Below are 142495 nucleotides of genomic sequence, written 5' to 3' on the forward strand. Positions count from 1 at the left end.
TGAAATCATGTAATTAAAAAAATGCAACAAAAGTCATAGTATAGTATGTGATAAGAAATGTAATAAAAAAGTTATTGTATAATATTTCGTAAAAAAAAAAGTCATAGTACAGTATACCATTAAAATGGGATAAAAACAAAAGTCATACTATAGCACGCTTTAAAAATGTAATTTAAAAAAGTAATAGTAAAGTATGTCATAAAAATGTGGTGGAAAAAAGTCAGTGTTTAATATGTTATTAAAATGTATCAAAAAAACTCATAGTATAGTATGACATAAAAATGTGATTATAATTCATATTATAATAAAAACTGTGATAAAAGGTTATGCTTAGTGCATAACAAAAATGTAATCAAATGTCATAGTATAGTATGTTATAAAACAGTTTTTTTTAAAACTTTATAGTACACAGTCGTTAAAGAAAAAGGTCAGTATAGTATGTCATTAAAAAATAATTTAAAAAAATCTGTCATAGTAGTCTATCATAAAAAAGTCATAGTATGGTATGCTAAAAAGTCATACAAGTCATTAACATGTCAAAAAAGTCATGTAGTCTGTCATAAAAAAATGTACCAAAAAAAGTCATAGTATAGTTTGCCAAGAGTCACCAAAAGGCCTACTTTAATATGCCTAAAATCCATCAAAAAAAACATTATAAAAGTCATAGTTAAGTTTCTCTGTCTGACGGGTTAGTGATAACAACTTGTATTGAACTACTGGGAGCATGGCAGCTAGTGGCACCTCATGAGTGTCATGGTAAAAATATTCTGTCATCAGTGATATTGCTATTAGCTTAAGTTAGCGATTTCTGTGGACAGCTCAGCAGGTTAATAAGATGGAAAACATTTTATTTATGTGTTCTTTTCTCGTGTGGCCCTTTATCATGTGCTGGCTCCCTAAACTGACACTCCTCTTATTATTGAAGTCGTTGTTCTCTAGTGTTTTGATATGATTAATGGCAGTCTGAGATAAACAGACTGTTGATACTGCAGTTATCAAACCTTGACAAGCCCAGCTTCAGGGGCTCCAACTCTTAGCCTGGGAACCACTGTGAAGTCTTTAATTTCCTTCCAAATACACTTTCTTTGATCATGAATGTCGACAATACCAAACAAAGACGCAAGTGCTGATAGTGTACATTTTTATTTCAGGAAGTGAAAAAAGGGGGGTAAATGCATTGCAGAAACAGAGCACAGTGTCCAGCATACAGTGTACAAGATGGTTACAAGCATGCCAGGCAGTTCCACACTTGTATCTCGAAGTATCTACAGACCCTTCATAAGGTAGTCATGGCATAGAGCCGACTGGAGCACTGACTACAGGTTTAAACGCCGCCATTTCCAATTCATCCTCCCATTTGTTGCTAGGAAGCCAGAGGACATTTTCCGACAAGATATAAAAGTGTACAGCAGTGCAAACTAACAGAGAGAGATCCCCAAACAGTAAACATAGAAGGGTGGTCGGAGCCAATATGTGAGTATCTACATGGCGAGAGCAGAGTTTTAGCTCTGGCCTCACACAGGAAACTGGTGATTCGGAGTTGCGTGATCTGAATTTTGACGGGCCTAAGCTGACAAAACTTTCTCTCTATCACCATCGCTGCTAAAATTAGAACTGAACCAACACCTGAAGCGAGCTTGCTGCATGCATCAGTTTCCACGTAGACATAGAAAAGCACACATGCATCCACAACTGTTGACGAACATCCATCAGATCATGTGCTTCAACCTCTCCTGCGTAAAACGCCACCTGACGACCACGGCCTAATCGGTATGTGCTGCAACGGGCTACTTTGAGAACAGAAGCTACAGTAGTAGTTGGACCACAGTCATAGAAAATAACAGCGTGATGTAAAGAAAGAGCAAGTTAAAGCATACATTCAAACAACCACCGGCCTTAGTGCTGCAAGTGACGTACAGTACACACTCAAGAAAAATACACAAATAAATAGTTTGATTTTTTTTTATATATTTTAGTTGCAGCTCTTCAGATTGTGTTGCGGCTGCAGGTGTCATGACTACGTTATATGATGACAGAATTTTGAAGTAAAAAGTGACATCTGTTGCGTTGCTAGCTTGATGCGTTTGAGAGCCTTCGAAAACCGATACAAGGTAGGAAGATGCCTCACTCGCTGCTTGAGAGAAAGTTTAAAAGGACCAGACTTCATCTTACAACACCATAACACATACACTTCAGTATGCCGGGACAAAGAGTTTTTTTATACAGACAACTATTAAACAGTTTTAAGTAAAAATGTTTAAAATACAGTTTTAATACTGACTTAAGGAAAATGCTGCTGTATCCAGTTTTATTTAGCTTACCTCTGTCTTCACTATTTGAGAAGTGAAAGAAATAAGCCAAAAAAGGGAACACGTTTGTATTTTCCTTTAAGTTGCGACTAGGATTTCCTCTTTTAAAAGAGAAGCAGATGGCTGTATTGGGTGGGAGAGAAAAAAAAATAAGATAGAAAGCGACGACCACTTAGTGGCAGCTTTTCCCACCAGAAGATACGACAGACGACAGGCCGCAGGATCTGCAACCAGACAAAAGGCTTCCTCCTCTGTCCTCGCAAAGCTTTCCCGCAACTCAGAGATGTGGAGCAAAAAGCTAGTCTTGTTGTAGAGGACGAGGAGGGCTGAGAGAAGGCCGACGTGAGTCCTCCGCTACGAGGAAACAGTCACCGGATTGAGAGAACCGTTCCGGCTGTAGAACTTTGAAAAGGCCTCTTCAAGAACGGATGCCAGTCGCGGCTGGTCGCCCTGAAATGGAGAGACAGCGAGGTTAAAAATATCCCCAGGGCTTGTTGTGGTTATGCTACTAATAGCATGTGTGTTCAGGTCAGCAGGGTCATAATGACGATGATGATGATGATGATGATGAACTCCACTAACCTCACTGATGAATCCCAGCTGGACAAGCTCCACAGCCAGCTCCTGCACGTTCTCATCTGAACAGACATACAAGCAGTCAGAACACAAACATGACGGCAGGGTGATGAGATGTTTAGATAGCAAGTATCTCTCCTTTTTTTTTTGGTAACAACTGCGTCACAGAGCAGAAAAATAACTTTATTTCAGCCTGAATTCTTTCTGAATCTCTGTTAGTCTGGGTGTTTAACCCTTTAAAGTATTTAAACCTTTGAATGCTGAGCAGCAAATTGCTGCGATTTCTTTCAAAAACATGGTGAAAAGGCAGTGAGAAACTTGGTAAGTTGGTAAAAATATATATATATTTGATAATATATATTTTGATATATATTTTTACTTGGTAAAAATAATAGATTTTGATTTTTTTCCCCTGGAAAATATGGACATAGCTTGGGGAAAATTATATTTATAATGACATATTTTAAATTATGGTACATAATTATTATAATTTTTTAGCACTTCTTCCAATTCTTTTCCTTCTTTGTGTGTTTTTAACGTTCTTTTCTTTTTTTAAAAACTAATTTTCTTGTTTTCTTTTTTTATCAGTTTCTTGCAAATTTTTAATATATATTTTTACTTAGTAAAAATAATAAAATAAAAATTAAAAAAGAAAAAACAGGAAAAACGAAAACAGCTAGGGAAAAATTACATTATTATAACATTATACAGTACATAATTATTATAATTTTTGAAAACTTTTTCCAGGTCATTTCTTCATTTGTTTGTTTTTAACATTCTTTTCTCCCTCTCTCTCTTTTTTAACTAATTTCCTTGTTTTTAATTTTCTCTTTTTTTAAATTCCTTGCAAATTGTTTATATATATTTTAACTTGCTAAAGAACTAATAGATTTAGAAAATTATTTTTTTAAAAAGATGGGGAAAAAGAAAACAGCTTGGGAAAAATTACTTTTACTATTACATATTTAAAATCATGGTACATAATTATTATCATTTTTAAGCACTTTTTACAGGTCATTTCCTCATTTGTTTTTAACTTACTTTTTTTTTTTACTTTACTTATTTCCTTGATTTTAATTTTCTCTTTTTACTAATTTCTTGCATTTTTTGGGGGGTCATTTCTTCTTTCATTGCTCATTGCCTTCTTCCCATGTTTTTGAAAGAAATCAAGCCAATGTGCTCAGGTTCCAAAGGATTAAACTTATGTCCTCTCACAGAGTCTGTGATTAAAACTGGACTTTCAGCTCTGTCAGAGAACACTGTACTGAGTTCAGACTGTTAACTTACAGCTCTCAAAATAACCGAGCCTCCTACCTGCCTGTCAAATAGCAAAAAAAAAAACCATAAACCTTCTCTACACAAGCCAGATCTGAGTGAAGTCCTGTGAGGATCAACAGATAAGAAGTCCAGTGGCTGCTTACTCTGCTGTAGTTCAGTGGCTAACAAGCGAAAGCTAGCTGCTAACAGCCACCACTGCGACCAACAATCTCCAAATCCACTCCACCATCCAGAGTCAGACACACACGGCTGCTTATTTGCTGCCGAATTACAGCTCTTAACTCAAGCTGACACTGCTCTAGTGTGAGCGTTTTGCTACCAAATCTATTTACTGGCGTGTAAGATGTAACATGAGAAAATAACTGCTAGCATGTGTTTCTGGGTTCCTAGTTTAAAACATTTCTCCAATACGTTTCATAAAATAATTAATTAATATGTTTTCCCCTCAGTTTTATTCAGTTACTTTTTTCAAGAAGTTAATTTTTTTTTTTTTTTTACATTTTAACGTATTGTAGTGCTTAAATTTCCTAGTGCCAAACTGAAGTATGCCGAGCACCTTGTGCGAACCCTGGCATGTACACAAATGCAATCCACGAGCAAAATGGTGATGTGATAGAAAATGAAACTTCCAAAAGGGCAAACAATAAAGTGCCCGTGATACTAAAACTGATGGAGACACGGTGCTGTGGTGGTCTACAGGTTTAAGGTGCCAACTATTAACCAAACGTCCCCATTCTGCATGTGGTTTGACATCTTTGTTGCACGTTATTCCTTATCTCTCACATGTCGAATTACATCTATTAAATAAAGGCAAAAAATGATGATAAAAACTGAGGGAGAGAGTATTTGGTGTGTTGGAATGTGTCCACGTGGCAAGAAATAAATGTACTAACTTGGTAACAAATCACAGCTTAAGTGCCTGTTGAGTTTATCCTCCAGTTTCAACAGCAGGGTCAGCTGAAAGGAGAACAAAACACTCAGACACACAATAAAGCACTTTCACGTACAACATACAAAACTAAGGAGCAGAAACGTGACTTCATCACTCAGAGTTCAAACTTACATGGTGCTTGGTGCCCTCGTCAACAGGCTCAATATTGCACTGCATCTGGAGGACCTATGAAGGGAAACAGTTTAAGATATGAAGCATCAGCGTGGAGACGATCATCAGAAAACAAGCTACATGCAAATAAATAATTAAATGCAAATACAAAAAACCTAAATGAGCACTGAAAATGAAAACCTTCTTTAGGTGACAGAGGTCTAATTCCTGTGCGGTCCTGTGTATCAGTTCTTACCTTCCTGGTCTCGAGCTCTGCAGGTTCAGGAGTCGGGGTTTTCACTGACGGGGGCACTATGGGCGACTTCACCGTCTCCTGCTGAGGCTGTTGTGGACATGGTATCCCAAACGCAGTCAGAGGATAGATCCCATTCCTGATACATCGAAGAAAAAAGGGTCATAACTTCAGGACAACTGCAGCTGATTTCATGCTGTGCAGTTCTGCCCTCAACACCAGAGGGTATCTTTAAAACTTGGGTTTTGCTGACTGTGCATGTATGTAACATACATACGATGCCCTACTTTAGATTTTCCATGTTTGACTGCAATACAACGACAGTTTTCCACTGTTGGCGTCCATCACTTGTGTCAGTTGAGGGTGAGCAATTCTCATTTTATTTCCCCACTTATTTTTTACTAGCTGCTTCAAACATTCGAGCCAGAATCTTCAAATCAACAGCAAATTTATTTCCAAGTACATTGTATCATAACAGTTTTCTTACCTTACATCTTCCAGGAACTTGTCCAGCTCAAGGGCAGGAAACTGAGAGAGCCTGAAACAGAAGAAAGGCTGTTATTTATTTTGAATGTTCAGCCAATCGGGACCAGAGAGTGACTGAATCTTTAACTCAGTTAAAAGGAAAAAGCTGGGCAACATGGGCAACTTTTCATTTCACTCCCCACGAGCCTGAAAGTTCAGGTGTTGCATCATTTAACTGTAACACAACCTTTAGGACCAAGAAAACATAACACTGACACAAGAGCAGAATAATATAATGACAAAAAGTACAGACAGAATCTTGTCAGTGTTTTACATATGTGGATATAAATATTCAGTTGGATTAAACGTGATCATACAAAGACAGAAAACCAAAAATTTCCTTCCTTCACCAGAGTTTGTGATCCAGTTATCTCTATACGTCAGTGTTCTGGGGTTTTACTCAGACTTACTTCATCTGAACTCCGTCCTTGGCCTCAACAATCACCAAGTTGGGGTCCATGTTCTTTGTCATCTCTTCTAAAGCATTTTCTGGAATCATATCTACAGGCAAACAGAGAAGATGGTGGTCAGGCATTCGCCCATCTATTTTATTTTTGTGACTGTGCATGATTGGTTTTGGGGCATCATGTCCTATAAAAGAAATTAATAAGGTCATCATTCTTTGGCATATGAATAATGGCTGATTTGGCCTTGTAAGAAAACACTTAGGGTGCTGTCAGACCTTGAGTTGTCTTGCTTTGGTCCGAATCAGAGACTTATTTTGTTTCAAAGTTGCATAATTGCCTAGAGTTGGTTCATGTTCTCACGGCAGCATTTACAAGCCGGAACTTGCGTGAGAAAGCTGCTCTTGATTGGTCAGAATTTCAATGTGGGAAAAATCCAGGAAGTAAACAAAATGTTGAAGAAGAGTACACTTTCAAGATAAATGCAACAACTAACAATCTTTTTCCCACTGTGCCCTCTACTGGTTATTTCTCCTGCTAATCTCCAGATTTCACAGTGATATACAAATCAAATGGGAGTTTCTCATGTGTTTCTGTCTGGGATATGTGTTCCCAGATAGAACAGGAGGACAGTATAATCTCCTTAACACAGTATGTTGCAGTATCTGGCAACCCAGTGTGGAGCATGTGATGTTGACCCTGCCTGACTGAACTCGCGTCAGCTTCTGCCTCAAGACTGAAAATCTCTCTTTGTCAAACTGCTCTATGCACCTTCTGGTACATTTCATATGTTTATTTTTACTTCACTGTAACCCATGAATGTATGACTACTTTCACATCCTTGTATTTATTCTAGTCATCTGTGGTGTAGGGTTATATAAGGGCAGGGGCCCTTGAGGGTAGGCCATTTGCTGAAATCCCCCGAAAAATCTCCCCTTTTTCACAGCCTAATGTCCGCAGGTATGACACTGTGTGTGTTTCCACTCACGTTGGTGGCTGACGATGCAGTGTGCAGCCAGCAGCTTGAGTAAGGGAACCTCAAACAAGGCTTGGTGAAACAGCAGCTCCTTCGCTGTGGGTCGCTTACTGGGGTCCAACTCCAGACACTTCTGGATAAATTCCTGAGAAAGCATGAGGGGGAAAAAAACTCACGTTGATGGATTTATTTTCCAAACAGCCATGAAGGCTTTAAATGCTTGCTTCTGCTTCACTCACCCGTTGCAGTGGGTCCTCTAGGGACTGAATGGCACTGTTTATGGCTTCTTGGGACACATAAGACGAATCTCCATTACTCTGGATTTCCAACACAGCCATCTAAGGGGAGGGATTGGACAAAGAAGGGTGTCGATTGGAAGTGAGTCATAAATACAAACAACAAAAAGTCAACAGCAGCCACTCTCATATTACATAACACTTTTTTGGGACACTGATCATCACTTCAGACCTGGCTGCTAAGTGTCTTTTACACCAAAAACAGAGTGATTTAAATTGCCACATTTCCTGTCTTGCAAACAACGACATCCTGATTTCTATTCCTGTGACTGCTGCAAAAAGCAAACTAACACTATCTTAAAGCAAACTTTTAAAAAAAAGTCACTCCAGCTTTAGAGATGCTTCGTGCTGCTACATCGGTGCAATACCAGTCAAGCATATTTTCCATAAACAAAAGAACGAGTGATTATGCAGAACAAGGGCTCCTCTCACCTCTAAGGCGCACATTCCAAAGGAATAGATATCCACGGCTGTGGTAACATTGGCAACAGCTGAAAACAGAAATAACAACACAGTTACGGTATGTGAGACAAATCACAGGATCTTTTTTTATAGATTTTTTTTTTGGCGATTGCCTTTATTGGACAGATGAAAGTGAGAAGCAGACAGGAAACGAGGAGAGAGAGAGGTTCAACATGCAACAAAAGGTCCCTAGATTGAACCAGCGGTGATGATTTTGTTTGGCTTATGCTCAAAAACTTACAGGACCTTTGATGACAAATGACAGGATCTTACCTCCATATTCTGGAGCAAAGAAGTGAAGGCTCTTCTGCTCTTCCCGACAGGTTTTCACATGGTTATTGATGGTGTCTGGAGCGACTGAAATAATGGGGAAAAGCTTTAGTAACAGCAACACCAATACAAGACATAGCACTAATAATAACAGTGAGGGCATCTGTAGTATGTAGGGATGGACAGATTTATCAGCTGAAACGGGCCGTGTTGACAATCATCGGCCCATCTGCAAATAAGATGACATTCACCAACGCCAGTGGCCGATAGTTTTCTGTTCTGTCACATCAATTTTGCGCAGGATAAAAAGCAGGGCTTGAGACTGACAGCGTCCCGTCATCCCAGGGACAACAGAAAACGTGTCTGGAACAAACAGAAATCTTCCCCAGGACACCTTCGGGAACAAAGGACGCAGTAAACTCACTCTTGATGCGTCAGGGGATGCTCTGTATTCATTCCCTATATGTATTATTTATGTATATATACATATATATATATATATATATATATATATATNAATACTTACTACAATTAAAAAGCATAAAAGCAATTGTCAATGTATGGCTACACACACACACACATCCAAAAAGGAGTGGGAGGAAGTATAAACTTACTGAATCCCACCACTTCTCCATCAGTCATCGAGTGAAATGAAACAGACAGCTGCCTAGATAAATGTATACTTTAAACTCTTCTAAATATACATGCTACATTGTGAACAGCAAATCTGTGTTGAAGTCGGCAGGAGGAGAGCTTGTTAACGTTAGCTGTAGGCAGAGGGTTGCTGGAACTAACTGCTGACAGAGGTCACAATGAGTTTCATTATGGTGCGTTCACGCTCTGTTCAGTACAAATGAGTATTGGGCGAAGGTTAATAATAACGTTCTCATGATTTTCTCACATGTAATCTTGTAAAATTAAGTTTTTGGCAAAAATATAGTAAAATAAAACAGATATTAGAGAGGTTAGGAGAGTTTGGTTTAGTGCTTTTTATAAGAAAAAGTGGGGAATAAATAACAACAAAAACAAAATAAGCAGTCAACAAAAAAATTGGCAACGGTGCATTCCTGGTAGTATAGAAAACAACCATAAAGCTAAAGAGAGACGAAACACCAGCTTTACATTGTCCTGATGTTATCTTAGATCTCTGTTGCTTTAACTGATCTCTACCTGAGCCGATCTTGATGAGGCCATTGTGCTGGATGAAGATGGTGTCACAGGTCAGGTTGCCATGAATGATGGGAGATTCACAGGAATGCAGGTAGCTGGAGAAGTGCAAGCAAAGGTTATGTCAATAAAGCACCTGCCACAACACCACAGGACAAACAAGTCTTTTTGTTTGCAGCTGGTAATTCTAAAATGCACATGCCACTTTCAAGACAAATATGATTTTTTTTTAATTGACTGGGACTATGTAACATCGCTGACTGACGGCAGTTGTTGTAAAAACATCTTTGTATTTGGACTGTGAATTGTGTCAAGAAGTAGTTCACAGATATTTGCACTTTTGTTCTACTCACCTGAGAGCAGACAGTATTTGTGTGCACCAGCGCTTCCAGGCCTGTCAGAAGAGACATAAAGGTTACAGAAATTAAAGTTAATGCAAAACATAGCTTTTAAGAAACTAAACAGACTAAACAGGGTTTTAAATCAACTGTAAATCAACTTATTTTCAAAATCCGTTGATGAGTTACAGCAGAGATTTCACACCTTTTCATTCATGGTCTTGTGGTTTTTCTTCGTCTTTTTCAAAAACTGTTTGAGACTTCCCGAAGACATGTACTCAGTGATGAAAATAACCTGCAGACAAAAAGACGACATGCAAACACATTAGCATAAAATCCACTGCGCTCAACACTTTCTATATGATGAGATAAAAAGAGGATGTTGGAGATGAGCTCTTACCCTCGCTCTGTTCTCTTTGACATCTGCCCAGTACTTGTGGAACTTCACAATGTTCAAATGCTCCAGCTGGATCAGATTGTCAAAAACGGCTTTGACTTTTTCCTGTGGGGAAAAACAGAAAAAAAAAAATCAACTTTAAAAGGTACATTATACACCAGTAACACTCACCAGTCAAGGTAAAAGCCAATCCCAGATTCACTCTCGTTTAGCTTTTTGGCTCACTATATTTTTTTATTTTTTTATTTATTGTCTCTTGGATGCCTGCTGCTTACAGTCAGGCACCTGGACGCTACCTCTTTTATAAAGCCCCGACCTCACCTGAGCGCTGTGGGAGTACACGCCCATGAACATCCCAAACACAGAAACACACTTGTAATGGGTCATAAGATGAGTGAGAGAGATTACTTCTGTTTGAGTCTGTACACTGCTTTTTCGTTTATCTTTACATGTGAATGCAGACATCATTTTTATTCATTTTATTTCATTTATTAAACAGGGGCAGTGCACAGCTACGTAGCTGCACCAGAGTTAACTGTAAGCTAATTTTCATCTGTAGTCCCTGGGCAGGAAACTCTGCTAAGAGACACCATCATATAAAAACCACAATAACCAAATAGAACATATTCATCATGACACAGCGGCTTCAGCAATAACAACAGCAACAACAATATGACTACAACACTAAGACACTACCACAACAATAAAACTACAGCATTGAGATATAACAAGATTTTATAATGTTTGAACAAGTGTTTGAGTTCATGTGTGATGAATACATGATGTCATACGTCATTAACCATAGCGTATAATCCATGGTGTCACATTTAAATTGAATTAACTGTTGTATTGCAAACAAGATTTAACAATTCAGACTGAGTAAGCTCATTATGTCTTCACAATACATTGATTCTTAAAGGCCTGACCTGCTCTTGGTCAGAGGGTCGGACAGACTATCGTGTAAGTGCAAGGTCAAATTCAAATTCCACAGCTGTAAATGAGCATCCATTACAAGCGGCTCGAGGGCTGACTCCTTAAAAGCTCTGTTAGACTGAGAACATCATTTTCCTCCTGTCACATATGTATTAAAACTGAAAAGCTGGGTGTTGCAAACAGTCTTGCAGTAACTGGTCCCTGGCCAGCCGTACTCAAGGGCGTCCAGTAGCTAGTAACAGATATACTACCTCATTATCGTGTTTTTATTTTTAAAAAATGAGACAGACTGGATCTTGTGTCATTTCCGCAACCAAGATAAAAGTGAGACAGTAGAAACAACTTTAGGATGATGCAAAACCTCCTAGACAAATGCCTAAAATGCCAAAAGGTTTAAGCAAACAAGAACCTCCGACTTATTCCACTCTGCTGACTCACTCCCCTTCAAATTTCCGAAAACTGTTTCAGCGACTGTTCAGCTACAGTGTGTACTTTGCTGTGCTGCTGCCAGCAACAAGTCTGATCTCTCACTAGCCTAAGGAGCTTAAAGCCAGAGGGGGATATGAAAAGCAGCAGGCTTCTACATTGTTAGAGAGATCACAGTAAAGAATGCAACAGAACACAAGAAACACAATCCTTAAACCTTGTCGAAACCTCTCATTCCTTAAATCCTTTAATCGATACAATGATCTCTATTATGTTGTAGTGCACAGACACAAGTGGCTGCATAGACATCGCGCTGCACCCACCTCCTGGAGTTTGAAATTCTTCCTCTCTGAGAACATGACCTCATTCCACACCACCTCAACTCCTTCCTCAGTGTCCATGGCCAAGTAAGCATTATCGATCCCGGGGACGTTGCGCTGATTCACCTACAAGAGGAAGACAAAATAAAGCATCAGGCCTAATTTATACCTTAGTGAAGGTAAACTCGACCCCTCCGCAGATATATATCCCCTACCTCTTCTCTGCGCTTCTGCCAACGTCCACACGGGCTTTCCTCCAAAATCTCTGACTCATCTTCACTCTCCTCTTCCTCATCCTCCGTGGCAGCGGTGGCTGGAGGCTGGGTCACCATGGACACGGGGGGAGAGACAGATGACACTCCTTGACCTGTGGCTGCAGCTGCCTCTGCCTTCACTTCCTGGGCAGTGTCCGAGGCCTGCTTGTTCTCTCCCTCAGACATCTTCTTGGTTGTCAGGCCCAACAGCCAGCTGTGACACACACACGCAGACATGCACACAATCAATATCAGCGTCTAAGTCAATGACAATGGGCTGTTGAGGAAGTACCAGGCAAACTAGCTTGACAGCAATGGTATGCACTTGGTGGCTGCAGCTGAGTAATAACCTCTGAGACTTTGCAGGAGAAGTTAGCTTGATTAGCACTGCACAGAAAAGGCCGAAATAAACTGTATCACAAATATGACGTAGTACATACGTTTTAAAGACAGGAAATGTAACGATGCCAGCTCCAGTTTAGCAGACTCCAACAGTCGCAGCGTTATTTGGTTAGCTTTCTTAGCTAAAAAAATCTTCGAGTTGCAGCTAGCTCTGTGACGCTGCTAGCTCCTTGGCTACGGTGCGTTACTAACTCAACCGGCGAGCATTTAACTAACAACGTCCACCGCTTCCTTCACTTCAACGCTAAACGCCGCTCGGTGTTTTAACTCGCTAGCCAGCTAACTAGCTAGCTAGCTAGCGACGGTTTTAGCAGCCCTCCGCCCCTTGCTGCTTCTCAAGACTCCGGCTAATGTGTGCTCTGAAAATTAGCCACTGCTAATGTGAGTTAACTAGACAACACAACAACAGCAGCGCCCGTCCGAGACGCGTTCACTGATTATTAACATCACAACAGTTCACAGATACTCGACAGGAGAAACAAGGAGGGGTTAATGATGTCATTAGCTTTATATCCTCGAACAACAACGGCTGACTGACTTGAAGGCTAGCTAAACATTTAGCCAGATATGATGGCGACAACTTCCAGATGCACACTGCACTACGAGCTCCGTAACGTCAGAGCCGAGTATGGTTGCCAGATATGGTTTGTCCCGTCCCCCTTCTGCGGTGTTCAAATGGCAAGGCAAGGCAGCTTTATTTCTATAGAACATTTCATACACAAGGGCAATTCAAAGTGCTTTACAGAGCAATACAATATAAAACATAATAAAGGATACAGAAAAGAGTAAAGAGAAAAACATATAAAAGGTAAAAAATAATTAGTAAATGATTTACAATAAAAAAAACACCTTTAAAAATAGCAAAAGTGCAGGTAAGAGGTACAAATATAAAAAAGTTATTTAAAATTATTTTAAATTGAGTTTGAAAAATACGGTTGCAGTCATTACAGTCAGGGCTCGTCCAACATCATCTGGGAGGTTATCCCAGGTTTGTGCTGTATGATAACAAAACGCCAGGGATGGTCAATAGGCCGGCCTGGAGCAACTTTGTTTTCAGTGATGCAAACGGGATGGAAGATGGTTATATGCTATTATGAACATACAGTGAGTAATTTCACCCAAGAAGCATAGAATATACTAATTATGGGGAAGGCAGAGATTTGGCTTGGGAACTGGGGGTTGCTGGTGCAAGTCCCCGTACGGACCAAATATGGAGCCTTGACTGGCAGCTGGAGAGGTGCCATTATGGCTATACATAATGGAAACAATCACATTTTTTTTAAATGGCTATGGTTACACGATCTAAACATACTTTTCTGCAGCTGAAATTTTGTTTATTTTAAGTCACAGATTTTGCACCAGACCATCACATACGCACTTATATAAACTTTAAGTTACAAACTTTCTTTATCAAGACCACCTATAATGTGATATGGAGGGCATATTTAAGAAGAAGAAAAAGACGAAGGAGGAGGAGAAGAAGAAAAATAACATATACTTTTTTTGATACTTTATTTCCCCCCACAGTGAAATTCAATTTTTTTCACTCTGTTGTCATATACACACAGTGCCTTGGAAAGGCACCCCGAGCAGTTGAGGGTTCAGGGCCTTGCACAAAGGGCACCTCAGCAGTGCCCAGGGCGCAAACTGGCACCCCTCCAGCTACCAGTCCACACTCCATACTCGATCTGTACAGGAAGTTAAGTTAGTGACCCTGTGGCTCCCAAGCCAAGTCTCTATGGACTGATCTGCTGCCATCCCTTACTACTGCTGCGACTGCTACTAATACTGGTGATAATAACAATAACAATAATAATAATAAGTGTATAATTAATAGATAGCATGAGGCAATGTTACCTAGGAAAAGGAAAAAAAATAGTTAAAATATTTGAAATTCTAAAAATAGAGATACTCATGGCAGTCAAGCCAAAAAACAAGATAGAGTCAGACAGACATTATGTTTACCATTTCATAATTTTGACTAAAAAAAGTTCTTATTACCTTGTATCTCATACTTTTGTTTTACTGTGAGAACCATGTTACACAAAAATTGCACAATTTTGTCAAGATATCCTTTCATCCTGGTGTATGCTGAAACAAGACTGCAGGTTTCTGTCAAACCTGGCAACCCCGGGTTCAGCAGCCTCCCATCTCTTATTTGATATGGGCGTGGAGTGACAGAGAATCAGGCCAACTGAAAACTGAATTATGATGAATGGCTGCTTCAGTTAGTCATAACACACCATTTAAAGGGAAGTAAATGTCAGGGCGTTTGTTTTACCACTAGGTGTCAATATAGCTGATATTATAGATGTTGAACAGAGACATTATAACAGTCAATCACATGGTGGTACTTGCCTTGTGCATTTGTTGCTAATTATAAGCACTATATAGGCCTTTTAATCCCTTTTAGTTTAGGGATTTATTTAAAAGGGGGTATCACATACAGTTTGGATGCCACTGGGTACATGACCTGACTCTCATCTACTATTTTCTACAAATACCTTTCCTAAAAATGTCCCTCCCAGTAATAATATCATCAGTTAGATTTACAGATTTTGGATGGTATCTCCTGCTAAGCACACTGGAACCTGAAAATGTTGTGTCAGGGTCTCTCTTTGAGGAGCCCCCTCCCCTCCTTTAAAGAGGCCTATATTTAGGCTCAGCCAGCACTCAGGGGCACAACATAGACTGTGCCAGTGTTGGTGTGAGAGGCTGCCGGGTGGTGACTGCCCAGGAGCAGTGACAGCATTTCCAGCAAATAAAGGAACTAAAAGTGATTGTCGGAGTCAGGGAGGACACAGGAAGTTTCTCTGGGCTGTTTTGCAAGTTCACGCTCTATTTCTGCAAATAAGGAGTTTCTTTTTTGGCACTTCATAAAGTGACTTTGAATCAGGAACACCAAAGGCTGAGACGTTCTCTGACAAAGATGGGGGAGAAGAAGTATAAAAAGGCTGTTGTTGAAGAGATGAAGGTGGAGGTGCTCTTTGAAAATGAAGCATCATACGAGCCAGATGACAAAGCTGATTACCCTCCTGCTGGGACGAACTCCATCTACTCTGCTATTCTGAGCAGGAACGAGGCTGTCAAGGATGCCAAGCGCCTTAAGACTTTTCTGGAGCTGCGGGACAAATACGTGAAGAAGGGGGTGGTGTTTGAAGACCCCCTGTTTCCTGCTAATGACTCCTCACTCTTCTACAGCCATAAACCCCCCATTAAGTTTGAGTGGAAACGTCCCTCGGTGAGTGCCAGTCTTTAGTCATCATATCTGTTAGGCCATGTTACTCTAAATGTAAAAACGTCTCTAATGTGTTTAGAGGAGCTCCTCTCTAAAATCCCAGTGTATCTCATCACTTCCTTCACAACACATGGATGGGGTGTCAAGTGGCTGCGTGGTTGTGGACGCATAGCTCTGGGTTATCACCTTCTACAATCCCAGACAGCTGACTCTCACACAGGCGGACGCCCTCTGCCAGTGCTGGGAAACATAGTGGCAACTCAGTGTTGGCTGCAGTGTTCCATGTTTTTATGATATACACTTGCAGGAGGGTTTGATAGTCTTCCAACACTCTACCTCTGACAATGAATAGCTCTGACGAAGCTTTATGTCTTTAGCCAAAAGTGTTGCTATATCAGAGCCACTTGTACATGTAGATTATTGAAGATCTTCTTGAGATCCAAACACAACAAACACACGTGGTTGGCTATAGGCAACAAAAGCATGTGGTTAAGTTTAGGAAAAAAGAACAGGGGTCGCTCTCTCAAGTGAAAGTCAGTGTTTGTTGGACCCATCCACCACCCCTCCCATCTGGCTCAGTTGGACTTTTGCGTCTTAACTTTCAATTAACTCCGTTAAAATATAACAGCCACCAACCGCGTATCATATCATGCTTTTTTTCATTGGTTTCTGACACCGCAAGTCACTGCCCAAGTGCTGGATTTTGACAACTTCAGATTGAGAGCGGGCTAACTCAACCACTGCCTTTACTTTCATGATAAACATGACATTTCATCCCTCTGAGGTTTATGTAACTGATGTGGAGACAATAACTCTAATCTAAATATTAATGCATATTAAAAGACAAGGCATTCCCACGATATTCATTTAATCTTTTTCTACACTGACATAAACATAAATTAAGTTAAATCCTCTTCAGTAAACAGAAATGACAAACTAAAATTTCTGCTTCACAGTTAAAATATAGTGTTACGTGATGGTAGACTGCGGCTTAATGGTCGATGATGAATGCTGCTTTTGCCATTTAGCTGAGATTAGTGATACCTGAATCCCAAACAGGGGGGTCAGCAGTGGACCAGGCTCTAAATCCGGAACATGAGGCTGCATTTTAACAGCCTTAGTTATGGTCAATCGTGTGATGACGGGAACAGAGTGAGTGCTGTGAAACCCCTGAATAAATACTTGGTTTCATATTTCTTTATTCTACCCTCACCCTCTTTTCTAACCCCTGGCTTGTGCCACCTCTTCACATGATGTGTGGATGTGTGTCTTTTTCCCCGCTAGTTGCTTCATTTGAAGGATTTTTAGAGGCCTATATGTCGAAGTAAAAAGGCATTAGGAACAGAAAATAAGCTCAGTTGTGGGACAGAAATTCATGAATTTATTCCTATTCCTTTCATCATCCTGTGACCCCTTCAGTTTTATCCTGTGACCTTTGAGGGGTCCAAATGCAGTCCAAAGTTGGGAACCACACTTTTAGAAGATCATATAATCCTTCAACATAAAATCTCCACAGTATGAGCATAAACATATACATTAATCCCTTACCAGAGTCAAATATGAAGACGAAGTAATTTCCCAAAGGACCACAGATACAGTCAATCACTCTACCATAACAGAGGCACGTAGTTATGAGGTGAGGACTTCTCTACATTCTGCACAACATTATCACTTGTCCTGAGGACTCCAGGGTCGTGACCGGCAAACCCCCAACAGCTGCATCCTCATAAATATGCAGTGAATGCAGCTGGGGAAATTTCTCCAACTCGCTTTCAGTTTCAGGGTCAAGTGCTCAAATAGTCAATCATGTCAGGTGTGGATTTGTAAATGTCCATTTATGATGTGTAATTGCTAGATGGCCCAACAACAACTTTCTTATTCACAATGAACATAAAGTGATTCACACTGGGAATTTTTTGTACTATGAATGTAAAAAAAAAAGGTGCCAAAGTGAAACAAAAAGCATTAAATTAGAGCTAGTTTATCAGAAAGTGCCAGGGAGGATCCCTCGGAATACCTGACAGATGTCCTCTAATCCTAGAAACTGGCCCCTGGCCTCCTGACATTTTGTAAAAGTGGTCCCTAGGCAAAACAAGTTGAGTATCCCTGCTTTACAGGGTCGCAGGGTGGGGTGGGGGTCTGGAGCTGATCCCAGCTGACATTGGGCGAGAGGTGGGGTACACCATGGACAGGTTGATAGACTACCACAGGGCTAGATTTGTAATTTGCAATTATAATGACTTTGAGAAATATAGATGTGCTCTTCTAGAACAATATTTCATTTAACAAAAGAAGACAGTCTCACAAGTGTAATGTCTAAACACAAACGAAGAACAAGAACCTTCCCTCGATAAAATCTTAACATTAATCTTATATATAGGTGGCATGGTGATACAGTGGTTAGCACTGTCGCCTCATAGCAAGAGGGTTCCTGGCTTGAACCCTGGGCCATCCGTGTGGTACTCCGGCTTCCTCCCACAGACCAAAGAGGTCAGGTTAATTGGTGATTCTCAATTGGCGGTAGGTGTGAATGGTTGTCTGTCTTTATGTGTCAGTCCTGTGATAATCTGGCGACCTGACCTGACGTGTACCCTATCTCCCGTCCAATGTCAGCTAGGATCAGCTCCAGACCCCTCCACCCCAACCCGCGACCCTGTAAAGCAGGGACACTCAACCTGTTTTGCCTAGGGACCATTTTTACAAAATGTCAGGAGGCCAGGGGCCAGTTGCTAGGATTAGAGGACATACAGGGTTAAGTCCAGATCTCTGTTGGGTATTCGGGGGATCCTCCCTGGCTCTTTTTGATTAACAAGCTCTCTGGACGACCTGGAGGGACGCAGAGGGACAGACTGGTAGTCTGGAGACCTGTACAGGGTGTACCCTGCCTCTCGCCCAATGTCAGCTGGGATAGGCTTCAGACAGATGAGCAGTTACGGAAAATGAATGAACCAGTGCATAATCTTATATAATATCTAAAACTGGCAACATTTTGATTTAATTCAGGTCCTTAATCTGTTAAAAAAAAGTAATATTATGAATCTGACTCCATATTTAAAGCCATATTTGACAGACTTTGGACTTTGATGTTTGATACCCAGCTTTAGTAAAGGTATGATTAATTAGTTTGATATTAAAGATTATTTTCTTGTCTTTTGACTCATTAAGAGTCACCTGGACACCCTAATGTGGACTTCAGACATAAAATATACTTAAACAAGGGTCCTTTTCCTTAAAAATTGAATCAATGTGCTTAAAATTAAGACTTATACATTGATTGCATCTGTCATTTCATCTTACATGGTATTTCATAATGAGAAAAAAGGTTTGAAATTTCACAACACGCTCAGAAATACCTTTTAATACTGTTTTTTTTCTATGACAGGAAATTTCTGAAAACCCCCACTTCATCATAGATGGAGCCAACAGGACCGACATCTGTCAAGGAGAATTGGGTAACATCTTAACCATTTCTGCTTTTAAACAAGTAGTGCTAAAGCACGTGGGAACTGACTGCAAGAGTCTAACTTTCACTACTTTCACTGATTCTCCAAACACATCTATCTTTATCATTTATGGAGCATCCACAGACCCTTTTTAACAAGACATTAACATTTTTTGCCTTACCAAAGACTGTAAGATCATAATATGGCAATAAAAAAGTAGGAAAATGGAAGCAAGAGCGTGGAAAAGTGTTGAAGAAAGTTTCTAACAGCACCAAAAGTCAAATGTGTCTCAGCTGAAGACAGCTTCTAAGTGCAAGCAGAGACAGTCCTATTAGGGGACACACATCTATAAAAACACAGAGTACAGCCAAGACACCCGGGGTGGAAACCAGAGCTGGGAATATGTCTGACAGCTGGAATGACCGCGAGAATTAGCCTTAATTTAGTTACAATACTGATGTTGGCGAGTGACACCTGCAGCAACGCGGCTTTAATCTGAGACAACTACTTTATGAAGAGGTATGTTCGGATCAAGTGCTTTCATAGCTCATGAATCTGCCGTTGACAGGTGACTGCTGGCTGCTGGCCGCCATCACCTGTCTGACATTGAACGAGAAGCTTCTGTACAGAGTGATTCCTAAGGACCAGAGCTTCACTGAAAACTACGCCGGCATCTTCCACTTCCAGGTTAGTATAGAGAGTGTCAAGTTTACGTCTCAGCATGCTGACATTTTTTGGATGGGTGCGCCATCTTGTAAAGATAGCACTGTGTAATCTGTGCCTGCTACAGTGATCAAGCAACAATCCTTGGACAAACAAATTAAGGTAGGCAACACAGATCCACATGACTTGGCAGCCCGAGGCTGGATTACAGACCCTGAACTCACATACCCGGGCATTGGAAACTATCTTGTTTTTGGACTAAGAGCAAACACTTTGGTAACAGAGGTATCAGAGGTAGAGGTATCCTCACAATATGGTGCCACCACCCCACACAGCATGACAAACCTTTATATTCTCTATTGGTCAGGCATTATTCATTTTTCAAAGAGACAACAAACCTATTTGATCAGAACATGTTTAACTGACAGCTTGTTAAACTGATGATATGATAACAACTAATAATCTAAAAGATGCTGGGACCTTTTCTTCTCTGTCTGATCATTGATTTCCTGCTTTAAATCTGTTCTGTCTTCTTAATCCCAGTTCTGGCGTTATGGCGAGTGGATCGATGTGGTCGTGGACGACCGCATCCCCACCTGGAACAACAAGCTGGTTTTCACCAAATCTTTCAGAAAGAACGAGTACTGGAGCGCTCTTTTGGAAAAAGCCTATGCCAAGTAAGCACAGTCTATTAACCCCCCAAAATTACGATTTGTATATCAGTTACTCACCTCGTGTTATGTAGGATTTGTGAAGTAAGCTCTGTTTTTCTTGCATGCCTCCATGTTGAACAAAGAATCCAAAAACTGAGAAAATTTGTTATGAATTGAGGTCATAGGAGGTCCAAACTTTCACACAACTTGCAGTATGATCTTAGTCTCATTTTCACAGACACTGTTGTGCATGCTTTGATCTCTTTGCGTCTTGATTATTGCAACAGCCTTTATTCCTGAAAAACCTTGCTATGACTTCAGATTGTTCAGAACTTCAAGACTTTTCAAGATTGTTCAAGACTTTTAACCAAAATCAAGAAGCATGACCACATCACACCAGTTTTAGCCTATTGTCTGGCTCCCTGTTTGTTTTAGGATTGATTTTAAAATCATATTGATTACCTTTAAGGCTCTTCATTGCCTAGCTCCAGATTACATTTCAGACCTGTATGAACCTTTACGTAGTTTGAGATCCCTGGGCAGAGGTCGTCTACTTGTTCCAGAGTCCAGGCTAAAGACCAGAGGGGACAGAGTGTTTGCAATCAGGGCCCCGGGCTCTGAACTGACCTGCCCGAGGATATAAGGCTGCCTGAGACATTGCGTTTAAGTCTCTCCTAAAAACGTACTTCAGTCGGAAAGCATATCCAGATTTTGTCTGAGCTGTCTGTCTCTTTAATTGTGATCTTATTGATTTTATTTCCCATTTATTATCTTGATTTTAGTTTTGGCCTTCCTTATTTTATCTTTTACTTTGGTGACATTTTACGACATGTTATTGGTTTTATTCTACTTGTCATTTAATTATTATTCATCCAGTCGTATGCTCAGTACTTCCCAAACACATGCATTTTTTAAAAAAATGTTCTCACGCATGGACGAGTAGTGTGCCTGAGGTGCTTATGGGAAGGTGTTAGCAAAAATGCATGTTTGGGAAGCACTGAGCGTACGACTGGTAAAAATGAGACTTAGATTATACTGCCCGAGTTGCATGAGAGTTTAAAAACAATGTTTTGATATAGTGTTTCTGTTGTTAAATGCGGCTCCCTGTGACTCCAATTCATCAAGAATTTTCTGAGTTTTTGGATTCTCCGTTCACTGGAGGCATGCAGGAAAAACAAAGATTTATTTGCAAATTCAACAGAACACAGGGTGAGTAGTATACAAATGGTAATTAAAGGGGTGAAGGATTACTTTAATATTCACTGCAAAGTGGAGACGTGCGCCTCTCCACATCATGACCTCCATGATGTAAACTGATTCAGTGGAGTTCAGATTTCCTGTCCACCCACTGGAAAAAAGCTTGTCATTTAGTCTTTAATTCATGTTTCTTGCTGAAAAGGTTAAAGCCTGGAGACATGAAATCATCTCAGGTGTTTTAATTGCAATTTTTTATAGTTTTTTCCTTATCATTATCAGTGACAGTTTCGTGAAAATGGGAAAATTACTCCATTGGCACTGAAGTAATGCCTCATGATTTAAGACAATCTGTCAAACAAAATGACTGACACCTGAAACCACTGACCTCTCACCTCACTGCCATAAAATTTCTCTTTAAAATCTAACTTGAGCTGAATGTCTTATTAAGCTGTATATTTTTTTTTGCAGTGTATAGCAACACTAACTAGGCACACCACTCCTCTGCACCGTCCTTATGTTTCTTATATTGGCTGCAGATGCTGTGAAAAATCCAAGCCTTGGAGAGAACAGACATGTCAGCGCATTGGCCAGAATGATTGACCTCTTGCTTTCTCTCTCAGGTTGCACGGGTCCTATGAGGCACTCAAAGGAGGTAACACTTTGGATGCCATGGAGGATTTCACAGGGGGAGTTACAGAGTTCTTTGAGTTGTCCGAGGCGCCCAAAGACCTCTACAGCATCATGAGGAAGGCGCTGGAGAGAGGCTCGCTGATGGGCTGCTCCATAGATGTGAGTGGGGATGAAAGTACCATCGTAAACAGAGAAGAAAAACACACATGAGATGAGACATGCAGCAACACAACTGACTGAAACATGAAAATCAAACTGTAAGGAGGAAGAGGAGAGAAATAAACCCTATAAATAAACAGAAAATATGTTTTTTTCCCCCCCATGCAAATGTTTTGGAAAAGCTAAATTAAGGTCTTTAACTTTCCCCTTTTAACATCTGTTCAACTTGATTTCAGGAAAACTAGATTGTAACCATCAACTCCAGAATAAATCACTGAATTAAAATGACATTTTAGCAGTATGTGTTGCCTCAAGTCTGTGTTTTGCTCTGACGTGTTGTATTCATCAGGTTTTTTCATCTGTTGAACTGGAGAGTCGGACTGATCATGGGCTGGTCAGGGGTCATGCCTACTCCATCATAGGCCTGGCGGAGGTACAGTAAAAAAGTCAACTCACTATAAATACAGGTGACAGTCTTTGTAAGAGAAGGCCTGTTAAAGTGATGCTAACGGGATGTTGCTGTCTCTAGTGTGACGAGGTCGTAAAAGACGCCAAAGTTCGCCTGATTCGCCTGCGCAATCCCTGGGGTCGTGTGCTGTGGAAAGGACCATGGTGTCCAAAGTAAGAACTGATCTAGGACTTTAATTCAGCCCTTTACAATACTATAAATTGCATATTATTTACAAAACATTTCTGCTTCTATAACTCAGGAGTTGTACTGACTCTAATCTTTTTTTCTGTTGTTGTGAGCGTGTTCTAATATGATCTGGTCTTTCCATAGTTCAAAGGAATGGTCGGCCATTTCCGTCGCAGACAAGGAAAACTTAAAGAAACAGACCGTAGAGGAGAGTGAGTTCTGGTGAGTAAAACCACAGAGAAATACTCCTCATCACATCTTCAACCATCATAAAATAAAATATCAATTTTGTATTGTCATCTGTTTCTTAGTTGTTTCCCACAAGATGCAGCATTTTGCTTAAAGGGACAAATGAAAAATACATATTTTCCATTTTACATGTAATATGTTTTGGTGTAAGTTGCAGAGTGTTGGTAAAAGTCGCCGTAACAATGTCTGCTTTCTCTTGAATATAATGGAACTAGATGACACTCAGCTTCTGGTGCTCAAAGTGACAAAAAAAACTTCAGTCAGGACCACTTTAGTCAAAGAAAACTTTATTTCCATTTGCAGTCTTACACAGAAAGCCTCTGCCTATGTGGACAGCCTAAGGCAGAGAGAGCACATCTCTATACCCTTCCCCACACTTACGTGGAAAGCCTGAGGCAGAGAGAGGACACCTCTACACCCTCCCATGTGCAAATGAGAAACGCCTGAGGCAGAGAGGCAAACCTCCCTGCCCTTCCATGTGCCTACATGGAAAACCATAAGGCAGAGAGAGCACACCTCTCTGCCCTTCCACATGCAAATGAGGAAAGCTTGAGGCAGAGAAAGGCAGAGAAAGTCTCCCGGCCCCCCCGGGAACAGAACAGAGCAGCATCAGTGAAAAACAGAAATGACATTGATAAGTCAGACACAACATGAAAAGGAGGAGCTGGGGTGGAGGCGGGTTGCAGAGTGGTTTGCAGGGGAAGCAGCAACAGTTGGCAGGCCAGCGCAGTTTAAATAGGGCACCCTGGATGAGAGTTCCCAATTGGTTGCATAGAAAAAAGGAATCATGTGATCTATCAGCTGACTGTCTCCCATCCCTATCAGCTGTTCCATCAGTTGATTGGGCTGTTTGAGATCAGCTGATGTAACTGGGATGTGAGCTGAGCTCGACATCGTGTCCTGCCTGAACTAACGCTATGCTCAATTTTGACTCAACTGCAATGTCTCTTTCCAGAACTCGGTTATTCAAGACAATCCACAGACCTTGTTGTGGGCAGTTTCATTAAGGAACTATTTTCTTTTTACTGAACTACACCCACAAACCCTATCACTGCACAGAAGGAAACGTACATCTACTGCCAGCTCACCTAACACCACTGAGCTAGCTAACGTAACAGTTCAGCCAAGGAGGACTCCGTTAATATTTACATCGCACAGTGTCAAGAGCACATTGACAGACACTTTTTTGCCCCACTGTAGTGTTTGAAACTGTAAACACTGGAACAGTAAAGAACTTCCTCTTTCACGTTCCTCTCCAGGATGTCTTTTGATGATTTCAAGAGGAACTTCACAAAACTGGAGATGTGTAACTTGACCCCGGACACCCTGCAGGGTGATGAAAGGAACAGCTGGTCAGTGTCGGTCAACGAAGGTCGCTGGGTGAGAGGCAGCTCTGCTGGCGGCTGCAGGAACTTCCCTGGTAGATATTGACTTTATTTCATGTCAGATTTTATTCCTCCTCTTGATAATATTCTTTGAGTCCCATGTGGCTCATCTGTCTTCACTGCGATCATGTGACCTCGTGTTGCAGATTTACCTTTTTGTGTTTTACAGAAACATTCTGGACAAACCCTCAGTATCGGATGCAACTGTTCGAGGAGGATGACGACCCAGAGGACGGGGAGGCACTCTGCACTGTAGTTGTGGCTCTGATGCAGAAAGGTCGAAGGATGCAGCGCCATCAAGGAGCCAGATTCCTCACCATTGGATTTTCCATCTATGAGGTACTGATCACATGAACCCTAAATCACTGGATTATCTGATGTGCATTCACTGGACTTGAACTTCTTTAACATCTTCTTTGTCTTTGCAGGTGCCGAAGGAGGTATGCCCATGTTGGAGAGGAACGTTAGTTTGACGAAGTCAGCGTTTTCACAGTATTGACCTGTATCTCCAGAGAGTCATATTTGATATAGAAGTACATGTGGTGGTAATAGCAGAAGCAGGGTTTCCGCACCTTCTTAAACAGACAACAAGTTCAATGTCTTTTCACAGACTTTCTAGACCCATTTCCCCAAATTTAAGGACCCAAAACAGCAGCGTTTGAGACATGGATCGAGGTTAACTACTGTCTTAACAGCGAGAAGTTTATAATGACAACTAGCAGGTTTTACAGAAGCTCACAGAAAACCATTAAACAGAGCCTTTTTACTGACATTAAGTCAAAAAAAGAAAAAGAAGAGAGAACCTCAATAACTAATTTCTTGCACTTTCAATGGCCTATGTATCTTTATGTCTGTTTTTTCCTTTCAAATTCTTCAAGGATTTCAAGGATCCATGGGAACCCTGTAGTAGTGGTTGTGACAGTTCAGGACTTTTATGAAACCTCTATGCACACCTTACAGGACAAGCCAAAATCCTAGCTACATTGTTGAATATTTTTCAGTGGGTTTTTTTTTAGGGTTTTTCTACTAATAGTTTAGTCAACATATTGTCAGAAAATAGTGAAATATGCCCTTGAAAAATCCCCAGAGCCCAATCAAATTGCTTGCAGGGGGGAGAGAGCTAGCCTGGCTTTGAGTGCGTACTAATTGCCTAGTAGTTCCCTGTGAAGTGGACTATGTTAGCCAAATGAGATAAGGTGTTGATAAATTATCTTCAGAGGTGCTGGTTGCGAGACTTCTTTTCATTTGAGCAAGGCTAGCTGTTTCCCTCTGTTTCCAGTCTTTATGCTAAGCTAAGCTAAGCTAAGCTAAGCTAACTGACTGTAGTTTCATATTTACCATACAGGTACCAGAGTGGTATCAATCATCTTGCCAAAGTTTCAACAAAAGAGTCCCAATTTCGAACTTTTTTCCTTTAATACCTTTTCTGTTTTGACTACTTTCCTTATTTAAGGAGCTCTTTTCCATCCTACCAACTCATTTCTTTCCATTCATAGATGTGTGGAAAAGATCAACACCTGCAGAAGGACTTCTTCCTGTACACAGCCTCCAAAGTGAAATGCAAGACCTACATTAATCTGCGGGAGGTGACGGAGCGCTTCCATCTACCCCCAGGAGAGTATGTCATCATTCCCACGACCTTTGAGCCCCATCAAGAGGGAGAGTTCATTCTCAGGGTCTTCTCTGAGAAGCGGAGCACGTCTGAGTAAGGATCACTGAGGGTGGGGCACCAGCCGTGTTTGGTGATGCAGCTGATGTTATTTTGGGGATTGTTGACAGTAAAATTGCGTAATATAGCAGAGGTCAATTCTAAAATGTTTTTGTCTTTGCAGGGAGACAGAGAACTCAATCGGGTCTAACCAAATACAGGTTTGCAACAGGATTAAAGAAGTTGTGGGGTCTAAAGATATTTTCATAATCTTGACTGATATTGCAGAGGTGAAATGACTCAAAACAGAGGAGTAGTTTCACTTTATATGTCTACAAATTAGTTTTAACATGGTTAAATAAAGGTTACATACACACATACAAATCATTTTCATATGAGTAGTGGAAGTAACAAAAAGAAATTCATAAAAATTAGGGTGATGAAAATTTGATACACTTAATTTACGTTTTATTTGAAACAGCATTGCTCTTATAATCCACTGTTATTGTCTACTGTCTAACATCCATCCCTCACTACACCCACCTGACATTTATCATTTGCACAGCTTTTGTTTTTTTTGTTACCTCTGCCAAAAATGTCAATCAAAAACCATGTCCACTGACTAATTGATCAGTTTTTGGCTTTTTCAACCAGCTCTGTATCACTGCAATGTGGGCAGTTGGGCCTACATGCTAATAAACAATGCTTAACCTTCCTCCTTGCTGCCAATGCCCAGAGCTCATGTTTGCGTGGACCCATCACGGACGGAAACCAAACATCATTCACCTGTACACACTGCCCACACGGCAGTGATATAGAGCCATGGATGGATTACTAAACAAGCCTACCAGGCACAGGCACAGGGGCCCAAAGTGTCAGGCCCCCCCTGGCCTTCACCTCCAATATGTCACTCGAATAGACAAGTACCAATCTCAAAACTAAAAATGACCACAAAGAGACGTAAAACAGCTGCAAAGAGGAACAAAGAAACTCACAAAGGCAGTGAAAAGGGGCAAAACAACCACAGAGAGACTCTGGAGAGATGCAGGATGACTACAGAGAAATGCAAAAAACAAACAAAAAAAACCAAACAAAAATGCAAAGAACTATAAAATCTGTGTGTCTTGTTGCTATGGAGGACAGGTGGTGGGGCCTTCTGCATGTTTGTGCTCAGTGGCTCATTGTGTCATAATCCGCCCATGCACAGAGCTGGTTGAAAATTGGAAAGTTTCCGTTTGAGATCCAAAAACTCGATCAGGTAATCAGTGGGCATGTTTTTTTGATTGAAATTGACACTTTATCATTCTATTTTTCATTTCACATGCATTTTAATCATGTTTATTTTTGTAGTTATTTTTTTTTACTTCGCTCCTCATACTTTCAGTGGCCAGCTGATGTATTGGAATTTCTTGTTTTGAAACAGTCTATAAGACGCCCTCTGTTTTCTAAAATGTATTTAAAAGGTCTGCTTTCTGTTGCAACATACTTTTTTCTTTAAACTTTATTAATATTTTTGATCAAACAGAGAGGCTAGGATGTACAACAACGTTAGGACTAAGATAGGGTTATCAATTTATTAACTCTCACAGACAAATACACAAGTTTACACCTTATCACACAGGATTTAAGTGCTACTGCCCCGGAATATTGAAAACATGTAGGAAAATGTTAAAAACAACATATCAGTGACCCATTCTCTCCGAGTAACACCCGTTCCATCCTGTATTTTTCGCTCTTCTATTTCTGTAGTCACGGGGTGCAAGTTGTGTTTTCCATGAGGATTTAAGCTTTCTTTTTTTAACTGGTAGCTATAAAGCTCCTCAGGAAATAGATATTGCTTTTACACAAACCTTTTGGCACATCTTCAAATACAAGATATTAACACTAAAACCAAGTAACACGACATTAAGCTCCCACTGAATATATGGAACACACCAGAACAGCACAGTGCAGATGCCTCCTGCAGCACTTTCACACTGCTATATCAGTCTGACTTTGATATTTTGTAAACCCCAGCTGTGCAACATCCATATTTCATCAACCTTGTTCTTGAAATCTGTCATTTCATTTCATACTGTTCTCATAGTTTTTCCCACAAGAGTAACTAACAGACTTGAAAAGTGCTTTCCTCCTTTTCATCTCATTTCATCCTTCTGTCCTTCCTTTTCTTATTGGCCATCAGCAAGACAAGAAAAAGAAAGACAAGGTAATGCATGCAAGTTGCAATAGCACTGTCAGATTGAAACTCTGCTTTCCACACTGCTGCTCTTCGTCATATTTCGGCTCTCATCAGTGTTGTAGTAGTTTGTGTCATCATTGCATATGTAGATTATGACCAGTGGAATAACTATAAATGAACTCTCTCTCTTTCTCTTTCTGTTTGTCTTTTATAACCCGTCTCTCCTCTTAATAACCTCTGCCGTTACATGCCAGCCTATTGTATTTGTGTCAGACAGAGCACGAGCCAACAAAGAAATTGAGCATGACGGCATCGAGGGGGAAAGGAAAAAGAAACCAAAGGTAATCTCATCGTTGCGGGAGCCAGAACTTTGACACTGCAGCCACGCAGCAAATAGCTCACGGTGAACTCTGACCTGTCGTATTTTCTGGAGAGTGACGGCTCTGAAATGCAATCTTGACCAGGTCAAATAACACCACTGGGAATAAAACAATTGAGTTTGAAGCCAACTGATCTCAAGTGGCAAAGCTGCACCTGTTTTCCCGTAAGGCCTCGGCGCTTACAGACCTAGCTCTTTTTAATGTCTTTCCCTAATGTGCTGCTCTCCTCTGGTACTATTAGGAAATGCATCAATCACTAAATGTAGTGTAGTACAGCAGGAACAAATTGAAGAAATGGAAAAACACAATTCTAATCTTTGAGGATCCCTGATCACTAAATATAGACTTAACAACAGGAAAAACAGTTTAATTTGTGCAAAACTCATGACATTGGATTTAGTGGCAGTTAGTGGTGAGGTCGCAGATTGCCACCAGCTGAAACTTCTCGTGTGGCAAGAGTGTAGGAGAACTACGGTGCCCATATATGGACAATACAAGTCTTTCTAAGGTAACGAAAACACAACAATTTTTAATTTCAGATGATTACAAAAAAATAAAATCATAGTCATGAATATTATGTACCATTTCTGCCAGTATATCCCCCTTAACCCTACACACTGGACCTTTGAGAATCTGCTCCATTGAGTCCCTCTCCGGCACTATGCAGTGGTGCAGAGATGATGTTTATTTAAAGGCCAGCTGGGAAGTAAGCAACGCCCTGGTTCCGTCACCAAAAAAACAGTGGCATTGGATTTTGGATTATTGCAGAAAATAAACACTTTCACATTTTTTTAGCAAGATAATCTTCACAAATGAACACCACTTTCATGATTTTTTAAGCGTAAATGCACCTTCCAGAAGTAAAAATCTAACTCTGGGCTAAAAAAGAACTACGTTCACATGACTTCAGCATCACCACCACTAAACTTGTCATTCGATGTAAAAACGTTTAGTGTCCCTGAAAACCTCTGTAGTCTCATTTAGCCACTTGTTAGCAACCGCTTTTTTAAAGACACGTAAAAGCTTCATAATTCACAAGTGGGTTCTCTACTGATGTGGTTAATGTCTTAAAACAAAACGTGAAAGGTTTGTGTTAACCACAGACCTTATTAGAGTCATCTAACAAAATCCATTCAGAAAAACCCACTGACTTTAAGATGAGGGAACTGTGAGTGCTAACATGCTAACTAATTTCTGGGTTTTAGGACTTTTTCCTGCAGCGCTCTATGGACCTAATTTAAATTGACATTTTGCAACAAAACCAGAAGATAGCAGCTACATATGTGGTCAAAACTGCCCTTTGACATCCATTTTACCAAACAAAATGACAATAAACCAAAAACAACATGTAAAACATTTAAACCAAACCATAGAAACTGCACTTTAGCTAACGCTAGCTGTGACTTTACAGCTTTTACAGCGTAAAGCTAATTCACCAACTTTTTCAAACTTGTTTCCTGTAATTAAAAAATAATTAACATTTAATAACTGAGTTTGTGATATTATATCATTATGGAGAAAAACAACAACAACAACAACAACAACAGATAAACTAGTCCTGCTATCAGCTAAAGCTAACTGGACAGGCTTTGAGGCCCTTCACCTTGTCCAAACATAAAATCAATCGTCCCAAAAGACATCAAATTCTCTGTTCTTATTTCTCCTGTATCTTTCAGCGAAAACTGCTCGAATCTGAGGAGGAGACTGAAGAGGAAAAACAGTTCAGAGCCATTTACAGGCAGATTGCTGGTGAGGTGAGTACGCAAAGAGGATGATGAAGATAACACAGATTATGCTGTGTGGGTGTCTTACTGTGTGAATATCTGTACAACAAATTGTTCTGCCTTTCATCAGGACATGCAGGTCTGTGCAAATGAGCTCAAGATGATCATGAGGAACGTACTCTCCAAACGTGAGTACACTGGGAAGAATACATTATGATGTAATAATAATGACATAATGGTGTCATGTAATTTTTCATACTGAGCTGTCCTTTTTCACAGATAACGATATAAAGACAGAGGGTTTCAGCCTTGAGACATGTCGGAGTATGATCGCCTTGATGGATGTATCTTTTCGGTTGGTTAGCTACAGGAGTTTATATGGAGTTGATGAAGCCCTGTGTCAATCAGCAGATTATTAGTATGAATCCCTCTACCCAGTGGTAGAACCAAGCCACAACCTCTGAGGCTGAAAAATGGAGCCAACGCAGAAGTGCCAAAAACTTTGGTTCCTTGAATGGCCACTTGAGGCTGGACCCAAAGCGAGCCAATCCCCATAGACCCCCATGTTAAAATACCCAACTTCACAGCAGACATAAACATGTTTCCAAGCTTGTTTACATGTTTACAACAGATTTTAAAGTCACTCAACCCCTCGTTCCTCCACGGTTCCACCCTCTCGTCCAAATATGGTCACTTCTGGCTGATTTATCCAAGATGGTGATGGCCAAAATCCAAGATTTGATGCTTCAAAACAGGAGTCCACAACCCAATGGGTGACGTCATGATAGCTACTTTCATTATTTAATACAATCTCTGTGTAGAACAGGCACTTTTTCTGCTATGTTCAGGACGTGGTTGAGGTTGAGACCTAATAAAAAGGTAGCGATCAGGTACCAGACCATAAGCTATCACAAGTGTGGCTTGAACCCAATAGCAGCACCAAACACGGAAGGACAGTTTATAATAGGCAGAGGGTAATGTCGGACAAGCAGGGAGTCTGGTACCAGGAGTACACCTGAGAGAGGCCAACACACCTGTGTGGAGCTGACTGTAGAGAGCAAGGGTCTTGACAACAGCGATGATGAGTGGACTCTATGGCGCGCACACACAAAGGCAGAGTGTGCAACCATATGTGCAATCACAGGCAGCAGAACAGATAAACTCATAACGGAGAGCTGACTGGCAGTCACTCCACACAGCAACACGGAACAGTTGAACAGAAACCACAAATGTAGACGCAGAACTCTTGGTCAGGGACAGCAGGCTGAGTGGTTTAACAGGGAAGCAGACGAAACAGGAGAGTCAGGGACAGGCAAGGTTGGCAATTAGGAAGCAGTCTGGGAATAAATGCTGGAGAGTGTTGCATGCGAATGACAGAGAACAACCGGGCAGGAGAGTCTGTGAAGCAGGAGTCTTAATACTGGCAGGAGGTAATGATCCACAGGTGAGATGCATTAGCTTGATGAGATGGGTGTGGTGGACCAGCAGGAGTGGGAGATGTATGGACAGGTGATAGGCTGGCAGGTAGGTGTGGCAGACTGGCATGTATGGCAGGTTGGAAGTGCACACTGTGACATAAGGCAGCATGCATCAAAGATAAATCGAGGACGCAGCCCCAAAATAAACACAAATATGATGAGGCAAAATTTCATGTGGACAAAGCTCGTTCCAAGAGTCAAGAGTGACTCTCTCAAATCATCTAGCTGTGTTGGTATTTCCATAACTGACCCTCTCTCAGACTGATGGGACGGGAAAGCTGAACCTGCAGGAGTTCAAACATTTGTGGAAAAAGATCAAGGAGTGGCAGGTAGGACTGTTGTTACCACCCTGGAGCTTCTGCTCATGTTTAACAAACCTACAAGTTTTCATTTGACTGTCCATCTTTTCGTGTGTTTGCAGCTGATCTTCAAACGTTACGATAAAGACAAATCTGGCTCCATCAGTAGTTTTGAGATGAGGAACGCTGTTAAAAATGCAGGTGAGGGGACGTCATAAAACTTCATTAGACTTAATTTGTAGTTGACTGAAGTTTACAACACAATACAAAATTAAAATAAAACCATATTAGAGTTATATTCCTAATTTTGTTCACAGGTTTGTCCTACCTTCACCTTTGTCAGAAATCACATCCCACATTTTGCAGCCTGTTAAGAACCTGTCATGTGATATTAACTATCGACCATCTCTGTGCCATCTTCTCCCATGAAGGGTTTAACCTCAACAGACAGCTGTATGACATCATAGCCATGCGCTACGCAGACGAACAGCTCAACATCGACTTTGACAGCTACATCTGCTGTTTTGTGAGACTAGAGGGCATGTTCAGTAAGTACACGTCACACCTGAGTTTGCACATGAAAAAATGAATGAAGAATATATTTTAAGGACTGACTGCATCAGTCTCATGTCTGCATGTGTCATCAAATATTCTGGTACTATGTGGACTGTGGCTGACACCTAAAAGGGTAACTTTGGTATTTCTCAACTTGGACATTATTTTCTCATGTTTTTTTTTTGTCTAAGTGACAAATGGGAACAACAACTTTTGAAACTGGTCCAGTATTGAGCAATATGGCTGCAGCTGGCAGTTGGAATAAACCCTCAATCACGCAGTTAGATGTGAAAATACACTGGTTCCATACATGCTAAAATTACTGTTTATTTAAATGGAGTCTGGTGGGTGTGGTGATAGCGATTTCTGGGCTAGGATCTAAAGCCCCTGACCCAACAAGCGCATGGTCAATGTTGGAGCATCGGTGAGCATCCGGGATGGTCTTCGCTGCGGTGTGTCCCACACTTTTGCCCCTTGTCGGCGGTAGTCTGCTTTTTTTCCACTGATTCAGCATATTGAATCCGCGTTGGAGATGGTGTAGTCCATCAGTGAATGACATCACTCTGATTGGCAGTTCAGCTCAGTACATAAAAAAAAAACAGCAGTGAGGAAAGTAAACAAAAAGCTAAAGTCGAGGGATTAGGGACAAAACAAACTTGTTATTTGAGGTACGATTATTTTTCTTTAGCCATCGAGCTATTTAGCAGAAACATTTTGTGATGGTTTGTGTTATTGTTCACTGGTGCACGGTAAATACTTGTTCTTTCCATATTGGATTGTGTTATTAATGTGCTCACTAGCTAACTAGCATCAAGATGGTCTTCCAGTTTCCCTTTTTGAATGAGGATTACAGACGATCGCTGTCTGGTGATGTGAAGAGTTACGTCCTCTCACACAAGCACAGAACATACATGTTCGTTGATCAACAGTTCAAGTCTTTGCAGTGTGTTCAGGTGCAATTGTTTGCCCAAGACATGTCAATGTCAGGCGACACAGCAGGGAGCTTTCATTGACACCAGCTCTCTGAAGTTGGTTAGGCGTGTCTGGGCCTTTAGTCTTTAATAAAAAGGTCTATTTCTATAATGGTGTCAGACACTTACAGCCCATCCCAATACCCCCCCTTAGCCGTACCCCTTGGCCCTACCCCTACATTTGCGCGTTCCCGCGAGGGATAGTGGTATCCCAATTCCTTTTTGCGTGTAGGGGTAGGGGGCATAACGAGGGGTGGGTATCAAACTAGCCCTTCAGAGCGAGGGATTTCAGATGCTGACTTGCCAGCAAGGGGTAAATGTCGCCATGGCTACCACCGAGCAAGAGACAGGGAAAAAAGTTCATACATAGCTAACGTTACCGTCGTCAGGTTGCTTGTTAGCTAGCTAGCTAGCTCGCACTATCTGGCGTCTGTCATCTGTCCTGTTCTGCAAAATTGTCGGACTTTTCACATTACGATAACACGCCAGCTAGTATAACTATGCTGCCTCGTAATGTTAGCTGGTTAGCTAGCTAGCAAAAGTCCCCTGTCGTCTGTCATTCATCAAATGAAGCATGATGAATGCGGCAAACACGATCGGTCGGATGAATGAGACTCCATTGTAGATGCCGGTTGGAAATGTGGATGCCTCGCAGCTTCCTGTTTAAAATAGTTCCGTATGCATGAACGTAACCGACGCGATGACGTAGTGAGTGGTGTCCCAATTCCTAGGGAAAGATTTTTACCCCTCGTTGCTTCATTTTGAGGGCCAAGGGGTAGTGGGCAAGGGGGGGTATTGGGATTGGGCCTTAGAATAACAGTCTAAGCCTGTGCGTTACAAAAACAAGCATGATTAGTGGATGTGAATTCAACAGTGCGCAAATGCCCTGAGTGGCTCTATTGCAGCCTGTTTCACCACAGCGCTCTCGTTCAATACTGGACTGATTTCAAAAATTGTTCCAATTAGTCACTTCGAGATAACAATATGGGGAAATAGGACCCAGGTGGAAAAGAACCAACGTTAACCTTTATCTTCAAAACTAAATCAGTGCTATGACAAGTACCTTTTTATGACTTTTTAAAGGACAAAATTCAACCTATAGTAGGTCCCTTTATTGCAGCATTGCGATACTGCATGAATTAAAGGTTACCTTAGAGAGTTGAATGAAGACTGTTGTGTCTCCTGCAGGAGCTTTTAATGCCTTTGACAAAGACGGAGATGGAGTAATCAAGCTCAACGTCCTGGAGGTAAGGCAGTTTTAGTTTTCGTGATCTACAAAGTGAAAGTGTGTGTCTTGTGCTATCTTTTAATGCATTTCTATATTGTGTTGCGTGTGGTATTATTTGCTCTATGATTATTAGAGCTTTGACATGGTTGCAGTCTGAGTGACCAGAAAAATAGGAACAGCTGTAGCTCTGTCGTAATTTCTACCCCCCTTAAAATGCTGTTTAGTATTATATTTTGAGGTTGGACTTTGAGGCGGTGTTGCATTCGGCTACATTATACCAGAGGGGTGTTTGCTGTCACCCTTTAATTGAAAAGACCAAAAATAGATATGTATGCAGCACTGAAACATATGCTGAGCTCTCTTTACTAGTTGCAGCTCATAATTAAGTCTAAGAAAAATTAATCAATAGCTATCTGATGCAAACAATTACAACATGTTTCACTTTTGATTTGATTTGCACTGCTGTACTGGATTGCATTTGTGGTGGTTTTTATTTTTTTGTCTTATCTTTATTCTCATCTTTTGCTTTTCTTTCCAGTGGCTTCAGCTCACCTTGTATTCTTAAGCCACCTTCTTGACCACTGATGTAGCTGCAGACAGCTGGAGCTCACGTTAATGACACAACTCTCCTGGACAACAACTTAACTTTATTTTTTCTTCAGCATTACTGAACAAACTGTATTTTTGCACAGGTGCACAACAAAGTCTTGAGGTCAAAATTTGACACTTGATCATTTCTCCAGTTTTACGTGACATTTAAATTTCAGTCATCACTCAGACTATGATGGTTTAGGTTTAATGTCAGCTTAATTTTAGCTCATTTTTAGGCAACTGACATCCTATCAGTATTAGGCTGATTCCTGAAACGTCATCAGATTTCTCGACCCTACACTGCTGATGAGAGTGACATACTTTGCTGAATGCTGAAGTCAGTGTAACCTGATAATCATGTTACATTAGTGTCTGGTATGAAGCAGTGATGGGCGGCGAAGCGGAGAGTTGACCTTTGTAAGTCTCATGTCAGAAATAACATATGGTTAGTAATGCACAGATGCAAATGCTGAATAATGTTAGAATATAAAGATTGAGTGTATGAACACTGTTTGACAAGAGAAATACTGAATGTGCTGTACATTGTTTTTAAAATAAACTGAAGTGAACACTGTAAATTTGTTGCTTTATTGCTGTACACATACAGAAGGTATTAAACACAGGTCAAATACACACTGTACACTTTTACATACAAAAATTAAGGCATGACTTTAACACTGAATTCTTAGGAACAACTCTCTTTACAGGTTTGGTCTGACAACTTTCACAACTACTTACGTCTATTGTTCAAAGCGCGAGTTTTCAAACAAGGAAAAAGTGATAAAAGGAACGAGTTCATTGCCTAGAATAACTCTGTGGGAAACATTATAAATTAACAGATGGTTTATACGTTTATAGATGAGGATTTTTTTTTAAAACCAAACCTCTCGGTCAACACAAGGAATTTATTTCAGAGTTCTGAAGTGTGACAGGAGCAAATGTCTGAGTCAAGAAGTAGTTAAGGATATACTGTCTTTACACTGTGGTATCACCAACAATTAACAATTTACCGACTCAAAAAAAAGAGAAATCTGACGTGACAGCAGGTGGTAAAGATTTTTATTCTTTATACAGGAAGTAGGTTGCGAAATATTAACGTGTGGATTTAAAACCCTGGAGAAACTCCCAAACTGCACTTTCTAAATATAATACAGTATACCAGCAAGTTAAGCCTGTTTGTTTCCATATTTGAGCTACCGTCCACGTATGCATGTCCCGACCAAAGCGAACTGACAACAACCCCAAAAGATTTGAAAATCCTCCTCAGAGCCCCAACCTTTCCTAAAATTAGAGAGCTGCATTAAATCTGATAAATTGTCTAAAGTGATGTGATTTGAGTCTGCCTCAGTGGGAGTTGAAGGCTACAAGTTTGGAAATGAAACCAATCTGGATGTGTGGAGTTAGGAAGAAGCTTACTGGGCTTGGGCACTATCTATTTTCTCAAACCTTCCCGAAATTTTACCAGGTATGCGGTTTATGCTGGTATTTGTGTGCAGCACTTCTTAACCTCTCTGACCAGTGAATTCACAACGTTCCACAAGCTCTCTCCGTTTCTTTGGTCTAATGAATAAACAAATTGTCAAGGAAGGTAATATACTCTTATTTTTCCTATTAGACAGAAAAACACAACTGCAGACTTCCTGAATGTAAGTTTGTGTCTTCCGCCGAACTAAGACGAGCTGAACTGCCTTGTTTACTAATCCAAACACACTTCATTCAGACTCGACAGAAACAAACAAAAAGCTCACCAAAACTGTCTTAGTTAATCTTGTTAGTTGTCTAGTTAGTTAGTCCACTCTTACAACAATAACCAACTCTGGTTTGGTTGAAATAAATCCTTAATTCATAGAGTTAGATGTTAAAATATGTTGTTTAGTCCCTCTGTGTCTCTCTGCCATTGCTAACTGGTTGTTTAATCCTGTCTTCACTACTGGCAGCCGCCATGTTTGCCAGCTCAGCTTCCTGTTCCACCAGCAGAAACTGACTTCTAGTGGCACGTGATGTGCACTACATACATTACATCCTCAATACAGCCTCTCCATATAAGTTTTTATAGATACCCCGGTATACTATAATAACTTGATTGTGCCCAAGCCTAGAGCTTACCAGACTACTGTAGCCGGCTTCTCATCTCTGCTTGAATCTATCAGCTGGATGCTATATTAGCCCCTATTAGCATTATACACGTGACTCTGCAACTGACCTGTAAGCAGTTGAGTTGCATTGTGGGTATTATAGGTGCCAGGTGTAAGAGGGAAGACAAATGCATGGATTAAAGACAATATCACCTGTTCTGTTGCATTGGTTTTAATCCTTTTTTTAAACTGTCTAGTGTGAGTCTGAATAATTAGCCTCACACACACATATCTGAGGAGGGTTACTGTATAATATATTTTATGGTGTCGACCAACAGATCCAAAAAAGAGGGATGAATTACTTGTTTAAAAAAGAAGAATTACTGATAACCACAAATAATTACTGAGGTTACTAAGCTACTAAGGTCCCAAAAGGTTTTAGATTGAACGTCTTAATCCTGTCATACAGCGGCTTCAGGGATCAATAACAAGCGGCCTGCCTTGTTTCACTGTCACAGAGGTCACACAGGGTGCACAACACCGAAGAGATGAGGAAATAAGATGGGAAATACAGGAAAAATATGTTCTCCCACAGGAATTTAACAGAAAGTAAAACGGAAAATCCGGAAGAACTTTGAAAGAGAAAATCAGTCGATGTGTTGTAATGGATGAGACTCCAACCTTATCTGCTACCTTACTTCAGCGCTGCTGCTGTCAAAGCTGCACTTTACTGTCGTTCTCCGCGTGGTTCTGCATGTGCTCCGGCAGCTTCTGCAGGACAAATACAAACAAGACTAAGGAACTCATGCACGCTGCTTGGCTAACGAGCCAACTGGTAATCTTCACTTTGTCGAAACAAAGATGGCGTCAGTTCATTACCTGCCGAACACACTGCTGCTTGCCAAAGAAAGTGCTGCAGCCTCTCCAGCGGCATTTGACAGACTGCAGATTCAGGTTGGTGTGGTCTTTGACGAGGTGCTGCAAAAGATGCTCCGCCATGCCGAAGATCAGAGCGCAATTCTGCCACTGAACAGGGGGCAAAGGTCACAGAGACACACATCAAGATACAAGTCAATAAAAAAAAAATTACAAAAAGTTTTTCCTCTAAGCTTCACTCTCTGTGTAATGAGTCATTACCCAGCAGCGGTAGTTCTTCATCAAGTTGAGCTTCACAGCTTGAACACTGCCATCATAGCAGCCTGTGTAGATCTGAGTGAGACAAACAATGGTAGATACATAGATTAACAATATTAGTCCATCGTTTGTGCACATTTAGATTCAGAAACATGGCTGGATCAGCTTTAGCAACATACCACACTCTTGTGTATGGCCATGCACATCACCATGTCATTGTGACCCCCGTACACCTGCAGGCGGTCATGGGACTGGAAAGACACAAAGTTTAAATGACGAGTTAATAGATGATTCAAGTGATGCACAAGACGACAGATACAGGGGTTAGTTAAAAAAACCCAGAACAAAATATATCTGCAGGTTTCAAGGAGTCAAATTTAAGATCTTTTTAAATGGCGGCCTGATTGTACCTCACTTCTAACACTGCAAATGGAAACTATGAGAAATCTAATTTAAATTAATAAAGGAAAAAAACTTGTTTTGATTATTTTACAGTGGTTGGTGAAGCAAAAAACAGCCTGTGTCCACTTTCTTAAACACACATCTTGGTAAATTTTAAATCATATATTCTGTACCTGGAGCTCGTAAACTCGGACCAGTTTATCCAGACAGGCTGTCACCATCACTTTCCCCAAGATGACTATTGATGTGACGGCATGACCGTGACCCTTGTAGATACGAACCAGCTCGCCCGTCTGCAAAAACAAAGACAGTGAACGCAAGAAATGGAAAGAGAAACATGCCAGAACAAAAACCCAGACACACACTCCGCATAAATTAACATTTAAATATAATAGGATTATAAATCTGAATAATCTCATTTTTTGTCACTTTAATAACTAAATTTGTGCTCAACTTTTAAGACACAGGAATTAAGATTAATAGATTTGTAATGTAGCAAGACAGGAAAGCAAACTTCAAGTGTCTGTCCATCCTTACTCGTAGATAATTTTAGCTATTGGGAAACTTTTTAACTTACGTGGATGTTGTGGGCATGAACAGATGTGTCACTGGAGCCACTGAAGACCAGGTCATTCACCACCTGAAAACAACAAAGAAACATGTAATTCAGTACACGTGATATACGAGTAATAATCTCTTTAATGACCAGATCTACACTTCATCTACAAGACATACAACCCAATGTTTTTCCAGCCGATGTAAATGTCTAAACTGGAGAATCTCCAGTTATTTAGCCTCCTTACCTGGACGAAAATCATTATAAAGTTTAACAGCTCAAGTGTTCAGATGTGGGTTTGTCTCCTCACCTTCATGCAGAGTACAGTTTTGGTGTGACCCTCCAGCGTGCGTAGCAGCAGGCCGCTCTTGGCGTCTCGTACGCTGATGGTGCTGTCGTAGGAGCCGACCAGCAGGACTCGGCGGGCGCCCTCCTGTGCTGTACCCAGGCAGCTCACACCTCGTGGGCCGTGGCACTCAAACACATCCAACTGCTTCAGAGTCTGAGTGAGAAAGACAGAGAGATCAGGGCTGAAGAAAATGTGGAGACAACTGTGCTACTGTTTTAAAGCAGCTGTCAGAACATTACTGCGACAGACAAGAATACAAAGGCAAGACCTACGCTCTGAAAATATAGTCAACAATTTATTTTGTTTGTTCGTTCAAATACACTGGTTACAGGTTAACACGTGCCAGAAACATAATCTGACAGAATATGACTAACACAAACCCAGTTTAGATTGTTGGTTTACTCAGGTTACAGCATATGAGTGTTTTTAAAGAGCCAGTGAAATAAAAAATACATTTTCAGTTTTAATTCTGTGTCTCTGCCTCAGTTAATCATTATGTGCTAAACTCCAGGCCCGCCCACTTTTAATTGGTCTAATCAGTTGCAAAGGAAGTGATTTAAACCCCTCTTGTGACTGTACTCCGCTCAAATATTCTCTACAAAAGCTAAAGATGCTCTAACTTCTCTTTCACTGGGACTTTGATGTCAAATCAGAAGAAATACCAACCACTCATGGTGCTGAAATCTTGAGTTTCCTCCCCTTTATTACAGTCACCCACCTTTAAGTCATAGCTAGCCACTGATCCATTGGCGAGTCCAGCGAACAGGATGTTCCAGGCAGTGTGCAAACACAACACTCTGTCCGATAGAGTGATCTGCTCCAGACACTTCGTGGTCTAAAAGTGAGAGGAGAGAAATATATCACTGAATAAAAAGACATTGAAACAACATGCAAACCAGAAGCCAGGAGGCAGAACTAAGCTCACAGAAGTGGGCGTGTATTTTAAGTATGATGGCAAAAACTGTGAGCAAAAGGCTTCATTCTCATTTTTTTGAAAAATCCAAAAAGCCGCCTCCAGCTGCTAAAACGCTTTCTGTGTGACCGGGGCCTAAAGCTGCTCTTTCTTTAACAACTGAAGCCACTCCTGGTCTAATAAGGGTTAGACACAAACAAATCATAAAGAGTCCAGACGTTTTGTACCTTTATGCTGTAACAGCGGATAGTCTGATCACTGGATCCGGTGTAGAGGCGCGCCGGCATGTTTGGGAACGATGCTACCAGCAGACAGTTGACTTTGTTTGTGTGACCTTCAAACACGGCCTGGTACTCCCTGTTCTGGATACACAGAGACAAAATATACATCTTATTATGATCCATTACCTTTGGTGCTTGGTATGTCGAAAAAATTGCATAACTTTATATGTAATAAATTCAATGTAACAGCAGCAACAACAGCAGTGCATAAAGATTATTGTGTGTTTTCTTTACCTGAAAAATGATTAGTTATTTTTTCACAACGAGTAAAAAGCAAAGAACAGTCTGCATGACACAGACGGATTGTCGTAGTTTAATAAGATTTGTTTAATGTCTGAGGAAGGATGCAGCTGTCAGCAGGGGCAAAATTTTGTAATCAACATACCATAAGACCGTAGGCCCGCGCCGTGTTGTCCCCTGAACACGTGTACAGTCGACCCTCGTGAACCTGGAGGCCGTGGACTGGTCCCGTGTGATTCAAAAAAGCTCCCACAGATGGCTCCTCATTCTCAACACCCTCTGAGGAAAAAAAAACCTTCAATGTACTGCCTTGTGGTTGTATACCTCCACCAACCAATCAAGTTGAAGTTTACATCAATGTCTGTCCAGGCTAATATGCAGCAATGACAGGAGACAATGCTTCACATATGGATGTTGCTACATCACATACATCTTCCCCCCAGCTGTGCAGAAGATCTATACGATTAACACAGTTTTAGGGGGCCACCCAAGACTGGTGTCACTAATCAAGTATCTGACCCAATTTCTTCCCTTCTGTTCCTGAGTTATGGTGATGAATAATGGCCAGAAAAGTGTTTTTGAAAAAGAACAGAGGCATCAGAATGCTATGGAGGTCCTTGCTCCAAGCAGCCCTCCACAAATAGCTTTCTTCAGGCTGCTGATTGGCCAACATGTTCTTTGTGTGGCTTTAGGGACATGGGTTAGCAGGAGACACAACACTCACCCAAAGGAACACTGGCATCCTTCACTGGCACAGCTGTCGGCTGAACTTTCCTGAGTTGTCAAGAGAAAAGAGTCGGTCACATTTCACACTTATAAATAAAGCAATGCTCGTAATGTTCAGGATTCTATACCAACTGTGATCTCACCTCTCAGCATCATTATCCTGAACCGCCTGTGTGCTTGAAGAATTAAATTCCACACTGACAGACTTCTCAGGGGGCTCTTGTTGGACTGGATCATCTGGTGCGTCCTCATTGTCTGATTCATCGATATCAATGACCACCGGGTTGGAGGGCTCCATCATTTTGACAGAGGCATCGCTCTCACTTCCTCCATCGTCGTCTGATGCTGCAGCAGATGCATTCTGACCTCTTTTGGGGGCTGAAGTGGAGTCAGACTTCTCTGCTGCTGGCTCTTTTCCTTTAACTTGCTCTGTACTGAGATTTCCTCCTGCCTCTTCCTCAGAATCACTGTCAGCTGGCTGTGCTTCTTCGCTCGCTAACCTCACAGTCTGCTGATTTACATTTGGCGATACAGAGGGCTCAGATTGGAGTTGTTTCAGAGAGGTGACAGCAGTTGTTGGAGCAGCTAAGCTTGTTGATGGCAGCAGCAGTGAGGGGAGCAAATCAGCGGGAAACAAGGGCACAGGTTGGGTCGCAGGTACCTGAGGTGTCTCAGAGTTACAGGGGAGCATTTTGGCAAACTGACTGGCCTGTCCTGCTGCGGACTGTTGGAAGATTTCTTGCTTTACTTGCATGGCTGTCAGGGCAAGGGGGCTGATGGAAGATACTGGGTTTGTGGGTGATGGCTGAGTGGGGAAGGCACTAGAGGAAGGAAGGGGAGAGAGTCGTGCCCCTGCTGGTGAGGTGGTGGCTCTCTCTGTTATGGTAGATGCTCCTGAGTATCCTCCTGAGAGAGATGAAGAAAGACAAAGGTAAAATAATGTTGCATGTGAGGTCATTTAAAGCAAAGGGTAAACTGACTGTACCTTGCATCCCCTGCAGGATTTCAATGCGCTGGGCTCTCAGACTGTTGATCTCAGCAGTAAACTACAACAGCAGGAAGAACAGTTTAATGTAAACAAATGAAAAGACACCTGAGGAAACAGTAAAACAGATTTATGTATCTCCATTAGTGGTGTTACCTGCTGTCTCAATAACAGGAGTCTTTGGACCTCTGTGTAGGCAGCTTGCAGGGCACTGCGGGCCTGGATCAGAGACCTGTCCAAATCCTGCAACGAGTGGCTCAGCTCATCCTCCCTCAGAGACACGGCCAACAGCTGGTCCATCTGGCCCTGGTCTGTACGGCAGGAAGAAAGGGAAAAATACACACTGAGATTTACTGGATGACATTTCTTTCTTTAATGTGACAACTTGACCGGAATCAAAACATCATCTGTCTAAATGAATCTGTGGTTCAGAGTCAGTGTGCAGGCATTATCCTTCTCAGTTATGTCGTTGTACAGCAGCCTTGCTTGTACCTACACATGATGTGCATATATTTACATTTGCCCCTTTCAAAAAAGACAATAACAAATAAAGGAAGCTAGCTCCAATAGTCGACCAAAGATTAGTCACTCAGAAAGTTCATAGGTCGGCAACATTTCATTGGTCGCTTAGAGCTCTCAAATGTCAGAATTACCTGTGTTTGACTTTGTTTTCTTCTTTTTTCCACTTGACTGCTTATCAGAAACGTCATCATACTGCAAGAACACACAACAATTAATTTCCAATAATAAAAATCTATCAGTTGGATCTTCCAGCTGTGACCTACACTCACCATGTTGTGTTTCCTCTTGCTGGCACCACTGCTGGCTCTCAAATCCCCGTTCTCATCCTCACAGCGTTGCTCCATCTTCACAGAGACGGCGTGGACCGTCTGCCTGCTGCAGCCTTCCTGAGGCTCCAAAGGCTCCTGCACCTGAGGAGCTGACTGGGTTTCTGTGCGAGAGTCATTATATACTGTGTCCTGGGGCGGAGGAGGTAGTCCAGTCCAGTGTGCAGCTGAAGGACTGTTTGGGAACGACTCCCAGTGGAAGCCCTCTGACAGAGTCGTGTCAGATTCTGCTTGTGTTGAGCTTTGTTGGTTCGATAGAGGGTTTGCCAGCTGAATTCCAAACCTGTTACCACACAGAATTAAAACAACAAATAAAAATCCCTGTTTGGCAAATACAGGTTAAAATGGATACAGCGGAAAAGACATGAAGAGGTTACCTGGGCATGCTTTTGCCCCTCGCCTGCTTCTTCCTCTCCTCATACATCTCCCTCCAGTTCGACTTACTACTGCCCCCTGATAAGCTGAACACTTTATTCAGGGTTGGTTTAAGTCCAGCCGCATTTCCCCCCTGAACTGTGGCTGATCTGTGGGCGATTCGAATCCTGCGGGTGATGTTCGAGGTAGGCTCAGAGGTCTGGCTGTCAGGCGGGGCCTGAGATTCTCTCTCTTTGCTGTTTAATGCTCTATTTGAGTCACTTGCAGACACTGAGCTTTTCTCACACTGTTGTGTCGCTCCCTGTGTCGTTCTAAATGTCGTCTGCTTTGGCTCAGGAGGAGCAACACTGGACGAAGAAACGCCAGAATGGGATGCACGAGCAGGGCTGTTGACCTGTGAAGACTGCACAGATGGAGCTGCAGCAGAAGTGACGGGAAGTGTAGCCTCCTTGGCGTGCCTCCTACAGGAGCCGCCTGTCGGCGACTCTTTCTCAGTCACCCGGACACCCGCCTCACTGCTCTGCTTCCGGGCTTCACGGTCAGCTCTGCACGGCTCCCTCACACCAAGCGCTCTTCTGATTTGACGGAGCATCGCGCTGATGTCGACATCCCGTATGGGAGCTGCATTGGCAGATCCACTCGCTGAAGCATGGTGAGCTGAACCTTCTCGTCCTGGCTGAGAAGATTCCGTGCTCTCATTTTGGCCGTGACCAAAGATGATGGCTCCGTTATGAGGAAGCTGGTCACTGGTGAAGTCTCCATCATACTGCTTGTTGTAATAGTCATTCTGGCTGTTGGTAGGCCATGATTTTTGTCCCGGCTTGTTAGTGACACCTCCTTGTGGTCTCCTATTAAGTCTGTCCGACTGGGAGCTCTCAGTTTTGACTGAATAGTTGTCAGGCTGCTGTGCTGATTGGGTGGACTGGTCTCGAACATTAGAGCAATGCAGAGTTCGACCTGCAGGTTCTCCTGACAAATAAGTCAATCTTCCACTTTGAGACTGCAAAACTGATTCTCTTTGGTAAAGAGGTCTTTGCAGACTGGATACTTTATTCTCTTTGTTTTGAACAACAGCATCATTTCTCTCCTGCTGGTACGTTCCCTGTTTCAGTATCCTCGTGTTCACTTGTTTGGATTTTTCCGGCCTCGCTACATTGGACACCGCCATGTTTTTACGGCTGCCTCCCTGTTGCATGGCTGCACGCTTCTGACCAGCTATCTGCTTCAGTTTCTTCTTTTTCTTTTTCATTGCTTTCTTCCTGTAATGAAAAAAAAACACAAGTTATTAAAACATATCACAACACGGAGAGAATAAAATGCAAACAGATATATAGGATAAATTATTACTCCTCTTTTTTTAGTGTCTTGTTTCTCTCCAGGATCTGGCCCATGGTCTCTTTGTCCAGAGTCTTGAACAGAGAGAGGGCCTTCACCTTCTTCTGCGTCAAGCTCTTCAATTTGGCTTTGTGTTCAGCGGTGGAGATGTGCCGAGCGTACTCGTTTAAACCCATGGAGGAGGCCTTACACGCCTGACACTCATGAAATGAATCCCTGATAATGAAAAAAACACAACAAACACCATTTTTGTCGGACATGAGGAGATGTCAGAGTCCCTGCTTTTAGCTCTCTGTTCAGATCAAAACAACAAAATGGTGCCCATGAGAGTTTTGGGCCAATGCATGTTATGATTATGTGTTCTCAGTATGTCAGGGTTGGGTATAATTTGATATTTTTGATACTAATGCCAACACAACACCTGAGTTTCAATACGATACCAATACAATATTCTTTTAAGACCTTACATTGACAAATATAAACCTGTTTTTCTACAAACAATTAACTTTATGAGTCAAACTTCTCGCTGAAGGAAATACTCCTGAGGAATGCAGCCTAAACATATGTTGTACATATGGTGTCATCATAGAAATAGAACAGGGGTGCACTCCAAATAGCTTACTTTTTGTTTTTACTTTCAGGATGTACTGCAGCTGCCCTTTAAAAGTACATACTGTTGCATGCAATATGCACACAATCGGGACATACTGCTTTGTCATAACATAATGTCCTGAACTTTGACCCTCTTTCTAATATATCTGTTACCTTGGAGATAAACCAAAACACTGTTCATAGAGCTTGCAAGAGACGGAGGTCAACCCGGAGAGCTCTGCGATGTATGTAGTTTTGCTTTTAAATTATAACTGCATACATTGTAGATTCTAACATTATATTCACAGCAGTGAAATTACACATGCATTTCTATTGATATTTTCAAACTTATGTCCTTTTCTTGTTAGTAATCTTTATGATTATTTAGTTTATTTAAATAAGTAACATTCCAATTGTTATTCAAACGTGTCATCAGTTACTTCAATGCGCTGTCAGCCGTTATTGCGACTTCTAAGGGCTGTCAATTAGCTGTCAAGCTGTCATCTTTTTGCAGCCCAGTTGATGTGACATATTTTGCAGTATGCAAGCCACTGTGCAGAGGATTGTGGAATAGCTAAAAAAGCATGTTGGCTTGCAAACTGCAAAATATGGCCACATGTAATAGAACATCCTGGTATTTATGGCATACTGCACTTGACATGCTGTATATTGGGACATACTGTTTTCTGACACACTAAATGTATGGGTATTGGAACATACAGTGATTTTTTTAATGGGTGCCATCCTTCTACTTCTTTTCTCAGATCATACTACACCCCCCACCAAAATGTCTTAAGTGCATTATGTGTGTTTATCAGGGCTGCAACGATTAGTTGACTAATCGATGACTAATCAACTATTAAAATAATCAGTGACGATTTTAGTAGTCGACTAATCGGTTTGAGTCATTTTTCATAGAAAAGTACTATAAAAGTACCCCATAATACTCTTATTGCAGCTTGTTACGTTCAAATATTGGCGACTTTACACACTCTCCCATGACAAACTAAAACCCTTTGGCGTGAGTACGAAACAAGACATTAGATGACATCATTTTGGGGTTTGGGAGAGACAGACCGACATTTTTCAACATTTTAACACATTTTTCGATAAAATGATTAGTCGACAATGAAAATAATGGTTAGTTGCCGCCCTAGTGTTCATTGGTGTATTTTTGCATCCCTCATGAAAAAAAAATGATGAAATTAAATAATTCTTAAATGAAACTGTCGTTGACTAATATCACTCACTTGCCCAGCACAGTCTCCAGCTCCCTGTGATGCAGCATACTATGCACATGCTCTTGTGCTTCCTGTAGTAAAGAGACATAACGTCAAGATTATAAATCTTTTGTGACAGCTCAATATTGTAGGAAAAACCCATATCCAGCAGCCCAGCAGTGTTACTCATTAAAATGTATTGATTAATATAGAGCCACTTACATGTTTCATATGAAACCTGCGACACAGAATACAGTAGTTCCTTTTGGTGTTCTTGTAGTTTTTAGAGTTGTGGTTGTTCTTTTTCTTCACAGGGGGTTTCACCACCTTTTCATTTGGGGTTTGAACCTTTGCCATTTCTAAACAGGTGAACACAAGAACAGCACATGTGTGAAAACAAAGCTCTGCAGCACAGGATAAATATAGCCTAACTGCAGTGTCTCAATAGCATCATACCATCACAGAATAAAAGCCTTGGGCCTATGCGACATAAACTGCAGGTGATATTTTACGTAATATCGACATTAGGGTGAACACAATGACACAATTTATAACCAACACACCACTGCAGTAATCCAGTGTTAACAGCTGCACAACGTGGGTGTCAAGTCAAAGCTAGCCAACGTTCACTGAAGCACGTTTGAGGTGAGCTAAACAAGCTAACGGTCCGCGCGTTACAGCTAACACCAGCCGTTGGGTAACGTTAACAGCACTTAGCTTAAATCCTAACCGACTGTTCTGACACGAATAGTATCTATAAAATTTAAATGCCTCATATTTACCAGACAATTTTCACATGGCAACAAAACTCTACTGCAGCTCAACCGCCATGTTTGCGCACGTAAATTACGTAGCCGTGACGTCTCCCAATCGTTCGGAGATGACACCGGAAGTGAGGCAGCGGCGGGCGGTCTTCATAGATCTACAAATTACAGTTGGGGGGTTTGCAACGATGTCCGCTGACCACGGTGTTTTACAACTCTAATGAGCCGCAGGGGCCACCGTCCAGTGCGGAAGAGATGTTTTCGCAACCCTAAAAAGGCTGTTGACAGTGTTTTATCGCCAACTGACTTGAATAAAATAGGCTTTTAAAGTTAAAATGTGCAACGGCTGCGTGCAGAAAGAATACCCGGACCGGGTAAGTCGAGGCAACAAGCTTACTACTTACTTACTACTTATTTTTAGGGCACAACGCCCACTTGGTATACTAGTAAGTAAGGGTGATAGTTAGCTAGTTAGCTATGGTGAGTAACGCTAATTTATGTAAGGACAGGAAAACCAAGCACCTCAAAAGATGATGTTTTGGTATAATGTTAAGGCTTAAGGATAAATTCCAGGGCGCCATTGGTAAAGCATAAAGAGTTAACTGTGGTCCTGTGATGTGCTGCTCAGGGCAACACCTGTCTGGAGAATGGCTCCTACCTGATGAACTACCTGGGCTGTGCCAACTGCCACCAGAGGGACTTTGTGCTGATCAGCAATAAAGCCACAGAGGATGATGATGGAGAGGAGATCGTCACATATGACCGTTAGTCACTCTTCTTCCTCTTGTGCTCCTCACACAACTTCACCAAGCGTTTGTTATTGTAGTGGGGAAAAACCTTTAGATTTAAAAGTATGATTCGACTGTTTATGCACTGTTTTTCAGATTTGGGCTGATTCAAGCTGAGGTTAATCTTAAATAATATCATGCAGTGGTGTTTTAGTAGTGCTAGTGTGTAGTAAAGTAGTACTAGTGTGCTTCCGACTTTGTGGCAGCAGTTTGAGGAAGATTCTTTTCCTGTTTCAACATGCCACAGTCCATAAGTATTTAACAGGCCTGCACAGAGCTCTGGTCTGAAGGAGAACACCTCTTAAAGTAAGAATTTCAATATAGTATCTCCAGGGCTGCACAATATGCACAAGAAATTATAATGCAATTTATGAACAGATTTTAGTGGGAATGGTGAATGGTTGTCTGTCTCTATGTGTCAGCCCTGTGATAGTCTGGCGACCTGTCCAGGGTGTACCCTGCCTCTCACCCAGTGTCACCTGGGATAGGCTCCAGCACCACCGCGACCCCTAACAGGACAAGGGTTACGGAAATGAATAAATTAAAAAAACATTAAAAGGATGATGATATCTTTGCTGGGGTCTGTACCGAGCAAACACTTTTCCTTATGTCTTGGACATGATTTGTCGGCTGGGGCATCTCTATAGCACCACAAAGTTTCATTTATAATGGCATGTTGGGACTTTGTTTTTACTTCCAACAAAAAAATTGCAGCTCCTGCAATTGGCCATATTGTGTTTTTGATAATGTTTTAATTAACTGTGCAGCCCTAGTTATTTACATGGTCTAGGAAACTTCAATCAGTATTTGTGAACATGAGCTTCTCTCTCTTAAAGCTAGAAACCACAAAAGTAGTACTCAAACTCATAATGTCATCACATATAAAGTCGGGAGCTGCTTCATAGACAATAAACGTGAGGCTGATTTTGAGGACCCACAGAAAGCTTGTTTCCTTTTTTATAGACCGCATGGTAATGTGTGTTTATAATAACTTGCAGGTTCTACTCCCATATCATGTACATGAAATGTAAAACATTTTTGTTTTTTAGCCGCCTTAAAAACGTCCTAACTAAAAAACATAATCTCAGTTAAAGTGTATGCTATGTTTAGAGTATTTTCATGGCTTTACCTTGCTGTCAGAAAGCCCTTTCAGTCGTACCAGCATGTTTAACTCTACATCTTAAAACGTTAAGGTCACAGCTGAAAATAACAACAGAAATTAACAAGTTTGTGGATTTCACATATGTCGGCAATTCAAATCATTTGCCAGTTGTCTACCCGGAGGTGACTGTTGTGAGCATGACGTTACATTGATTCGATCTACACTCAAATGAGCTTTATTCTATTGCAATGTTTTCAGCTCTGAAACAGAAAATGTACCCATATACTCAGAACATTCCCCTGGGTGCTTTTAAGTGTCATCAATAATATCTTTCCCAAGTCTTTGTCTTTGGAGCAGCTCCAGACTCTATACTTGATGACATCACAACTTTGAGTTTGAGCACTTTAGTTTTTGGGAGAGAGTTGTTCATATCGTAAAATATTTTTGGATTGTAGGAATAACTTATGTGAATTTTGAAAATGGGCGTAGCTCCCCTTTAACATCAGGCCGACCTCATTACTGCGATTGTGCCTTCATGGGAACAATCTCCACAGCTAGGTTCCAAAATCTTGTGGAAAACCTTTAAAGAAGGGTGGAGGCTGTTAAAGCAGAATATTAATGTGTCAGAATGGTAATGGCTATACAGTGTATGAAGAAAAATTTACAGAATCTGTCACAACTCACCAAAAGTCAATGGTAACAACGCCCACCTTCTAAGAAACTCATCTTCAGTATGTTTAAAAATGATCCATCAATGCCCATTTCTCTTTCCAGATGTCTGCAAAAACTGTGACCACGTCATCGCCAGGCACGAATACACTTTCTCTGTTGTTGATGAATACCAGGTAAGGTGTCTGCACACTAGTTTATTAACCATATGGTGATCTGTATTTGTATGTGTTAGTTGCTGCCTTGTACAGTCTGTATATTACATCTGTTATGTGTTGTCCAGGAGTACACTATGCTCTGCATGCTGTGTGGAAAGGCAGAGGACTCCATCAGTGTGTTACCAGATGACCCCAGACAGTCTGCGCCTCTCTTCTAGACGTCACACCAGCAGGTCATGATTCATGTTTTAGATCGAGTGTCACCTCCACAGACGTGTTGCTGGCTGCTGGTTATCATCCTTTTAAATTTTAATGCACCTCTTCAATTATATATTCCATATTTTAAGTCCTTGTCTGTTTATAAACCACTGTATGCTGATATCAGTTGAGCAGGACGTTGCTTTTTATTATCCATGACAAGACCAGATAATCTGTATGTGAATTGATGTACTGTAAATAAACATTTTTTACTAGTAAGGATTTTAATACCGTCTGCATTTTACTGCTCGTGACATTATATCTGATGTTGCAAAGTCAGAATGACATGCAGCTATTGGAGTTAGAGGGTTTGTTAATTATCCAAAAAATAGCTATAATTTGATTTAAAAATGGCTAAATGGTTGTTTCAAGCGTTAGGATATTTTAAAAACAAAATGTTTATCAGCTTATATGGTTCAAAATTATTTATTTTACCAAGTAGCTTGCCCCCAAATAGTATGGCTCATAGCCACCAAACAGTTTGGAGTGTTTTGATTATGTTAAGCTCTGAGCACAGATGCTGTGCAGCCCAAATTTGGGGATGGTTGCTTGAGATAAAAACACAAGGTCAAGACTGAACTTTCAAACGTATATTTGTGAGTCAGCGTAGACGAGAAAAGGGCTCAGAAACATTTCAAACATTTCCATGACAGCTGGTCAAACTTTAAAGCTTCTAAACAGCTACTGAGGGGACGTTTTTAGTGGATGTTGCTCAACATCTGGCCGTTTGTTGTAGTTTCCTGTGTAGCAGCATTGATTCATAACCTACCCATATCAGCCATACTGCACCCTTCATATTTAATGCACCCCCTCTCTTATGTACGTACATAGACACTGAGAAACCTGAGGGATGTTTTGGTAAAAGTATGTGGCAAGAAAGCCCAAAGAACAATAAATCTTGCACTTATGTAAAGGATTTTAGCGCTTATCTCTGAGATCTAATCTGTTTATGTCCACACGTCCTTTAACCTCCTGTCAGTTACTGCTGTTAAACTTTAAACAGTGAGCACAACAGATGGAGGAGCCTTCATTTCCCTGTCGTCATCTGGTGACCCCCTCTATTCAGTCACCAGCTCATCAGCAGTCTCTCTTGTGCTTACAGAGAAGTCTGTCTGGGAAAACAGCTGCTGTGACAGAATCTGACAGGCGATTGTTGTCAGGGGACATTTTGCAGTCTGAGCTGGTGTGACTTGAGTTTAACTTGAGAAAAAATAAACACTGCTTCATCATTTGAGTGTGTTTGCTCAAGGTTTATCAGTCTGCCTTGACTGCCCTTTCTTCAGTTATCTGATCACTGAAAGCGCAGCTAAGCTCAGGACTATTTTTTTCACAGAAACTTGCTCTAAAAATATAATCCACCCACAGTGATGACCTGAGAATTACCCAGAGTAACAGGGGCACTGCTGCTGTTTTCCATTGCTGTAAATACCACAAAACAAATTGCATTCAACTGTATCAAGGTGGCAGGAAAAATTTCAAGGGATGCCCCCTGAAAGTCAGAGATTTGAATCATCAGTTGGAGACCAAACAGTCGACTGAGATTGCTTCAAATTGAGCAGTTGTGCAGTGTATTTCTGGGGACAGTTTGGTTCCCAGATTTTGCTGCAGAGTGAGCACTCTTGACTTTCACGATACTCCTTGGTAGAGTCAGCTGCAGACAAGATGCAGCTGCACAGAGGAGGAAAAACCTTCCAACGAAAGGCTCCGAGTAAACATTATCCTCTCTCCTCTGCTTGTAAGTGTTGAGTTTACAGCTCGAAGCAAGTTGACATGACACAGTCTCTGGTTTTTGTTTGATAACTAGCATTGGAAAAAAGTTTTGTTGCTGATTTCTGATTGGTCATTAGCACCATTAGTTTGTTTACTGTATTACATGAATGCCATTGTCACTGAACCATTCAAACTTTAAAACTTTATATGGAAAAAAACCCCACTGATCATTGAGTATTCGCATTGAACAACCAAATCTGATTCAACTGACATAATTCTGAGTCAAGGTACAACCCTAGAAATATCTCGGGCAAATAAAACCAAAACTATCTGCACACTGCTGGGAGCTAATAAAGAACTAATGGGTAAATTTAGGTGAACTGGCCCTTTAATCACATCAAAAAAATGCAGCAGGTGTAATGATGGGACTGAAGAACCAGTTCCAAATTGCCCAATCCATTGGAACAGTATGCCTCTGATGTTATTGATTCCTTTTATCAATGCCAGCATGTTTTTCTGACAGTTGTTCATTGCAAAACAATGACGTCAAAGTCATGCGTATACGCTACTGGAAACTTCCAACAAGGAGGAGTCATGTCAGAGAGGAAGAAACCAGCAATATACTGGTATATCTTTCTATGCAACATGGACTTAAATTCTAGAAATCACATGTATGTGACACTCTATGCATGAGTGCAACTGCTGCACAGAGAGACAAAACATTTTCAGTTAAAACCTATGTAGGCCAACTTTTTTTCCCCACACACAAAAAATTGATCAGGAAGAGAAGCTGACCTATAAACAGAATCGATAATGACATTGGTATCAGTAAAATCTTATCAATTCCCATTCCCTCAGTAGATCCTGCCAGACGTAACATTTTGAGAACTGGCATTTAGTGAAATCACTTATTGTAATACACACTCACCGGCCACTTTGTTAGGTACACTTGTTCAACTGCTTGTCAACACAATTAGCCAATCAGCCAATCGCATGGCAGCAACTCAATGCAGTTAGGGATGTAGACATGGTCAAGACGACCTGCTGAAGTTCAAACTGAGCATCAGAATGGGGAAGAAAGGTGATTTAAGTTTTTTAGAAACTGCTGATCTACTGGGATTTTCACACACAACCATCTCTAGGGTTTACAGAGGTTGGTCTGAAAAGAGGAAATACCCAGTGACCTTTTTGATGCCAGAGGTCAGAGGAGAATGGTCAGACTGGTTCGAGATGATAGAAAGGCAACAGTGACTCAAATAACCACCCATTACAACCAAGGTCTGCAAAAGACCATCTCTGAACCAACAACACGTCCAACCTTGAAGCAGATGGGCTACAGCAGCAGATCCAGGATCCATCCTGCCTTGTATTAACAGTTCAGGCTGGTGGTGGTGGTGTAATGGTGTGGGGGACATTTTCTTTGCACACTTTGGGCCCCTTAGTACCAACTGAGCATGGTTTAAACACCACAGCCTCCCTGAGTATTGTTGCTGACCGTGTCCATCCCTTTATGACCACAGTGTACCCATCTTCTGATGGCTACTTCCAGCAGGATAACGCACCATGTCACAAAGCTCACATCATCTCAAACTGATTTCTTGAACATGGCAATGAGTTCACTGTACTCCAATGGCCTCCACAGTCACCAGATCTCAATCCAATAGAGCACCTTTGGGATGTGGTGGAACGGGAGATTCACATCATGGATGTGCAGCTGACAAATCCTCAGCAACTATGTGATGCTATGTTTCCAGCACCTTGTTGAATCTATCAGATCCAATTTTAAATTGTGATAAAAATAAAATGCGACAACAGTCAGACGTGATGAACAGGTTTCATTTTTATCAATTTTCTTCCTTTTTCCATCTACTGGATGTATGAAATAAAACTGCACATCATTGCTGGTCTACATTATGATGTACTTTGATCAGAAGCAGTTCAATAAAAATACAGATGTTGCAGCAGATTGTACAAATGAATAAAAATAAACCAAAAAACCAAAAAATCATTTGCAATGATACTCATGCACTTCTACAATACTTAAGTATGAGTGCACTTACATGTACATTCTAATATGTGGATGCCTTTTTCTGCATGACAAATATTTTCTAGCAAAGTAAAAGCACACTACCACACTGTGATATGCCAAATGAGCAATTCATTGTCACATACGATAATTAATCTAGCTGGTTTACAGGAGTGAGGTCAATACGGGCTGCATGCCCTGGTTCTGTACATGAATACCGATGTTGGTATACTGTGCGTGGTGTTAATTACTATTAGTGTTCTTAACGTGAGTACATGGTTTCTATTAGTGTTTGCTATTTTCCTCATGGTACATATCTACAATTAGCGTCATTTTTACATCCCTCGAGTATTAAACATTATCTTTTTGGTCTGGTATTAGGCCTACATGGAGAGTTAGGAGTGAGATGAGAGGTAAGAGTTGGCAATCTCAAGGTTTCCTCAGCCTTTTATGTTTCAACTGCAGGTATCAAGCCACATCGTCAAGTATTTTTGAGAGACACATCCAACGATGAATAAATAAATAAATACATTTTATACATTTTACATTACATACAGTACATTCCCTTGAGTAAATACCGTATTTACACATGCTATCAGCGACTGGATGGGGAACAGCCTCTCGCTACAGTTGCACCATCCGGATCAGTCACGTGTGCGTCAAATACAGTCATCGGTTCACTTTGCCGGAGCCTTTACCTTCGTGGATCAGACCCCTGCCCCTGCTGGAGCTCTGGCCCCACTGAGCCGGCCCTACGGACCTGTCGTGTGGGTGCCGCGGAGGAGGGGAGCTGGAGAAGCTCGACGGAGAGCGGCTGCGTCCCTGCAGTGCCCCGCCCTCTCGGAGCTCCTGCCGCGAGGGGGAGGAGCTTAGCGAGCGCTGCAGGGAGGAGGAGGAGCTGCGAGGGCGAGGAGGGGGGCTAAAGAGCATCCCGCTACGGTCCTGCATCAGCTGAGTCAGACTGGCGAGGAAGTCTGCGTCACTAGTGCTGCTGGCACGCACTCTCAACCGCCGACGTCTGGAGAAAAGAAGATGGTACAGTTACGATGGCTGCTGTATGACGATTCCGCAAATCCTTCTGTGAGGAGAAGTATAATCCTTAAAAATTTCATGAAATCAAAGCACATTTTTGATATTTATTGTCAGCACTATTTCATCTTGCATTGCATCTGTAAGTAGCTACTGTAGTTTTCATTATTAGTGGTGGAGTCCACCATTCCTGTGCTAGATTTAAATTTGCCGATCCATGCACAAGACATCACCTTCCTTACACCATATAAAAGCCACACTAAGCTACTGCTGCCAGAGTTCCCTCCTCAAAACTGTGACATGCAATACTGCAACCATCCTGCCACTTGCACATATGACCAATTAGTGCCGCAACCCATCCTGACCTATTGAGATAAGATCTGAAGCCCGACGTCAAACTACAAATTTAATACTAACCTCACGCTGTTCAAATAATTTGGTTAGACAGCAAGAATAAAAGTGATCATTTCTGGACATTTCATACATGTGAAACTAAGATCATATATTTTAAAATAAATGTTCTTCGTTTTACCCAGAACCAAACTAAGACATAATATCAAGACAAAATACCACTTGTGGGTACCTAGGGTGTTTTCACACTTGGTCCTTTCAGCCCTCTAAGCAGACTCAGAGTAGTGACTCGGCAGTTTTTTGCGCACATGTGAACACAGAACAGAAAACTCAGACTCCTCTGAAGTGAACCAAACTCAGACTATCTCGGGAGGTCTGAGTTTGTTTCACTTCAAGTCCACGGTGCGGTTCACTTAACCTGTGCCACTTTGCTCTTTGCCATTGTATTTAGCCCTCTAGATCACATGCTATTACACTGGGAGGCCTAAAAAAACAACAAAACCATGTCAGCCTGTAAGGCTTGCAAGGATGCAGGACGAGGAGTAGTTTGGTCCACAGAAGATAGTGCACGTCTCCAGATGTGGGCTGTAGAATACATGACACAGCAATAGTCTACAACACACAGAAACACTAAGGTTTCACTCCAATTTTAAGTTCATCTGAAAATGAGGAGCTTCATAACCGCACTGCAGTGTCATGTCAACGTAAAAACAAAACTATGTCAATATATATATTATTTATAGGCTATAATGTGAACAGAGAGAGGACTGAGGCCCCGTCAGAGCTGAAGTTGACCAGAGAGAGAATTGAGAACTGGCACTAACAATGTGAACACAAAAAGAACTGAGTCCCTTTTCTGTTGGTCCACTTTTTGGTGCACTTCAAGAGGACTGAGTTCAGTCCATTTAAAAAGGACTATATGTGAAAACACCCCTTATGCGAACCCAGGATTTCCTCCTGCTGCTAATTCACATTAAAAGCATTCATCTGGTAAAACATGTGGAGGCTTGTATTGTGAAGCATCAGTGTGACAGTAATCACTCGTCAAAACTGCATCTACAAAACAAGGCAACAGTTATTTTCTGCATTTTTTTGACAGCAGATCAGTTTTGAATATTGCCGAGAGAAACAGAAGAAGATGGAGCAGCCACAGTGAGCTGCTTGACAAGTTTAAGGTAACAGGCTGCACATCTCCAACTCTTCACCAAGGTGAACCTATTGCCAAAAAAAGACATAAATAATCCAGGACCAGGCACTTAAGATGGTTTAAAAATATAAAAGGCCTTTATTTCAGCAGGCTATAAACATTAAAAATGCACCAACGTGTATCGCCTTGCTCCTTCCTCAGGGTGTAGTAAACACACAGTGTTTGTTCCTGTTTGTCACGACACCCTGAGGAAGGAGCAAGGCGATACACATTGGTGTATTTTTAATGTTTATAGCCTGTTGAAATAAAGGCCTGTTATATATTTTCAAACCAGCTTGAGTGCCTGGATTATTTTGGCCTTTTTTGGGCAATAAATTCACCTCTTTTTTTGAAGCATTACCTTCCAGGAGCACCGCCGGTTTGAGGGACACCAGCAGCACTCCTGCTACCTTTTCCTTCCTCTCTAAGGCTGTAACTCTGGTGCCCTGTTGCTGTATGAAAAGCTATTTATTCGCAGTGTGTGTAGCTTTAAATCAGATTGAAGTTACTCGAGCCATGACGGAAAATGCTGTTGTATTAAACCGCACTACCACAAGTAACCACAGGTGTCGCCAAATCAACCAGCACTGACATCTGTAGGATTATCTTCAAATATTTACCATGTAACATAAATTCAATTTAATGTAGATCATTTAATAACACCTTCACAGCGTCATACCTGTTGTCCACACACGGGCGGATGGGTGGTTTCCCAGGAGGTGGTCGAGGCAGGAACCTGCTTGTGAGTTGCTCGGGTACGAAGGTGGCGCTCACAGGACGTGGGATCTTACTTTTACTACCTGATGAGGAGGACAGTGAGAGGGGGTCTTCTGCTGCACAGTCGGACCTGGAGCCTCGCTCTGAGAGGAGCCTGTCCCTCGGCAGAGCACAAGGCAGGTTGTCACAGGACAGAGATGGAGAGGGTGAGTGGGTGGGGGAGCCAGGGACCGGACTGCTCCAGCGATGACGCCTCTCCATGTTGAGGTCCTTGCTTGGAGAGTCCAGGGGGTTGCTGGGGTCTCGCACTGGGATTCGACTGTATCTCGGGGACGAGGGAGAGTCTCTTCTCCTGAGCAGAGCTGGGGGCGGGGAGGAGGAGACGGTGACAGTGCTCTCCATAGCACCTCCTGCTGTGTCGGCTTGAGGCTGCTGATTGGGCTCTGAGGAGCGATCGGGCAGACCGGAGTCGCTCTCTGGGTCTCTGTCATTTGTCAGGTGAGCAGTAGGGCCTTTGACTGAGCTTGGGAGAGGTGCTAACTCCAACCTTCCTCCATCTTTTAAGATTTCCTCGGGGAGTTCTTCAGATTCACCAGATGGTGCCTCTAGTGGTATTGCATCACTCCTCTCCTGAACAGGGGACTGTAGCGCACAGCTGGAGGACTGAGATGAGTTTAATGATTGTTAAAAAGTTTAGACACAAAATATCTAAATGACTTGAAAATTCCATCCTTTTGTTTTTGTTGAAAATCACATAAATTCACAACAGCATGTCTAAATATTTAAATAAAATACATGAGTCCTAAGTATATCTACGTCACAGGGGTGCTCCAAATCATCTAGGGCATCTAGGTTTCCGTGGTAACTGAGCACAAATTTAAGAAACACTGTGTAGAGCTTTGATTCTCTGCCCACTGGGTTTGGGCTGGGCCAGGCTGTAATTTCTCAAATCCCCTCGGGCTTGAATCGATTTGGGTTCACGCCAGTTTCCAAATTTTTTTTATTTTTTATTTTTAGCTCTGCTTCCCCAACAGTAAGAGAGATGGGCATAACATGCAGCAAAGAGTGGTGATCATGATGTGTGTGTGCTGCATCGCCATGGATCACAGTGCGCACTAGTGATGCACAGGTCAGGCTTATTATAAAACCCAAACTCACAAACTGGAGCTCAAAGTTTCCGGTAATAGCCATCGCTGATAACAACCAACTTGCTGTTGGCTATATTGTATGTCATTTCCAGTAAATATCCAAATATAAAACATGTTTTCTGTTTAAAAAGTACAAACGTAGGAAGACAGCAAGTACTCATCCAAAGAGATGGAGAGAGGGGAAAAGACGGTGAAAGGTGGACTATTGCACAATATTTCTATACATTAGTAACAACTTACTCAGAACGCTGCTTTGTCACTTAATAACCTGCCCACCTGAAGCCTCTGATATTTTACCCATGAGTCAACCCATGTATCACTAGTGTGCGCTCAAAGATGCAGACGAAACAAGGGGGACACCTGGTTCTCCAAACCAGTCATTGCAAGACGATGACAGACTTTGGCTCGTAATAAATGATTTACTATTTAAAAATTACAATGGAAATCAGGCTTGGGCAAACTGCTGCCGTAGTTCTGGCTCAGGCTCTGCTTTGACATAAATTATGCAGGTTCATGTAGGTTCAGGCCCAATCAAAGCTCTTACACTGTGCTTGTGCTGCATTCATGCTATGTCAGCAGAATGGGAAGAACAGGGAAAAACACTCCTTCATCCTACTTGGTGTACAAGCATTATTCCAAGGTGGTTAGCCCAAGTGTTAACTTTGTAGTCGCACCAGTTTAACAGCCTAAATTACATATTTGTTGCAGTTCCTTACCACGTAAAATGGTCAAAAGCTCTTAAACAAGCAGGTAAGCTTGAGTTGGGACTGTTTTGTTTCACAATTAATTTCATACAAGACTGAATGCTTGATCATCCCTACCTGGTCCATCTGGGCTCTTCCCATCATGACAGAGGGCATTTGTCCCAGCATCCCCGGCAGCCTCCTGTGGCCCAGCAACCACGTGCCGGGCATGGACATCTGCGACAGGACAGGACTGCTCGGCACCGCTGTGACCTGGCCATCCTGCGGATCGGACGACTGGTTCTCAGCCTCAGCTGGCGTCCCTGTCTTGTCCTCGTGCAGGGCCTCACCAGGAGGCTTGGTGGCTCCAGAGCCGCTGCCTTGCTCCAGCTCCAGCATAACCCACTCCTGAGAGTCTCCCTCTTGGGGCACGGGACTGAGATTCACGGCCACAAAGCCGCTGCTCGCTGCGCCCTCCTCTTGGTCTGGGGTCGCTGTGCCGGAGTGTTCCTCATTGCAGGAAGGCGTCCCCTGCCCCCTCTCGGGAATAGATTTCTCCCTGACTTGAGAAAGGGCAGGATGCTGTTTGCCCAGGCTGAAACAAGATATCGTAAGTGTGGTGAGTTTCTGTCCACTTCCTAAAAACGATTTTTGTAAGCACTCACAATAACGTAATTTGACTTGTACTGAGTACTTACTAGGCCTCGAGGAAGCGTTCGATGGTGGGCTTGGGTTCAGGTGCAAGTCTCTTTTCAAACGCCAAGCTCTGACTGTGTCTCATCCTCCGGAGCAGCGGTGCAGCCCGCTCCAAGAACATGGTCTCTGATCGCACCCGTCTAGGAGAGCTCTGCATGGAGCCGGTGTTGGGGCTCTGGTTCCCCTGGTTCTGACTGTGTTCATCCTCACTCACCACCTGAAAAGAAGGAGCGACAAGGCGGCTCAAAAATGGAGATATTGCATTTGTATCCCCAGAGAGACGCTGCAGCAAGACATCTATTTCTTTCATTTTCTTCAATAAGTAGTGGGTTTCTATTCAAGCCCAGGAGGAGTAGATGAAGTAAGTGGTTAGTGGGGTCTTATTCATTATCATATCTTTAGGCAAAGTCAGTGGAGTCTTGAGGAGAGATGTGTGCATGACATTTACTGCACTGCAGCTAAACTAAGCATCTCAATGCACAGGAAGAGATTACATAAGATTTATATGTCAGCTGTAGGTAAAAACATTCATTAACAGTAAACCACGTTGCCCTGACCTTCCTGATCATCGGTTGGGCGTGTTTATGGTTTCGGTTGCGGTCCATCTCTTCCCATACGTCTCCACCAGGGGTGGTCGGTGTGGGTATGGGGGGGCAGTTGTCGGCGTCGCTGAGGCGCTCCCCTTGCAGGACATCCTCAGTGTTCTCCCTCTGCAGCTCGCCTGGCAGCACTGAAGCATTGGCCATGCTGTGGAGGAGAGGAGAGGAGAAGGTCACCCTGCAGCTCATTTCCACAGCACAATTTAGAGCAGTGATTTCTGAGGGATCTCTGACTGTGCACATTTCGGGGCTAAATAAAGCTGCAGCCATATATTTTAACACATATCCGACAGAGTGTGAAAGGAGTTTGAACAGCACGGATGAAACTGCAACGGCGAGAACCACTGACTACAATAACTGGCTGTGTGTCAATAGCTTTTAAAGCTAAGTACCCCAAGTACGCCGGTGTGAGGCGAGTGAGCTGCTGAGCAGTGGTTGCGGTGGCAGTGATGGTCAGCATATCCTCCGAATCACATTTCTCCCAGTCATAAGGGTCGTTCTCCAGCACGCTGTGGCTCTTCATTGCATTCTCAAACACTGACATCAGGAGCTGTCACACAGGAAACAACAGGCATCAGCATGTGTCAGCTGGAGGGAAACAAACAGAGTGTGCAAAACAGGCCAAACAAGAGACGGCTAACCTGATAGTCTGGCTTAGTGAAGTAGTCCAAGGTCAAGATGTGATCGAGGAAGGTACTAAACTCTGAGGGAAGGTGCTTAAGCATGAGTCTATGGTCATATGTCTCTTTTAGGTTTCCTACTTGTTCCTGAGAGCAGAGAGGGAAAAAATAAAAGTCAGACTGGACACACATGCTGCAAATTACAAATCTATGCTAATATATCGAGGCACATACTTTGTCTTTGATTTTCCTCCAAGGCAGCTGACCAACTGTGAATTCAACCAGCATATAGAAGAGGGACCACAGGTCATCATGACGGCCCATTTCCTGAAGATGAAGATACACAAATGTGAGTAATTTCAAGGGTAAATAAAATAGAAACGAATAAAGAAATAGACTGTATAGCAGAATATGTTTGTGGTCCCTGCTCACCTTGTTCTTATGAGCATTGATTGAAGCGTATCGCACAGTTCCTCTGAAGCCTGCAACAGGCCGAGGCTGAAGAAGAATAAAGATATCATTTAATAAAGAAATACAAATGGAAACACAAATAACACAATGTTTGTCCTTTAGTTTATAGGTCTTAAATCACTCTGAGGTATCTATAAATACAATGTTAAAGAAGCTGGGATTACTGTTTTAGCCATTTGAATCTTTTAGGGATGGTCACACACAGATGTCACATGAGGGTCTTTGAGGTCACACAGTGGTCATGTGAATTTGGTGTAAAATGTGTACATCAGTGTACCTTTAATTCAGTGTTTCTAGATGTCCTATCACATAGATGACGCTCCGGTGCAGTAGGAGTAAGTTATATCATACAGTATCTGATTTTAATTCCTTTTGGATCCATTCTGTTTGTTGACACCACTGACTACGCTTTCAAACAGCTTCTCAAAGGACATGTAACTTGTGAGATCTTTGATTAAAAAAGCCAAAACACTGCTTTATGGAAGATGACACAGAGTACTTACTGGACGGACTTCCTGGCTGGAGTTGGTAAACTGTCGGGCCAAGCCGAAATCAAGCATATAGCAGCATCTGCAGGTACTGGCTAGCCTTCCCATCGCAAAGTTAGACTGCAATTTTAACAAAACAGATAAACACAAGCAAGTTAAACTGTAAACTGACTGTCATGCAAATATACATTCACACACCATCGACGGTTTCAGGCAGACTTACGGGTTTAATGTCACGGTGCAGGAAGCCTACGGAGTGGATGCTTTCGATGGCTTCTAAAATCTGCTTGCCAAGTCGCAGAGTTGTGGAGACGGAGAAGGTGCCGCGGCTCATGGTTCTGCGCAAATCTGCAAGATTCCTCCCCTTCAGACAGAAAAATCAGCGTGAGGATGCAGAGTGATTTGGTGTAAACAGCAAACAAAATACTTCACCAACAGTGACTGGTAAAAAACAAATCCTACCTGGAGTTCCATCACCACGTAGTTGAAACGATCATTGCGGCCACAGCCCACAAAGCGACACACGTGGTCTTTGCCTGTCAATGAAATATATATAATAGATAAATCTACATGGACAGGTAGAGTGCTTAATACCTGCTGGCTTTGCCTTTCATAAGACACAAAATCTGCCTTCCCCGTATGTTTTAATTTCTCAGCCTTTATATTTACTGATATTGTTCCAGGTACAAATGTAATAATGTTGTAGCCGCTAATTGTGTGATATATAAAAATCACTGCTGGAATATTTCAGCATAAATTAGGACATGGAGTGCATAGAGATATCATAAACACCTCCTTAATTCACTGAATAGTTTACCAGGCTCTGTAGTGTGATTGTGATGCAGCAGGGTTTCTGACTTTGTTTTGTGGCGACTAAAGAAAAGACTACTGCAGCTTATGCCATAAAATTCTATTCAATGCTTTTAAATAAAACATTAACCTTTACTGACAAATAGAAGAGGAGTTCTGCACAGTAAACACCATGTTTTAATAAGTTTGGCTGTTGCTAGGCCATCATCTACTCACTGATTTGTCAAACTACATCATGATGTCGGGGGTTACCGCCTTCGCTATATGAATTCTTAACTGTCTGGAAAATTTAAGTTACACTGTCACTGGCAGAGTGACAGATAACACTCACCCTGAAGCTTCTTCAGCACAGCCACCTCCATCTTCAGCACCTGTTTGGGTTGTTGAGCAGACTCCACCTTTAAGGCAACGGTGGCCTGACTCAGCTGATCCAAAACCTCGTAGATCTCCCCAAACCCGCCTCCACCTATCTTCCTCGTCTGTAAAAAACAAAACAAATATCCAACACATATGTCAACACATGTATGACTGTGGAGGAATTCATTTTCATTTGAACATGATTTTGTGACTTCTCTCACCACTTTCCATCGGTCTCTGACCACGTCTGCCACTGACAGGATGTCTGTGTGCTCTCCAGCCCCACTCATCCTGAGTGCTCTCAGCTACAGCCTGCACCTGGCATCAGTGACGCAAGCTCCTCACTGAAAAGAGGGAACCGATTTTGAAATTCAGATCCTTTTTATTCCTCTCTGAATCACTGCATGCTGCTGAGCATGCAAAAGATTAGGACTTAAAATAGCAATTAGTTTCATTATGATTAACATCCTGACTATTTTCCTGATTAATCGAGTCATTGTTCAGTCATTGAAATGTCAGAAAGTAGTTGATGTCTTCAGATGTTTCAACTAATACTGATTTATATAAAAGTGAAAGGCAGAGATTGTTAGGCTTTTCTGTTTTAACAATAACTGAGCCAATGCATCAGTTATTTCAGAAGATGCTCGTTATTTTTCAATCATCGACTAATCGATTACTTGATTCATCATTTCAGCCTCACAAAGCACTGAGAGAGAAAACATAGTATGTTACAGTGCCTGACAGAAACATGTAGAAGTACCATTTAAACGGCTACAAAGGTTAGCTACACCTCAGGTTTTACATGCTCACACAAGATGCTAACCAGTGCTAGATAACCATGAACAGCTAACACTGATTGACTCTGTGACACAACACAACCAGGACTAGCGACACATGTCATAAACGGACACAATCCGCTCGTTTGAGAGGATTAGCCGTTAGGAAGCTAATCTAGCTGTGTGACGGCGCTCAATGCGGCGGCTCCGGTGGTCCTGCAAACAAGCTAACTAGCATGTTTACTGAGGATAACCGTTAGGTAGCAAACCTCTCGTGAGCCCCTTACCTCGCTTCGTTGCACCACTCATCGCGAACCCGGTTAAAACCCAAACAGTCGCCATGTTGCCAGTCTGCCGTTGGTTAGCCAGGTCATTCCGAGCAGCTGTTTATTTTAGAAATGGGATAATGGTGATGGACCATAGCTGACGTTAGCTTGGTGTTAGCCAGCTAGCCTGCTAATGGATGGGGAGTGATGCCCCTGTGCTCTGCCTCGCAGCGGCTGTGGTGACGTCACAGCGGTAGTCTCTCCTGATTGATCCGCAAACTCCTGCATCCCCTCAGACACACAGCACAGCTGCACAGCACATAACGTGCATAACATCAGGTACAGACAAGCTGCATGGGGTCCAAACAGCGCACTGTACACGGGAAGCAGCACTGCGTTACCTGCATTGTTAGGTCATCATTCAAAGTGATCAGTTGTGATCACTACTGTCGAGATTTGCACCATCAGAGGAGCAGGGGCGTTGCAGGGAATTCTGGTGCTCTGGATAAAATATTGATAAGCCCTCAACCCACCACCACCACCGCCCAACCACACACATCTCCTTCTGTCACATACACTACTACTTTGTTTTTTTGCTCAAGAAAGTTGAAAGTTAAAGTCATACAAAAGTAGTAGATCCTAAATAAATATTTTAAAGATTTTTTGGGGGGCTTTTGCCTTTATTTGATAGGGTAGATACAGCATGAAAGGGGGAAACAGAAGGGGGCTGACATACAGCAAAGGGCCGTGGGTTGCAGTTGAACCCCCGGTAGCTGCGGCAAGGACACAGCACCCATACATGGGGTGCCCGCTCCACCAGGTGAGCCAATGGGCACCCCATCATGGTAACAATTGTAAAAAAGAAAATGTCTTACAGTTATTTAGGATGCACATCATGATGCATTTTCACAGCCAATATTGGCGTAAACTAAAACAACTCACGTGTGAAGGCCCTAAATGGCTTGACTCAGTTACAAACCTGTTAATAAACATTGGGTAACGTTAGCCGTGTGAATTTTTAACAGTCATCCCTGTCACTGTGTGTGACTCTGACCCAGGTGCAGCAGTAGTGTCATGATGACCAGAGAAAGAGAGTAGGGCAAAGAGAGGATGAGCGGATCAATACGCTGCAACCAGCTCTACTGACATGAGATTTTACTCATTCTACATAGTCAAATCTGAGACAAAGTTGCAGTGATTGGACAAAATTGCAAGGTCACACAGAATTTGCAGGGACTGGCTGAATTTATTTTAATTGTTGCGATCACAAAAACTTGACACCCTGGAGGGACTGAACAGAGTCAACTGCACAAAAAATTACAAGTACTTACAAAGATTTCAGTGTGACGACAATCGTAGGTGAGACATAGAATAAAAAATATTAAGTTAGAGAAGTGCAATAGACAACTGGGGAAAAAACACAACTTATCATTTAAAAAATTATTAAAAATCCCAACAAAAGACGCTTACATATTTTTTGCCTGATGACTAAAATGTATATCTTGTGGAGCTACTCCAAATACTGCAGTAGTGGCACGTGGTTCTATGGGCACTTCCAAAACATCTGAGAAGGTTTTAAAAATTGCACGCTGGAAACTATTTAGTTCTGGACAAAGCCAAAACATATGTGAAAGAGTGGCTGGTGCATGCCTACATCAGTCACACACTAGGTGTGAACTTAGCTAACCTTACTTTGGATCAGAAGAAGATTCAAAATCTTGAACTGGATAATTGTATGTCATTAGCAGATTGAAGAGGAATGTGTCATATCTAAAGTTTTCTTCCAAACTTCATCAGAAAACAGTGTCCCCTCCCAATGACTCTTTAACAAAGTCAAGAGTTCCAGATAATGTGAGTCAAGTAAGGAATGGACTATCCCGATAGACCCTTCATATACACGTCTGTTTGAATAAATATATAAATAATTTACACCTCTTAACATTAGAGATAAAGTTCATTATCTACCTATAATCAGAAATTTGTTATTTATAATTATGTTGAGCACAGTACTGGAGGGGGCAACAAAGCATTTCACTGCACAATGTAGAGATATTTTGAGTATGTGACCAATAAACTTGAAATTTGACAAAACAATTTTTAATTTACTGCAATTTTTAATATAGGTCTGTATGCATCTACTGGCAATAGTCGTGAGTATGCTTTCATCAGTTTATAGTCACTTAAAATTAAGACTTGTTGTGTTTTCATCACATTAGAATGAGTAGTTTATATCTATACACGGAGCGGGTCCTCTTCCACAGAGTCCATGTTGTTTCTACAGTAGCCCAGAACAGACAAACCAAACACTGGCTCTAAACAGGGCCATTTCAGTTATCCTATTAACTGCTGCAGGTCTACAGGCCTGGCACACAGGAGAAGTTGCAGTTCTACAACCTTACAGCTAGATGCCATTTAATCTGACACACTAGGGGGTCCATCAGTGCATCAAAACCACAGGGTCATCTGGCAAAAAGACTTGACCCTAGCTCAACTTTTGCTACAGCAAACTGCAACGTCATCTCACAATGTGCTGCAGCGGCCAATCCAAACAAAGATTCCAGCACAATAATCTCGTAACGGCTCCAGACTTAAATCTGCTCACTCTCATCCCTGCTGCTTCACTGTGAGCTACAAACCTGCAGCGCCTGCTGGACGTTGCAGTGTGCTGAGGCAGAGATGCAGCCCTGACATGACACTTCCCCTCCATCAGCTGTGCTTTGACATTTTGTCCAGGAGGAAAGTGAGCAGGCCACATGGACACAGCTCTGACTGTGTTTATGCACAGACATTTATCTTGAGTCAGAATAACTGTTTTAATAGATGTATTGTTTAAGAACGTCATTGTCTCGCTTAAATGTGCATGGTGCTGCAGCAGCAGGAAATTAACAGTGCTGTACACAGGAAGGCTAAACATATAACTGCCGACGCCTTTCATCCATTGTACAGAGTTTGAGCTGCTCCCATCTGGGCATCGATTTAAGGTCCTAAGAATCAGTTAGAACATATATGAGGTCCTTTATGTTTATAACTTATTGTTCCTACCTTCCTATTTGCACTATTGTTTCATATTTATTATTAAATTGTACATTTTTAATGGTGTATTGTGTTGTGTGTCTGTCTGTACCTGATTTTTGAGAGAAGCCAAAGACAAATGTCCACTGAGGTCGATCGATCTATCTGTCTATCTATCTATCTATCTATCTATCTATCTATCTATCTATCTATCTATCTATCTATCATTAAGCAGGTGAACTTTAATTCATGGTTTGCATACAAATTATGAGTTATATTTTTCTCTTGATTCAACCAATAGAGATGTAATAACTACAAGTTAGCATGTGACTACATAAATATCTCTGTAAAAAGTATTTAAATGTAAAATATACTTCTAATGATTAAAAAAAAAAATCCTCATATACATATATAACCACTGTGAACACATAAGCACTGTATTATGGGCACCTGAGGTACAGATTAGATTTTATGATTTAAAGACACATATGATCAGTTTAAAAAAAAAAAAAAAAAAAAAAATTGGACTCAATGTTGTTAAATTTAACAGTTTTTTGGCCAAGACAAAGAAAAAAAAAATTCCTAGCTTGTAATGTGGAAAGTGCTGTGTCATACAACTGTTTTTATAGGTGGGTAAAAATTTTATGGAAAAAAATGAATGGTTAAGTTGAACTAATTAAACAAGAAAAAAATATCCAAAGTAATTTAACATTTTAAGGTCAATTCTAAACTATCAGGGGTGATACAAATTTCAAATATATATTTTTCATTATTTTTTATAATTTTGTTTTCAGTCCAGTTTATTTATTTTTTTGTTTAGTTTTATTTAAAAATGTGTAGTTTATCTGAGTTTTTTTTCCGTATTAGTTTTAGTATTTTTTTAAATTATAATACAGGGGGTATCTGTCAGAGGTATTTCATTCATAAGCATGTAGACTCAAAAATATGCAGCAATGCCTCATCATGCTTGTTGTGTTGACCAAATGATAGACATTTTCTGTATTCCTGTATTTTTTTATTGTATTATAATTTGTTTTTAACGTAGTCCTACACAGTGTTGTTTCAGATATTTTTTTCTAAATTCTATTTTTTATGTCATTTTTTTCAGTTAACTAATTTTTTTTCTCATCTTGTTACAGTTTTTTGTTTATTTTTAGTTGTCTATAATAACTGCAGGGCTGAGGGGCTGCATGTGCCTGACCCCAGTGCTTTACAAACCCTACCTACAGCCCTGCTTTCACCCACAACAAACTGTTTCCGTGTAACGAGCTGAGTCTCCGCTTTCCGGGCGGCCGCGACAGCGAAACAAACGAACACGGATACAGCGATGGGAGTGGCCAGACAATCGGATTGGATAACAGGATGTGAGTTGAGCTGTTTTGGGGTGAGGCGGTGCGTCCTGGGGTGCACAACTTTCTGCATGTTTGCGCAGTTTCGCAGCGCTTCACACACTCTGGATAAACCGACACGCAGCGCGCGTGGAGCTGCGGGGTTTGTCAGCAACGTATGCAAATCAGCGGAAATACCAGAGCAGGCCGCTGCACGGCACCGTTTCCACACTCTCACCGTGTCGTGTGTGGTTTACTCGTTGATGCGGGGAGAAAGTTGTGGACATTTTTTTCCCCCAAGTGCACGGTTTGACGGATACTAGTGTGCAACATTGTGCCCACGGCGTTAATGCGCCTCTCCAAGCCTGTCCGGATTTTGGATTATGTCATCGTGGGATTGTAAAGTCGCCTGTTCGCCATATTGTGCGCTGTGAAACTCGAGGGAAAGTTGTCAGAGTTATGACACTCGCTGCGCACAATCCCTTCATGGAGCTGCATGCAGTCGACTTTGATCGAAACCAAAGTGACTCCATGGAGCTGGCCATGGAGAGCTCCGTGCGCCACTGATCAGGTAGATACACCGTGTTTAACTCATGCTCACTAATCTGCCGTGTTGCCCAACTGCTTCTACAGGCGCTTCCTTATTGCTGATTTTTAACATAACATCACTGGCTATCGCTCGGGTGATTGCACGAGCCCCTCCGTTTCCTGTATTTCTTGTTATGCCAAATGGCAGCTACACAGTGAGCGCCTCCTTATTGCTTCTCTTATGGCTTCTACAGCTCCTGTTTGCACGTCCTGTCTTCAAAATATAGGTCTGCTCCTCCTTACAACAACACACACACACACACTCTCTGACTGATTCTCACTTTACTGACTGGGCTATTTGCTCGTGTAGGCCTCAGTTTCCTTTTTGCTGCAGGCAAGTTAACGGCGAGTGAAAACTTTGTGTGCTTGTCCTCAGAGAAAAAGAAAGTGTCTAACCCCCTCCTTTCTCTCTCAAGGTCTGGTACCGTAAAGAGGATGAGAAGAATGGACAGGAAACCTCAGATTTGATTGTGGAAGGAGGGTTGCGTGCTCCCCACCCTGCACTTTCAGTTGGGATTTATATTTCCTCCCAGATACCTCTGTATACACAATTAAACAAAGAGTTCCTGAGCCACAGGCAGTGAGCAGCACACTACAGAGGCAGTCACAGTTTGCACCCCCCAGAGATTAAGATTGAGAGCTCTGACTCCAACAGTACCTTGTGATATTTACTATGAGTCTTCCTCCTCAAGTTAATACTGACAAGAGCGGCAAGCATCGGGCTGCAGCCATGAAGGAGCCTGTGCAGCATTCAGGGGAGGTGTATTATGGTATGGGACCTCCGGCCTTAGAGTCGAGCCACAGTGACTCTGCAAGCAGCTCTGGTGTTTACAACCATGAGAAAGGGCCCCAGAGTCTACCACACTATCAGCAGGCTGCTCAAGTAAAGTGGATGCACCAGGACTCAGTGCAGCCCCCCGGCTGGTCTCAGGAAGCTCCCGTGCCAGCCTGGGGGCAGAACTTTGGCCCCTACATGGGTGGAGTGAATGTCAGAGGTCAGATGGCGTTCCATAAAGGAGTCCACGAGGGTGTAGCTCTGCCAATGGGGGGAGAGAATCAACTGCCAGGACCTGTTGAGGTTTACAGAGATGTCGCCCAGGCTCAAGCTCAGGGGAGGGGGCTGGAGTGGGAGCAGCACGCTGCGGCTGCAATGCACCAGGCTCAGCTGCAGGCCTATCAGCACGCCCACAAGGGTGTGGAGCTCCAGGGTCAGCCCCACGTGCCCTCTCATACTTTACAGGGGTCCATGCTGCAGCCCTTCCAGACCACATTCAGGCCCAGCAAGCAGCAGTTTTCATCAGGTTATTACTCTGTTTTTCCAGGCAACAAGGGGATGTCGGGCCTGCCATACGGCGAGCAACCTAAATCTCAACAACAGTTGCTGCACCAGATACAGCAGCAGCAGCAACAGCAGCAGCAGCAGCAGCAGCAACAAATGCATCACCATCACCAGCAGCAGCAACAGTTGCAGCAGCACCACCTTCAGTTGCAACAGCACCAACATTTGCAGCAACAGCAGCAGCACCAAATCCAGCAGCATCAAATGCAGCAGCAACAACAGTTGCAGCAAATGCAGCAACAGTATCACCAGCAACAGATACAGGGGCGACAGCAACAAATCCAGCAAATGCAACAACAGCAGCAACAGCAGCAAGTGCCACAACAATCTGTGCCACAGCAAGAAACGACACCACCACAGGTGCAACCAAAACAGCAACAAACCCAAAACATTGCAACTTTTCAGCCTCCTGAGCCGGGTCCACCTGACGCTGCGACTAAAAAAGAGGACGCCCAGCCAATGGAGCCGCAGCAGGAACCAGAGGCAAAAGTCAGTGACGCATCATCCGCACCTGATCCATGCCCTGAAAAGGTCGCCACAAGTCCCGCAGAGCCTTCAGATGCAACGCTGGCTGCCCCTCGGCGCTCGCGACGCCTTTCCAGAGAAGGCCAGTCCCCACTGGGACCCCCTACGACAAACATCTGGTCTCAAGCAACCAAAGAGCTTCCAGCACCCCAGAACGGAGTAGCAGGCACCCAGGCTGTGAGAGGAGGGGAAGTGACGACAGGAGGGGTCATCCGCAGGAGGAGGAGGGCGTCTAAGGAGATCAACCTGGAGACTCTGGCCCAGCAGGCGTCAGTGATGGAGCCTGCTAAAATGATCAAGGTTAAAAACACTTATTACACACTGCTGTAGTTAATTGCTTATTTATAGCAATTTTAATGCAGAAATAATTGTTTAAAAGGAGCACTTCACCCACAGATTGACCATTTGTAAATCAGTTTGTAAAGCTGTGTTACCTTTAATTTACAAAGAAAATTTATTAACGCTTGCACGCCTCCACGGAAAACGGAGAGCATATTGATTGATTGATTGATCGGGGACCACGTTTAACAACAGCAAAACTACATCAAAACAACTGTTACTTCCCAAACACATGCATTTTTGCTAAAAAATACCTTGGTTTTTGAGTTTATGTTTTACTTTCAGTTTAGTAAACATTAAAGTTTAGTGGAAATGCATGTGTTCAGAAAGTACTGAGCATATGAATGAATAAATGTGAAATGCATGACTTGTGTGAGACTTTGTAAATGGATGATTTGACATAGCATGTTCCCCAGTCAATCAATAAAGCAATATGTTGGTTATTTTCTGTGGAGGCATGCGGAAAAACAAAGTTTTCTTGACAAATTCAGGCAAACACAGCATGGCTAATTGATAAACAAACAGTCATTTTGTGGCTGAACTATTCCTTGAGGCCCAGCTTACTTGAGGAACAAAGACGAGGGCTAATCTGTGCACGTAAGAGCAAATTTTCTCATCTGGTAAAGCTGGCGAGCAGCTGCACAAAGAGGAAGAACCCTGTTTCTATGCAGAACTTCCCTATGGTTTACAAAATCATTTTCTTGGGTCTGTTGACTCCTACAGCTGTCGAGCCTCAGCTACAGCAGGCTGTTTAACAAGTGTGCGCAGTCACACCGTGCAGAACAGTGTCATGCATGTGATTCTGGTGCGACCTGAAAAACAGCTATTATTGAAGATTGAAGAACGTTTGGATTTGAGAGATTGCTCTCATTTTTATCGCTGAAGGAAAGATGATACACTTAACCTAGTTATTCAGGATTTACGGTGTTTACATTCTATGCGGCACACCCACTGGAACCAGCTTCTTGATTTACTCTGTGTCGAATGGACACTGAGCACCAAAAACTTGTTAAACTCCACTTTTCGTCAAGTTTTTTTCTCAGCGCAGGGACATGTAGTACTCTTCCCTCAGGGGGGTTATCAGACTTGTAGGTTTTTGTGCAAAGTGCACATGCTGGATGAGCAGTTGGAGCAGCTGCATGTCTGCACACCTCCACATTCCTCAGGCTCCTTCCCAGTCATTCAGCAGAGCCAGGGAGGGGCCGGGCTGTCAACCTGCGCAGCTACACTCCCACAGTTTACTCCCCAACACACACACCAAACAGGTTTATATCGCTATTCACAACCCAGAGCTGGTGTGTGTGTGGTTAACAAACAGCAGGTGATGAGATTGAAATCTCTTAGGTGGGTTTTACCTTTAAGTATCAATCATGAATCTGATTTACAAGTTACTGCAGCTAGCAGAATGTAGGATGTGTGATAATGCTGACCTTAAATACGGGGGAGACGTGAGCACTCCTCGGGATACTATGTCATGGAAATATGTGGTAATAAAACCACTGTTGTCACCACCAATTTAAAAAAGAGAGTGCAATCCTTAAGTTGCATATGAGAGAGACAGCACTGCAGATTTTTTTTACCAGTTGTATTCAAAATTATTAACGTTGTTGCTCAGTAAATGCAACATTTAAAGTGGCCACTAATTAGCTATTCATTCTTAATTATACAATGCATAGTTGAAACAATTGGTCATTTAATCAATCGACAGAAAAGTAACACATTTTTTAATTGATTTATTGCTTCAGTCGTTAAATAAACCACAATTGCCCAATTATCGCCAATTAATTTGCTGCATTTAAAGTTTTATATCATTTTACATTGAAAGTTTTGGTTAGCAAGACAATTAAGATGTCTTGTCATTCGTGTGATGGCTATCTTTCGTGCGTTTTTTTTAACTTGTGAAAATAATCTTAGGTAATTTATGTTAAAATCCATTGAATATCCTCCTGAGACCCTGTGTCCTCATATGAGGTCATCATATTTGAGTTTACTTTACCGTATACTATTCTACTTAATTTAGACCCGTTGTCCTTGTCCATGGACACTTTTTTGTGCCATCTAGTGGTAGTAAGAGCACAGTACACTAATGCATGTAAAAACAAGATGGCTGCCAGCTCTGCCAAGTCAGTCTGCAGCCGATCCCGACACAAAAGTGGACAAAGTCCAAAACATGATCACATTTTATGGTTGAAACTTGTTTATGGTAAATAATGTTTGTAGTGTGATACAGCAACAAATTTGACCAATTTTAGCAACAGTGACAAGCCAAGACGCTTAAGTACGCTTAAGTACTCGTATGAAGACATTGGGACCTTGCTATCGTGTCATATGAGGACATTGGGACTTAATCATCGTTGACAACGTTTAGTTTTTTTTACTTATTAGGTCCTACTGATCCCAAATAGCTGTGAGAAATTGAAAATACATACCAAAAACAAGTTTGGGTCTCAGGAGAATATATTTTCATACTGTTGTAGACGATTTGAAAATGAATCTGATTTTCATACCATATATCTCAATCCCTTTTCCATCCTCCATGTCTCCTCATCTTCCTACCTCTTTCCTTTGATGCGTCAGCAGGAGGACGGCTCTTCAGGCAGACAGTCCACCATGGTGCCTCTGGTTATCCCGGTGTCTGTACCAGTGCACAGGAGTCAAACAGACCCTCAGGGCGGCTGGGCTCAGGGACGATTCGGCCCAGGTGAGCGGCCCGTGGGACAGTCCGATCGCAAGCCGTCGGTCATTGTGGCTCGTCGGAGATCGCTCAGAAATTCCCTAACGGAGAGTTTTGGCCAGGTCAGTATTGTGAGGAGATGACTTTTACGTTGCTTTGATTGTTGGTTTATTGTTGATATCAGTAGACCTGGGGTGACCTTTAACCACATTATCAGCCTCCTACTGCCTCGAGAGGAATAAGTAGATCTGTCACTGAAGTCAAAGTTGAAATACAAGAATTTGAAAATACTCTGATACAAGTAAAAGTCCAGAATTCATAAATTAACTTTTATAAAAGTATGAAAGTATCAGCAAAAGTATCGAAAGTGAAAGTACCTATTGGTAGAACATTATTGGGGTATTATTACTGAATCATAAACAAGTGAGCAGAATGTTGTGTGTTTTGTGTGTTGAATCTTGAAGGTATAGTAAGAAATTCTGGGAGATACCCTTATTTGTTTTCTTGTCGAGAGTCAGATGAGTAGTTTGATACCCTCAATTATCTCACAGCTCAAGTGCTGCAGGGATGATGTTCTTTTGTAGGCCACCACAGTAGTTAGCTTCGCCCTGGTTCCCTTGTCAAAAAGCCAACAGGATTTTTCCACTGGATTTTGGATCATTGCAGAAAGTAAACCCTGTGGCGACCATAAGGTTCATGATACCTGCATGTTTTGTTCAGCAAGATAATCTTCACAAATGAACACCACCTTTATGATTTTTTTAAGCGGAAAGGCTAACTTTAGGCTATAAACAAACTACACCACAGTCTGAGACTTTAACGTCGCCACCACAGCGAGGTTGTAAAGCTGTGTTCGGCGTGATGATTCTCTGTAGTCTCATTTAGCCACGTGTTAGCAACCGTCTTTTTTAAGACACGGAAAGGCTACAGGGTATTTACTAATGTACTTTATGTGGTAAAGGAAAACGTGAAAATCTCTTAAGCTTGTATTAACCACAGACCTTACTTTAGGCGTCTAACCAAAAACCCATTCAAAAACCCATTGACTTAGAGACAAGGGCACCGGGGGTGCAAAAATGCTAACTCATTTCCAGGTTTTAGGACTCGATCCTGCAGCACTCTATATGAAGCTACAGTCAGCAGCTGGTTAGCAAGAAGCTAGCCAGCAGTTAGCCTTGTTCTCTCCTGTTTTGTTTGTATAAACCAGTGGTTCCCAACTGGTGGGTCACGGGTCCATTCTGAATGGACCTCAAATGACTTGTAAATGTGTTTCTAAAAAAAAAAAAACACTTTATTTTTAAGTACAGTGAATTTCCAGCACAGAGCTTTTATTTTGAAGTACCATTTTCTGTTGTAGAGTGAGTTGCTAACAGCTACTTGACAGAGACAGCAAACTAGCTCAATGACATGGCCAAACCCAAGTATGACACCGAATGTATTACACTGTTTGGACCTTGAACTAATGACTAAGGAGAAATCTGGACCCTGTGGCTGGACCAGTTGGGAACCACTTGTTTAAGTAATATAGTTATGTGCAGGACTATTTCTTGTTTCCAGTCTTTATGCTAAGTTAAGCTAAGCTAAGCTAACCGGCTGCTGGCTCCGGCTTGATATTTGCTACTCACACTGCTAACCTTGGTGAAGAAGTGCTTGTTGAAGCATTGCACTGACAACATTAGGCCACCAATTTGTAATAACCTGCCTAGCGATGATATAAGTACAAGTATCCCTAAATTTTACTCAAGGACAGGACTTTGTAATTGTGTTCCTACCCTCTGATTGTCAGTGTGTACATGTCACAGTGAAGCTTATACAAAAGTCATGGTTTTAGATGGATATTTAGACTCAGCCTCTTGTAACGTAACTACTTCTAGACCCCATAGAGATGCAGGTCTGTGATGAACTGACCAGCTTCAAGTTCTCATTAGTACGAGGAGCCCGCTTTTTAGTCTGATTCCAGATTTTAGTCTGGGAAACATCCACTGGAACCAATCTGCCATGGTTATGGAGCGGGTTAGACGATAACGTGACTCATTAATGCTCCAAAACAGCTGTTTTAAACTGGGTGTGTAGGTTTACAGTGCAGCCTGATTCAGCCAGTACACAATGTGCTGCTTGTGTCGTGGTACTGAAGAAAGCAATCTAGGAGGAAACGTGACAATGACTACGTTTACGTGCACAAAAAAAATCTTTTTTTTGCGCTTATTCTGAAAACGACCATATTTCTACTCTAAGCTGTTTACACGGCTGATGGAAATAAATATTCTCATTTACATGCAGCTCCGAATAACGTCCCCTAACATGATGTTTATCACATCAAAATATGGAAAAGTGGAACGACTGGAGCTGTTTGTGTCATTTTGGTTTTTTGTGTCAAAACAGGAGGTTTTTTTGTACTCGTTCAGCTTTGTGAGCACAGCCTCCCTCTTTGATTCCTTTAACCACCAAACTGTTGCCGTTTTGGTTTGCGTTCAGTGTGTCCATGACAACATGCAGAGCTAACCGTAAACAGGCCAGAGGCCATGTGTCACATACTGTGGTAAAAAGCCCAGTTGAGATGCATATTTCAAATGTGCTGTATACATGTCCAAAGAATGCTCCTAACATAAGATATACTGTAGAGTAATACTGGCATATCCCACATGTGTTAAGGGGAAAATAGTACATTCGGAGTCAAGCCTAATTGGGAGTATCCAAACTAAATATGCTGTTTACATGTTCCCTATCAAATTCAGAATAGTGTCATATTTGGAATGATAGTGGAATACTAGTGTACATGTAAACATATGTGTCCATTTTTGAAAATCACCAGTAAGTGGTGCTTTGGTCCAATCAGATGTGGGGATAAGTAAGTATGTGAAGAAGTTCGCCTGTTAATTTTCTGTCTGGTAAAATTCCTGGTTGATTTGGCGACAGCAACACTTGAACTGCTGTCATGTCACACATAAGCCAGAGGAACAAGAGAACTTAAGTTGTCTTAATAAAGAAGTTAGTCAGTAATATTTGCAACTGCCATCCCGTTACATGACATGCATGGAGTGGGAGGTTTCCCACACAACAACTGTGCTTAGCAGCCTTTCACCTGCAGCTCTTCTTCAGGTGTCTTCAGGTGTTTTATTACTTGCAGCAATATTTAACCCTTTGAAACCTGGTTGCAGATGCCTTTCACAAGTATTTAAACCTTTGAACCATGAGCAAATTGGTGCATTTTCTTTCCAAAAAAAGGCATTGAGCAACTTGGTAAGAAATGCCCCGCAAATCGCGAAAAAATTAAATAAAATAGATTTAGAAAATAACACAAAAAAAGAAAAAATCAAGGATAAAACTATGTTTATAATAATTATTATTACTACTACATTTTAAAATTGTTATTATAAATTAATTGATTTAATCAATATTATTATTATTATATTTTTTTTTCCAATTTTCTTGTTTTTCTTCTTTTTTTTTGTTGCCAATTTTATTGTTTTTGATTTTTTTTTTCTCATAAATTTTCTTGTTTTTGATTTTTTTTTCTTCTGTTTTTGTTGCTAATTTTCTTGTTTTTAATAATTTTCTCCTTTTACGAATTTCTTGCTAATTTTTTGGGTCATTTCTTCTTTAATTGCTCATTGCCTTCTTCCCATGTTTTAAAAAGTAATTAAGTCAATTTGCTCAGGTTTTGAAGGGTTAAAACTCATCTGCTGTCAAAAAATGCAGAACAATTTCCATTGAACAGGCAGGTAGAACCCTATAATCGATATAAATTGGTTATGGGAAAATAAATGACAGCAAACGCACCTACATGCTCAGTTACAGCTGAATAATGTGACTTTTAATCTGATTTTATTTGATATCAAAGAAAAGTATGAAAACCTTCAATGTTCTGTCCAGGACGGGGAAAACGATCCAGGGCCTGATGAGGATGGAAAATCCAAATTCAAGCGCCGACCTCGTCCCCAGCCTCTCATCATCCCTCCACACAAACCATCCACCTTCATCCCACCATCCCTCTACTCCAACATCTCCGCCTACCAGAGCAACCTGCGCTCTCCGGTCCGCCTGCCGGACAACCCCCTCACCCTGCCCCCGTACACGCCACCACCGATCCTGTCTCCTGTGCGTGAGGGCTCGGGTCTCTACTTCTCCACCTTCCTGACCAACATCGCCGTAAGCAACCAGATCCTGCCGCCACCGCCTACGCCCAAATCTGCGACACGCAGCCTGTTGCGCTCCAGTAAGTCTCAGCTGTATGATCTCAGACAAATTTTACTGATTAGGTGTTCTCAGATAGTGGCTAAAAGGACGTTTCTTTGTATTTGCAGCGAGTTCAGAAATCACACCTCCTGTTCTGCCCTTGATCACTGACGCCACACCTGCGAGCCTTGAACCGTAAGTACAACCGCCCCTACAGAACTCTGACGTTCTTAATACCTGGCCCAAAAAAAAGACGTCTTTATCAGAAATGTACTTCAATGTACTTTTTTCCCCCTCTTGTTCAGACGTATCAACATCGGGCTGAAGTACCAGGCAGAAATTCCAGAGATGCAGGATCAACCTTGCTCCCAGTTGGACCAGCACAAGGCTGACCTGGTTTGGCTCCCTATAGATGACTCCAACCTCAAACACGGTGACCAAGAGAGCAGTTAGTATCTGCACTGATTGTTGTTATTCTTTTCTTTGTGTGAACTTTTTTTTTCTCGCCAACCGTTCATCCAATTGACTTCACACTTGAAGTGCCAAAAACTGCACTTCTTTGAATGGCCACTTGAGGCTGACTCCAGAAGCCAGTCAGTCTCCATAGACCACCATGTTAAAATGCCAAACTTTACAGCAGAAATAAACATGTTTACGGCCTGGTACAATCACAGTTTTGGTCTCTATAGCTAATTCCTCCTTCATAACAATTGTACGGGGGTGAATCTTCATATAACTCACCTGTTTACATTTCGTTAAGGCTTAAAGTTAGGCATGATAAGGGCTGTCAGTCGTGTTATCAGCTTCTCAGTCAGATCCAGCCCTCGCCCCTCCACAGCGCCAGCCTCTTGCCCAGATATGGTCACTTCTGGCTCTACAAAACCAAGATAGCAACGGCCAAAATGCCAAACTTGACACTTGACAGCTAGAGTCAATAAACCAGTGGGTGACGTCACGTAAGCTATCTCCATTATTTTTACAGTCTATGCTGAGGACCCAGGGAAGTGCAGTGTTAAGCGCGAGCTCTTGCTTGCTCTAACGTCACAGTACATGAAACAAGGGATGAGGAAAGAGAGATACTAGTAGTGAAATACTCACATAGTCATGAGCCTGTAGTGACTGAGCAACCCTCACCTGCTGGCTGCTCTCATAGGAAGAGTCCTTCTTGTCGTCTCCATCCGTCTCTCCTTGAGTCAACTTTGACTGCTGTGAACTCAAACATTTCAGCACCAGCTACGTGACTTCCAAAATGAACACTTTAGTCCCACAAAATAGTCGGGCTTTGACTTAATTGTAGCCTTAAAATGTTAGTGTGAGCTTTCTAGGGGACTCAACTATTACCCTTTTTCCATTGTCACTCTTGGCCGCGTCGAGAAAAGCCAGTGGTGTTTCTGTCGTCAGTTTAGACGCACTGTGCCATGCCAAGCTGCGGCAGAGATAGACATTCTCCAGAGTAGGTCCAATAGCCGGACGCGCCCACCCTCAAGCAGGTAGTAGTGATGTCTTGCCGGCCGCAGCCGACCCCTGATGACTCTTGTTCGCCCCCAAAATAAGCGTGTGTGTGTTGCGCGACTCTACTCACCTCTGTCTGCAGGAGACCACACAGAAAGGCGTTTGTAGTTTAGTTTCTCGCCTGCATCCTGTTTTTACTTTAGATATCTGCTTTTATTTCATGTTTCATGTTCGCTATCAGCTATATTACAAGTTGTGTGAGGCTCCTGTTCATAAACCCAACATTTCCTTATTTTGGTGCTTCACAATAAAAGTTTTTACACATCAAAATAACAGAAAACTTTTATTGTGAAGAATCTATAGGAAATTAAATGTGTTATTACTGAATTAGCAGCACTTTGTTAGCAGCTTTTCTTCAATTAAGACAAGTCTAATAATACAGCAGGGAGGAAGAGTAAGATCCGAAACAGCCACAGTGAGATGTTGATGAAGAGCTGCAGACAACAGGCTCTTACTGCACAGCCTTTGACTGCAGAAAAGGGGCATATGTAAGTCTATTTTTCAGGACCCAAGGAAGAACAGTGTCGATTTTGAAGTTGTTTGTATGAGCGGTTCTTGAGCTGCACGCAGCATTACCAGAGGCCGAGCAGTCAGTCCGTTCTGAGCATGCACATATTAAACGGTCACTGCACAGGTCCACACTAATTCTTTCAAAGTGTCGTCATTTTCTCTCTCTTTTTTTTTCTATAGTGGAGGATTTGATGAGCATGGCGTGTTGCAGTGTGCTCCGGGGCGGAGGAACCAACCAGGAGCTGGTTTTACACTGTTTACATGAATGTGGAGGTGATTTCCTTGTGAGTATAGTGACTCATAGTAACTCACTCAAATTACTAGATTTCAGTCAGCAGAACAACTTTTTAATGAAATCAAAATCCTAAAAAATGACACCAGCAGATCTTTTTTATGCAACTTTGCACTTGTTAGCGTCAGGATTGTTTTACAGTGTTATGTAGCTGAAGCACTCAAATGAGGAACAGAGACCCTGTTAAAGAACTGTGTGCCAACTGTGATAAATCTCGTTGCTTTTAAGGAAACTCTGGGACGTTTGATGCTTCAGGACCCAGTTTTCCCCAAAGGTCATCACCTGGCAGGTTATCACTACTCAGGTGAGCTGTGACATCACAGGAAAATACAAGCTGTTTGACATAAATCACTTCAGTCAACTCTCATGGTTTCCCTTCATCTCTTCATCTTCCCCCTTCTGTCTCTGATTTCCTAATCTCTCTTTAAACGTTTCCTCATTCTCTCTTGTGAGCACACATTGAACTGCACTGCGTCTGATTTACAAACAGGCTCCGACTGCTGGACTGCAGAAGAGAAGCGCTACTTCAACAAGGGGATCTCTGCCTACAGGAAGGACTTCTTTATGGTGCAGAAATTGGTACGCTCGTTAGTTTTACCCTGCAGCGTGGACGATGATGAATCAGTGTAAATTAATCTGAAATACATTTAAATATGATTAAATGTGCTCTGTGTTGCATGACAACACCTATAAATCATCGGCACAATAATTATGAGGCATTAGTATAATTGCTTTAAACAAACAAGATGGTCAGAGTACAGACTTGCAGTTGTTACTCTCTAGTGCATGGATTTGACAATATGAGGCCAAATTCTGATGTAATGGAAAATCCTTTTGTTAAAACTAAACAAGTTCCAAACATGCAAAAAATTAGACTATACAAACAATATTCTTTCTGTGACAGGAAGTAACTTGATTTATGGGAAATGTGGTCTTCATTTTGAGAAACAATAACAGCAACAATACCACTGGCATGAGGCCAAGCTGCCTCTCATCTTAACGTAGGGATGGAAGTTGAAAAGATTTTATTGATACCATTGGTGTTATTGAATCTGCTTATCGGTCTGATTCTTGATCAGCTGTGTGTGTGTGTGTGTGTGTGTGTGTGTGTGGGGGGGGGGGGCGGGGTTTCTTGAGATATGACGTTGGTTCAGCAACCATGACACTCTTGAGCTGGCTGTAGTCCAAGNTGTGTGTGTGGTGGTTGGGGGGGTGGTGGTGGGGGTGGGGGGGGGGGGGGGGGGGGGGGGGGTTTCTTGAGATATGACGTTGGTTCAGCAACCATGACACTCTTGAGCTGGCTGTAGTCCAAGGCTGCTTTCCCACCTGCCCAGTTTGGTTCAGTTCAATTCAACTCAAGTTCGTTTGCCCCCTAAATGCTGTTCGTTTGGGCAGGTGTGAACACAGCAATCGCACTCAGGTGCGCACGTTGTCAGGACCGAGACCTTCTTGAAGAGGTGGTCTCAGTCTGGTTACAAATGAACTCTGGTGCGGTTCGTTTGTGGTGAGAACCTGTTCCGACCTGGATCTGAACCAACTGCAGTCACATGACACATTGTTTGGGTTAAACATGAGCATGTTACAGTCCTGGAGGATTATTAATGTGCACCTCCTCCTGTACTGCCTTAATATGCACATTCAGCACATCCAATGCATCAAAACATTGTTTTCTAGTTGGAGCCGCGCCTCGTTTGGCTAAAATGAACAATGACAGCAATATAGTCCATGATGACCAGCACTAAAATCAACCTGCGTAGTTGTCCCTCCATTGTGACATTAGAAAGTGTCACATTTATCTTGCAAGTGTACTCTTCTTCAACGTTTGTTTACTTCCTGGATTTTTCCCACATGGAAATTCTGACCAATCAAGAGCAGCTTTCTCACACAAGGCATTTTATCTGGTCTGCAAATTTGTAACAAAACTAGTCCCTGATTGGGACCAAAGCAAGACAACTCTAGGTCTGAAAGCACCCTGTGAGCTCGCTGTAGCAACCGTCTGTCGTCATCTAAATTGGATGACGTGTGTTCATTTAGGGTTTCCCAGTCAAAAAAATTCTGCCAAACCTGCCTGCATGGCGCTCAGTTATCATAACAGGATATTTACTCTTGGTAACGGATGTGCTGCTTGGTTGGGAAGCACTGGTGCTCAAGTGTTAAATGTCATCCCTGGAATTTAAGCTCATGTTGCATAGAAAGATGTTTGCACCCTTACTTAGAATAATGATTGTACAGACAGCAGCATTGTTGTCAACTTTAGTTTCCAGCTGTGTAGATGCATGTTTGAAGGGAATTCATAAGCCTAAGAATCTGATTGGGGATGGTAATGGCCCCCTGCAGCAACCCCTAAGAAAGTAGCTAAAGCTCCATCCCTAATGATATGCACATAAATGACTGTTTGTTTTGTTTGTCATCACTATATTGATGCTACAAATGCAAATTGCAAGATGCGCACAGTCGCATCACAGTGGAAAAGGTTCATTAATTTATAAGAAATTGTGCATGTGTATGTTGGACTGATTTTTAAAGGTGCGGACCAAGACTGTGGCGCAGTGTGTGGAGTTTTACTACACGTACAAGAAACAGGTGAAGGTCGGTCGCAACGGGATTTTAACCTTCGGCCCTCCAGACTCACCCGTGGAGAAGCACACGGAGGCTGTGGTGGATATTAAGGTAGAGTGAAGTCAACTTGGAGTGATGTGTGGGAATGCAACAAAATGATCACTGGAAACTAATTCATCTTTTTATTTTAAATGAAAGTAGGTTGTCTTTAACCATTCAGCACTGAGTGTTACAGGATGTGTGTGCCAAATTGTGTTTCCGTAGACTGAGGTTACGAGAAAGATGTGATCATTTCATGTTTTTAAGCCTTTAAGGAGTTTAAGCTCGTATTTGTTTTAATATTTTGTGCAATTATTTTGATTCATTGCACAGAGTTCACAGCAGTCCAAGTTGACTCAAGGAGAGACGGACGGAGACGAGAAGAAGGACCCTTCCTACGAGAGCAGCCAGCAGGCGAGGGTTGCTCGGTCACTACAGGCTCATGACTATGTAAGTATTTCAGTATGTATTATAGGATCTGCGAGGCAGCTCGACTAAAAGACCACACTTTCTATCAACACAATCAGGTTTAATAAAAGTCGATGCGAGTCAAAATCAGTCAAACTAACATCTACTTACTTTTGGACCTCCAGGCAGGGCCAGTGTTGGTGATCAAAGAGCCAGACGCTGTGAATAAGGAGGCTCACCACCCGTCAGTACCCCACAGGCAACGAGGCGAGCCTGCAGCAAAGAAGAGCAGAGCACCAGCGAAGCCCCCACCAGATCCTGATGCGATATTTCCATGCAAGAAGTGTGGCAGGTACGTCTTCGTTTATAACTTGTGATGTGACGTCTTGATTTTGCACTAAATGGTCAATTCTGATTTTTGCTCACCCAGTGTTGCAGTCTCATTAGTGTTGGTGAGATTTGCAGCTGCAGTGACTTGTCAGTGTGTCGGTTGCAGTGATAGCAGCTCAAGTGGTTCGCCTCGTCATGTTGATCTTCAAAAATATTGAAAGATTTCAATTGTAGATAAAACTGGAAATTATAAGTTAGACAATTAATCAGATAAAATATATGAAATAATCTGCTCTGTTTGTTTTGATAGACAAAAAAACACTTTGTGATGAAAAGTGTCATTATGAAATAAAATGGAGAAACAGTGTTGCAAAGAAAGACATTTTGAAACGAGAGCTTTTATCATATTTAGCACACTTCCTCGCAGTAGCTCAGTAAACTTTGTAGTCTTTCCAAACTGCTGCTGTTTCATGTAACGTCGTTTTTTTCTTGTAAAACAGGGTGTTTTACAAAGTGAAGAGTCGCAGCGCTCACATGAAGAGTCACGCGGAGCAGGAGAAGAAGGCTGCGGCGCTGCGTCAGAAAGAGGAGGAGGAGCAGGCGGCAGCTGAACTTCGGGCCAGGAAGGCGGCGGCGGCGGCAGCAGCGGCGGCGGCAAATCAGAGAGGAGATGGGAACGGAGAGACGGAGCAGGCAGAGCTCAGCAGCCAGGAAGACTCAACTGAGGGAGAGGATGATGATGACGAAGACTGGCACTGAGGGACAAAAAAAACAGGAGAGGAGAGAGTGAGAGGATGGATTGATGGGTACAAAGAGGGTAGAGATGGAGGTGGAACCAGAGGCATGAAAAAAAGACGTCTTGCCTCACGGAGAGCAGAAGAGAAGTCTTCCTGTTAATCTTCACACTCCTTTCCCGGCTGGCACCGTGTGACCGTTATCCATCAGCCAGCCAGTCACACTCCACACCTTCACACATTTTGTATCTTTTAAATATTGAGAGGAAGTTTATTTTTTGTAAATGCACTTATCCCCTATGCTTCTGCTTTTGCCAATATTGCCTTTTTATATCCTTTTATTTAATTGAATATATGTCAAAACATCATACATCTTCACTGCGTGGACTTCATGGTTATATGAAATTTCGTAAGATAATCGGGATGCCTGTTCAGCAATAAAACATCAAGATCAAAGCAATCTTTCACTTTACAGCAGCAGCCCTTAAATAAAGATAGAGCTTTAGAGTATTTATCTTTTTGGTAGGAAAATACTGTGCTGAACTTTGCAGATATCCAGCAGATTTTTTAGGTTGGTTGCACACTTATTTTTACAACTAAGGGACCTTTGAAATGAATATGTACAAAAAAGTATATGTGAGATGGCCATATATTTATGATACTGCATTTTTGCAATGATTTTGGTAATATAAAAACTAATCATGTCAGCTGCAATAAGACTTGTGAATTGAAAAGTTTATTAAAATCTCTACTGTTCAGAGAAGTGTGTCTTTTTTATTTGGTCACAAAATGGTCAGTGTGTAATTTACATAACCATATCACCAGGGGACTGGTCCAATATGATTATTATAATAATCTTTATTTATAAAGCACTTTTAAAAACAGTTTCAAAGTGCTTTGAATGTGAATAAGGAAACAGACAAGATGTGAAAACAACTTTTGAGAGAACTGATAAAAACACCTATGTGTGTAAAAACTGAGGAAATAAAAGACAGTCTAAATGAACTTAAAAGGCTCTCAGATAAAAGTATGTTTTAAGAATTTATGAGATCCTTGACTCAGCTGTTCGGATTTCCTCGGGCAGACTGTTCCAGAGCCTCGGGGCCCTGACAGCAAACGCTCTGTCCACTTTAGTTTTCAGCCAGGTCTCTGGAACAGATGAAGACCTCTGCCCAAGGATCTCAAAATACGTCTTAGCATGTACGGCACTAAGAGGTGGAAGATATAGCTGGGAGAGAGACCATGAAGAGCCTTAAAAGGAATCAGTAGAATCCTAACATCCATTCTAAAATATACTGGGAGCCAGTGTAAAGAGGCTAAAACTGGAGTGATAGGATCACGTCCCTTCGCTCTGATTAAAAGCCTGTTAGCTGAATTCTGAACAGTCTGGAGTCGATTAATAGATTTTTGATTCAGGCAAGAAAAGAAGCTGTTGCAGTAATCCAGGTGTGAAGAGATGAAAGCGTAAAATTGTCTTTGTGTCTTTAAGTTGAAATGGATTGTATTTTTGAAATATTTCTAAGATGATGAAAACATGATTGCACAGGCTTTGTGACATGCTGCTTAAACCAGAGTTCAAGATTTCTTGCAACAGGTTTGATAATATCCAATAGGGGACCAGCCAAAGGCAGAATTCGTTGAGTAGCATTCTGCGGCCCAAATGACAACAATCTCTGTTTTGTCCGAGTTCAGTTGAAGAAACCATTTTGACATCCAGCTTTTTTACCATCAGTCAGGCAGTCACTGAGTGAACACATCATTCCAGGGTCTGTGGATCTGACGGGAAGGTACATCTGTGTATCGTCAGCATAAAAATGAAAAGAGACACCATGTTTCTTAATAATGTGTCCAAGGGGAAGCGTGCACAGGGAAAATAAAACTGGTCCCAGGACTGACTCCTGAGGCACACCATGCTAGAGAATACATAAGCTCAATGATTGGATGTGCCACAATTTTTGTCGATTAAACAAAGACAAAACTGAGGATAGTTTTTGGAGGCAATGAGGAATGATTAAAAGTCAGCACTCAGCTTCAGTTGACAATGCTAAAAATTACAGACCAAGCCAGAACTCTGGTGTAGTCATGGACTCAGACCTGAATCTCTACAGTCATATTAAGACGATCACAAAGTCAGCCGACTGTCTAAACATGACAGTCGGCTGACTTTGTGATCGTATTAATGTGACTGTTGAGTATATTGAGGATAAAAGGACTGATGTCTTGGCAGAATTTGGATAAACTTGTCCATGCATTTATCTCCAGTAGACTCGACGACTGTAACAGTGTCTTTACAGGTCAATGAGACAGCTGCAGATGATTCAGAACGCTCCTGCTCAAGTCTTTACTAAGACCAAGAAAGTGACTCAGATCACTCCAGTTCTGAGGTCTTTACACTGACTTCCTGTCTCAGAGAAATCAACCCCCAAATACTACAGTTGGTTTACAAAGCACTGAATAGTTTAGGGCCCAAATACATTTCGGATCTTCTGCTACACTATAAACCATCCAGACCTCTCAGGTCATCTGGGACAGGTTTTCTTCATGTCCCTAGAGTCAAGACTGAACACGGAGAAGCAGCATTTAGTTTTTATGCACCACATATCTCGAACAAATTTCCAGTAAACTACAGGTCTTCTGCAACTCTCAGGTCTTTTATATCAAAGCTAAAGACTTTTCTGTTTGCTGCAGCCTTTTATTAAATCAAACAACTATTTATTTCTTACACTTTATCCCTGTCTTTGTATGTTTTGGCTTGTTATTTTTTTTATCCTATAGCTCTTTAATGACTGTGTAATCATTATGTATTTAAATGTCCTTTTATAGTGTGTTTCTTTTGCACTTTGTCTCGATGCTTTTGATGTTTCGTGTAAAGTACTATATAAATAAGCTTGCCTTACCTTGCCTATGATTGCAAGACATTGTTGCTCCAGCAGGTGGAGGCAGTGGTTCAGTATGTTGCAGGATATTTCCTTCACACTCTGTATGTGGAGATAAATAGACATTTAGTTGCTGTCTGTGTGGATTAAGATACATTAAGCTGAAATTCTTTGTGCATCCATTTGTCACTTTACCTCTTTAAATGATGCTTGAAATGCCGTCCCTAAACCAACATCTATATCTCCTGAGCAAGAACGATTTACCACTATAAAATATAACTCAAATACTATATTCATAAATCTGATTCAGTAAGCAAGAACGGCTCCGTAATCATTTTCAGATTATGGGTTAGAAAGCCAACTCGTCTTCAGACGGGGGTGTGGTGAAATTTGGCAGTGATCAGCGGTGACATAACTCAGCCATTTAAAGAGCGTGTTCAGTAAAGGGAAGCGTGGCCTGTCGCCTTCGGGCCCTGAGACCATGAAGGACAAAATGGCCCTGTTTCTGCCTCCACACTCATCACTGACATGTTGGACCTCGTCAGCTCTCATTTAGTTTTACTGCTGAAATAAGCTGAGGAAGCCAACACATACACACATACGTAACCGCCTCTTGAGCCAAGATGAGAGCAAGAGGAAATCCACTTTGCTGCTTTATGTTGCTCCTGGATTTAATTAGATTAAAGTAGTTTAAAGGAACACTTTACCACAAATATGATAATTAAAGGTGTACAGACTATTTTGTATGTCATTAAAAATGAGTATGCCCCAACATACAGTATGTCAAATGGAGTTTGCCAAAAAATATCAGGTTGTTCTATTGCAAGCAACCATGCTCTTCTTTCCAGTCAGACCCACGATCCTTTGCACAGCAGAAGATAAGTCACATCGTCTGCAGACAGATGATAGCTCGCACTATGGACTGGGACAGATATATAAGCAAGAGGCTCAAAGTTCAAGGCATAATGTTAAAAGGACGTAGTATATCCCAACTGTATGCATACTCCATGCAACAGTATGTACTCTGTAGGTGCAGCTGCAGTACGTACTAAAAGTAAAAAGAAGAAGAATGCATCTTTGGTCATTGACACTGTCGGTTCAAATTCCAATTCAAACATACAGAGTTAGCGTTGAGCTAAATGCTAACATTAGCATGCTACAATAACAATGCAAACACACTGATTTTGGAGCGTCGGTAGCGTAGCGGATAGTGCCGGCGCCCCATGTACAGAGACGATGCCTCACTGCAGCGGTCACAGGTTCGATTTGCTGCATGTCACCCCCCTCCTGCTCTCTCTCTCACCCCATTTCATTTCCAAAAATAATCTTTAAAAAAAAGGGTATAATGTTCACCACATTCACCATTTTAGTTTAGTGTTAGCATTATGACATTTGTTAATTAGCACGAAACATAAAGTACAACAGAGGTTGATGGGAATAACAGTTTTGCGGGCATTTAGTCATAAACCAAAGTATTGGTAATAAAACGGCAAATTAAAATTCTGACCTCATGATGGTGCCACATAAAAAGTTAAGGAGCGCCACAGTTATTAAACAGTGTTCTTGACATTTATCTGGGAGACAAGTTGGCCACATTTAGGGACTGTGTGAAAATGATTGGTTTGGGAAATGGGGATAATATGCTTGTTTTCTTCCTTTTGTCTTTCTTTGCAAAATCCGCCCAGAATTATTAGTATTTCTTTTGACTGAGACCAAGACTGCAGCACCCTTCAAACAGTATAATTGGTAAAAACAATTTCGCTGTTAACATGAATGTAATGGCCAAAGCGAAGAATTTCAGATGGATGGACTTAAGGTAAGGTAAGGTAAGGTAAACTTTATTGTCCCCTAAGGGAAATTCATCTTGGGCACAGTGCTACATTTCATTGCTTCACAGGACAAGATAAAAACATCATCACAGGGACACATCACCACAATGACAGTTCTATCACATAAAACAGACATGGACTACATTTAACAATCACAACACAGAAACATACAGAGACGTCTTAAGTGCAGGAAAAAGTGCTGAGTGCTAAAGTGCCGTGTGTTTAATGCACGTTGCTCGTTGCTCTATTGCACTAGTTTTTAACATTGTTCAACAGCTTAATGGAGGCTGGAACAAATGATAATTTAAGGCGGTTTGTTTTGCACTTTGGTATACGAAATCTTCTTCCTGATGGGAGAAGTTCGTATTCAGAGGACAATGGGTGAGTAGAGTCTGAAGAGATTTTCGTTGCTTGTTTCATGACCGACTGATTATACAGAGTCTCTATGGACTCATATTGTCTCATACCTATGATATTAAAGCTGGGGCGCAGGACTTTTACCTACAAATGAACGTCCATTACAGTCAAGCTCCTGCTAAACGAGTTCACACAATGCAGACTCAGCTTACTGCCGCCAGTGTTGGGCTAATTACTCTAAAATGTAATGTATTACTCATTACTTGTCGCTCTTTTTAAAAGTAGTGGTATTACTTTACTTATTACTCCCTGCCATCAGTGATTTGTTACACTACTCGTTATATTACTCAAGTTGGCCTCTCTAGTGTCTTTGGAGAGCTTTAAGCACAATACTGCTGAGCTTATGACCACTGTTTGCTCCTGCCATGGTGTTTAGTTTGCTTTGATCATCTGCTGCTGTCTTTTATTGTTTTTGTTTTTTATGTGATCATTCCTTGTGCTTGTTGATGGTAGTCCTTTTCCTCTTTATCATATCTCCTATGACTGTGTTCTGTATATGTGTGTTTGTTTTTATTTGTTGCTCTCCGACGTGTAACGCTCCCGCCTCTTGGCCAGGCCACCATTGTAAAAGAGATTTGATCTCAATTGGTTTTATCTGGTTAAATAAAGGTTAAATAAAAAATAAATAAAATAAATATTACGTTTCCATTATACCCCATAAAATTGGCAATTACATAATTTTTCCTCAAAATTCAGACTTCTTATGTGCACCTCTGTGTGTGTCGGAGTAATCTCCGGTAAGGGCAGCCAAGGCTACATAGCTTGCAAATGATTTACAAATGACTGCCTGCATGTGACTGGTATTTCCCCATGGATCTGTCTGAAAGATGGAGAGTCAATCGTGGAGCAACATTTCATCCACCACACATCAAGCCACAAGCTTCAGTAGTTATTTGTTACGTGTAGCCCGCAGAAGTCAATGGTTATAAAAGCCAGTTTTGATTGTTGAGCCATTTCAGGGCTACAGCCGTCCTCCGTGGCCGAGGAAGGCTCATCTTTGGTGGGGTGTATTTCCTGGAGCTTTCTGTTGTTTGCTATTGGTCGTAGTAGGTGTTTCAGACCTGCTACGACCAAGAATTTTAGTACCACTGAAGTTACCTGGAACAGTGATGTTCTTATCATCTTTCCTCCCGACAGAATTATAATTATCGAAAACTAGCTTGCTGCTTTGTGACGTGCATGAGCAGTGCAACATGATTGTTGTCCTCTGCATATGACGAGTCTCTCCCCTCAAGCCACCCTTAATAATATATTTCCACCTGCAAAATGAAAAAATACACAACGCTCCCTCTTTTCTGATCCCCTAATAATTTTAGTACAGTCCCCTTAAATGTTTTTGGGAAGACCTTATTTCAGGAGCCAACTTATTGTGTCTTTGTGATTGTAACTCAGTGGATGTCTATCCCTCAGGAAAACTGGCAAAGAGATCCGGATATATTTTAAGACACCAAATTGTCCAAACTCAGAAATATGGTTATCAGTATAAACAGATCACTGCTCATTACTGACATGTCGTCCATTACTGTGAACTGTAACCGACATTGTGGTGTGCTCAGTGTCCTCAGAGGGTCCTCTTTAGCTCAGGGCTTGTGACGAAGCATCAGAGGTTTGCAGCGAGGATCAAATGTCTTCCCTGAGCAGTGGACCTACTAATAAGGCACCATTAGAAACCAAGCTACATGGACAAAGTAAAATAGGTTAGGGATAGAGGAAAGGATGAAGACATTAGGAGGCAGATCGGTGTGGAGCGATGGAGACAAGAGCAAAACGCTGGATCAATGTCACTAAATGTCTGGAAGACAAATGATGAGATCAATGTTTCTCCTTCAGCAGGGCCGAGGTTAAATCTGATGCAAAGCAAAATGTACATTAAAAATATTTATGTTCAGCCACTGAGCGATAAAACTTTGATGATTTTCTGACCTGAGAGGCTGCGGGTCAATGTCATTCTTGCAGTAAGTGCACAGAAAGAAACACGAGCTACAGTGAACAACACGCTCATAAAGTCAAAACAAATCTTGATCCAGAATCTAGGCTCTATGTTCATTTAGTGGGTTAAACGTAAGTGAATCAGTCATTGTTACATTTAAGATTTTTGGTCAACAAAAGACTAAAAATAACCAGCCAATAATGTGGAGATTTGTTGATGTAAACATTAATTAAAGAGGTCTTCAGGGAGACGAGACGAGACAAGACAAGACGAGACGAGACAAGACAAGACAAGATAAGAGTGCAAGCAGGGGCACATGAAAATATGGATGGGTATCGAGAACTGGTTCCTAATGTCCAATCCATCGGAATTGTATGCAGTCGAGTTTATCTATTCCCTTTTATCAATGGCGTCATGATTTTATGGAAACTTGCAACAAGAATGAGTCATTGTGGAGAGGAAGAAACGGTCCAAACGTGGTTTCATTTCACCAAGAAGATAACAACACTGCTGCTTTTGTAATGCCTTTGAAATGATCATTTTAAGTAAGGGTTGAAACACCAGTAACAAACATCTTTCAGAGCTTAAATTCGTGAGATTCTATGGATTTGACACGCTACATGACACACCTGACACTTTTCTCCATCCGTTCCAACCTGCTTGCACGCGTTTCTTCACCCCTTTTCCACACTCTCCATTGCTCTGGACTGTTGACCCTAAGTACTTAAAATCCTCCACCTTCTTTATTTCTACTCACTGTAACCTCACAGTTCCACTTGGGCCCTTCTCATTCACACACGTATTCTGTCTTGCTACGACTAACCTTCATTCCTCTCCTTTCCAGGGCATACCTCCACCTCTCTAGATTTTCCTCCACCTGCTTCCTGCTCCCAATACAGATCACAGTGTCATCTGCAAATATCATAGTCCATGGGGATTCCTGTCTAACCTCATCTGTCAACCTGTCCATCACCATAGCAAACACCACAGAAGAAGAACATTTTCTTCTTCAACTAATAAAACAGTTAAGTAGTGGAGCTTTTGCACACCTGAGTCACATGCATGCCTTATTTTTTCTACTCTGTGTAGACACACAGACACTCTGCGTTGATGCGGAAAACCGGTACTTTTTTCCTTACACAGAAAAATCAGGAATCAATAAGGGAATACATAGAGAATTGGACGGATAAGCAGAATAGATAAAGGCGCTGGTATCAATAAAATCTACACGAAAAGCTGTCAATAAGCAGTTTACAGCAGGAAAAACTTGCTGCAACCACGTCTCTTGTTAAGGCTGGTGTGTGCGGGGTAATGCAGATGATAATTTAGCACAATGATTTACTGAGACGAGGCTTACAGAACTGTGATGCAGGCGGGGGTCAACACCAGGAAATCAGTCCAAATAAGTAAACAAACCCAACGAGGAGCAGGTAGGCAGGTGATAAATAGGCTGGCAGTAAATCCTGAACAAATCCTACGCCTATGTGCATGTTTAGTTATATGGTATGCGATATCATATTTTTAGGCTTGTGCTACATAAAATAAATTTTAATCTAAATTACCCCAGTAAAATGATAATAGCTACATAAATAGCTGACGCTACTATTGCAGACTGGACAGTTCTAGCATCAAGCTGATTGTACAGCTTAAAGTCATATAACTTACCATTCTGAGCCATATTTGTATGTGTAGATTTCGTCTGCAGCCATGTTCTTTCCTCCCCACTCAAGTTGTTTTAAAGGCTGAAATTCAAAGGTAAAAAGCAAATGGCAACTTAAACAAAGTGGCAAGGAGTGTGTGTGAAAAAAGGGTTGATGAGGAAAGTGGGAGCAGGTGTGCAGATGGGTGGAGCAGTCAGGTGGCAAAGGAGGGTAAGTCCAAGGACATCTGGTTGGATGGGTGGAAAATGGCAATGAAGGGACAATGGAGATGTTGCTGAGGAGAGGGACAGAGAGGCAGAATGACCAACAATATACACATATGCACACATTGTTACACGCCTAGAAATTACATTTAAGCAGCTACAAGGAACTTTTCATTTTGTGTTGAAAGAATTTGTATTGGAAGCAAGTGAGAGAGATAGATGCAACTTATTTTTAATGCTTTATTTATTTTTTAAACAGCTGTTTGCAGGACAAATAGCGATGACAGAATGTAACTTTATGGCGATGTAAGATTAATTAATGGTGACGATGGAAGGGTTACTGGCTGCGGATAAGTCTTGTATCATTTTATGTTGGTACAAAACCATAAGGTTCATCGACTTTATGTAATTTGACTGTAAAAGCATCACTCAAAAGTAGCATGGTACATATTGTATACAGCCAGGGGTGTAACAATACATCAATCTGAATCAATATTGATTCAGCGATTAACAATCCAAAATCATGAATCCATATAGTTGGTGTAAGATATGCCTTTATTTGGACTTGATTTGGACTTGATTTGTGTAGCACCTTTCCAGTCTTATAACCACTAAAAGTGCTTAATACCACATGCCACATTCATCCATTCACACACACACATTCATACACTGATGGCCGAGGCTGCCATACTACTACTACGATCTGTGGACTAGAGGAGCCATGTATCAAACCATCGAAATAGTGGCAACCCACTCTACCTCCTGAGCCTCCAACTGTAAACCTTTGTGCCTTTAAATACATTCAGTTATTTGAATTCATTTGATCGAAACATTTGCGTGTGTTTATTCAAAATGTTTTCACACATTCAGATATGGTCGTACTCAGCTACAATACTTTTGACCCTATTTTGTTTCCATAGAGGATGATGCTGCTTCTCCTCAGCTTCCTCTAACGGCATTCTGCTGAGTGTAACCCACGTAATCTCCCCAGCATTACTTACATTGCTCACAGCTGTCCTTGACAAAGAACCAAAACCGCTTCATGTAATGACAACAGCGGCCATATAACTGACAAACCACCCAGCTCAATTTCAATGTGTGGTCAACGGCCTTGAGAGGAGCAATCTACCAGGCTGACCTCTTGACCTGTGACACCTCCAGCTTCGATTGGTTATCTGTCTGTCATCTTTACCTACGGCGCTCCAGCGTTTTACAGCCAGGTCCAGCACGTAGAGGAGCCCAGCGGTCTGCTGTGTGTCAGCTGCTACTCCATCCTGAACACAGTAGCTCACATAATGAAATTAAAGCCATCTGTCAGTATTTCAGCTGGAGTCAGCAGCATTACTCTCTCACCGTTATGCAAATGGCCCTCGACTAGAGTCCATTCATCTCCGCTGCAGCGAGATTGTGATGCCACAGAAATATGAGGCGCTGGTGACTGACACCGACACGGTTTGTGAAATCTGTTTCACTGCTCATTTTAATGGAACATATACATCTTAGGTTCAATTTACACCTTGAAGTGTTGCCTCTGCTTTTGAGTGAAGGGGCTCCTTACCCGGCTGTCAGCTACATCAAGAGGAATTTATTACCCTCTCCAGGGTCCAAAGTCCATCAAGTCCTCCCTGAGGGACGACACTAAGCTCCAGCAACTCAAAGAAAATAGGTAAATTATAGGAAATATTACGCTTACTCAGTTTTGTGCCAAGGATTAGAGGATAAGATTGCATAGTAAATACAAAGTATTGCCAGCATCCAGTCAGCATTAGAAATGGAAACGGGGCAACAGCCAACTTAGGTGCTGTCTAAAAGCATTTTCAGAATGGGGATGAAACAAAAAAAAAAAACTGAAATATTCGTAAACAAACCTTTACATTCAAACCTGTCAAACCAAAGCCACCAAGAATATTGGTGTTCCATGCATTCCACCATAGGTGTAGATTTTGGGGGGAAAATCAGAGTACAGGTCCCCCTTGATATTTTGAACATGAGCATTTGTTTTCTCCACTCAAACGTGAAATTAGCAGAGAGCTTTTATTTTGACAAAATTAAAGATATTCACATAATGACGCAGAAAATGCACAAATGGGTGTCACGGTGGTACAGTGGTAAGCATTGTCGCCTCACAGCAAGAGGGTTCCCAGTATGAATCCAGGGTGGGGGGTTCGAACCACAGGATGGGGGAGAGCCTTCTGTGCGGAGTTTACATGTTCTCCCTGTCAGCGTGGGTTTTCTCAGGGTACTCCAGCTTCCTCCCACAGTCCAAAGACGTGCAGGTTAATGGGTGGGTGGTATTAAAATGGACAACATGCAAGTGTTTGTATTTTGGTATTCCACTCAGGATATATTACAGGTGTTATATTGCGGAAACAGGGAAAATAACATTAAAAAAACTTACAACATGGTCCCCTTTCCTTTGAGTAGAACTAAAGAAGCAGTGTACAAGCTGAGCTTCACTGCTGTTTTTTCTAATAATTTATAATTGGACTTAATCTAATTCGAATGTGTTTATCACATCTATGTGTATTACTAATGTAATGTCTAACCTATAATGTCCATAGCATTACCTCAGCTAATGCACTTGGACATTACTGGTTATACATTATCTTGACAGTGAAGAATGTTTATCCATCTTTTATCGCATACTCAGCATCACAAGCACATTCGGCTGCTCAGGCTGTTTTCATGCGCTGTTTATATGTTTTACTATGAAATGTATTGTACCCAAGTGTGTACATATCCCACATAATGATGAGCCAGTAACTTGTGCATAACCCATGTATGTTGGTAGGCTGTGATCATGTGACCAGTGCGCTGACAGAAGTAAAGGAGGAAGCGACCTGAGTGGTCCAATGAGAAGGTAGGTTGGGGTGATGGATGGATTACAAAAAGATTCTCTCCAGGACTTTCCCATTGGGGACTGGTGTTCGGGACCGTGTAAACTTTGAATGAACTCAAATCGTCACCACGTTTCTTTTCCTAAACCTAACCACAGTGACTCTACGAGTAATGATCTAGTACAAAACTGGGACTCAGTTGCAGCGGAAAACACAAAAAACAGTTTATCAAATCCAAATCTTTACTTAGGAGGTCAGGGGTCAAACACGTGAGGGCAGTCAGCAAAGGCAGAAAAGTCCATTCAGGGAAATCATACAAAAAGCAAAGTCCATAAATGCAAGCAGAGTCAAAAACCAAAGAATCAAACACAAGGAAAAGGCTGGAGAGCATGAACACACTGACAATGGCAATCTGGCAAATGAATGGGGGAAACACTGGGCTTTAAATACACAAGGGTTGATTACTTACTAGACACAGATGAGTGGAAGAAGACACAGGTGAAACATGAGGTAATCAACAAAGGCAGGAAAACTCAGAAAGTAAAAGAAACACTAAACACAATGAGAACACAGTGGTGTAGTGGAGGGTATACTCAGGTATACGGGGTATACCCTCTTCTTTTTCTATCCAGTTACAGTATACCCACCTATCAGCTAAAAAGCCATTGTAATATATAGGAGAGTATGCCTGCTTCCTCATCGGTAACCTACCTATGTACATAGCAGTACACCCACCTCATCAATTACGACAACACCACTGTGAGAACACATTTCAAAATGAAACAGGAAGTGGACACAAACACATGATTATAAACTTGACAGAATATCACATTACTTGTCTGAACCGAGGCTGCTAGGACTGCTAATTTGTAGGATATCATACGAATTGTTGTGGATACATATGGCTGTGACACCTCCCTAGATGTTCTCTTTATAGTCAATACCATCCATCCATCCATTTTCTAACCGCTTATACTCTTGAGGGTCGCAGGGGGGGCTGGAGCCTATCCCAGCTCTGACATTGGGCGAGAGGCGAGATATACCCTGGACAGGTCACCGGACTATCACAGGGCTGACACATAGAGACAGACAACCATTCACACTCACATTCACACCTACGGACAATTTAGAGTCGCCAATTAACCTGCATGTCTTTGGACTGTGGGAGGAAGCTGGAGTACCTGGAGAAAACCCATGCTGACATGGGGAGAACATGCAAACTCCGCACAGAAGGGCTCCCCCACCCTGGATCGACCCAGGAACCCTCTTGCTGTGAGGCGAAAGTGCTAACCACTGCATCACCGTGCCACTATTCAGTGCCTTTATAGTCTTTATTTTATTTGTCAAGGAGGGCAATATTGTAAGCACGTTTCCCTTCCCTTTGACTCCGTTCTCGCATCTTTCCCCCCCAAAACCCCTTTTCTTTGTGTTTCATTTTGCTGTTATCTCTCCTTTTTCTCTCCGTCTCCTCAGAATACAGAACTCACCAATGGGACTCCAGGCGAAGAGATACCGGTAACTCCCCCACTCTATCTCAACTTCCCTGGTTCCGTTGCGCCCTCCTCCCTTCAGCCGACACCAGACCACCATCAATTCCACCCTCCACCTGCCTGTGACCCGAATTTCTCCCATCATTCCCCCACCTTCCTTCCTTCCCCATCCCTACATCCCCTCATCCCTCCATCCCACGACCCTCATCCCTTTGACCCTTATCCCTTTATCCCATAGCCCTCGATCCTCTTCCCTACTTCCCTTGACCCTCATCTCCATCATCCTTTATACGTAATAAACTAATTGCAATCTATAACTTTATTGGCATAGTCTTTGTTAGTGATATGAGAGTGATATCAATCTTTTTATATAACTCTCAGCAAGAAAGAGAATAAGTTTGATCCCCAAAATATTAAACTGTTCCTTTAAATATGTCATTGTCGAGAATTGTAACTTGTTGTAAAGAGAGGGCTACTTGACATTTAGAGCGATTTATCGTGGAGCCACCGGGTGTGGAGGACGAAGCAATGAGAACTTAATCTAGCTTGAACAGTGAGAGGCATTCAAACAGAAGGATCTAAATCACTGCAGCAACAATATCAGGGAAGCTGTGCCCCTTCGCCCGCCCTCTTCCCTCATAAAGTCACTTTCTGTTTATTACCAGAGACTCCCTTTGTCATGACTCTGCAAAATAAGCAGCTCGGGTGGCCACCTTGCTGAAATCTGAAATTATCCGGGAGTGAAAGAAGTGGTGGCTGTAGCGCTGCCAAATGCACTCACTCGCTGTACAGTAAGTGCTCTCAATTCGGTCCTCATTTCCTGACTCCTGCCAATCTTCCCATGAGAGAACAAAAGCTTTTGGCCCATCCTCACTGAGTCACGGCTTTAACAAAGACAGTCTATGCACAAGGACATTATTTAATGCTTACGCTGCAATAAAATTTCACTTGTTTCACTAGAAATGGGGAAGTAGGACACCACAAAAACACATTTGCATTGTAGTAGTGACCTTGTGATACATTTTTAAAGGCTCCCCTAAAATATTTACAACATCAGGTAGTTCAGAAGGTGTCACACAATGACAGGGAAATGTATTGCATGTGAAATGTGCTACAAAAATAAACTTGTCTTACCTAGACACATCATCGAGCAATCATCTGCCATGCTCTCAGAGAAGCATTAATCTGTCTTGTTTAAACCGAACAGGCCCTGTCCTCATGTAACTTGCATCTGTTTGAAATTAAGCTCATATTGCGAAGATTTTATCCATCCTTAAAGCAGCCACAAGGAGTTTTTAACTGTCTCAGTTTAATACTGATGTCTCTATATGGCTTACATAAGCAAACAAGACCGTCAGCAAGAAGATCGGCTGTATAGTTATTGTTAAAGCCTGTCCCAGCATCTGATTCCCTGCTAAATCTGACAAAACTATCTACAGTATGTGTAGTGGAAGAGCCTATGTTTACGTCTTCCCAGATTTTTCCCAAGAGAAATGTATTTTTTATGTTATATTTTGTTGCAGCAAAGAGAAAATGAAAAGAACTGACTAAAGAACAAAAGAAGGCTAAAAGAGGCAGTGATAGAGCACAGGCGAAAAAACACAAGTCAACGCTGTTTTTTCTGTCAGCAGATGAAGGGATTTGAAAGGATTTAAACCTGATCCCAAATTGGCCCTCTTCCTTCTGGTATGTACTACAAGGAGATAACATTACAACGAAGTGTTGATAAATTTAGCTTTCTTAACAAAATTACTATTACAGAGTAACCGAATCTGTTGATTGTAGGCTTATGTGTAAGTGTAGGATCAGTACTACAACGGTTTACTGTGTTTCACCATTGTTATATTGCAGTTATTAATATTACATAGCCACAGAGAGTTATTGTAGTCATCATCAACCTCATCAGCCTGCATCCTCAGAGTCATCAGCCACCACCTCCACCACTGTCTGGACTCCATGGGGGGATTTATCCTGCTGCCGCTCGGATGTCCCTTGATCTTATCATGATACAGGTTGATGGTCTACCTGCTGGGCATTGCTGCCTGACGCACCTCCATCGGTGCCTTTTATGCAAGTGTCACTAACACCTGTGGGCCTATGTGGGTCATCATCATCCAGCTGGTGACAAACGGTCATTGATGTTTTGCTCCTTTAACCCCAGTACAACTCCTGGTGGTGGAGCGACCCCCTGCTGATGCCCTAGGTGTTGTTTGGCCCCCAACTCCAATGCTTCCTCCTTAACCACAGCCAGAAACTGCCTTTTTCCGCCTCCTCAGCCAGTTCTAACGGCTTTCCGATGCCCCGCCCCTGTGCATCCCATGTCGCAGAGTAGGCGAGCAGTTGAGGAACCAACAAAGCCCCTACACCCCACTTCGACGGGGCACGTGACGGCTTTCCAGCCCACCTACCTGCAGTCTGCTGCCAGGTCTGCATACTTGGATCGCTTCCGCTCATGGGCAGCCTCCAGACCCTCCTCCAACGGGACAATGAGTTCGACCAGCAGGACCGTCTTGCGAGCTTCTGACCACGGGACCAGGTCTGGACGGAGTGATGTTTCTACAATCTCCCTTGGGAACTGGAGCTGTTTCACAAAAATACCGCCAAAGACTTCTGTTAAATATCAATCAGCACAAATCATCTGATAATCTGTGCACTCATATTCTGTATTAAATATTATCTTTACTTCATTCCTCTGTCTCTCCTGATTGAAACGGGGCTTTGAAATGTTGGGCTGTGGGAACAGAGCTGCTCCACGGACAGTAATTGCTAAAAGATGTTAGAGGTGACACTGTGAGCACCCAGCGGAATAACATGGGTACATTTTCTGTTTCAGAATTGAGGACACTACAATAAAATAAAGCTCACAGGGGTATAAAAAAGAAAACAAACATTCTCCCACTCATTGTTTATGGAGCAGCTCCAGACTCTATGCTTGGTGACATCACAGGTTTGAGACCTCTCTGGTTTCTGGCTTTGAGAGAGAGTAGCTCATGTTCACAAATATTGATTAAACTTTCACAGGCCATGGAAATAACATATTGGAATTCCTTATTTAGATGCTGTTCTCTTTTAAGATTGGAAAACAAAACCATCTGCAAATAAAATAGGTCTGTCTCGTATATGTGTTATGAACAAACAGCACTCCGTCTTACTTCATGTTTAAGATATTTGTTGAGTGAAAATATGATAAATCACTTGAAACAAACAAGCGCTCCACTGAACTCACAGTTGATATACATAAACCACATCAGCATGTTTCTCTCTGCTTGAGGATGTTCCCCTCAAACCCCTGAGCTGACAGTTTTTAGCTCGGCCAAACGTCCTGTTCCATCTCGCTGTGATCCATCACTGGATCTGATGGATACTGAACCAGTCATCCATCATAAAGTCATCAACATGCAGCCTTCTCCTCTCACAGGGGAGGTGATGTAGTGGCTCAGATGTTCTGATTTATATATGTGATTCACTGTTTTCCATGCCCGCCCCGTGCTCGCCTGGCCCGTTTGTCTCACCTGCACCTGCCCTCCCCCTTTCCTCCACCACCACCAAGACCACTATCGTGATTAAGCATCCCTGGTGCCTCCAGACGTGATGGAGTGTCAGTCTACATCAGCTGTGGGATGCAAACTGGAGGATGAGCTCTGATTTGTTGAAATCAGGCATTCTTCAGCACTATGGTGTTGTGATCGATCCAGGCATGCAGCCAGAGCTCCATTAGTGAACAAGCTGCACTGAGAGCTGCATGATGAGGGACCAGTTTCTCAGACAAGCTTTCCTCAGTTTGACATCTTCTAGATTACTCATTAAAATATAAGCTAAGTTTTTTTTAGCATTAAATCATATCAGCCTTTTTACCTGTTTTATTAAAGATGAACATTACTCATTTAGGAGCATATACTGTATTTTATCTCATCTGTCATATGAGATAAACTATACAATTTTATACCAGTGGGAAGTTTTACCATAATCTTATTAAAAAAAAAGTCTAATATAAAATAAAAACAGCTTGAAAACGCACCACATGTGAGTAGAAACAAACAGTTGAAAGTATTCAACAATGTTAAAATACTCAACTTCATTTACAACTATGAAAGTGTTACAACAAAATGTACTTTAAGTCACAAAACCTCACCAACCGACCGCAGTATGTGAGAATACAAGACTGTGAGTCGGACACAGTTCTGTGCAGCACAGGGGCTCCACAGGGAACCGTTCTGGATCCCTTACTCTTCACTCTCTACACTGCAGACTTCACACACCACTAAGCCAACTGCCATTTACAAAAGCTCTCTGACGATTCTGCAATTGTCAGCCTCATCACAGACAAGTATGACAGGGAATACAGATGCAGGGCTTTGTAGGCTGGTGCCAGAGGATGCATTTCCAGATCAATGTATGAAAACTAGCCAAGCTATCATCCCTTATGGACGTCATGTCCCGCCCCATGCAGGACACTTTGACAGCACTGGGCGGCTCCTTCAATGACAGGTTGCTTCACCCTCGGTGTTTGAAGTAGAGGTACTGCAGGTCCTTCCTTCCTGCTGCTGTCAGATGACACAACCAACACTGCTCCCAGTAGATCACACATACTTAAACTATGGACAGTCAATCATCACTCATGTGCAACATTTGTATCTGTAAACTGCAAAATATCTACACTGATCTGTGCAATAATGTCAATTCTGCCACTCAGCCTGTCTATTTATCATTTGGTACTGATTAAAATCTACCACTCACGTGCAAAATCAATACTTACATCAGTCATCAGTTTCACCTGCTTTGGTGCAAATCAAAGTGACATCAGGTGCAGTGGAGAGGCAAAAGAAAGACAGTCCCAACAAGGAATGGTTTTGCAAGTGGTGGCCACAGACAGTTGCTCTCTCCTTATCCTTCCTGACTGATTCTTCTCTAGTTTTGTGTTCTGCTAGTGTCCTTGTCACCACTGGTAGCATGAGGCGGTACCTGCAGCCCAATCAGGTTGCACAGGTAGTCCAGCTCCTCCAGGATGGCTGATTAATATGTGTGGTCACAAGAAGGTTTGCTGTTCCAGCACAGTCTGAAGAGCATGGAGGAGATACCAGGTGCCCGGACGTTACACAAGGAGAGCTGGACAGGGTCGGAGAGGGCATCAACCCAGCAGCAGGACCGCTGCTCCTTTGTGCGAGGAGGAACAGGAGAAGCACTGCCAGAGCCCTACAAAATGACCTCCAGCAGGCTACTGGTGTGCATGTTTCTGACCAAACTGTCAGAAATAGACTCCATGAGGGTGGCATGAGGGCCCAAAGTCCTCTAGTGGGACCTGTGCTCAAAGTCCAGCACCATGTAACTCGATTGGCATTCATCAAAGAGCACCCCATCCTCTTCACAGATGAGAGCAGGTTCACACTGAGCGCATGTGACAGGCATGAAAGAGTCTGGAGATGCCGTGGTGAACGATATGCTGCCTGTAACATCATCCAGCATGACTGGTTTGGCGGTCATTGGAGGCATATCCTTGGAGGGTCACAGAGACCTCCATGTCATAGCCAACGGTACCCCGACTGCTGTTAGGCACCAGGCTGGAATTTTCAGAGCGATTGTCTGACCTTATGCTGGCGCAGTGGGCCCTGGGTTCCTCCTGGTGCAGGACAATGCCCGGCCTCATGTGGTCAGAGTGTAAAGGCAGTTCCTGCATGACAAAGGCATTGACTGGCCCTCTTGTTCCCCTGACCTAAATCCAATTAAGCACCTATGGGAGGTTATGTATTGGTGCTTCTGACGCCGCCAAGTACTGCCACAGACTGTCCAGGAGCTCAGTGATGCCCTGATCCAGGTCTGGGAGGAGATCCCCCAGGACACCATCTGCCGACTCATCAGGAGCATGCCCAGACATTGTCAGGAGTGTGTACAGACACAAGGGGGCTGTTAATTCTGAGGTAAATTTTTAGTTTGATGTCTGTCACATCTTCATGGCCTTGACTGACGGTTAGCTTTCAGTATTGATGCTGTATATTGATTATTTTATTCTTTCTGTCTGTGCAGTATTTCCTGTTCTTCAAGGACCTTTTTAATACCACCAAGGAACCTTTACACGACGGTCCCTGCTTGTAAACACATCACCAGACAACACATGTGACTTAGACTAAAATATAAAGGCTTCTTTAAGTTTAATGTCTTTAAGGAGGCTGTTTTTCATATTTTACCGGTGTGTAGTATAAAAACTAAATTTGCTTATTCGGCATAGAGTTAATGGGATAAAACATGCACATTCACAAGCATACTTTGTCTGTTTGTTCTTGTCTGAATCTCTACAGTTTAGTCTTGTTCAGTCAGGTGTCAGAGTTTTTCTTTTATTATTGTACCCTTCCTGTTTCTTAGAAGTTTCCGATGTTTTTGACTACACCTTTGTTGTGACAAAAACTACTCCAATAAATAAAACATGAAACTTTTCTTTCCCAGAACAACATGGATCTGGCTTAGACCTTCAGACTTCAGTTTTCCCTCGTTACTTTGGGAAAATAAACAGTTTCCCTGTGTCATCACTTCAGACAACAACTTAAAATTCAGCCTTTTGTTTTCCCTGCTCTACTTTCTGTCTTGACTGTATTGGACTAAAATCAATAAAACACATACAAAATCATAAATTGCACTTTGCACCCTTCATAGCAGACAGTAATATGACAGCTGTGATTTACCGATAAACATTCTCCTCATAGCCCTGATCATTCCTTTGTTTTGACACATTTGTATGCAGAAATGAGGGCGACACCACATAAATCTTCTTTTAGTTACACTTTATTGTACGTTTGATCAATAGGACCATTTTCTCTGGTGCCTGGGAACAATCTAAATCAGACTTATTGTCTCCTAATGACCGCACGGAAAGCTGTTGTTTCAGCTTCTGCTCGACAGCTACATGTCGCACCCTGTGTGTGATATTAGACAAGACAGTTGGCCTGTCCAATAGTGCTTTCTCTGTTTACATATGCAGGTAAATAAGCTGTCGCTGTCCATTACACAGAGACTCTTGTTCAGCTTTCTGGCCTCGTATTTGAGCTGAAATGACAACTCCAATAGCATCCATATCTGGGCTACAACATAAACAATGGAGCTCATTCTCCGCAGACACAGGGATTTGTGTTTGTAACGGTGTGTGGATCTTGGAAACACGTTATGCAATACACTATTAATGTCATGATGATGAAGCGGAGGATGTTCTGCACAATCTGTGCACCATCTTCAACTACCTTGCTGATGCATGCATGATAAAGTTCACTGAATAATAATAAGCAGCGGTGAGTATGGTGGTACATGCAAAGCAAGCAGAGAACATTGCAATATTGCAATAAATGAATGAGGTTACTTTTCGTCCAGCAGATGTATATTGTATGAGGTTATGGGGCAAAGAGGATCATCTCTGTCTGTGCTTTTGCATTTCAGAGGAATTTCTTCTGCTTTTCATCGACTTAAGTACAAAATTACACAAGGAACTAAAAAATTGATTAACTGAATCAAGACAATGTCCCATTGTCAGATCCCCAAAATAATTATACGGATCATTAGGCCAGAATAGCGGCCCAGTAAGGTTGTGCTTTATTTGAAATTACTTTGCTGCTTTTAGCTATTAGAGGATAAACAAGCGCACAGATACGAGCAGACTTATGCACACGGTAGCTAGCTGTGTTTTCACCTTTGCAATTACGATTTGTAGTGGCATCAATCATCCTGGAAGAAATAAAACTCACAAATCAATTACACACAAGGTCATGTTGGGTTAATGAAAGAAATCACCGGGGCACATTAAGACTCAACAACGCAGCAGTCATTTACTCAGTGAAGAACGTCCTCGGAGCTTTGTTAAGTACCCCTGGTATCAAAGTCGATTTCAATTTTAATGTTAAATCAACAACACACAACAAATGCTGCTTGTAACTGATACTGATACACTGAAACCTGACACGGGCGACGCTTGCTGCGTCATAACAGTCAGTGAAGAAGAAGACAACAGCAGATTATTTAGAGAGAGGAAGAGATGACCCAGAGAGGCAGAGGCCAACCATATACCCACACACAGAGGCAACAGAGACACCATTTTCTCTGGTGCTCCATCATCTGGTTCATTCACTTTCACATTGTTACTGTGTAATTTATAGATCACATTTATTTCTTATCATGTATAGATCATTATATCTTTATAGCTCCACATTTATCACTCAATAATTGAAGCTTTTTCCACAATTCAGACATTTATTTCTTTCATTTATTGTCATTGCTCCATCATAGATAACAGTGGAAATTAACTGAGTCCATTTACTTATGTCATTTGTTGTTTCAACATTTAAACAACATTGAAACAACATTTAATTCTGATGGCTGAAAAAAGGTTAACAAAATTCTCATAAATCAACATTGAAATGTAAATTTTGAAACTACTGTATGTTTAAAGTTTATCAATCAACATTGAAAAATCAATGTTGATTCATCTATCAAAATCAAAACATAATTCAACAGTGATTTAATCATGGTGTATGACATTGATTCAGCAGTGAATAAACAGCAGAATACCAGCTGGGAAGTACGGAAGTACAATTTTGATGTACTTATACTTTCCTTGAGTATTTCTACTTCATGCTACTGAGAGTGAATCATGATGTATTATTATAGATTAACAGTGGCACCCCCCAAGGGGAGGCCATTGCCCTCCTGGTGCAAGTGCCAGCCCCTTCCACTGGAGCCCCCCGGGTGAAAATAATTAGAGTTCAGCACAACATTACTGTCTTCAAAGGGCTGCAGTGCACTCATTTTTTAAGCTAGCACAAAAACAATGAATCACCTAATGAATTGTGTGCACACAATCCCTGAATGATTAATGACGCTCTGAATATCGTATAGGCTAAAGCTCCTTTACGCATCGCTACTGTTATCCAGTAATGTAATACACAGTATGACTCTGAAATGGGCCATTCTTCATAATCAGTACTTTTATTTTTGGTATTTAAAGTATATTCCAGTGCTAAAATACTTTTGCACTATTCATTTTGAATGCAGGACTTTTTATAACATGGTATTTGTACACTGTAGTAGTCTATCACTTTTAAAAGATCGGAGCACGTCTTTTACCACTGATCATAAATAGACAGATACCTGATGTGCCTCTCCTTTTCCATTTTTAAAGCACTGCAGTGATGATCAAGGGCAGTGGTCATAACATCAACATCATTAATATTAACTCCACGAGACGGATGTTACCATCCATCTGTTTAATCACATGCACTTACTTGTTACTGCCGCCAAAAACTCTCCACAGTCGTCCGTCCAGAGATGCTCCAGTGGAGACAAATGCACAAGATCTCAATAAATCAGAGAGCGATTAAATCATTTTGCATAAAACTAACTAAGCTACGGCTGAAATAAAATTCGATAAAGGTGCAAATTGTCATTGATTTTTAATTAGAGACATTTATTGATGCTCTGAGAGGCTGAGTGGACACAGTTACGTAGCACATGCACTACATGGCAGAGGCAGTTAACATCCGACCAGAATAAAAATCTGCAGTCAAGGTTAAAAAAACCCTGCTGCAGTAACTTCCAGGTTCAGCACTGATGGGATTTATAGATGCATGAATGCATTTTATCATTATAGGCTGAAAGCAATAAAATTATACATCTATCTGCTGACTGTGTGAGTCCAGGTACAGTCCAGAGCACTGCTTTAGGATTTACTTTTTCTCTCATGACATGAGTACTGCAGAGGCTGAAGGGTTTTCAGGGTTTAATGAGAAGAGGTTTTTATGATACAAAACTAATGTCACACATCCACCATCCTCTCCACCTCATTCATTTTTCGTAACCACTTATCCTGTTGGGGATCGCAGGGGGGCTGGAGCCTATCCCAGCTGGCATTTGCCAAGAGGCGGGGTACACCCTGGACAGGTCACCAGACTATCACAGGGCTGACACATAGGGACAGACAACCATTCACACTCACATTCACACCCACTGACAATTTAGAGTCACCAATTAACCTGCATGTCTTTGGACTGTGGGAGGAAGCCGGAGTACCTGGAGAAAACCCACGCTGACATGGGGAGAACATGTAAACTCTGCACAGAGGGGCTCTTCCACCCTGGGGGACCCTCTTGCCGTGAGGCAACAACCACTCTGCACCATCCACCATCCTCTCCACCTCTTGATGACAAATTCAGCTCATACACACCACATCCACCATGTGCAGAAACATGTATTGTGAACACTTTGTTTTGGCAACAGGGCTGATTTTTTTTTTACGACAGAGCTATGAGAAAAAAAGTTTGGATGCGCTGCCTCTCTTCAGTCTCCTTAAATGTTCAAAATGTTTTAAGGTATCCACCAATGTAGGGGCGTAAATATAGACAGTGCAGTTGCACAGGTGTCCATGGGGTGGGGGGCCCAATTGCCACCTGGATATACACCCGTGTTCAAAGACAAACTCATATTGAATCCAAAATGGTGTGATTTTCTGTATATGCCCTCAAAAAGGCAAACCCATCTCAATCATGGTTTTGTCTTTTAGTTTTAGTATCAATCTGTAACAAAATTTTACTTATACTTATTCTACATAAACTATAAAAAAAACATAAAAACTATTTAGTTAGATTAATAATGTCCTATTTTCTTATGTAGTTTTTGTCATATGTAGATATGTAATAATGATTTACGAGTAACATGTTGATGTTGTCCAATATCAAGTCTCTGTTTAATCAGTTATTTTAATTTAATTTTCATTTAACCTTTATTTAACCAGGAAGTCCCACTGAGACTGAAAATCATTTTTACAAGAGAGACCTGGCCGAGGTAGCAGCCAATCAAATCACATTTAAAATGCAACAAATACAACATATAATACAATAAAACAACTACTATTCAAACATAATGGCATCTGAAGCAAAACAAGGACATGTCTCTATCACACATCCTTTATGATGCCCTTAAATTCATCAATTGATATGACTGTTTCTAATTTTAGATCTTTAATGGCACAATATGATTTACAGCAGCTAGTTCAGGTGGGAAATCTGTCAAGACTGACAAGCTGGGCACATCTAAAGTGGATGTAACAGAAAAGTGGCAGTAAGACACACTGTTGGTAAAATATATACACGCCTAAAACTGTGTGTGTGTGCTTAATAACTAGTAATGAGGGCGCACAAGGGCCCGTCATAATTGCGTCCACTGGGGCCCATCGTAACGACCTCACACCACTGCAACAACTCGCAACAAAAAAGCAGAATTTGTCAGGTCAGAGCAGAACATGTTTTTGTGTCTTTCACCGGACCATCCCTCTGCTGTTCAGTCCTCCCCCCTCTCTTTCTCTCTCCTCATCCTCCCGCCCTCTGATTCATTAGCAGGACTCGAGCCCTCCTGCCCTCTTTTACTGCCTCCATTAAATCCTAGCTCTCTCCATTGCAACTCTCCATGGATAGCGAGCGTGTCCGTTCATCATCCCAGCTAAGAGCCGCGGCCATGTTCTCCACATTTCTCATCCAACCCACTTTATCGTTACTTAGGCCCGGCCCAGCCCAGCTCAGCACTTTGTCACTCTGCAACACATTAATGAAATGTAAATTCAATTCATATAATGCTTGTGAGCCTGTGATTAACACTGGGAGAGGGGCAGTATGTCTGAAACTCTTATAACAAGTACATCTTTCCTTGTACCTGCTGCCGAGCAGAACAAAGTAACCTTGACATAAAAAATATTAATTCATAAACACATGTTGTTTTACTTAGTAAATAATGAAGTGTGGCAACAGCTAATAAAATGCCCCATAAACGTTAATTGAAAAGGACTAAATGTGCATTATCACCTGGGCAATTCAAACCGGTGGGAGACGAATCAAAGCTTTAAAGTTAAATACTGCTGGTGCTCATGCTGTGCAACCAAACTTTGTTCAAACTTTATTTAAAGTTCTAGTGAAGATCCTAAAGATATTAAACGTCAGGCTGAATTTGGGGGAAAATGCGTCGAATATGATGCACAAAACATCGAGAATATTTTAATTTGAAGAAGCATCCATAACAACGTGGTCTTCAACTCTGTTAACAAAAAGTTGGAGCAAGTCTATACAGAATATATGATACTGTCTGACAGTTTATAGTTAAATCATTCTCACAACCTTACAGCTGATTAAAGGACAGTGTGTAAGATTTAGTGACATCTAGTGGTGAGGATTGTGGATTGCAACCAGCTGAAACTTCTCCCGGTTAGAATTCCTTTGGTGTTCATTGTTCAGGAGGTTCTAAGCAGGAGCCAAATTATTTGCAGAGGTCTCTTCATCTCGGAAACAAACAGACCAGCGGTGTCATTTATATACATTTCATAAACACACACAAACACACACAAAACAAGGCCTGAAAGAGGCGTACGCTACTTCCCATGCAAAAGGTGTGATCTATAAAATCAGACTCGATGGGACAAACATTTTGGAGACAGGAAATTGGTGAAATAGATGTTGAGGTGGAAGCTTAATTGTAGAAAACGCCATTTTAGGCTTTTGTCCATATGGACATCTTTGGTATGAATCCTATGCATTGTTTTATAAATGGTGATTATAACTGTTAAAACACTGACTAAAGCATTAGTGCGTCTCCGACCCAGTTTTGGCATGTTGGAGACAGGCCACTAGCCCAGCATCTGCAAATGCATGCTCATCTTTTTTCCTCTGATAATTTAAGATCCAGACATTCAGGGGTTTTTACCAGGAGCTGAATTATCCAAAGAGGTCTCTTCCTCTCCAATTAAATGGACCAGGTGATTTAAACTGGTAAAAACACAAATTAAAACAGTTTCACATTTTTAAAAAATCAGTTTTTCTGATGCTCTCGTTGCTGAGGGGTTGTGAACTACAGTGGGCGATGTGAAATATGACAGTGCAACTTGGCGATCTCAGCTGCAACGTATTCTCATAGGACAGTGTATGATATCCTGCGAAAAATACATGCATAACATTTCATATGATATCCTACAAAATAGCGGCACATGTTTATGTACAGTTACATAATTAACGTAAAGTTACCAAGGTTAGGTTTAGGAAAAGAAACATGGTGAGGACGTTCCTTAAAATTACTCAAAGTTCACTTAAAGTTCACACGGTTTTGAACACACATCACCTGGGGAAAGTCTGGGTTTTTGTGACCTGTTTACCACCCCAACCCACCTCCTTATAAGACAGCTTGAGACTTTTCCTTGTCTACTCCCATCAGCGCTTTGGCCATTTGATCGCAGCCTTTAAAAATATGTGGGATATGTAGGAATTTGCTTTTCACAGGAAAACATACAAACCGCCTGTCTCCATAGACTATGTAGATATAAATGGCTTCTATTATATTCCACTCTGCCAATATATCCCCTTAAATCCTTCACACTGGACCTTTAAGGGGAAACAAAAGGGGAAAACTGTATGTGGAGTTGTAATTTATCTCTATTAACTACCTTCCATAGTTTTAAATGATGCATCTGTAGGTTTCAGCACTACAGTGTCTCCTCACTGCGTGCACACTGAGGTGTTTTAAGCTCTGCAACAACCTTGCAGTGTTTAGGCTGTAACCTCACGTAACCTGTCCAAACAAACAGAAATCGAATCTGCCTGCAAAGGCAAATACCGCAGGTCCCAGAGGAGCGGACGCTGCAGTAAGAGGTGAACTGGAGTCGTGTTGAGAGCAGAGCAGTGAGGTCAGGGCAGGCTATGTAGAGGCCTGAACCCCCCTCTGGGATGGATACCAGGCTACACACGGGACACTGGATCATCCGCTTATCTCTGCCTTCATAATTGCTGAGGGCACGACTGTAATGGTGGACAATAGGCATGTCCGTGGAGGATAATTTAAATGCTTCAGTCTTCTCTTGTTCTTAATGACATAAGTCACGCTGCAGTGTCCAAGGTGGGGTGAAGGTGAGTTTGGCCACAGCTGATTATTTTTTAGTCTGTATGCTTTTACTTTCTTTGTCCGTGTGAAACAGCTCAGTATTAAGATAAGTGGGTCAATATGTTTTTCATGCAGGGAACAGCCCACACCAGAGGCTAATAAGTTGAATTTAAAGGTTAATGGAGAATGATTTTAAGTGGATTGGTTTCCCTGGTGGTGTAGATAATGTGCATACAATTAAACTGCAACATCCACAGTTTGATTCTGATTGACGCTTCAGGAGAGGACCCAAATGCAGATCAAACAGACAGGTTTGCAGTTTTCAGCAAAAGGCAACTTAATATAGCAGTTCAAGGCTTTCAAAAAAAAAAAAAAAGGCAAGCAACTCAAAATCCAGCGGGGAGCAGAGACAAAATCCAAAACAACAAAAAAAACAACCAGAAAAGACATGAAGACCTACGATAATGGCAGGAATGATGAACACAAAAGGTACACAGAGGTACACAGACAGACTGACAAAGGGAAACACACAGGTATATATACACAGAAAACTAATCACAAGGACGAGACACAGGTGGAGAAGGAAGACATGGGCAAAAGCAGTGAAACAGGGATTGGCTGACAACAAGGGTGGAGCAGACAAGACTTGATACAGAACAGGTGTGAAGGGAAGACTCAGGGAACAGGGAATTACTGATGAGACAGGTGCTATAGAAAACAGGCGGGAAAACACAATAAAAACAGGAAGTAAAACCAGACATGACACATGAGGAGAAAATCTACAAAATATAACAGGAAGCAGATTAAATATGAGCTAAACAACATGAAACAAGGAACACAAACACTCCAAAACAAAGTCTGCCAGATAACAGAATGTGAAACCAAAACCCAGGATCATGACAAATAGTCTCATCTTGAGCCAGTGTTTGATTTGTCCATTCTGGGCTACTGTAGCAACAGCATGGCGGACACAGTAGAAGAGGACCCGCTCTATATGTAGACAAACAGCTCAATTAAAATAAAAAAACACAACAAATCTTAGTTTAAGGTGATTATACACTAATGAAAACACAGTTGTGAATATTATGTAACATTCCTGCGAAGAGATACCCCTAACTCCTATACACTGTATCTTTAAATTAATGTGCAACTTTGGATGCATAACTTTGAATTAATCTCATTAGGAAATCTTCTTTCTTGACCTTGGAAATAGTTTGACAAATCAATTTCAACCCAAGGTGAACATTTTGGGATTCAACAGACCTGTCTGTACTCCCCCCTGAACTCCCCTCCTGCTGCTTCTGCTAGCTCGCCAGGTTGAGTTTTCAAATGTAAAGATCAGTAGACGCTGAGGAAATTATGGAGAAAAATGAGCCACTGTACAGGTGTTGAACAATAAAGTGGACAACCTCCCTATCACATAAGTGTCCCGTAGGATATCAGGAACTGTATTATCCTTAAATTCATTGACACTTGGCTATCTATATCTGTCAGAGCACAGGACTCTGGCAAGAGAAGAAAGGAAACCATATACTTTATGGTGAATTAAGACTGGTGTGACAGTGAGAATGTGAGGTGCTGTCCTGTTCCTGCTCCAGATCACTGCTATATGCCGTTAAGAAGCGGCTGAGTGGTGCTACCCATGTTCAGGAGGAGCAGCTGTCTTATTGAGGTCAAGATAAGTAAACCAACTACATCGCATCCCCACAGTGACACACATCCCAGGACACTACATCAATGATGATATCAATGAACTCTGATATCTATGAACACTGTGGCAGATTTGATTAGTGAAACAACAGAGGTTACTGTTTCCAAAACTACATTCATACATTGATTTCATCACTCCAACCTCGTCACATATCACCGCTTGGTCGTACACTTTGCACGTCCACATATGACATGCAAGGTAGCCTGGGTGTGTCTGTTGTTGACATTCTGGGATGCCGTGTCAACTTCAGCCTGTTACATGCATTTTTTGCAATTGTTTCAACAGAAAATGTACAGTTTGCAAATTGACATTTTTTCCCCTAAACAACAAATGCACATGGTTATGTTTAGCCAGCCCTTGCAAGTGGTTAGGGGGTTTGGCTTTATATTCATACAGGAAGTGAACAACAGCCTCCCATCTGTGATTGTTGGACCCATCCACCAACCCTCCATTTCCATTACAGTTTTGCGCAAAATAAATGCGATATTTCTAAAGTTTCGACAAAGTACAATTGCGACTTGCAGGTGTTTCCATTAAAAGGTGTTTTGCGTATGAGTCGTAATTCTTGTAAAATCTCGTCCCGTGAGACTCCACTTTGTTTGCGGAAGTAAGATGGACATTCCAAATCTCTTGCGAGCTGGAACAATCATCTCGGTTGCCACTGCTGCTGTTGCAATAGTCTACAACCGAAGACGAAGAGAGCGAGTGGTATTCCAAAGGCAAAGTCCTTATGTGTGGCAGCGACCACGGATAAAGGATTTCTGGGAGAGGATCGTGAACGAGGAATTCACCAATGTCATGTCCGGTGACGTATATTTGCGAAAAAAGTGTTTCCATTCCACTTTTTGCGATATACTTCTATATTGACACGTCTGAAAAACCACCTCATGAGAGCGTAAAAAATTTTTCTCGATATTTGAGAGTTTTTTTGAAATGTAGGTGTTTCCATTACCAGTTTTTTATTGCGATATTTAGGTTTTGCGCATTTCTAGGGTTAATCGAAACACACTTATTGTTATCCGTCTGTGTTTTGTGTCGTTCCTGTTGTATCATGCTGATTGGTTGTTTGATGTAACAAATAATCTGTTGACTGACTTCTAACTTTTTTCTGGAGCTTTCATGCAAAATTTTAAGCCAATCCGAACACGAAATCCTAAAACTGCTGGGGATAAAATGATAAGAACTATATCAACATATCAACAGGTCCATCGCCATGACAGCTGGACAACCTCCATCCACAGATGAGGACCACACAAGCGAGTAAGTGAACCTTGAGGAGGGACTGTTTGGTCAGATTTGAGTCATGTAGTTATAATCCCAATCAAGACTAGTGTTGCAAATCAGGCTATAAAGGCTGTGGTGGTGTGTGGCATTGGTCCATGTCTCTGACCCTACAAAAATCAACATTAAATAAATAAATACTGTGTGTTTAAACTAATAATAAGCCACGTCCAAGACAAGTTTCCAGTGGTTTATAATGGCAAGTTTTTTTGAGTCTGAAATGAAGAGGAGTAGTTGGCTTAAAGGACAACAGTACATGACTCGTTTACAATAAAAGCTAACAGATGTTAAAAAAAGGCCTATATGCTGGACTGAATTAGAGCAGATTTATATGTTGCCCAGCCAAGAACTCAACCTCTGTCAGAGTAATAAACGATTATGGACATGCACACTCACAGTGTCCACCCAGCCTCACTGTAATAAACCTCCATGAGTGAAAAAAGCAGGAGCCAAACATAAACAGAGTGGTTTCTTTGTTATATCTGACCCTGAGCTGAAACCACACAGCTGCTGGTAATGGCTGAGTGAAAGTGATCTGACTCTACTCTGCGGCGAGCAGCACCGTGTAATGACTCAGATCAAAACATTACAAATTAGCTTAAGCTAATGGAAATATTAAAACTGTTTCTCCCAGCTGGGGTCTCTTCACTCTTTGATTCACTTCAGGGAAAACAAAAACACCTCCACTTGTCTTTTCCTTTTCTCTCCTGACAGGTGTCACAGAATCAAGTTCCGGCTCATTAACGTTTCACAAATGTAGAGAAATTGAAGTGTGTTCTTTTTAGAGTCACGTCATTACCTTGACAAATGCTGATACACTACGCCACACTACACCACCACCACCTTTCCAGCAGATAGCAATACATTTTTACTTTTTAAGCTTGGATACAAATGCACTTCCAGAGCTGCTGTGACTAGTGAGACCCGGTTTCTTCCTCCATCCCCAAATAAGAGCATAAGAAACTAGAGACAATCTTGAGATAAGATCACCCCAGCCATGATACAGTGTGGGCCAGGGGCGTTAAGTGAGGGGCCCTCCCTACTTTTGTCCCCCTTGCTTGGACCACACCCATCTTCGACCTCAGCTTGTAAAGCTAGTGACTGCATGTTGCACAAGCCCCTTTTAGATAGGAATTGTGCAAATCTGCAGGAAAGCCCAATTAGTCTTCTTTCAGCATTGGCAGTATAAATACCAAATCGGGGAGTGCGGTAAAATGCCGCCTACCTACTTTTGTTTTCTCTCGTAAGTCGGCACGTTCTTCACTGTCCCCGTCATCTGACGGTTACTGGCCTCTTCGTTTGCGAGGACAAGGAGGGCACGCAATTCCTTGTCTCCTCAGTTGCTCATCTTTACAGTGTCTGTCAGGTTTGTGTTTCCCTCTTGGTGCTACAGTTTTGATGCTTTCTTAGTGACAACAGACCGATAAACACTTGGGAAAGTAGTACTATAGGTGTCACCAGGACCACATCCAACAAAAATGCCCTGAAAATGACGGATTTGTCCAACCTCTAAAATGCAAGAATTGAAATCAAGTGATATCTACATATCGGGGCTGTCAAAATAACATGTAATTTTGATTAATAACGCTGATTAATCACATTTCGTGGTGCCCTTTGTCCCGGTGCATCATTGAAGGCCACAGTGGCTTTGTCACATGATGGAGGCAGACGAGACGATGCTTCTTGGTCCCAAAAATTGAGGATTTACATTTTAAAAAACGCCCACATGGAACTGTTGATAGGAGCACCGTTCTCCACAGTTTCTTCAGTAAGGAATTTTCATACCATGGGAGTACTAAAAGCCTGAAATATATCACCTAAACACAACATTTAGCTAGCACAGCCTCTGTTTTTAACTCCTCAAAGCTTTTAGCATTAAACCTTCTAATGTTCGTACAACCAAGTTGTACGTTTCTACCTTTTTGTTAAATAAACACCCCCACAGGTGGACAACAGAATACGTGGTATACAAATGTCAGATTTGAGGCGTTAATGTGCGAAATAAAATAATGCTATATTAGCTTACATAATTAGCATTACATTATGCCTTAGCTACTGTGTTTTTGTCAGGTCAGATACATGTTGACCATATCTGAGCTCTTTTATTCTGTATGTGTAAATACACTGTGACAACCAACCTCTACCTAACAATTAGTTGTGTTGCAGCCTGTGTATTTACTGTATCACCATTACTCAACACTTATAATTTGGCTAAGTTTCAGCTTAAGAGCTTGTGAAGTGGCTCCAGCAGAATTTCACAGAACATAAAACTCCCCTTTGCTTTTTGCACATTCATCACTGCAGTGACCTTTTCCTGTCGAGTGAGGTAGAGGGACAAACGCCTTCACAGACCCGCAGGCCTCATGTAATATATAAGTTCATACTCTTACCTGAAAACAAATGTCAGATTTTTCATGGAAAGATTTATGTTTTCTCCTTAAACAACACTCTAAAACTGCACACATGGATCAGCGTGAAAGCCTGCCATGTTTCCACTCTCTCCATCCTCTTCTGCAGTGACTTTTGTTTAACATTGATGTCCAGCAGACTCTGCAGAGGTATCCCCTCCTGACAGCACTGCAAGCTGGGAAACATCCCTGTCCCTGTTCTGCGCACAGACAGCTCACTTCAAATCAGCATCAAAGTGTCCGGGGATTATAAATATAAATCCCAAAGAGAGAAGAAAAAAAAACATCTTAAATAAATCTTATTGATTTGTCTTTACCTCCCACTCATGGAAGTGACTGCAGTCTTTTTGACAGGAATTCGATTGTTCGGTGACACCTTTTATCCTGGTGGTTTAATGCTCCACTGCATCCAATCAGCTGGGATTAAGACTTCATTTGACCCAGCAGAGGCATTACAGTAAGCAACTTCACTTCAGCCTTAATGTAATGAAGGTTGTTTCATTTAAAGACAGGGGGAAAAAAGCCTGAAGGGGAAGTTTGAAGCAAAACTCACCTTGTCAGTTCTGCAACACTGACATTTGTGCTGACACACTTGCTGTGACCTTTACAGGTAATTGAAATTTTTTTCCTTTCACAGACAACAACCTGACTCCCCTGCCCCCCTGCCCTGCAATATATATCCTGTTGCCTTGAAAATGTAACTTAATCCTGAATCCACTTTTTGAGGCACTAAATTACAGTAGAGTACAGTAACTTTATTACACGATCTATTGATCCTGGTCCCATTTTGGTTTATTGCAACAAAAGTTATTCTCGTCTTTCTAGAGAAAATCCAATAATTCTGTCCACTTGACCCCCAAAAGATTTGTGAAAAATCCATTATGTAACCTGGGACCCTCTGCCCTGTTAGAAATACTGCCTCTGCATGCAGCTGTCTCCCCAACACTCATTCATATCCCTTGTTCTGACACTCTCCACTGCTTCTGCTGCCTCTGCTGCATCCTCTCTAGGCTAAAGCACAAACGGCTCTAAACCACGGTCTCAGTTGTCAGTAATGGTGGAGAGTCGGCAGGGACTTTAGTCACTGCCACTGCTTTCAGTCAGTGCAGTGATATTTCACATCTAAAGCAATTTATCTTAATAGAGTCACCACAATCTGTGGATTTGCTCATGTGGGTGAAGTAAATTTGTGCAATTCTTTCTTGTCACGTTCAACTTTGTGTAACTTTGACCTGCAAATTTGCGCCATTGACTAAAAGCAGGTAATCTTGACAGTGCTGACCTTTGAGACAGAACTGGAGAGTCTAAAATGCAGGGAGATTGTTTTTTTTAGCTTTTTGTAGCTTCTACACATGGATGGAATACTGAACAGGCCTACTAGGTACATGCCCACAGGCCAAGAGTGTCAGGAGGCCCCCTGGCCTACACCTGTAAAATGTCACTCACATCATTACGTACTGACCAGGAGAGACCACAAATGACCACAAAGAGACACAAAATGACCAAGAAAATACACAAAATAACCTCAAAGAGTTTCAGAAAGACCACAAAGACACACAAAAAGACAACAAGACATAAAAAAAAATCACAGACACACAAAAAGACAACAAAGAGACCTAAAAAGATNCAATGAGACACAAAAAGACAACAGAGACCTAAAAAGACCACAAAGACACACAAAAAGACAACAAAGAGACATAAAATAACCCAAAAATTTATAAAATGACCTTTAAGAGAAACAATACGACTACAATGGGACACAAAATAACAACAGCAACATCAAAAGAGGTTGTTAAATACCAAATTTTTGTCACACCCCTCAGCGTCTAAAAGTGAAGCACAGGGCATCCTGTAGTATCTCTATGTGAAGCACAGCTGAAACACATTCTAACACATGGTTAATGTTGTGAAATGGTTGCAGTTATGTTTTGGCAGCAAAACCTCTTGGATAGGTTTAAAAAACAGATCATGTTTTGGGTTAAAATAACTATGTTTGGTATGTAACAATGACATTTCATGACATCAATTAGTGCACAACAACTGCATGTAAATTACATAATGTTACTTTAAAACAATATTGACTTCTGGTTTCACACAGGACACAAACAGCAGTCTCTTGGGTTAAAGTCCTGCCCTCCCACCCTACTTAGACTTCCTCGCTCTTTATACCACGTCAGTTGCCCTCAGTGTCAAATATTGTCGCTGATGGGCTTACCTTTGAAAGCCTGGTGCGCTGTGCCCTGTGCTTTCCGTCACTGACTGTGATAAACGTAAACACCCTCATAAAAGTCCAAACTTTTTGAGCTGCTGGGAAATATAAGAGACACTTCCTGACTGAAGTTCAATAAGTGAATGCATTCTTGCTGCCGGCAAAGTGACAGGATATTGAAACCCACTTCAATCAACAGAACCCACACCCAAAGCCACGAGGCTGGGAGTAATGGTGAGGAACGCAAAACTATCATTATCTGTTGCCGACAGTGCTGGATTGTCATCTGCGACCTCTGCGATGGATTCTATTACAGAAAGACCGACGTCACTGTTCACTCAAACATCGAAGAGAGATTACAGATTTGCCTAAAGAGTCTTTAAATGTAATTTCATCTGAGCAGAAATCGACTGGTGTTGTTTTGCCTGTCTTGTTTTTGTCTCACATACTGCACCACAGCTTTGTTAAATTAGTCTTTTATTCTTTATAGGGGTGCTTAGGTGTGCTCATTGTCACAGCATCAGTCAAAGTGTCAGTGCAGCAGCAGTAACGATCATCATATGCATCCATTGCCAGTTTATGGCACCCGTAGTTCATTTTTACATTTTTGTTTACACTTAACTGCACATAATCCAAATACATCCCCTTATTAACCTATGTTTCTTTTCTTATTGCAGTGGTTAACAACATTTTTGGTGTCGTCACGAGCTGTGAGCAGTTCAACCAAAGGGATTTTACATTTTCAGATTGTTTAATTTGAAGAAAGGTCAGAAGAATTGTAAGTATTGAATATTCTTAGAAAAAAAGGGTGAAGAATTAGAGAAAAATCATGCAAATAAACATAATTTTGAGTCAGTGGCGTATGGAAGTTACAACGGGCTCTAGTGCACGCTATTATGCATGTATTGTCTTGACACAAATAGACACTTGACACGGGACATCAAAATTTATATTGCCCAGCAATCATCACTGCATATCTGACAAAAATATCAAAGAAATTAATAATTAAATCATTTAATTGAATAGTTTTTATAGTATATTTATAGTTTTTATAGCTTATATAGCAAAAGTACGGAAGCGTATTGCATTCACTTGACAAATGAAAAATAATCCGTTTTATTGAGTAATTTTTACTGTTTTTCAGTGTAATTTTTTCTGTTTTTCGTGGTAATTTTGTTTCTGTTTTTTTTCGTGGTATTTTTGTTTTGTTTTTCGGGGTAATTTTTTCTGTTTTTCTGAGTATTTTTTTCTGAGTTAAGAGAGCAATAGAATAACAGACGCTTTCTTTCCTTTCTTGAGAGCTCGATATAATGGAAGCAAACATGACCCGCTTGTTTAGTTTAATCCAGTTTTACTTTGTTTTGGGTTTGAAATACTGGAAGATACTCTTGTCTTTAAGTCATATAGATGGTGTTATCATTAGTTTGTCGATTTTACGCAGGCACCTTATCTCCCAGTGTCCCGGACCCGCCCAGCGATGGGTTGTTTTTAGGCAATTCTGAGCAACAAGCAGAAGAATTGGAAGACATTTAGGAATTTAGCAACACAATCTGCCTTTTGCATCAGCTGAGGCTTGAACTCACAACCTCTGAGACTAAGAATCAATTTCTATCTCACTGAGCTAATTAGTCAGTGACAATTCATGTGTAGCTTCACAAATTGACTAAGCCAGACGTGCAGGTTTAGCAGCCGTCCATGTATGAAAAAGCAGATTTCAAACCACTGTAAAAAATTCAGTTATCGAAACAAAAATCTGAAAATACACATATTGCATCTAGACAGCATGGAGATGTTGGTAATTTATTTTAACAATGATTGATTTGTTCCATAAGTGAAAAACTGATGTTTAAAATTGCCATTTTTACATTGACTCCAATTCTTCACATTAGAGCAAAATTCAAAATGCTGTCAAAAATTCCGTTTTTGAGATAAAATTCAGAAATTTGCCACACATCTACCATGACTCTAGAATTTTGTCATTTTTTCATGAACATTGAAGATTTATTTAGCAAGAATTTGAATGTATATGTTTACAGTACCATTTACAGTCAAACATTTTGATGCACTGTAGGCTCAATTTTTGATAAATCAAAAATCTGAGAAACGTAGTTTTTGTAGGACAGTCTGAAGATGTTGTAGCAAGTTTGGTGTCAGTTGAGTAAAAATTGTGGGAGGAGATAGGTTTAAGAAGTTTTACAGGTTTTGAAAAAAAAAACAGAGTGATGAACTTCATAATTTTTAATAGGTTTAAGTGTACAAAAGTTTCTTCAGTATTGGGGCTACAGTTTGATGAAAGTTGTGAAGTTGTAGCACGTATGGTTGATTTATTATTAATTTTCATAGTTTTGAACTTTAGACGCTTGCTGTAGCGCCACCATCAGGACTATTGGCTTGAGTTTACAGCTGAGGATATCTGGCATGAGACTGGACCTTTGTGCAAAGTTTGGTGAGTTTTCACCCATGGGAAGTATGATTTCCTCGGAAGAAGAAAGAAGAAGAAGAAAGAAGAAAGAAGAAGAATACCTAGGATTACAATAGTGTTAATAATTACTACGAAAAACAGAAACAAAATTACCATGAAAAACAGAAACAAAATTACCATGAAAAACATAAAAAAAAATACTCAGAAAAACAGAAAAAACTTTTTGAATGCAATATGTTTCCGTACAAAAGCATATAATTTCATACTCACTATTTAAAAAAATAAATAAAAATGAAAACCATGACACAGGTGGGTTTGCCTTTTTGAAGACATATATAGCAAATGGCACTGTTTTTAAGTTACTAATACTCCTCTCTAATCATTTATCTTTGCACACAGGTATATTTCCAAGGTGCCAATCTGAATCCGCTCTCTCTACGGGCCCCTCCACCCCAGGGGCCCCGATGCAATTGCACTGCCTGCACTGCTAATAAAACATAATTTGTGAGACTTAACTGGGACAGAAGTTTTGACAAATATATCCGCTCTGATTCAGCTGTTGTCATGTACTGTGTAGTATTAGCTATGTACTGCATCTTTCTGTATGTATAATCATTATTAAAAATCAATGCTTGTCTGCACCAATACTGGGTGTGTCATTACAATAAAAGGCAGATGACAAAAGCAAACTAAAATGACTGCCTTGTGGTTGTATGCCTCTGCCAACGACTCAAGTTACAGTTTATATCCATGTACGTCCAGTCTCAGATAATATATGTAGATAAAATATGTAGTGAAGACATTGGAGGAATTTAATTAAAGGTACTAAGCATATATTTTTGGCAAAATGGAGCTTATAACTATATCAATGGCTCAATGATTCCAGTTAATTACTTCCAGCGAGAATCATGCTGAGGACTGATAGAGAGCTTCATCACATAAGGTTCAATAGAACAGAGTGGTGCAGTAATGAGTCCTTACACCCAGATATGAGTAAGCACTTTAGTACTCCTGGTTCCCTTGTCTTTATGTCAGTGGATTTTTGGTCAGATGCCTGAAATAAGGTCTGTGGTTAACACGAGCTTTAGAGGTTTTGACGTTTTGTTCTACGACATAAAATACATGAATAGATAACCCACTTATGAATTTTTAAGCTTTTAGGTGTCTTGAAAAAGACGGTTGTAAGCAAGTGGCTATATGAGAGTACAGAACGTCATCAAGCCTCGTTGTAGTGGCGATGTTAGGTCATGCGACTGTAGTGGAGTTTGTTTATAGCCTAACATTAGCTTTTTGCTTCTGGGGATTGCATTTAGGCTTCAAAAATCATTGCGTAGATTATCTTGCTGAACAAAAGTGTAAGTATCATAAATGTTTGTTTGCCACAGAACTTATTTTCTGCCATTATACAAAATCCACTGGAAAAGTCCTTTTGGCTTTTTGACAAGGGAACCAGAGCGATGCTAACTTCCAGGTCAGCCTACTCTATGACAATCACCTGAATCTCAAACCCAGCGAAACCAGTGAGCTTGTGGTGGACGACCAGAGGAGAAGGATTGAACACATGGTTCTAGCTATGACAGCAGACAAAGAAGCTACGGATTCTACAACCTGGATGTTTCACACACATCTTCAACCCCGCAGCACAGAGGATCTAAACAATCAGCACAGTTTTAAGGTGGATACCCAAGATGAGAGACACCAATCCAGTATCTGACCAAATGTCTCCCCTTCTGAGATATGACATTGAGTAATGTCATATCTAATGTGACTTTGAAGAACACATGACATCACAGTGAAGTTGACCCTTGACCTTTTGGATAGAACATGTCATCACTTCATCATTGTGTTTTATGAGGTCACAATGATCTTGACCCGTGACCATCAAAATCTAATCAGTCTGTCTTTGAGTCCAAGGTCACAGGTTTCATTTCAACATTGTGGGGTACACGCATGAACCATCAAACACTTCTGGTGAACTTTCATGCACCAAATTTGCCCTTCCTGCCTAAATTTATGGTGGAAATGTCTTTAATTTTGTCCAAATTAAAGTCCTCTGCTACTTTCATGTTCTAACTGGGGGATAGCCCCTAAAATCTGCGCCTATGCTTGTGTCCAAGTGGACGTTTGTGCCAAATTTGAAGGAATTCCCTCAAGTTGTTCCTGAGGTATCACATTTATAAGAATGGGACAAAGACAGACAATCCGAAAACATAATGCCTCTGACCACGGCTGTCATAAGCGTGGAAGCATAAATCAGACAGTGAGGATTAAACAGTATGCTAATATCCTCTGTGATGCACACCCCATACGGAAAGCAATCAGAACTAATGTACTACTATTAAGAAATGATCAGAGGGTAATCTGTTTAGCAGCCCCCTCACTGACACCCACTTACTATTGTTTTTAAAGGTTTGATTCGCTGAACTGTCATGAAATACTAACTTAAAACTTTAAATGTAATGGCTGAAGGAACACTTTGAAGTGTTTAACTCTGAGAGTAGATGCTTCTGGTCGACTGCGTGAACACCTTTGAGACCCCCGCAGAGAAAAGATCTTTTACATCTCTCGCTCTGCTAGGACAGCAGCGCATTCAACCGGAGATGATAACAGGGGACAGGAAATCAATGCTTTCAGGAGCAGAGAAAAGAGGAGGAAACAGAAAGTTTTCTCTACAGTCTCAGTGCATTTCACCACAGAAGAAAAGACTTTTAGAGATTTTAGAGTCATTTTAGTGAAGAATATACCGCTATAAGTAAGTGCAATAAACCTGAGCTGAAAACCTAATCTGAGTGAGTGAGTAGTCCTGTATGCCATGTCACAAATGAGAGGCATATTACTTCTGGTTCACTGAGTTTTATTTCATGTCCACATGAGTTACCCCCCAGGAGTGACCCAGCATGCTAAACAACTGTCCAAAAGAAAAGATTAATAACAATAACCTGGTATATCAGTGCTTTCCACAGTGCTGAGTCACGTGGCCTGTCGTCAGCAATAATATTGCATAATTCCATATTACTCTCTTTCAGAAATGCATTTATTTTTCTTCATGCAGACTGTGTAACATCAGTCAACTTAGAGATCTATAATACCATTTGGAAACATCAAACAGTGCTGTTGTCATCCTAGACTTTCGCCGAATTCTCAGTCTGAACTTCCAGCGAGCAGACAAATCAATACAGCGCATTACTTTGAAGAAACATTAACATTATGGCCTCCTACATGCATCATTGCCGTTTTCTCAAGCAGAAAATGGGCTTTCAAACCTCCGAGCAAGGCTCAGATAATTCCCTTTAGATTTCCTGGTTTTAGCGACGCTGTATATTTCACAAGCTATTCCCTCGTAGACAAAAAAAATAAATAAAAAAAGTCATGGCCACGATAATTCTCTGTCAAATTGCTGGAGGAAGACTGTGCAGGGGAGGCAGGGTCGGTGATGGAGCGCTCGGCCCTGAGAGGCACGGGGTGACTTGCAGTCATAAAGGGAGTGAATGTCATTTTGCTGCCCCATTTTCACAAGTGTCATTATCGTACACCTCTATGTCCTGGAGACTGGAGGCATCCGTATCGTCCCCTGCGCTGCTCACACTGTTCCTGAAGGCAATACCTCCTATAAAGGGGTACACGCTTCCTGTGAACAGGTCTCTGATGTTATAGTGAGGGAGCTCTGGGTCTTGTCTCTCAGGCTTTGGGATACACTTTCCCTCCATGGCTTTGTTTCTTTGATAGTACTTTGAAAACTTATTGAAGATGATGGTGATGGGCAGAGCCACCACTAACAGGCCACAGACGATACACAAGGTGGCCACTATCTTCCCAGCCACTGTTACCGGGCAGGTGTCACCGTAACCGACTGTGGTCATGGTGATTGTGGCCCACCACCAGCCTGAAGGAATGGTCCCCAAATCTGTGCTCTCCATTTCTTTCTCAGCGAAGTAGATAAGGGCGGAAAAGATGGAGATCCCAACCGAGAGGAAGAGAAGGAGCAGACCCACCTCGTGGTAGCTGTGGCGGACGGTGGCACCCAGCGCTCGCAGCCCGATGGAGTGGCGGGCCAGTTTGAGGATTCTGAGAACCCTCATGAGGCGCAGAACTTGCACCACCTTCCCCACATTTTCCAAGTCCTCGTTCTCCTCTGCAACCTCCTCGTCGGCTGTTTCCAGAGCTAAAGTGGCGTAAAATGGCAAAATGGAGGCAACATCGATGATGTTTAAGGGGTTTCCGAGGAACTTCCTGCGGGAGGGTGCGACAATCAGCCTGATGATGAACTCGGCGGAGAAGCCGGCGATGCAGATCTCCTCCAGGATGGTGAGGACGGGGTCCTCGATGGGTTTCTCGTTGTCGTCCACCTGTTGAAACTCGGGCATGCTGTGGACGCACATGGCAACGATAGAGGTCAACACCAGGCTGAGGGAGGCCACAGCGATGATCTTTGAGCCTCTCGAGTGACCTGGATCCTCCAGCCGGAGCCAGACGTAGCTCCTCACCTCTGCACACCAGGCACCTTTGAATTTTGCCAGGTCCTTATCGAGAGCAGAGAGCTCCTCAAAGGAGGAGTCGATGCTCGGCGCGTGCTGCTGGTCGTCACTCCGGACGTCCCACTCTCTGTCCTCGATGTACTCCTTCCTCTCGTGGTACCAGTAGCTACAGCAGGGGCTCAGGTGGAGCTCCTGGATTCCCCAGTACTCGATCTCCTGGCTGAAGGAGAAGACGCACACCTCCTCCATCATGTGAATGCGCCCCGTGTGGTAGAAGTTGAGCACGCAGAGGAAAACCCGGGGATTCCTGTCGAAGTAGTACTCCCTCTCTGAAGGGCTGTAGTCGTCACACAGCTCCAGGATCGCCGCCTCGCTTTGGCAGCACAGCAGACGAGCCAGGCGTGTGTGAGGGAAGCGGAGCAGCATGTCCGCATCCACTTGGTGTCGAACCCCTCCCACGTTGAGGTGGACCTGGTCCTCCTCATTCCCTCGTCGGTGGAGGATTTGCCCATACCCCATGGTCCTGATAATACACACACACATTACAACCAGAAATGAAGTATGTCAGATTTATAGATCATTCCATGCCCCACAAACACATACAGTCAAGATTATAAGTGGTACATTTCTGTGGAGGGGGATGTCTATCAAGAAATATTTGACTGCGCTGTTTGTAGAACACATTAGTCCTCTGAAGGAAAAAAAAAATCAATACAACACACACAGGAAATGGCTTGAGCTGGAGTGAGTGAAGAGGCGTGAGGTGCTGTCACTTCTTCCAGGGCTCAAGTACAGTATTATCACCAGAAGGAATCAAATTACACAGCGGAGCAGACTAATTCAGAGGAAATGAGAGGCAACAAGTTGAAACTGAAGCCACACAACATTTTAAGCAATGACTAAAGCCAAAGACTGTTTTTCAGCACGTGTAGATTTCCATATTGTCCTCTTAATATCTACTTTTCTAGAAATTCCGAGCAATATGCTGGCTTGGATGCACACCCATGCATGAGAAAAAAAAAATTCTCACCAAACCCTGTTTACAAATAAGTGAATTACTTGCTACATTTTACTATGAATGAATGTAAAAGGTGGAGCTGTCACATACCTGCAGTTGGAGCCTTTCTTTCCATGAAAATAACTTTTATCCGGGTGGTTTAGTTTTCACATTCTTGTAAAGTGAGGCAGGCAGCGGGTCGGTGGAGGCAGTGCGGCCGTGCTGCAGCTCCACGGACGGGACAAGAAGAGCTGGAGGCGGGACAGCGGCACGGCGGCAGTTTGTTCCCTTTTACAGGGAACAGGGAGGGGCGAGGAGGAGGAGAGGAGAGGAGGAGAGAGCAGGGGAGGGGAGGGGAAGGTGGGAGGGTTAGTGCACAGGAACACCCTGAGAGAAATTACTGTAATAGGCCTACTGTTGACTGTATGCTTATAATAACAGCCCCTAAATAAAGCTGTAGCTCTGTTGTGATATTTAATCTCTGCAATCTATTAGAATATGACATACTATTATTACAGAGTGTAATATTTTATGCATGTTTCATGTTTTATAAATGCATCTATTTGTGTGACTGTACAAAGGGTAGAGCAGGGCACAACCTAAAACATTTTTGTTTGGGCTATTTTCAAAACTGTTTGAGATTATTTTTTTGCTTGTTTGTTTGTTTTATTCTAACATCATGGACATCTCTGCTACAAATAAAAAGTTAGTGGGTTTTTTTTCTTTCTAGAATTTACCTTTACAATTGCACTAAGAAGTGGTGGACGTGAAATGTTACAGCGTATCCCATGGGTAGGGTTCATTGTAACAGGCAGATGGTTAGCTGTGACACTTGCTGGAAAAGTCTGTTTAACAAAATTAATTCAATACAATGCTATCTATATACTATAGGTCTCCATCTACATCAGAGGAAAAATAGGTATCCATCCATCTTTTAGTCTGTCATTGAAAGTCAGTGGTTGGACCAATAGATGTACATAGATTGGGTAACCTAGATCCACATGTCAAAATATGAGTACTGAATTTATAAATATTGACAAGACTACTACAAAGTATATCTTATTTATTTCCCCCTCAATATTTAGAACATGTACATTTGTTCCCTGCAATAAAAGCATGAAAGAAGCAGAGGACTTATATTTTGATGAATCAAAGACATTTCCACTTGAAATTGATGCAGGAAAGGCACAACTTAGCAGGGGTGTAGCAACAAAAACTGGTCCCTGTGCATAAGTAGTCTCCGTGGGCCCCCATCCTTCCGCTCTTGACCCATGTCTCTCTTAATCACCTTTTGATTTTTCTTTTTCACAGTCAGTTTTCTTTCTTTCTTTCTTTCTTCTTTCTGCTCCAGCAGCATAAAGGCAGATTTATACTTGAGTAAAAGTACAGGTACTCCTTGTAAAATATTACTCCAATAAAAGTAAAAATAGCTTAGTCAAAATATTACTTAAGTAAAATTACTAAAGTATTTGCTTAAAAAATTACTTAAGTAAAAGTAGCCTACTTAAAAAAAATCTCAGGAAATACAGGAAAGGAAAGTAGCTTTATTGTCATTCTGACGCGATTCTGCTACAGAAATGTTTATGGCTCAAAAATAAACAAATAAAAGCAAGAAGCCTCAGAACACAAACTCAGATGCATTCATCAACAAATGAAATTGCTTCATATTGCCAAGAAAACAAATTCACCCCCCCAACTGTATTTTTCTCACAAAAACCCAAATTTCCTTTTCTTGTAGTTACATTTGAACACATCATGAAGTATACGCTGCAAAAACTCAAAATCTTACCAAGAATATTTGTCTTATTGTGAGTCAAAATGTCTAATTTCTAGTCAAAACAAATGTCATTCCACTTAAAATAAGACATCACCTAAAAAGTAACTTGTTTTTAGACAATTTTAATATTGTTTCAAGCTAATTTTCACTCTGGGGCGCCATAAGCCTCCATTAGGTGGAGCTGTGTTGCTACCCCCTCTCCCTTTGGATCTCCGCAAGTGTTGTGAAGACTGTGAAACTTCACCTGAGCCTCCCTCTGCATATGGGTGAGTAGATAATGGCTGAATTTTCATTTTTGGGTGCACTATCCCTTTAATGCTTGTGTAGTGGTGTGTCTGTGTCTCACTAGTTGATGGGCAGTGACTTGCAGTGTCAGACACCGAAGAAAGCCGTTCTTAACGTTGGTGGGGTTTCTGTGAAGTGCTGTAAAGTTGAGTTGATTCAAAACACACATTAAACACGGCTTAATAGCAATATTCATTTCATTACAGCTCACAAGGTTCACTGACAAAACAATTGTCTTATATTAAACACTAAACACATTTTACATTGTTTAAATTAGCCTAGCAAATAGCGGAGATTTCCTTTCCAGCATAAATCACACACAAAACTTAAAATGCTATTTTGTTGAGGCTTTATTGTCTTCATAATTTGTTGTTTCTTATCTGTGAAATTAAAGTAAATAAAAGCTGTGTTTCCACTGAGGGAAATGGTGTCAGCTTACAGAAATAGACAGGAGGTCTGCGCCGCCGCAATGTGTAGTTACATTACTAGGGAGGTGCACGTCAGGCTAAACCATAGGTTCAACCCACAAGTATAAATCTTGCTCAAGAAGTCACTTAATCAGCTCTAGTTGCATTTTAAGATGAATCCTAGTGCAGGGGTGGACTAAACCATTTTGTGCCTTTAAAGGGTAAGAGGGGCCTGAGAGAGCTTCCACTAAAACAAAACAACCCCCCCCCCCCATTCAGACCCTGGGTATTCAGTCCCACTTGTCCCCCCAAGACTCCCCTGCAAATTGGTGCTTGGAAATTAAGAAAATTAAGTGTTTGATGCTCAGTATTTCCTGGGGGGACTAAACCCCCCCCCATTTCATATGTGTCTCCCCCAATGTTGAATTAAAGTCTATTAATTGTACTGAAACTGAAGGCAGCTGACCAAAGCCTGTGTGCAGCTGGAGGGGGTAAAGTAAGTAAAATCACACTCTGACATTTCAATCCTCTGCGAGAAAGCACTGCTGGCAGGCTAACTGCCAGAGCAGGCCGTAACGCTGTATTTGGCAGCAGAGGGGAAATACAACATACCTTTATAGTGGCGGCAGTTTAACAAAAAGACTGCTATTGGCTGTCGCTGCACTCAGAACAGTTTGACAATTTGTAATCTATGAAATAATGTGTTTTTTTCCATCTGTGTCATAGCTGAGGGGGTTTCCATCCATCTTTTTATGACTTCAATAAAAAACATTCTCAGTATCTCTGAGTCAGATGTGTTGCCCAAAGCATAAAACTTGCAGGGTGTTTGTGAACTTTCTCTGTTGTACTCCTAAAATTAATGTGGCGATTTAACATCTCTGTTTCCCATCAGGAAAAACACACATCTGTGCATCTTCTCAGGGTTTGCTAATAAAAGTTCTGTCCTGTATTGTAATGGGGCCCACCACAACATTTTGAGAGCTAAAGCATTAGTTAAATCCCTAGCGTGTTTTTTTCCAGCTTTTCAGTTGTGAGACTTTGCTGATTTTCTTTGCATTATGGGATGGTAACAGGTGGTAACATTTATCTGTTGCTTTAAGAGAGTGTCCTCAAGTGTCTGTTGTGTCAGTGCAGCCTTTGTTACCTGAACTGTATTCTATTGAGGGCTTATTTTCGTCGCCTGTATGTTTTGTGCGGATTACATTAATAAATTAACCTACTTTTATTGTGTTTTTGCTTGCAAGGATTTTGTAGCACTTTTAGTGGTGTGACAAACTGCTGTCTGCCTCTCCTTTGCCCGCAGTGAAAAACCATGTGCCACAGACAGCAGAAAACACAAGAGACTTTCACACTGAGCTAAAACGAGCGCTCATACCATGTGTAAATAACATAAACTGTCTCACGTAGCATTTTGCTGTTATTGTGTGTGTTTGTGGTGGGCGGGGTGCAGAGGGGAGGAGAGACAGAGTGCGGAGAGTTGAAGAGTTGATGGCGGCTGCACTGCCGATATAAAACAAAGAGGGTTCAATATGGCCGATTCCCTATGAGTAAAAAAATGCTTTGATTGGCCGGATACAGATCTTTGACATTCCTATGCAAGATTATAGCCTCCTCCTCGGCTGAGCTAGCAGTAGATGCACACTTCCTTATGAGCAGTGATACAGTTAGCAGATGTAGTTTGGTAGAAAGAAATAGTTTGTACATGAAACTTCTCACAGCAAGGTCTGGGGATTATCTGGAGTAACTGGGTCATGATTTTTGCAAATAGAAATTGCTGTGGGGTTTTTCAAATGCACTTTTTTGGCACTTTTTTTTAGCCCCATTTCCACCAAACGCTTTCGGTATGGAACCAAAAGTAACCCTTCAGACATGGTACCCACACCCTAACGTTTCCACCGCAAACAGTACTCTGGGCGGAGTTGTTGTCACTCACTGCTCCGTTTATTGTCCACAGAACGGAGTTGCACGCTGACATTTTTAGAACAAAGTAAAACAGGCTGCAGTGAGAGTCTATCTCCATGGGATATTTAAAAATTTCAGGTTTGTGCATTTAGTCCTTCTCAGGCAAGCTCAGGGGTTTAGTGTTGCCGGAGCCCACAGGAACAACGCTCCACAACGCTTTCTTTCTCCAAGTAAGGATTAGTATATATGCAGTCACATAATCTGGTTGAAATTAATTTATATAAACGCTTAATGATCCACTCATTACTAAAAGTGTTTGTCATATAAAAACTAAAGTAATGGTCAAAGATGTCACAGTGAAATTTAAGGTGTGTTGATGGATTCACGTCGTCACCTCATGCATTGAGTAACAAGTTAACATTCCACCTTAAAAGCTACCGGCAGTCGGCCTAGTTAATTAAGTTATTTTTTCTCAGACTCCAGCTGCTGCAAGAGCCAGCAAAACATCCTTTCATTTTATAGATATAAAACTCTCCACGGTATGAACAGTGGTTACATGAGCCTCAAAACCAGCCACAGCTCAGCCCTGAGCAGAGTGACTGTCTGCTATTGACCAATCAACAGACTGCAGTGTTCACAGCTCCACCTTTTAGTACCAGATCTGTGTGCTAGGTACCCTAACAGAGGGGGGACCAAAAATGGGGACGGAACGGGACGGAACGGAACGGAACGGTTCTATTGTCACCATCCACAACTTCTCACACGGGGGCTTCAAAACAGGGCTTTTGAGCACCACAGTGTCATCTAGTTCCATTATAGTGGAGAGAAGGCAGACACCTCTACAACTATCAACGACAACAGGTAAGAGGAAGAATATGTATTTTTGATTTTGGGGTGAACTGTCCCTTTAAGTCTCGCTGGGGTCTCCCTCCCTCATTTCCTGTCACAATGCCCAAAACACAACTTGTAAAGTAAGGATATAGATATATATATATATAACACATTTTATTTAATTCCACATTTCCGTTCCATTCTGCACCAGTAAGCTATTAAAAAAACATACCTGTAAGCTCCATTTTGTAACTAAGTGTTCTGATTTATTTTGTCTCATCTACACATAGAGGAGATGAAAAAGTTCTAATAAAATTAAGCACTTTAAATTTAAAGGCAGAGTCAGCAATTCTCAAGAAAGACTGTTGACACTACGCTGGCTGTGGAGCTCAGCCCTTCAGCATGTGTCAGATTTACCATCCCTCCCCTTCTCACTGCCTTTCTTTAAAAGTTATTGGATCAGAATTGCTGACTGCACCTTTAGGCCAACCTTGGACAATCAGCCTCTTTGCAGTGCATGTTGACACTCACCTCACACGAGACTCCAGGCCCAGACAATTATCCCCATCAGGCTGTAACAGGATCCACCTGTGTGTGGTTGTATATGTTGAGCAGAGACGTCCCTCATCCTGCCCAAAGGGTCGGCCTGGAGAGTTCATTCCCACCACAAAATTCCTTATAAACCACAAATACAGGGACTCTGCTGTTACCAGTTTCCCACCTCTTGTGCCATGGGTGGAATAGTTGGATTGGGGTTTGTAGTTTTGTTTTTATCCACTGATTTCTCTCAAAGCTTAAGATTTTTCTTGACACTTTTGAAATGAATCAATCCCTTTCAGGTGGTTTATTCTCCTGATAGCAGTTGGGAACATAGAGGCACAAAAGACGCCCCCTTTAAGTAAGTTTTGTCATTTTTAAATATGATTTTAATCCTGCTATATGCTGCTTACTGATATAAATGTTCCATCCCAGGTATCACCTCAAAATGCCTGGGGAGCGTCATGCGTGTGGATGTCGGTCCACTCGGAGGGAATCTACTAGAAGTGTCTGCTGTCATTAGTAAGTTCATATTTGATTTATGTATTTATTCAACCTTTTGTTTTACCAGGATTAATCCCACTGAGATTGCTTTTGCTGGGGAGTTCTAGCAAAGATGGCAACCTATAGAGTTTCACATAACCCGGCTTCAAACATTAAACAAATGGCATACATTTTTCACAAAAAAAGCAACAGATTCAGTGGTCAAATAGTCCTTAAACTTGTATCTGAAATCTCCCATGCTCCTAATATAATCTAGTTTAAGCTGACTCTGTAGCCGACACTGAGATACAGGAGCAAAAACTTTAAAAGCACTCTTCCATAGACTTTAAATATTTCTGAATTTATTGTGTTTCTCCGCTTCGTCTCACTTTAATTCATCCAACCGTCCTCTTTGTCCTCCTCAGATAACTCCGCAATCCTTCTCACACCAAGTTTAGCTTCTCAGTGTGGCTTCAGGATGAACATGGACCAGCTGGGGAACGCCGTGATTTATGCTTCCCTTCAAAACTGCTTTGCTCAAAATGTGGTAAACAAGACTGAAGATATGAATTCGTAGAGCCGCGCCAAATGTTGTCTCTTGACGTGGTGATCATTTCAAGCCATATCTGTGTTTGTAGGGCGATGAAACGTTCACGACCAAATTAAATTTGCGACTGCACGGGAACCAGGTGGATGAGGACGAGCTGTACGAGGTGGCTAAAACATGCCACTATACGGCCTGGGCCTCCAGGGAAATTGTGTGTGACCGCGACTATATGGAGGCAAGTGAATACAGCAGGGCTCTCAGGGGTCGTGTTTCAGTCTATATGATAAGTGGCTTTATGTCCTGTGTGAGCATCAAGGCTGGTGCATTGCATGTCACGGCAGAGGGGAGAGGGGGAGAGGGGGAGATTGATTATCACTTATGGAGTGCCCTCATTTCTAGGTGTCTGTGAACAGGGCAGCTCCAGATGATTACACCCTGCCTGAACATCCCATCCCAGGGGCTCATTCAAAATTTGGCGATCCTCGACGAGCTGCTGAGGTTAGACGAGTTCATTTTGCCCCTTAACATTCCAGAAACATCACTCTCAGTATCTGATGTCCTAATATTTGCCTCACAGAAGCAGCCCATAGACGCAGGATTCAGAATCACAACCCTGGTGTTCTTCACCCCTGAGGAGAGGATCATGAAGGTGACCGAGGCCCAGCAACGCGGTTACGGCATCTCAAACACCCCCACGAGGCTGGTTCTGCGAAGCCCAAAGACCTCACCTGAAACGTACACCCAGAATGTGAGTAGACCACGGCTCACTAAATTTTAAACAAGCCTCACTTGATATCTTGCTTCTCAGGCAGGCTCTGGTTGAATTACTCGCAGCCCATTAGATGACTACTTGCTTACACTTGCAGCTAGTAAACTATTGGATTTAGATCAAGTAATGTAATCAGACTGCCTTTTAAATGGATTACTTTGTCTCAAATCCAGTTGGCACGGTTAAATACGTTCAGTAGGCTGCTTTTGTTTTATTTATATCCCTCATTATGTTGGAATTACCCACATCCTGAGAGATTAAATTATCTCTTGTTACAGCAATAAGTGGACTAAAGGAAGCATTTACATACAAAGTGTTGTGTAACCTCACCCCGCAGGTAGCAGGGGTGCCCATGACGGTGCTCAAAACCTCGACAATATTTGAAAAGAAGTGGCTGGTGACTCGAATCGATGCAGGAGCTGCGTGTCCAAGACTGGAGGGTAATGTTTGAACAGCAGGCATGGCTGTCGTTACAGCTGAGGTCATGTCTTCAGTGTTTTCTCTGGGAATTTGGGGCTCTTTATTGGGTGTTTCAGAGGTTTACTGCCCATAATAAAAAAGGGGTATTATTATTATTATTATTATTATTATTATTATTATTATTATTATTATTATTATAATAATAATTTTACGTTCATACATGTATTTTGAGTTTCTGATAGAACATGTTTGAATGGTCAAAACTTTTTGTTTTCCTTATACTGTCTGTGCTGAAACATCTGTATACACCCCCTGTCTGAAACACTTAGCGCCTGTCTCTTTAAGCCCCCCTCCCGAAGGAGCATAGTCTGCTCTAATTGGTCAGCATTTTCCGCACCATCGTGTCTCTGCACGTTCACTGCAGCCAGGGAATGACTAACCGAGAACGGCAACGTTTTCTACTGTTGAAAAATGGCCAATAAAAATAACCCGCAGCTCACCCTCCAGAAGAAAATATTTGAATTGTACGTTTCTGCAAACAACGAATTTGTTGCATCCGCGCATTTCACGTATTTTCAATATTTTCTAAAGTGACTTTAATATAACATGACTTTTGTCATCCAGAGGTGGAGACCACCGCCAGTTTGCTTGTGGCGACCATTTATGAAGTTTCCACCGGTGTTTGTGGCCCCAAACCTTGGTGTGTTTTGGTGACACATGACAGCCCACCCGTCCCTGCTTTTCCAGCAGCTTTTGTGCCAAACGTGGTGGTTTTATGCCAAAACATGATCTTTTCCTAACCATTAACAAGAGTTTTTGTGCCTACACCTAACCACAGCTTCTAACTGTCGAGTCATTAAGTTGTTTTTTTTAACATACGCTACAAAAGTTTGTACAAATGTAATGTATCTGAATTGTAGAGAGGTACAATCCAGACCTTTTTGTAACCGGGCATGTTTGAGCAGGGAAATTCAATTGTAAAAATAATATCAACGACAACCAAAACTGCATGACGCCCCAACACATTCTCACTCCGACTTGGTCACACATCGACGTTTGGTCAAGGACCTCCAGATACAACATGCAAGGTACCCTGGGTGCATTGGTTGTTGATGTTCTGGGACGCCAAGACAAGTTCTGCTTGTCACATGCATTGTCTTCTTTAAAAATACACTTCCGTTTTCACTGGAAATGTACCATTTATACAGTTGTGTTGGACTTTCGCCACCTTAACCATCGCTCTTGTCCAGTTGCGTTTCCCTGTGACTCCACCAAGTGCTGTTACAATAAGAGTGACCAGTCGTATATCATGGCGACGTTTAAGGACAGCTTTTTTGTCAGTGTCTGACACCACAAGTCACTGCCCAAATGCCGGATTTCGGCAACTTCGAAGTGAGACAGGGTTGGTTTCCCTGACATTAGCATGTAGCTTCAAGCAGCAGTGTAGGCTACATAATGTAAAAACACGCAGTAGCGTGCCTGGGGTAGTTGACCCTATAAAGAAATCTGTTACAAGCTGACGTCAGTTTGTCTCGACGGAAGGAAAAAAGGTGGAAAACTGAGTATTCAGAATAGTCTGGAGCCTGAGGCTTTTGCCCACATTTACGTGTGCTTGCTTATTTGAAACTTTAGCCAAGTTTTATTGTAAACGGATACTGTAATATCTGACAGAACATATATAAAAGCAAGATAGGTCCCCTTTAAATTTGCACATAGTGGGTATTTTAATACCAATTCCATAATTTTTAGACTTCGTATATTCAAATTTCTCCACTAGAATAACATGGACTCATCATGACTTCAGTATATCTAAAACCTAGTTTATATGCCCCTGCCTATAAAATATTAAACGTGTCCATGTTGGGTCTTTCCTCATCTAAGTGCTGTATGTGTTTGTGCACAGGAAGTGTTTCCTTCACTCCAGACTCAATCAGTTGGTTCCTGCCGAAGCACATTGACCCGCTGATCTCTGGCCAGTTCCAACTGTTAGAGGTGCACATGGGCGTCGATGGCAAGAGGCTCGACGCTGCTGAGATGGCTGCCAGACAATACTCGCTGTCTGTCAATGATGTGTATATCGTCGTTGAAATTCCAGTTGGGGCTGACGGTGGCCACTTCAAGGTCAGATATGTACTTTTTCTGCATTTGTTTGAATTCAACTTCAAGAGACAGTTCTGTGCAACTAAAATCTGCGGCCGTATTCATAAACATTTGGAAAACACTCTGAGCCTAAACATTTTTAGTAAGGAGTCTTAGCTTAGAAGTGATTTAGGGGAATTCTCAGAGCAACTCTAAGCAAGAAGGGGGACACAAACTTTATCTTAGCGAGAAGGTGTGGCTGACCCCCATTGCTAGGTATGATGCAGTCTATTGTCAGATGTGACTGGTTGTCACAGACACACCCTTTTTGTGAGCCTGCATGGTGTGGATACCCAGTGGAAATGAAATAAACCACATCATGATATGAAACTAAAAGTGTTGTCATTGTTAGTGTGATCACTCTGCTGATGGAAGGCTGCAACAGACCAAAGCCATCACTGCTGCACTGTTGCATTTTTCCAGTTTGATCATTTTATTTCTGGCGTGATAGCGTTATTGTGTAGGGTCTGAAATGTGTGCGAATCTTTAATGAGATCAACCACAACCATTTTTACTGCATGATCTAATCCGTAGCATTTCATTTACTCATTCATTCAGTGTTCAGAGAATATTTCTCAAACCTCTTTGTGTTTCCACTATTCTTAAACTCTTATGCTTCCTAAAAGTCCTACTCCTAATAGTTTTTCATCTTAGGTGCTCACTTATGGGCTAAGATAACTCATCTTTGCCAAGACCTAGGGCTGTATTCACAAAGCTCCCTGGTGCTAAGAGTTGCTCCTAGTGAGGAAATTCTTAGAATTTCCCCTTAAAGTTAAGACTAGGTCACTGTAAAGAAGTTTATTCACAGAGCATCTTGGCCCTAAAGAGAACTTCTAGGGTGAAAAACTGTTGGGAGCAGAGAGGAGGATTAAGAGGCTTAAAATGGTGGAAACACAAAGAGGTAAGAGAAATATTCTCCAAAAACTGGATGACCGTGAGTAAATGAAATGCTACAGATTAGATGGGGAAAATGGTTGATGTCATTAGGGATACGCACACAATTCCCACCTAACGCTACAACACCAGAAATAAAATTACCACAACACTAATGTCTAGAAAACTGATAAAATGCAACAGTGCAGCAGTGATGACTTGAGTCTGTCTCAACCTTCCATCAGCAGAGTGATCACACTAACACTTTCACAGTCAGCAGTTCATTTCATTCCTACTGGGTGTCCACACCTTGCAGGCTCACAAAAGGGTGTGTCTGTGACAACCAATCACATCTGTTAAAAGAATACCTAACAACCACACCTCCTCACTCACTAAGGTAAAAGTCTGTCCCTTCCTTGCTCAGAGTTGCTCTGAGAACTCACTCCTAAGCTAGGACTCCTTACTAAAAGTTTTTACGCTAAGTTAGGAGCCCTCAGAATATTTTGAGTATGGCCCCTTGTCTTAACTTTAAGGGGAAATTCTCAATGTCAAGAATTTAAGAATTTTCTTAGAATTTTGTCATTAGAGGAAATCTTAGTACCAAGGAAAATATAACCTTCCTTCCCTTCCTTGTTAGTACTAGGGAGCTATGTGAATATGGCCCCTGTTTCATAGATGAGCAAGACTGATGGATGAAGTTGCAGCCGCTGATGAACCTATAAGTGCCGGATCACTTGCAACTCCGGTTAAGTCGTCTCAAGGTCCAATTCAAAAAAAGTGCATGTATGCGCTGTAATATTATTGGTTACAAAATTTTGCAGCTGAGCACAATTTGCAACAGAGAGGAAAACCTTACATTTCCAGACTGCCAGCGACAGGTCCAGACTGAGGTGCAGATGCTCTTTATAACCCCAGGCAGTGTATTATGTATAAATGTGACACAGACAAATGCACTCCTGTTACCATTTGCATAGGAAGGGGACCATTTTTGTCCCAAACCTGTACATTTTACCTCATTAAAATGCATTCAGATTGCACAGGAGCACTGAGGCACTATTCCCTTGGCTATGCAGTTAGGAGTGCATTTCAACCTTTGCAGGTGTTTTAAGAATTAGTTTCTTTTTGTCTAATTTGTGAAGATTTCACAGTCCTGAAAGCTGCACGATCCTCTTGTGAATTTGCCCCTCAGTGCCACACTCCTGCATATATGCATGTACTGTATGTTCTGTAAATCTGGGTTTGTCGTCAATAATGTATGAAGGATGTTTGATTTCGCAGAGTCATGTTCAAGATGGTCAGTACCTCACTACTTATACGATTGAGCCGATGCTCGAGTTGCTCTGGACTGAAGACGCCACTCACGAGGACACGAGATACAAAGTCCTCTTTCCTATCACAACACCATTAATGTCTCAACCTCCGCAAGTTATCGACAGTGAGTCTTTTATCATCCTACTCTAGTTTTGTTTTAACATACAGCAAGTTGCCTTCATTCCTCTGTATTTCTGCCTTACAGACACTGTTCCCAAGGAGCGGATATTTAAGGTGCTGCTCGGGCCTTTCGGCACTGATGTGGCACTAATGAACGTCACCCTCCCCTCTGAGGTTTTGTCAGTGGCGGACTGCAGTGTCAGAGGCTTTAATGTCCTGGAGCACATGTCCCCTAACGGCAGCTCAAAGGTCTTTACACTTGAAGTGCCCTTCACGGACCGTGCTGTACTACAGATGGTGAGCTTTACTCTCAACTTGGGAAATGAAATGTAAAAACTTCATTTTAATTTCGGCTGCTAATCTCTCTCTGTATGTCCCAACAGAGAGATCAGGGGATTACAGTCTACTCTCTTCACCTGACCTTTGGCTTGCTGGTCCTACCAGAGTTTGCTCCATTTTCTCTCAATGCATATCTGGAGGCTAGATTAGTAGACGTCGGTCTGTACTCATGGATATGACGATTCTTGCATCACAAAATGCGTAAAATTAATCTAGCAGCTGTATTTTTTCCCCCTCTGCAGTTCCTCCCTCTGTCTCTGGTGGCTGTGATTATCAAAACTTCTACGTCCTGGTGAAGTATGGAACCCACAACTTCCAGACCATGGTTGGAAGACAGATGTTGACCCCCAGGCTGGCTCAGCAGTACAGCCTCATGGACAATGGCACACACTTCAGTTTGACAGTACCATTTTCTGCCTCCGACGTTGTGATCGAGGTACGATGAGGGTCTGCTCTCCTAACTGAAGTGATGGATGTGCAGGGATTTTTCTTGGTGCCATTTGTTTTCGAGATATCAACCTCCATATAATGTAACGTTTTATTCTGTTCTTGACACCATCCCAGGCTGTTGAGTCATCATCCATCAGGAGCAGGCTCGACGTGGCTGTGAGGAGTCCAGAAACCAACACAAATATCCAAGAATTCTCTGTGGCTTGCAATTTCGTCTCAACGCTGACTGGTTTGTGAGAGAAAACGTTTCTCATGTCAGACAGAACTCCCAACGTGTACTAATGGCTGATCCTCTCTCCTCTCTTTCAGAGTGTTTCCCTAATGGGACCATGACGGCTCTGGCAATGAAACTAGAGTCAGTTCCCAGTCTGAACCCCAGTCAGCTCACCCTCAATGACCCCAGCTGTGGTCCCACCTACAGCAATGACCGCTACGCTTATTTCGTTTTCACTGCGAACTCCTGTGGGACGACCAGAAAGGTAGCATCCGACTAAATATTTCTGATGCTGACTAGTAATGCTGAGACTGACCTTAAGTGTTTCTTCTTTTTCCCTTAGTTTTTGCCAAACATGATGGTGTATGAAAATGAAATCTCTCTGCCAGATGAACTTGTAATGAAAGGGGAATCAAAGACGGATGAGCCGGAGTATGAGTGAGTGTCTTGAAACTTTTT

The 142495-nt window shown here is 41.8% G+C and overlaps 8 protein-coding genes across 17 annotated transcripts in view; 4 read left to right on the forward strand and 4 right to left on the reverse strand.

The window, feature by feature from the left end:
• Window positions 1-1127: 1127 nt before the first annotated feature.
• Window positions 1128-13243, reverse strand: nrbp1 (nuclear receptor binding protein 1). The gene is made up of 18 exons (XM_050059078.1): window positions 12667-13243; window positions 12188-12440; window positions 11976-12098; window positions 10297-10398; window positions 10102-10191; window positions 9912-9952; window positions 9562-9656; window positions 8395-8478; window positions 8092-8150; window positions 7603-7701; window positions 7376-7508; window positions 6394-6484; window positions 5946-5996; window positions 5462-5597; window positions 5227-5280; window positions 5057-5120; window positions 2892-2947; window positions 1128-2759 (listed from the first exon to the last, which is right to left on the reverse strand). Exons 2-18 carry the CDS (start codon window positions 12410-12412, stop codon window positions 2664-2666), a joined length of 1599 nt encoding a protein of 532 aa, XP_049915035.1. The 5' UTR covers window positions 12413-12440; window positions 12667-13243; the 3' UTR covers window positions 1128-2663.
• A 2080-nt stretch (window positions 13244-15323) lies between these two features.
• On the forward strand, window positions 15324-36513 carry capn3b (calpain 3b). Of its 6 annotated transcripts, XM_050059072.1 has the most exons (23): window positions 15324-15869; window positions 19249-19318; window positions 19878-19996; window positions 20516-20649; window positions 22443-22611; window positions 22961-23044; window positions 23141-23232; window positions 23393-23470; window positions 24757-24917; window positions 25052-25221; window positions 25311-25322; window positions 26379-26587; window positions 26715-26751; window positions 28713-28736; window positions 28964-29050; window positions 30766-30843; window positions 30944-31001; window positions 31093-31157; window positions 32552-32620; window positions 32713-32791; window positions 33022-33138; window positions 35305-35363; window positions 35883-36513. In XM_050059072.1, the coding sequence occupies exons 1-23, from the start codon at window positions 15558-15560 to the stop codon at window positions 35907-35909; spliced, it is 2310 nt and encodes a 769-aa protein (XP_049915029.1). In that variant the 5' UTR covers window positions 15324-15557; the 3' UTR covers window positions 35910-36513. The 6 variants fall into 6 exon arrangements, with proteins under 6 accessions (XP_049915029.1, XP_049915030.1, XP_049915032.1 ...); XM_050059073.1 differs by lacking the exon at window positions 28713-28736; XM_050059075.1 differs by lacking the exons at window positions 15324-15869; window positions 19249-19318; window positions 19878-19996; ... (5 more) ...; window positions 24757-24917; window positions 25052-25221 and having other exon boundaries at window positions 25309-25322; window positions 28987-29050.
• Window positions 36514-36978: 465 nt separating this feature from the next.
• On the reverse strand, window positions 36979-48833 carry znf106b (zinc finger protein 106b). Of its 2 annotated transcripts, none has more exons than XM_050059071.1 (21): window positions 48748-48833; window positions 48188-48324; window positions 47996-48057; window positions 46167-46370; window positions 44822-46078; window positions 44388-44727; window positions 44250-44310; window positions 43753-43907; window positions 43597-43657; window positions 42755-43517; window positions 42610-42659; window positions 42031-42164; window positions 41592-41726; window positions 41170-41286; window positions 40413-40604; window positions 40124-40186; window positions 39720-39839; window positions 39324-39395; window positions 39148-39219; window positions 38890-39036; window positions 36979-38781 (listed from the first exon to the last, which is right to left on the reverse strand). In XM_050059071.1, exons 2-21 carry the CDS (start codon window positions 48320-48322, stop codon window positions 38725-38727), a joined length of 4197 nt encoding a protein of 1398 aa, XP_049915028.1. In that variant the 5' UTR covers window positions 48323-48324; window positions 48748-48833; the 3' UTR covers window positions 36979-38724. The 2 variants fall into 2 exon arrangements, with proteins under 2 accessions (XP_049915028.1, XP_049915026.1); XM_050059069.1 differs by lacking the exon at window positions 48748-48833 and adding an exon at window positions 48529-48719.
• A 76-nt stretch (window positions 48834-48909) lies between these two features.
• On the forward strand, window positions 48910-51932 carry churc1 (churchill domain containing 1). Its single transcript, XM_050058183.1, has 4 exons — window positions 48910-49103; window positions 49358-49493; window positions 51394-51464; window positions 51572-51932. Exons 1-4 carry the CDS (start codon window positions 49065-49067, stop codon window positions 51662-51664), a joined length of 339 nt encoding a protein of 112 aa, XP_049914140.1. The 5' UTR covers window positions 48910-49064; the 3' UTR covers window positions 51665-51932.
• Window positions 51933-54691: 2759 nt separating this feature from the next.
• ttbk2b (tau tubulin kinase 2b) lies at window positions 54692-65855 on the reverse strand. The gene is made up of 15 exons (XM_050058755.1): window positions 65659-65855; window positions 64817-64939; window positions 64570-64717; window positions 63891-63964; window positions 63652-63792; window positions 63444-63548; window positions 62902-62967; window positions 62704-62796; window positions 62491-62616; window positions 62242-62399; window positions 61808-61997; window positions 61253-61467; window positions 60693-61149; window positions 58686-59386; window positions 54692-56458 (listed from the first exon to the last, which is right to left on the reverse strand). The coding sequence occupies exons 2-15, from the start codon at window positions 64883-64885 to the stop codon at window positions 56110-56112; spliced, it is 2892 nt and encodes a 963-aa protein (XP_049914712.1). The 5' UTR covers window positions 64886-64939; window positions 65659-65855; the 3' UTR covers window positions 54692-56109.
• A 4117-nt stretch (window positions 65856-69972) lies between these two features.
• Window positions 69973-86759, forward strand: mideasa (mitotic deacetylase associated SANT domain protein a). Of its 4 annotated transcripts, none has more exons than XM_050058405.1 (13): window positions 69973-70548; window positions 70982-72729; window positions 75346-75564; window positions 79316-79658; window positions 79747-79813; window positions 79924-80051; window positions 81821-81924; window positions 82161-82236; window positions 82423-82511; window positions 84459-84602; window positions 84864-84980; window positions 85124-85290; window positions 85769-86759. In XM_050058405.1, exons 2-13 carry the CDS (start codon window positions 71239-71241, stop codon window positions 86025-86027), a joined length of 3204 nt encoding a protein of 1067 aa, XP_049914362.1. In that variant the 5' UTR covers window positions 69973-70548; window positions 70982-71238; the 3' UTR covers window positions 86028-86759. The 4 variants fall into 4 exon arrangements, with proteins under 4 accessions (XP_049914362.1, XP_049914361.1, XP_049914363.1 ...); XM_050058404.1 differs by having other exon boundaries at window positions 75349-75564; window positions 79924-80066; XM_050058406.1 differs by having other exon boundaries at window positions 75349-75564.
• A 38925-nt stretch (window positions 86760-125684) lies between these two features.
• On the reverse strand, window positions 125685-128880 carry LOC126398664 (potassium voltage-gated channel subfamily S member 3-like). Its single transcript, XM_050058186.1, has 2 exons — window positions 128744-128880; window positions 125685-128158 (listed from the first exon to the last, which is right to left on the reverse strand). The coding sequence occupies exon 2, from the start codon at window positions 128152-128154 to the stop codon at window positions 126652-126654; it is 1503 nt and encodes a 500-aa protein (XP_049914143.1). The 5' UTR covers window positions 128155-128158; window positions 128744-128880; the 3' UTR covers window positions 125685-126651.
• Window positions 128881-134486: 5606 nt separating this feature from the next.
• Window positions 134487-142495, forward strand: part of LOC126398719 (uncharacterized) — a 10454-nt gene continuing 2445 nt past the window's right edge. Inside the window, exons 1-16 of the mRNA XM_050058274.1 lie at window positions 134487-134588; window positions 134674-134732; window positions 134807-134893; window positions 135280-135401; window positions 135493-135636; window positions 135801-135899; window positions 135979-136149; window positions 136508-136610; window positions 138494-138711; window positions 140881-141037; window positions 141119-141330; window positions 141417-141531; window positions 141615-141808; window positions 141937-142051; window positions 142132-142301; window positions 142380-142474. Of these exons, the coding sequence (XP_049914231.1) occupies window positions 134566-134588; window positions 134674-134732; window positions 134807-134893; window positions 135280-135401; window positions 135493-135636; window positions 135801-135899; window positions 135979-136149; window positions 136508-136610; window positions 138494-138711; window positions 140881-141037; window positions 141119-141330; window positions 141417-141531; window positions 141615-141808; window positions 141937-142051; window positions 142132-142301; window positions 142380-142474 (2084 nt within the window). The 5' untranslated portion in view covers window positions 134487-134565. The remainder of the gene's footprint in view (window positions 134589-134673; window positions 134733-134806; window positions 134894-135279; window positions 135402-135492; window positions 135637-135800; window positions 135900-135978; window positions 136150-136507; window positions 136611-138493; window positions 138712-140880; window positions 141038-141118; window positions 141331-141416; window positions 141532-141614; window positions 141809-141936; window positions 142052-142131; window positions 142302-142379; window positions 142475-142495) is intronic.

Source organism: Epinephelus moara, chromosome 12 (genome assembly GCF_006386435.1).
Source record: "Epinephelus moara isolate mb chromosome 12, YSFRI_EMoa_1.0, whole genome shotgun sequence".
Lineage (NCBI taxonomy): Eukaryota > Metazoa > Chordata > Actinopteri > Perciformes > Serranidae > Epinephelus > Epinephelus moara.

Bases quoted from the DNA above. Each gene is read 5' to 3' on its own strand.
- capn3b (XM_050059072.1), top strand. From the start codon at position 15,558: ATGGGGGAGAAGAAGTATAAAAAGGCTGTTGTTGAAGAGATGAAGGTG. The intron at 28,737-28,963 runs GTAATGCATGCA...GTTACATGCCAG, and splicing joins ACAAGAAAAAGAAAGACAAG to CCTATTGTATTTGTGTCAGA. The intron at 33,139-35,304 runs GTAAGTACACGT...TGTCTCCTGCAG, and splicing joins GAGACTAGAGGGCATGTTCA to GAGCTTTTAATGCCTTTGAC.
- mideasa (XM_050058403.1), top strand. From the start codon at position 71,239: ATGAGTCTTCCTCCTCAAGTTAATACTGACAAGAGCGGCAAGCATCGG. The intron at 82,237-82,422 runs GTGAGCTGTGAC...ATTTACAAACAG, and splicing joins GGCAGGTTATCACTACTCAG to GCTCCGACTGCTGGACTGCA. The intron at 84,981-85,123 runs GTAAGTATTTCA...TTGGACCTCCAG, and splicing joins CACTACAGGCTCATGACTAT to GCAGGGCCAGTGTTGGTGAT.
- znf106b (XM_050059071.1), bottom strand. From the start codon at position 48,322: ATGGCAAAGGTTCAAACCCCAAATGAAAAGGTGGTGAAACCCCCTGTG. The intron at 46,079-46,166 runs GTAATAATTTAT...TTTTCATTACAG, and splicing joins AAGACACTAAAAAAAGAGGA to GAAGAAAGCAATGAAAAAGA. The intron at 39,840-40,123 runs GTAAGTTAAAAA...TTGTTTTTGCAG, and splicing joins TTCATGCCCACAACATCCAC to ACGGGCGAGCTGGTTCGTAT.
- churc1 (XM_050058183.1), top strand. From the start codon at position 49,065: ATGTGCAACGGCTGCGTGCAGAAAGAATACCCGGACCGG. The intron at 49,104-49,357 runs GTAAGTCGAGGC...TGTGCTGCTCAG, and splicing joins AGAAAGAATACCCGGACCGG to GGCAACACCTGTCTGGAGAA. The intron at 51,465-51,571 runs GTAAGGTGTCTG...TGTGTTGTCCAG, and splicing joins CTGTTGTTGATGAATACCAG to GAGTACACTATGCTCTGCAT.
- LOC126398664 (XM_050058186.1), bottom strand. From the start codon at position 128,154: ATGGGGTATGGGCAAATCCTCCACCGACGAGGGAATGAGGAGGACCAG.
- ttbk2b (XM_050058755.1), bottom strand. From the start codon at position 64,885: ATGAGTGGGGCTGGAGAGCACACAGACATCCTGTCAGTGGCAGACGTG. The intron at 63,549-63,651 runs GTAAGTCTGCCT...TTAAAATTGCAG, and splicing joins TGCACCGTGACATTAAACCC to TCTAACTTTGCGATGGGAAG. The intron at 61,468-61,807 runs GTCAGGGCAACG...CCTTCTTTTCAG, and splicing joins CCCAACCGATGATCAGGAAG to GTGGTGAGTGAGGATGAACA.
- nrbp1 (XM_050059078.1), bottom strand. From the start codon at position 12,412: ATGTCTGAGGGAGAGAACAAGCAGGCCTCGGACACTGCCCAGGAAGTG. The intron at 9,953-10,101 runs GTGTGAAATCTC...CTCTTCTGACAG, and splicing joins ACAAGACCATGAATGAAAAG to GCCTGGAAGCGCTGGTGCAC. The intron at 5,598-5,945 runs GTAAGAAAACTG...TCGATGTATCAG, and splicing joins AAGTTCCTGGAAGATGTAAG to GAATGGGATCTATCCTCTGA.